This window comes from Schistocerca gregaria, chromosome 1, assembly GCF_023897955.1.
Source record: "Schistocerca gregaria isolate iqSchGreg1 chromosome 1, iqSchGreg1.2, whole genome shotgun sequence".
Classification (NCBI taxonomy): Eukaryota; Metazoa; Arthropoda; class Insecta; order Orthoptera; family Acrididae; genus Schistocerca; species Schistocerca gregaria.
The window spans coordinates 1,023,683,446-1,023,827,624 of NC_064920.1; the positions used below are offsets into that span (position 1 = coordinate 1,023,683,446).

A 144,179-nucleotide genomic window follows, 5' to 3' on the forward strand; every position below is an offset into this window, starting at 1 on the left:
ATCTCCGCCCCGTAGAGACTTTCACGGCCGAAAATATCATGAACATTATAATTATCCGGGCTGTTATGCCGTGGTCGGTTGATGAATTTTGTCTCAATTCCCAATGTTTAGTCTCCGACTGCGGGAGACATCTTCAAGGGGGTCCGTAGGTCGATGGAAGGTCCAACACACCCACTGGCTCGCTACTGACTGCCGCTAAATGCCGTGTCCGCGCGCTCCCGCACCGCGGTGTGACGTCAGTTCTGAAAATTGAAGATTTATACACTGACAAACTTCACACAGACCTTCCTTTCCTCTTACAGTTTAATTAGCAAAATGTCTATAATCAATAATCACGTATCTGATCACAACAAAGATCTGAATATTACTTACAATTTGTGCTCTTTGAAATCTGACAAAATCCCTCCAATGCGTAAGCAATCAACAACTAAGTGCATCAAAAACCGCAAATTAACAGAAATCCTCGATTAATATCAAAATCTCCTTTGGCGCTACTTGCACGGTCATGGCTCACAGTGACATCTTCTGATGGGGCTTCTCTCCATTCCACTCTGCGTCCGACTACTACCAACAACTGTTCGCTCGTAATAGATTTCAATAATAATATCTCAGACTCAGAATTTGCGTATGCACACAACATCAGAATCAGTAACCAACTTTCCAAATAAAGAATATAACGTCCAACTTTCAACATGCATGTTCACATGCTTGCATTCAACATTCTGGCGGTTAAGCCGGTTGTTAATGTACCGGCATTCCACATTTTCAGTGGCTTATCTCGCACTTACGTTGACAACTGATCTTGGAATGTTAGTCACTTAAATACACTACTGGTAATTAAAATTGCTACACCACGAAGATGACGTGCTACAGACGCGAAATTTAACCAACAGGAAGAAGATGCTGTGATATGCAAATGATTTTCTATTCAGAGCATTCACACAAGGTTGGCGCCGGTGGCGACACGTACAACGTGCTGACATGAGAAAAGTTTCCAACCGATTTCTCATACACAAACAGCAACTGACCAGCGTTGGCTGTTGAAACGTTGTTGTGATGCCTCGTGTAAGGAGGAGAAGTGCGTACTATCACGTTTCCGACTTTGATAAAGGTCGGATTGTAGCCTATGGCGATTGCGGTTAGCAGAATATGGATGGAATCGGAGGGTTCAGGAGGGTAATACGGAACGTCGTGCTGGATCCCAACGGCCTCGTTTCACTAGCAGTCGAGATGACAGGCATCTTATCCGCATGGCTGTAACGGATCGTGCAGCCACGTCTCGATCCTTGAGTCAATAGATGGGGACGTTTGCAAAACAACAACCATCTGCACGAACAGTTCGACGATTTTTGCAGCAGCATGGACTATCAGCTCGGAGACCATTGTTGCGGTTATCCTTGACGCTGCAACACAGACAGGAGCGCCTGCGATACTGTACTCAGTGACGAACCTGGGTGCACGAATGGCAAAACGTCATTTTTTCTGATAAATCCAGGTTGTGTTTACAGCATCATGATGGTCGCATCCGTGTTTAGCGACATCGCAGTGAACACACATTGGAAGCGTGCATTCGTCATCTCCATACTGGCGTATCACCTAGCGTGATGGTATGGGGTGCCATTGGTTGCACGTCTCGGTCACCTCGTGTTCGCATTGACGACACTTTGAACAGTGGACGTTACATTTCAGATGTGTTACGACCCGTGGCTCTACCCTTCATTCGATCCCTGCGAAACCCTACATTTCAGCAGAATAATGCACGACCGCACGTTGCAGGTCCTGTACGGGCCTTTCTGGATACAGAAAATGTTCGACTGTTCCCCTGTCCAGCAAGTTCTCCAGATCTCTCACCAACTGAAAACGTCTGGTCAATGGTGGTCGAGTAACTGGCTCGTCACAATACGCCAGTCACTACTCTTGATGAACTGTGATATCGTGTTGAAGCTGCATCGGCAGCTGTACCTGTACACGCCATCCAAGCTCTGTTTGACTCAATGCCCAGGCATATCTAGGTCGTTATTACGGCCAGAGGTGGTTGTTCTGGGTACTGATTTCTCAGGATCTATGCACCCGACTTGCGTGAAAATGTAATAACATGTCAGTTCTAGTATAATATATTTGTCCAATGAATACCCGTTTATCATCTGCATTTCTTCTTGGTGTAGCAATTTTAATGGCCACTAGTGTATGTAAGCTAGATGAATATACCCCCACAATTTCATTCTATTACTTTAATTATTTTTTGGTATTGCGATTTTTTCAGTCAGTGTACATTAATTAGTTCGAAATGTATGATCTGAGGTTCTCTCGGCAAACAGAAATCTTGAAAATTTCTCGGGTATTCCAGCAGGGTAGCGTCGTCCAAAAGGCACGATATTTCGGCAAGCCGACTTCTTGCCATCTTCAGGCGTTCTTGGAGTCTGACTGGTCTCTGACGCTGACGCTGACGCTGGAATGACGAGCCTGTCCTTGGTTCGAGGTGATGCAGTATAGACATACATATGTCGTTCCTGCAGTTCCTGTAGGGGAGAGAAATATTAATTAACAGTCTAGTCAAATGGTCCTGTCTGGTTTTACCTGAAAAAGAGAAAGACACACTCTGTTGAGGGATTAGTAAAAACTTAATCCCTCAGCAGGTCAGGCCAACGCGTGGTTGGCCTGTGATGTCGTTGTTGGCCCAGTCCACGGATGAGCCGGTTTCGGGAGTGTTCCGTCCTCTCGTAGAACTTCCTGGCGATGGCGCGGAACCTTTCTCGAAGAGGCAGGATTCCGGTGTCCTTGTGGAGTTGGCGCGTCGAAAAGCGCCTCGGAAGATGCATAGCAGTCTTCAGGGCGCGGTTCTGTATCCGTTGCAGAGTCACAATGTGAGCATCTGCGGCTTTCCCCCAGACCACGGCCGCATACTCTAACAGTGGGCGAACCAATGTTAGGTAAAGCGTGATGCCGTGTTGCGGTGGCAATGTCGACTGCGGGTTTAACAGTGGATACAGGGCGCGGAGGCGTCCAATTGCTCTCCCTTTCACATCACGGATGTGATGCTTCCAGGTGAACCTGCGGTCTAGGGTAACCCCTAGGTATTTCGCCGTCCCACTCCATGGGATGGGTTCTCCCAGGATTTCGAGCGGCGTAAGCCCTGGCGGCAGAAGTCTTCGAGTGAAGACGACTGCCTGGCTCTTTGTGCCGTTGAATTTCAACCGCCACTTTGTTGCCCATGAGCCCAAGGCGTCGCACCCGCGTTGGAGCCGGTTTCTCAGCACCTGGGCATTCATGCTGCGCGTGAACAGGGCTGTGTACATGGAGTACAGCGAGGGGCCGAGAACCGACCCCTGCGGCACCCCAGCACGTATCTGCCGGTCTGTGGACGTACCGTCGTCAGCCCTCACGTGGAAGCTTTTGACTGGTCTCTGATGGATGCCGACTTTATGTAATCTCAACGCCTCTCCTGCAGCCCCCGTCTGGGCGCTTCCATTATTGGGGGAAGGGCGGCGCTTGGTGGTGGGGGAAGCGCGGCGTCCCGTGACAGGTCATGGGCTGCAGTCCTTTTCGCGGCTACTGCCGCTTTGTGGTGGGGGAAGCGCTGCGTCCCGTGACAGGCCATGGGCTGCAATCCTTTTCGCGGCTACGGCCGCTTGCGGAACTCTGCCGTCGTGGTGACACTGCTTCTCCTTCTTCTTCAGGTGTCCTGACAGGAGCGGATTTCCGTGTAGACTGTCGTTGTGTTTTAATCACACTCAAAGCTGGATCCCAGGCTTTGCCTGACTGGAAACCGCTGTCTTTATTTATTAGTTCGTCATGCAGCCGGATCTCCACTACCTCTTTGGCGATACAATCCCAGAAGGCGTTCGATTGCTGTAACAGCTTTTTGCCATGGTAGTTCATGTCATGTCCGTGTCAGATGCAGTCCTCTGCCACGGCGGACTTGGTCGGCTATGTGTTGTCTGTGTGGGTCTATGTTCACTACATCTCTCCTGTACCGTCCGTATGGTCTGGCCTATATACATTTTCCCGCACTGGCAAGGGATGCTGTAAACTCCCGGTTTCTGGAGTCCTAAGTCGTCCTTGACTGGTCCTAATAATACTTTCGTTTCGGATGGAGGACGAAACACGCACTTGACATTATATTTTCTGAGTATTCTGCCGACCTTTGCCGATGTGTTCCCGACATATGTATGATAGCTGTCGCAACCGGTTTGTCTTCGTCCTCGAAAGGCCGCGGTCTTGGCTTCTTCGGTTTTAAGGCGCGTTTTATCTGCCTGTTGTTATAACCGTTCGTGCGGAACACGACCTGCAAGTGTTGCAATTAAGCTGATAGGCTGTCACAGTCCGAGATTTCGCGTGCCCTGTGCACCCGTGTGCTCAGAACACCCTCCCGCTGTGAAGCAGCATGACAGCTGGAGGCATGCAAGTACAGATCTGTATGAGTCGGCTTAACGGTAGACGCAGTGCCCTACTGTGCCATCTGGCCTTCGCTTGGCGAGCACATCCAGAATTGGAAGCTGGTTGTTTTCTTCTATGTCCACCGTGAACTTGGTATACAATCAATTTTCAAAATTAGTTCGAAAATTTACGAAACTAGCTAGCGTCTTAACAAAAGACTTCTTCTTATTATTACTATTCTTTTTCTTTCAAAATGCTAGGCCTTGTCTCCGCAGCCATAGCTTATCTCTTCAGCAGTCCTTTTCATCTCGATGTACGAAGAACATCCCATGTTGCCGGCCGGTGTGGACGAGCGGTTCTAGGTGCTTCAGTCTGGATCGCGTGACCGCAACGGTCGCAGGTTCGAATCCTGACTCGGGCATGGATGTGTGTGATGTCCTTAGGTTAGTTAGGTTTAAGTAGTTCTAAGTTCTAGGGGACTGATGACCGCAGATGTTAAGTCCCATAGTGTTCAGAGCCAACATCCCATCTTCCTGATCATATTTTGTTTTTTAAATAGGATGCTCTCGGTCGTCCCCTCGGTTTCTTCCCTATGATCTCACCTCCGAAAATGTTTTGTAGCCGAATATCATGTCTGATTAACTGTCCAAAAGGTTTTGCTTTGCATTTTGTTATAACTATAAATAGTTCCTCCTCCTCTCCTGTACCCTGTAGAAGAATCTGTTTCTAAAGGAATGACGACATGAGAAGCCTCGTCCATTCAATAGTCGGACCTTGGGCTCCAGAAATCCATAATCAGTGAGGGTACTGCCACGTTTTCTGCACATTAGATAGCCAAATGGGCTTTAATCTGTTAGTTCCCGTTGGTTTCCACTTCTCCATGCCGTTGAGCTTGGTGGCTCATCCGCCTTCAACAATAGTTTCCCATCCCAAGGGCAATGGGATGCCGTGCCTCTATCCGCTCATCCACACTCCAAGGATACCGTTGGCACTTGGTAGTGGTTGCCTCCTCATTCCAGGAGAGATTCGGTTAAAAAAATTGTTCAAATAGCTCTGAGCACTATGGGACTTAACTTCTGAGGTCATCAGTCCCCTAGAACTTAGAACTACTTAAACCTAAGTAACCTAAGGACATCACACACATCCATGCCCCAGGCAGGTTTCGAACCTGCGACCGTAGCGGTCACGCAGTTCCAGAATGTAGCGCCTAGAACCGCTCGGCCATCCGGGCCGGCCGAGATTCGCTCTCAGGCCCATTGGCCTCCTGAAGAGTTCCCACTCCCCACCACTTGGAGGTGTACGTTGGGTTTCTCCCCTCAACGAAAATGAGACCATACTTCTCTAGTGGTTTGGAGAGCAATGAAAAACAAACACAAAATAAAAAGACTGGAAACAGCACAGGATATTGGAAGGAAAACTATCGTGGCGTATGAAGTAATACAGGATGTCTTTTTCTTACAAAAGCACCTTTTTGATATGCACATCTTCTTATACAAATAGCAAACAAATCCTTCCCCTGACACCGAGCCTTCAGTCTTGGTAGCAGTTCTTAGAGATAAATGTCTCTCTCGCACTTCTTCTAGTAGAAAGAATTTTTGTTTGGACATGTCAAATTTGGACATCAAAAAGTACATTTGCTAGCTTACTTAACAAGCAGTTAAGTTGTTAATAGAAGCTGTAAGTGGGCTGCTTCTGTGTTGGCAACGCAGTGTAGCGCTTTGCATTGTATCTCTGACTGCGCTTCCTTTGTAAGAGTCTCTGTGGCTGGTCAGACGCGTTGTTGGAAGTTAATCGCCAGTAGTGTCGGGCAGTTGGAAGTTAGTCGCCAAAAGTGATGGAAGTACTGATGGGCACTTGGAGGTGAACAGCCTGCAGTGCTTGTTGTAGGGAGAGAATAGCCAGAGATGATGGAGGTTAGAGGTTTGAAGTATTAGCTCGAGCGGACGATCTAGACGTGTGTCCGTCATGAAAATTTATTTTGTCGATGTACGCTCAGTATGTTCAGTTTTACTCAGCTGTTTCAGAATTAAATAACGCAGAAACCATTCTTTCCCTGGAGGTTTAACAGCGATCGATGCAAAACATTAAAATTCAATATAACAGTCCCCATCGCAACCGATGACAGGCATCTTATATGCATGGCTGTAACGGATCGTGCAGCCACGTCTCGATCCCTGAGTCAACAGATGGGGACGTTTGCAAGACCACAACCATCTGCACGAACTTTTCGATGATGTTTGCAACAGCATGGACTATCAGCTCGGAGACCATGGCTACGGTTACCCTTGACGCTGCATCACAGACAGGAGTGCCTGCGATGGTGTACTCAACGACGAAACTGGGTGCACGAATGGCAAAACGTCATTTTTTCGGATGAATCCAGGTTCTGTTTGCAGCATCATGATGGTCGCACCCGTGTTAGGCGACATCGCGGTGAACGCACATTGGATGCGTGTATTCGTCATCGCCACACTGGCGTATCACCCAGCGTGATGGTATGGGGTGCCATTGGTTAAACGTTTCGGTCACCTCTTGTTCGCATTGACGGCACTTTGAACAGTGGACGTTACATTTCAGATTTGTTACGACCCGTGGCTCTACTCTTCATTCGATCCCTGCGAAACCCTATATTTCAGCAGGGTAATGCACGACCGCATGTTGCAGGTCCTGCACGGGCCTCTCTGGATACAGAAATGTGCGACTGCTGCCCTGGCCAACACATTCTCCAGATCTCTCACCAATTGAAAACGTCTGGTCAATGGTGGCCGAGCAACTGGCTCGTCACAGTACGACAGACACTACTCTTGATGAACTGTGGTATCGTGTTGAAACTTCATGGGCAGCTGTACGTGTACACGCCATCCAAGCTCTGTTTGACTCAATGCCCAGGCGTATCAAGGCCGTTATTACGGCCAGAGGTGGTTGTTCTGGGTAATTATTTCTCATAATCTATGCACCGAAATGGCGTGGGAATGTAATCACATGTCAGTTCTAGAATAATATATTTGTCCAATGAATACCCGTTATTATCTGCATTTCTTCTTGGTGTAGCAATTTTAAGGGCCAGTAGTGTACACGATGACATCGAATTTTAATCCTTTAACAAACTAAAACAACAACTAACGTCATGTCTCTTGGCACATAAATACATCGATTTTCCTGGAGGAAAACGTGACCTGCGCTGAGAATCATAGCTGCATTTACGTCCAGCTCGGAAAAATCCACAGTTTGCCGCTCCTTTGAGAAAGAAGCCAGTGTTCGAGGCGTGACTTCAAAGGCGCCAAAAACTGTTAGGCGGAAAGAGAAAGAAGACGAGCGTGGCTGTTTGCTTAAGGTAGCGATCGATGGTCTCAGTTTCGCGCTGCTACTGCTGTGGGTGGCTGGGGTTGTGGGGGGGGGGGGGTTAGGAAACTTTCCACAGCAGATTTCGCGCTCTGCGTCACGCGAGATAGCGCGATACGCGGGTTCATTGTACCCCCCTCACAAGGGCCTCCACCAGCCCGCTGGTGACCTTCAGCTGAAGCCAAAAGCGTTAGCAAGGGCATGAGAAGTACACTTCCTTCTAAAAGTAGTTTCTGCTACGCTGACAGAAATGGAAAGCGTTACACCATGAAGCATTGGCCAGATATTTATCAAACTTCATATGAATACTTATTACATTAAGGGTGTTAAATTACTAAAATTTTAGAAACCATTCTTTCCCTGGAGGTTTAACAGCGATCGATGTAAAACATTAAAATTCAATATAACAGCTCCATCGCAACCTATGTTTATTATCGATGACAGCCGGTTTCGGTCTATAATTCAGACCATCATCAGGCCGTAAGCACCGTGATGGAGGCCGCCGGTAATGGACGGAACAAGACCCATAAGGAGATGGACCTCAACTGCAGTTGAAGTTATCACTTCTGATGGTATTAATGAGCTTTTATAACAATTCCTCCTACATTAGTTGGTGCAAAAGAGACTATTGTGAATAAAGGAATGGTCTCAATAGTTTAGACTCTGTAAAATGGGAATTTTTGCTTTAATAAATATGGAAATAAAATTTTGGTAATAATAGACTAACCTTTGGAACAAGTACATGCTTCTTCAACAGGATTTTCACATTTTAAGAAATGTTTAATTAGTAGCATGTAGTCTAACACTTGGTTTTCAACACTAAATTATTATATTTCTTTTAACAGCAGTTTATTTGAATCGTTTTTCAGAATGTTTCTTGCCAGGATCAGTCTGTCAGTTTTTACTCTGGAGATTTTCAGAGTACGGTGAATAAACGTTCACCAGCAGTTGTCATCAACAAATTCTAATTCTAGGATGCTGCTTATACTTATTCATTCATCCACTATACTGGAGATCAGATTTGGTACAATGTACTTTTCAGATACAGTCATAACCATCAGCGTGCATAATACTCGTAATATACTGGAATAACGATTGAGGTCCATCAAAATGAAACGTGTAGCTCATTATGCCATCTTATAGAGGAATAGAAGTACTATAGTGTAACAAAGCTTGTTTTTTTGTGAAAACAATAAAGTGCTCGAAAATCTGTGCGAAAGTTTTGAGAAAAACGGTCAAGGTTCACTCGATGCTGAGGAAGAAGGGTCAAGATCCGTTTTCTACATACAACTTTTTCTTCTCCTTCTATGTTTAACAGACTTAAAGGAGAAATCGTATCTAAAGTGCATCATCATATACAGTCACTGAGAAGCCGCAAATCACATTGTAGCATTCATGATAGCAAACGGTTATATTTAATAGGAGCACTTATTATTCGAAACTTAATGTGTTATATATCAACTAATAATTGTGACTACCTACAACATAATCTGTGCGTACTGCAGAACCGACACGTGTTCAGTGTGTGACAAATTTAGAACCGACAGTTTTGATTTGCAGATAAACAATGAGAAGGGTGCAACTGAGATACAAACCATGAATAAGCAGAAACAAGATCTAAGGACTTACAATATATTATATGAAAGTAAAACAGACAAATTTTACGAGATTAAACATTACAAACAATTGAAGTCCAAAAATCTGTGATAAAGAAAGCAATATTTATGGAACAACAGAAGAATCACCCGCTTCCTAATATTTCAACAAAAGAAGAATATACTGCAGGCAGATATCATTTTATTCATTCAGTATTCATTAGGTTTCTTCTGCAAAATTCATATATCATAAATATGACGGAACACTTTTCAACAAAGAACCTGATGAAGTGAATCCTAGTACTGGGATTGTGATTTGAGGTATATGAGACGCAACAAGAGCAAATTGAAGCACAAATTAAACGCATGTTTGTTTAAGAAAATACTGAGTATTCGAGTCTATTTTAAAAGTATACTTAAATGAATGGAGTTTCCTAATTTCCGAAATACGCCTGTATAGAGACGCGAAATTTAAGAATGTAAGGCTCTTTCCTGACAAGGTGGAGCGAGTTTACATCGAGCTATTTGCATTAGATAATTGCATGAAACTTTTAAAGTATCAGACAGTACGATTATTACTTAATTCACATAATTTTGCTGTCAGGCCCTGTTTGCTTTTTGCCGGCTACTGTGTACATTTTGCACGGTTAGGCCTATTATTGTTTAGCACGATATTGTCTGCACTCGAATATTGGTATGATTAATTGTAATAACCCGTATCACTCTAAATACCATAAGAATTTCATTAGTACATTAGTTTTTAACACTAATAGCACCTCTGAAAGTGGTTGAGTTTGCAACATTTGATCAAATATTTGACCATTTACGAAGTATAATCACCACCTGACAACACATGTTAAGTATCTAAACGCAATTAATCGACCTACCTCTGATTCATACTTAATATATATTTGATTAAAAATCTAAATACCTATCGTGTGCCTAGTGCTTCATTCGATTGAACTTAGTACATTAACCCTGATAGTATTTTTGGTAATTTATATGCAAATACAATATAAGTACTTGACGTGCAGCAAAGTACCTTCGTCTGTAATCTAACACTGCAACTTTTTCCCTATGTAACTTGCAATTTTTATAGCACAAAGTTTATTAGATACAGTATAAGGTACAAATATAGACATCAGGTTAGGCTATAGAACAATCTGCTATCACCTACATTTAGCATTTGCATAAATTGGCTTTGCAAACGTTATACCTTTTTCAAATGAGTTGGAAATCCAAATTCTGTCGATATAGCATCGTCCTTCAGTTGACGTCTATTTACATGATTTTCCATGTAATAATTCTCTTCAAAATAAAGAGAGCACAGCAAATGTCGGTTGGCAGTTCTCTCTCTGAGTAGCAACAATCATTTGTAAGGGGAATTCTAAACAAAAACAAACGATCATGATGTATTATTTCTACATGAAAATACTATATACGGGTAATAGAAAGCAACAAACAACCAGAAATGACTGACCTGTGAAATGTAACATTGTTTCCGTCTTCGTCTTTGCTTCCATTCTAACTGTTACAATTAAAAGCAGCACACGAGCGAACCATGTTTAGGCACTGTTTCCCTGCAAATGGCCGCTACTGTCACGTTCAATGTGGGTACGCGACACTAGCGCCAATGCGTGGTCTAGTTTTTATTTAGTAAGTCTATGGTCATTACGCGCTGTGTGAAGTGGAGCTGACAGTTACCGTTTCTCTCATTTATAGCTGAAATCAAGCACTGATTTTGACAATTCAAAGAACTGTAGTATTACTCTCACACATGTTGCAGTGCAATTAACCTAGTTTCTCCGAAATTCCTGATAATAAAGTAATTGTTACCGTTTTTTATCTGGTCAAGTTGAAACGTATTGACAGTTCTGCTAACAAGCGACAGAATGACTGTTCTCTAGTGTATAATAATTTTTTTTTTCACTGTGAATTCTTGTAGTCACCGCTTCCACAGAAGTGGAAGACAAAATAACTGTTTCGAACGTAACATGAGTTTTCTAACGATTCCACAAGGATATGTGTGAAATCCTTTAGTAAGCTTTCGTAAGAAAGAAAATTCGTTTATGTGCACAATGTCAGATATTTAGACAAAATAAGCACTTATGTTTTCTGACCTTTGCTTAATCCAGTACATGTACCTCAACGATATCAAGATAGGAAGTGTAATATACGACGAAACATTGAATCTACATGGTGTAGTGAGCTAGATATCAACGATGTGTCGCCTTAGAATCGTAGTCATTCACCAAGTTTTACTTCCAAGGACCAACATCCATACTATCAACTTACGGAAATACCTCTGCAAGTATTTTAAAGTAATTCAAGTTACACAACTGCGATTTTCGTCACTTTTCCTAGTCTGTGAGATACAAAACAACTTTCTAATCTGAGCATATGTGAAAATTCTTACTACTGCATCTAGTAAAAAGCACCACATTTGATCTATAATAAAAGTGTCATAAACTGTCCACTGTAAATGCGTAATGACATGCTCGGATTCGTGCCCCAATTCCTTGACCAATTAACTTCCAATTTTTATTCAGTGTTCTAATAAGCATTTATGCTTTTTAAAAATAATCATGTACAGGCTTAGTGTTCAATCCGACTGCGAGAAAGAAAATGGTGTGTTACGCACTGCTGTGAAAACGTGTGGCTTCGTTTTCATTCTCAGTCAGTTTCAGTTAACGACAGTAAGGCGTTTAAGCCCTGAGACAAACCCGTTTACATACAAATACGAGCTATTTTGTAATTATGGCTTATCTGCTCATGATTGGAATACTACTACGGACTCTTAATCGACCGATACTTTGTAATTCTACCCATCTCAGATAAAAACAATGCGAGAGCGAAATATTGTCACTGAAGCTACAAGCTTCGCAGATCCAGCAGCAAGAGAGGTCTCCCGTACCCTGTATATTAATGATCCCAAACCATTTACACATTCATTTTAAGCTACTTCAGTTTCCGATCAAGGTTTCGTTAGCAGTAACAAGGCTCACTCAATATCAGTGAGAGCGGAAACAGAGGGGAGGGGGAAGGAGAATAATTAGACATACATATATAGCAACTGCGAAGCATGGTTCGCTAGTTAGCGATAAACTGTGTCATTACAACATAATAAGAATGTCTGCTGAGCAGAAAATAAAAGGACGAGAAAGGTATTTCAGATCAGTGCTGATATTGAAAAGTTGCTTATTTCGAAATCATGATTAGGTAACATGTTTGAATGAAGGTAGTCAGCTGGTAAGATGAATGCCAGGACGGTGAAAGTACAGTGAGTTTTTGGTCTGTTAGCGTAATTATCTACTGCAATAGAAACGACAGTTCGTTGTTGCTGGTACGTTCTCTGTTTTCAGCTTTACCGGCGCGGTCCAAATGGAAACAGTGGAAAATTATTTACGAACTGAATTCTCCATTCAAGAACGAACGATAACGGCTCCGCGCATGACAAAGTGGACCGATTTCCGACGGGGAACGGCCGCGTTACGTTGCAGGAGCGACTCAAATACTGCATTATGTGGAGAACTCGGGGACGAGATATCCATGCAGAAGAATGCCTAACATTCGCCTAGGGGGAAGAGAGAGAGAGAGAGCGTTTCACCGATATCTCCAGGGAGCGTCACCGGCCCTGGCGGGGAATCCCGCGTCTCGTTGTTTTCTGGGCACAAAGGAGACAGCGGGAAGAGCTTAAAGGATGGAGGGAGGGGAGGGGGTGGGGGCGGTGAGCGATCGAAGAACCCGGCCGAGTAGCGACAGCGCACCCCCCGGTCCCAGATGGGGGCGCCGCTGCTGGTCGCTATATATTGGATCGTCTGTGAGCGAGGCCTGAGGACAGGCCGGAAGTCCCTCGGGCAGCTAATAGAAGCCGGACCGGCTTCTCGGGCCGCTAAATTAGGACGGCTGGCCGTGCCGGTGATCTGGTCTTCCGACCGGCCGGGGCCTCGCGGATTCCTGCAGACGCCGGCGACGCGGTGGCGTTTCGGCCAGACAGAATTGCGACCTCCCTATAAAGCTCCGGCCGGCGATGGCCCACCACAGACAGGGCAGGCGAGTCTCGAGCACCGCGATGCGACGTTGTTCCTTTGGCGTCTGCTGCCTGCGCCACTCTACGGACAATTCGTGCCGCTTCTCTTTTGTCCTGCCCTTTCACTCGGAAAGACTGTTTTTCTTCTAAGCTTCGACTGGACGTGTACAACTGACGGTTGGACCGCAGATAAGCTCGGGCCACAGTTTTCGTACAGTACATATGATTTTTTACAACAATTTATTTTCTGAAAGAATAAACCGCGATTTGACTGTATATTCCTGTATTTATTCTCTGTACTGTCTATCTTTCGGTTTTTATGCCATTATTGAGTTAAATACTAAAAGTTCTTAACCATTAACACGTCAAAGCCGTTAAAGAACTCCAAACCAGGGCAGGCCGTGCTGGCCGAGCGGTTCTAGGTGCTATAGTTTGGAACCGCGCGACCGCTACAGTCGCAGGTTCGAATCCTGCCTCGGGCATGGATGTGTGTGATGTCCTTAGGTTAGTTAGGTTTAAGTAGTTCTAGGTTCTCGCGGACTAATGACCTCAGAAGTTAAGCCCCATAGTGCTCAGAGCCATTTGAACCATCCAAACCAGGTAAACAAGACTAACACATCACTTTAAGATGTAACTGTTAATGTGACGACACTGAATGTGGTGTCTAGAAGAGATAGTAAATGTCAGTTTATGTAATATATCAGTACATACACACACACACACACACACACACTCACACAGATATATATAACCCCCATCTTTTTTAGAGTCTACATTCTATGACATCAATTTAATATTTTAATCTTAAAATCATGCATTTCACTTGTTTATCTGGTTTGCACTGCCCTGTAAGGTGTCATGCAAATCCAACACCTTCCATGAAAACCCTGACATGATAAGCAAATCCAGTAGTATGTCACATAGCTCCGAATAAATCGTGACATTAAATTAACCAAAGTAATATGAATAACGAGGGAACAAACGGAAAACCATAGACTAACACAAGAATGCCTAAATGCATGTCATACCTTCCCACCGTGAGACAGACGCAGTTCCGAGGAGAGAAACGAGAACAGAAGCTGAGAGCAGAACCGTATTAAGCTAGAAGGCCCTACGATAAAGGACGGACACCCACGTCTCCAGCTAACCACCAGGACCACCCCCCAGCCCATGTTAAAAGTAGAGCCCTTCAGAAGAACAGTATAGATCTTACGATAACACTAAAAGGGCCACACCAGCCGCAAGTTTTAGCGTGAGACTTTTTCGCGTCTATGTTACGTTGTAAACGTTAACAACATTACCGCACCACGAGAAGTATAACGTTTCTCATTGGATAGACAGAATTTTTGTAGGCGGAACTTAAGGTTAACATTGAGACCCTGATTGGTCAGATCAAAACACAGCCACATAGGTTTTTTTTAAAACCAACTTGGGTAAATTGTAGTCAGGAGGAGTTAGAAAAGAGTTGCTTGCGAGACAGCGAGGTGAGTGGAGCTGTGCCGTCCGCCGCCCCCTGACGAACACCGACAAGGTAATGAAAGCACGAGATGCCACATTTTTGAGCACATAAGGCTTCACTCAGAACTGTAGAAGTCTCATCTTTTACATCCCCTTTTTACGTAGTACCAGTGTCGATTGTCAAATTGAAGCTCATGGTATTCACATTTGCTACGTAAGTTAAAATCTGAAACACAATGATTTTTTTGTTATATAATTATTGAGAAGCCACATCAGCCACTGTATTTCACGACAAGTTAGATAAGTAATTAAAGATAATTGAGGGTTACTGTAGACCATTCTGATAGTTTCCTCTTCTGTGAAACTTAATTTAAACCTAGATTATAGATGTGATATGGTATAGGCCACCCTTCAATCCATTGCAGAACTTGGAAACCCACTCAGGGAATATTCGTTCACATTTTTGTTGAACGCAGTTGGTTTTTGTCATCCTGAATTAAAATATTTCCTTTTATCAATAGTGCAATTTATAAACAATGTTTTGTGAGTAGAATAAAATTTCCAATGGTAAACTTAACTGCTTTTTCGGCGTTATTTTACCAGGTAACTAAAAATAGGAAAGCCTTGAACCCTTTCCACTAAATTTAATTAGTATTAAGATTCTTTTACAGGGAGTGCAGTGGAGCTGACGCTGAGATCATTAAGTATTTAGTTATATCATCGCTAGTCTCACTGAACTCTTCTGAATTCAACATGTGATGTGTGGTCTGTTGTCTCCTTACCAGCAACAGGTCCCAGTTCAAACTAGTCAATTACCTAAAAAACACGCTCAGAGCGTCGTTGCGCGAAAGTGGTAGGGAGACACGACTTAGAACAAATTGAAATCACGCAGAATGTTAGAGCCTTAACAGATAAGACGTGTTCATAGTCTAAGAATTTTTTTCATGTTGTTGTTGTTGCTGTGGTCTTCTGTCCAGAGACAGGTTTGATGCACCTCTCCATACTACTCTATCTTGTGCAAGCCTCTTCATCTCCAAGAAACTATGCAAGCTACATCCTTATAAATCTGCCTAGTGCATATATCTCTTGGCGTCGCTCTACGATATTTACCCGCCTCACTTCCCTGCAATACTAAATTGGTGATCCCTTGATGCCTCAGAACGTGACCCCTTCTTTTAGTCAAGTTGTGCCACAAATTCCTCTTCACCACAAATCTATTCAGTACCTCCTCATTGGTTACGTGATCTACTCATCTAATTTTCAGCATTCCTCTGTAGTACAACATTTCAAAAGCTCCTATTATCTTCTAGTCTACAGTGTTTATCATCCATGTTTCACTTCTGTACATGGCTACACTCCATACAAATACTTTCATAAAAGACTTCATGACAGTTAAATCTATACTCGATGCTTACAAATTTATCTTCTTCAGAAACGCTTTCCTTGCCATTGCCAATCTACATTTTATATCCTCTCTACTTCGACCATCATCAGTTATTTTACTCCCCAAATAGCAAACCTCCTTTACTACTTTAAGTGTCTCATTTCCTAATCTAATTCTGTCAGCGTCACCTGATTTAATTCGACTACATTCCATTAAACTCATTTTGCTTCTGTTGATGTTCATTTTATATCCTCCTTTCAAGACACTGTCCATTCTGTTCAGCTGTTCTACCAAGTTCTTTGCTGTCTCTGGCAGAAAGACAATGTCTTCGACGAACCTCGAAGTTTTGATTTCTTCTCCATGGATTTTAATACCTACTCCGAATTTTTCTTTTGTTTCCTTTACTGCTTGCTCAATATACAGACTGAATAGCATCGGGGAGAGGCTACAACACTGTCTCACTCCCTTCCAAACCACTGCGTCCCTTTCATGTCCCTCGACTCTTGTAACTGCCACCTGGTTTCAGTACAAATTGTAAATAGCCTTGCGCTCCCTGTATTTTACACCTGCCACCTTCAGAATTTGAAAGAGAGTATTCCAGTCAACATTGTCAAAAGCTTTCTCTAAGTCTACAAATGCTAGAAACGTAGGTTTGCCTTTTCTTAATCTTTCTTTTAAGATAAGTCGTAAGGTCAGTATCGCCTCACGTGTTCCAACATTTCTACGGAATCCAAACTCAACCTCCCCGAGGTCCGCATCTACCAGTTTTTCCATTCGTCTGTAAAGAATTCGCGTTAGTATTTTGCAGCTGTGACTTATTAAACTTATAGTTCGGTAATTTTCACATCTGTCAGCACCTGCTTTCTTTGGGATTGGAATTATTATATTCTTCTTGAAGTCTGAGGGTATTTCGCCTGTCTCATACATCTTGCTCACCATCTGGTAGAGTTTTGTCATGACTGGCTCTCCCAAAGCCGTCAGTAGTTCTAATGGAATGTTGCTACTCCGTGGGCCTTGTTTCGACTAAAGGTCTTTCAGTGCTCTGTCAAACTCTTCACGCAGTATCTTATCTCGCATTTCGTCTTCATCTACATCCTCTTCCATTTCCATAATATTGTCCACAAGTACATCGCCCTTGTATAAACCTTCTATATACTCTTTCCACCTTTCTGCCTTCCCTTCTTTGCTTAGAACTGGGTTGCTATCTGAGCTCTTGATATTCATACACGTGGTTCTCTTCTCTTCAAAGGTCTCTTCAAGTTTCCTGTAGGCAGTATCTATCTTACCGCTAGTGAGATAAGCTTCTACATCCTTCATTTGTCCTCTAGCCATCCCTTCTTAGCCTTTTTGCACTTCCTGTCGACCTCATTTTTGTGACGTTTGTATGCCTTTTTGCCTGCTTCATTTACTGCATTTTTATATTTTCTCCGTTCATCAATTAAATTCAATATTTCTTCTGTTACCCAAGGATTTCTAGCAGCCCTCATCTTTTTACCTACTTTATCCTCTGCTGCCTTCACGACTTCCTCCCTCAGAGCTACCCATTCTACTTCTACTGTGTTTCTGTCCCCCATTCCTGTCAATTGTTCCCTTATGCTCTCCTTGAAACTCTGTACAACCTCTGGTTCTTTCAGCTTATCCAGATCCCATTCCTTAAATTCCCACCTTTTTGCAATTTCTTCAGTTTTAACCTACAGGTCATAACCAATAGATTGTGGTCAGAGTCCTCATCTGCCCCTGGAAATGTCCTACAATTTAAAACCTGATTCCTAAAGCTCTGCCTTATCATTATATAATCTATTTGATACCTTTTAGTATCTCCAGGATTCTTCCATGTATACAACCTTCTTTTATGATTCTTGAACCAAGTGTTAGCTATGATTAAGTTATGCTTTGTGCAAAATTCTACCAGACGGCTACCTCTTTCATTTCTTAGCCCCAATCCATAATCACCTACTATGTTTCCTTCCTTCCCTTTTCGTACTGACGAATTCCAGCCACCCATGACTATTAAATTTTCGTCTCCCTTCACTACCTGAATAATTTCTTTTATCTCATCATACATTTCATCAATTTCTTCATCATCTGCAAAGCTAGTTGGCATATAAACTTGTACTACTGTAGTAGGCATGGGCTTTGTGTCTATCTTGGCCACAATAATGCGTTCACTGTGCTGTTTGTAGTAACTTACCGACATTGCAATTTTCCTATTCATTATTAAACCTACTCCTGCATTACCTCTATTTGATTTTGTATTTATAACCCTGTATTCACCTAACCAAAAGTCTTGTTCCTCCTGCCACCGAACTTCACTAATTCCCACTATATCTAACTTTAACCTATCCATTTCCCTTTTTAAATTTTCTAACCTACCTGCCCGAGTAAGGGATCTGACATTCCACGCTACGATCGGTAGAACGTCAGTTTTCTTTCTCCTGATGACGACGTCCTCCTGAGTAGTCCCCGCCCGGAAATCCGGATGGGGGACTATTTTACCTCCGGAATATTTTGCCCAAGAGGACGCCATCATCATTTAATCATACAGTAAAGCTGCATGTCCTCGGGAAAAATTACGGCTGTAGTTTCCCCTTGCTTTCAGCCGTTCGCAGTACCAGCACAGCAAGGCCGTTTTGGTTAATGTTGCAAGGCCAGATCAGTCAATCATCCAGACTGTTGCCCCTGCAACTACTGAAAAGGCTGTTGCCCCTCTTCAGGAACCACATGTTTGTCTGGCCTCTCAACAGATACCCCTCCGTTGAGGTTGCACCTACGGTACGGCCATCTGTATCGCTGAGGCACGCAAGCCTCCCCACCAGCGGCAAGGTCCATGGTTCATGGGGGGGGGATCTAGATAGTAGATCTAGATAGTGTTCCTATATTTATCTTTTTTAGATAGTAGAAAAGATAAATATAGGAACACAGTCAAATATCGATTTATTCTTTCAAAAAATCTAAAACAATTTATTTTGCTGTTGATAGCCTTCTCTCTCAAGATTCATTCAATGCAGTTTGCCACGCTACTCTGACCTGTTCAAGCTCCTCCATGTTTGTCAACTACTGATACTTAAATCAGTTTGAACTTTTTCTGTACTCGACTTTTGATTTCATACTTTTAGCCCCTCCACTCCTAGCACTCTTCGCCTACACCTACAACTTCATCTACATGTTCACTCTGCAACTCACAGTTAAGTGCTTGGTAGAGGTTTCATCGAACTACCTTCAAGATATTTCTCCATCGTTCCACTGTCGAATGGCGCTCGAGAAAACGAACACTTAAATCTTTCTCTGCGAGCTCTAATTTCTCTATTTTGTCACGATAATCATTTCTCCCTAAATAGGTTGGCGCTATCAGAATATTTTCGCAATCGGAGGAGAAAGTCAGTGATCTAAATTTCATGAGAAAATCCTGCCAAATGAAAAACCCGTATCATGTCCGTGTTACTCTCCCTCTATTCAGTGATAATAGAAAACGAACTTCTTTCAGCATTTTCAATGTTCTCCGTCAACCCCGTAATCCAGAAGAGAGCTGACAGTCGTGGTTAAGCAGTCTCATTAGCAAACCTGTTGCACTTTGTAAGTGTTCTGCCAATAAATCGTAGTCTTTGGTTTGCTTTACCCACATGTGATCGTTCCAGTTTCAGTTATTCGCAATGGTAATCCTTGGGTATTTAGTTGAATTTAAAGCCATTAGATTTTCGTGATGTACCTTGCAACCGAAATTTAGTGATTTATTTTATTACTTGTGTGGATGGCTTCACTCTTTCCATTATTTAGAGTCAACTGCCACTTTTCGTGTCTAAATCAGTTTTCAGTTAATTTTGATCATCTGATGACTTTACGAGACGATAAATGACTCCATTATCTGCAAAAAATCCAAAAGGGTTGCTCAAATTGTCTCCTATGTGATTTACGTAGATACGGAACAGCAGAGGCCCTATGGCACTTCCTTGAGGAACGTCAGGTTTCCTTACATAACTAAATAGATAATTCATTGATGATTCAGGATGTCATCTATCAACCATTCTCACCTTTTATTCACGTTGTCTCATGAATTTCTTTCTCCCCATAAGTCGGTGCAGTACCTCTCAGGAGTGATTGCAGAAACTACAAGAGAGTCACACTGATACCACATCAAGCCACATTGTGTGAAAAGATCCTGAAGAGCAAAATCCGAACATAGTTTAAGTCCAAATTGAGAGAGGAACAGCGTGGCTTTAACCTGGCAGGTCAACTGTTGACGTCAGATTTGCAGTAAGGCACTACGGCTATGAATTTTAGGGAGATCTTCTGATGGCCTTTCTCAATATAGAAACTCATTTGATAGCGTCTGTAGAAACAAAAAATTCTGAGAAGTGCTTGAAAAGAAGGGAGCGGAAAAAGAGACAACAAGCAGAGTGGAGCAGATGTATTGTGGAAGTCTGAGTCGTGTGAAAGTGGGATATGAAATGACGGATTGGTAAGCAAGTGATGTGAAACAGGGCGTGCATTGTCACCTTCCCTCTTCATTCGGGTCTTAGATGAAATAATGACAAAGATGTCAGAAAAAACTGGAAAAGACAAGATAAAAGCAGTTGTGTTCACGGACGGCTTGATAATCTGGGGAAAACAGGCACGAGGAGATTCAAGAACAGCAGTGTGCTGGAGGAGAAACTGAGAGACAGTATGGAATGAATTTTAATGCAAACAAATGTGAGATCCTTGTAACAACGAGAAAGAAAGATAGACCAACTTCCACAATAAGGATTGGAGGTGAACAATTGGAGAAGGTTGAGAGAATGTCCAGAACTTGGGAAGTGTGACAGAGGAAAAGGGAAGAAATGAGAAAGAGATCAGTGAACGTGACAGACAGACAGAAGCATTCCTGCGAAGTGTTAGGAGCCTGGTTTGGAGCAAAGACGTACCAAAAAAGCAGGGAACGAATATACAGACGCTACTACATCTGAATACTGACCTAAGCATCTGAAACATGGATTCTCAGGAAAAAAATGTAAGTAAATTACAGGCATGTGAAATGAAGTTCCTCAGAAATAGGGTAGCAGTAACAAGGAGCTATAGAATGACGATAAAAGGGTAAGAAAAATAATGAAAGAGGAATCTTTGTAGGGCAGGATACAAACATCAAGGATAAGTTGCTGTGGACACTTAAAAACAAAGCAAAGTAAGAGGATTTCCAAGAAGATACATGAAATGGAGATGTGAAGGAAACGTCCAAGAGGAAGACCAACAGGTAGATGGCTGAAAGGTATGAAGGAGTGTGCTGAAAAAGAGGTGATGACTGGACCAGAGTGAACACCTGAAGATGGTGGGAAAACAGAACTAGATTATGAAGCTTATGTTGGACACAGATCCAGGTAGGGGTCAAGATGATCTCCCCATTTGTTATTCGTTGTATCCATCTAATTTTCAACATTATTCTGTAAGATAATATTTCAGATGCTTCTATTTTCTTATTGTCTGAATTATGCCGCATGTTTCATTTCCGTACAAGGGCACACTCTATACTATTACCTTCATAAAAAAACTTCCTAACACATAAATTTATATTCGGCGTTAAAACATTATTTAACAACAATGCCTTTCTTGCTACAAACAGTGTGTATTTTATATCCTGTTTATTGCTGACATCGTAACTTATTTTGCTGCCCAAATAACAGAACTAAACTACTACTCTGGTATCTCATTTTCTAATCTACAAGGAACATTCAATAAGTAATGCAACACAGTTTTTCCCTCGGACAATTTCGATTGAGAAAAATGCGGAATTTGTTATGGATCATCGTGGAACATTCTCTCTTCAGTCCCTGTAGTTTCATGAAGTTCCGATAGGCGGTGACGCTATATGTAGTCTTCAAAATGGCGTCTGCAACAGAGGTTCGTTTCGAGCAGAGAGCTGTCATTGAATTTCTTTCGACGGAAAAGCAGAGCATCGCAGATATTCATAGCCGTTTGCAGAATGTGTAAGGACATCTGGCAGTGAACAAAAGCACACTGAGTCATTGGGCGAGTTGTCTCTCATCATTGCAATAAGGTCGCCCAAACCCGTCCCACCTCCCGCGTGCCGGCCGGCCGCACACAGTTATCTGTGACTCGTGCGGTGTTGGAAGTTGTGGAGACTCTCATTCGAGGTGGTCGATGGATCACAGTCAAACACCTCGGTGCTCAGCTGGGCGTCTCTCTTGGTAGGGTTGACACACTTGTGCACCGTTTAAGTTGCTCAAAGGTTCCTCATCACCCAACAGAAGACTAATTAAGAGCGATTGCTTACGCATTTCGAGACTGATCGTGTCAATTTTTTGCCGAACATCAACACAGGAGATGAAACATAGGTTCCTCTCTTCGAATTGGAAGCAATACGGCAACTCTCCTACGAAGAAAAACCTCAAAGCTGCACCCTCAGCCGGCACAATCATGGGGACGGTCTTCTTGGACACTGAAGATGTTATTCTGTTTGATGTCTTCCCTCTTGGTACAACGATCAAATCTGAAGAGTATTGTGCTTCTCTCAGGAAATTGGCAACGCAAGGTCTCACCCAAGTCTGCGCACCCGAGAGGAGCTCATAGAATTTCATTTGAATGTTCCTTCCATCTGAGCCCTACAGCCTGGATCTTGCACCTTTCATCTACCATCTGTTTGCCCCACTGACGGATGCACTCCACGGGAAGCAGTACGTGGACGATGCGTAGGTTATTGCTACAGCAAGAAGTTGTGTACCATATTGACCATAGAGTGGTAACACTTGGGCATACAGGCGCTCCCAGTGAAGTGGCGTAAGGTCACCGCATTGAAATTAGATTACGTTGAAAAACAGGGTTTCGTAGCCAAAAGAGTGAGGAATAATATGGTATTTTTGAATCCTAAATAAAACCAACCTGCTTTCAGAAAAAAGTGATGCATTACCTACTGGACGCCGCTCATATAAAGGGCAGTTAAATAAAAACGTAATAGATGTAAAATATGGATGTAAACTGTTTATTATTTCAAGACTAATCACCATAACTGTTAACACATTTATCCCACTGTGAAACGAGACGGTCAGTACCAGCTTGGAAAAATTTTTGTGGTAGCACACTATACCATGACTGTACACATGCGTGTACCTCCTCATTCGAGGCAAATCAACGGTCAGCAACATCTTTCCTGAGGGCTAAATAAAATCGCATGCGAAGATGGTCCAAATGTCTCTGAGCACTATGGGACTTAACATCTTAAGTCATCAGTCCCCTAGAACGTCGAACTACTTAAACTTAACTAACCTAAGGACATCACACACATCCATGCACGAGGCAGGATTCGAACCTGCGATTGTAGCAGTCTCGTGGTTCCGGACTGAGCGCCTAGAACCGCTAGACCACCGCGGCCGGCGCATGGGAAGAGTTTGGGGCTATATGGAGGATATGTCATGGCTTCCAAGCGGAAATTCTGCAGTATAGTCGAAACAGCCTTCACAACATATGGGTGTGCTTTAACCTGCGAGGGAATGCCATCGTCACCACATCTGGGGGCATGGACTTAATGGTGAGCTTACGTTGACACTTTATAGAGGTAAAATATTGTGGACGTAAAGTAAGTTCATATTGGGATTGCCGTGCGTGAACTATTCGCCATGGTGAATAGAGCTGGTGGAATTTGAGGAGATGTGTAAACTTTATCAGCTAGTACGCGATACAGGGGTACAGGGTAAATGAATACGAAAGTTGAGGCAGATTCCACAACCTTGGAGAATTCGGAGGGAGTCGAAAAACATGAGAAGAATAAGGTCTTTTTAAACTGTGTTCCCAGTTACTGACGTCAATTGGCTGTTGTACGCAAGTCATCTGCGTACGGGGTCATTCTGTGGTCAGAGGTGAGATTACCAAGAATATTGCATGAGTTTTGGAGGGATGAGACCATAAGGTTAGCCGTACTGAGACTGTCAGGGAGTGGCTGACCTTCGTGGCGAAATGGGAAGTGTAGAGCAGATCGTGGCCTCAGAATTGCTCGAGTGCTTTCCTGTATTTACTTGAGCTGATGGGTAGTGTTGTGTCAGGTTTAGTGTATGTCTGACTGCGGTCCCGTATTCAGTAAACTGTGTGTGTGTGTGTGTGTCTGTGTGTGTGTCTGTGTGTGTGTGTGTGTGTGTGTGTGTGTGTGTGTGTGTATGTGTGTGTCCAATTGCTCTTATGGCATGTTAATGTGGTACGGTCCTGGGTCTGGAGTAAAGAACCGTAGAGCAGTCGTTATTCTCTAAGGTTTTCGAGAGCTTATGGGGAGATACTGGAAAACATTTGTCGATGTGTGTTTGCGTAAAGACGACTTTGGGAATACGGTGAGGAGTTTGCAAGAGGCGCTGCTGTATCTGAGTATTTATGCCATTTTATTTTATCTGTATTTTGGATATGCTTTTAATGAATTACGCATAATGAACGAAGAACGTAACTTAGAAAAAAATAGATAAATATAGCTGCAAGATACTCCTACTGTAACTACTTCACGGAGCATACATGGAAGAATTCACTTCGTCATCGCATCTAGCAAATTATGGCATGCTTCAAACATAGTTGACATATGGTTAATTTCGTGTAAGTATTGGCACCCACACATACACTACACACACGCACACACACATATCGTTGTATTGAGGCGGTACGATTTTTATAAACATTTTGCTTCCATTTTGATCTGTCTTGGTATACTTCTTGTCTTGATATTGTCTCCCAGTTTTTGCCTCTAATCATCGGATCTTCTTTAATTTGATCCAGGCATGTTTTCCTTGGTCGTTCTATTGTTTTTTTCCGCTGCACATTTCTACCTAAGTATTGCTTTAGGATACAGTGTAAATTAAGAATGAGGTACTTGATATCGTCATCAACATCGTTTATAATAAAGGACCTTTTATATTGCCCTGTTTTACTTTATCGAAGCCGGCCGTTGTGGCCGTGCGGTTCTAGGCACTTCAGTCTGGAATCGCGAAACTGCTACAGTCGCAAAATCTGATCCTGGCTCGGGCATGGATGTGTGTGATGTTCTTAGGTTAGTTAGGTTCAATTAGTTCTAAGTTCTAGGCGACTGATGATCTCAGAAGTTAAGTCACATAGTGCTCAGAGCCATTTGAACCATTTTATCGAATACCTAGCTAGAACTTGTTTTTCGACCTAACAAGTTTCAATAGCTGGCTCAGACATCTGTAGTATTTATGAGTTACAGCACAGTATCGTATTTATGTTGTAAATATGCAGTTAAAGTCTTCAGTAGGAACAAAAACTTTCTTCATGGTAAATTATAAATAACTGACATTTTGTCTAGTTGCTTTAAGAGTATATTGCTATACTTAATAACCTGTGCTTATGATATAATGTCTTGATATGCGACCTGAGCTATATAGAAATAGTTCATAATAAGAAATAGTACGGCTAGACATCTAGGAGGCCATATGATTGAATTACGTATCAGTCGTCATGTACCTTTTGTCAGTGTTTAACGCCAGCTGGTTGTATCATGAACTTTAATTTCCGTTTGTCCTCAGAGAGTAAGATTTATCCACCAGTTAATGAAGAAAACTTTAGATATTTCGAAGGTGGTGCTTTAAAGAGGCGCGTAAACAGTTCCTTTTATGGTATTAAGAAAATTATTGGTTACTAAGGGTTACATTCGTTGAAACATGAAATATAAAATTGGATATTGTTATTGTTGCATTAGGATACGAAGTTTTCTTAAGACAGAATTATAATCAAAGGAGAAAGATATTTTCATCTTTAAGTGCTGGAGTACTTTCTTCGTCTTTTTAGGAGTTACGAGTACGCCGATTAATATCATCTCCAAGATGGAGGCAACAGAGATATTGCGAATAATCTGTTTCGTAGTAAATGCTCTTTGCAATTATGCCGTACATTAAACATCTTTGATTAGTCAGCAGTTTAGCAGAAAACTGAACAGCTGGTGCTAGTTATTTTGCGAAAGGATCTACAAAGCGATCAATACGTGAAGTTCGTGTAGAATTCATGTTGTTATGGGTTCCACTGAAGCAAATACTGAAACAAATTGCGAGTTTGTTAGTGAAAAACGTGAAAATGAGCCACTGCAGAATGAAACGGAAACAGTGACATCACGACAAGAACTGCATGAAAGTAAACTTACTGATGTTCAGCAGGCTGAAAATACAAATAAACAGAATGGGGAAGATTCTGAAAAACACGTGAAGCAGTCAGAAACAACGGCCGGTAGGAAAGACAGCATAGCTACGAATACGAATTCTGTAGCAAACGCAACGACGTTCGAACGTGCTTGGGAGTTCACAGGTTACCTGAATCGTGCTAATCCTTGTTCAGGTAAAGTTCTGTTCAGCATAATGAGCTATAATATTCTTTCGCAACGGACGCTTGAAAATAATCCAGAAGTGCTTCATAGCTTCAATCCTCAGTCGGTAATGTGGGAATTCAGAGGCCCTAAACTGGCAAAGGAAATTTACGACCTGAATGCAGACATTATGTGCTTTCAAGAAATGGAGATCGACAGTATGGACATGTTGAATTACATGAACGATCTTGGCTATCTCGGCATAATGAAACCAAGGACTCCGATGGATATGGACGGGCTGACCATCTATTACAGGCCGAAATTGTTTCGGTTAGTGGAGTACATCAGCGCTGACTATGTCGATCCACTGGTGGGGATTGTGAACTGCGGACTGATAGTGAAACTGGCTCTTGTAACATCTAGTGATGTAGAGCGATACCTCGTTGTCGCTAACGCCCATCTGCCACCCGGTAACGAGTCATCCAAGACAAAAATTTTACAGGTATGTTAAAAAACATTTTTTTATTATTATCTCAATGAATTATACATCTTTCTCTATTCTTCCTTTCATCATGAATTTTATCACCCTTTTCTGGTAAAACCAAACAACATCGATGCTGTCACTAAAATGTAGTTATTGTACTAACCGAATGTGTAGTTCACACAGAAGGAAGTGACGTCACGGTGTGGTTATATATTCCCCTATTCCCTGTTACATGTGGTCCACACGTGATGCTCACTTCATTATAATGTTTCTATGTTCATTCTGCTAAAGGCCAGATCACGTAAAGGTAAGAAATACTGTCATCAGTCTACTTATCTTGTAAATGTGACCCTGTAAATTTTTGTGACTGAACTATGTTCGAGCTATGTTTCTGAGATGGATCTCAGGAACAAATCCGACATTTTCTCAGACAAGCGGAAGGAATTTGTTGAAAAGCGCACCATAAGTAATCTCTGCCATGGTCTTTTCTCTAGAAATATATTCTTCTAGTAAATTATTATAACCTGTTTGGTAGTTCAAAGCCATTTATATTGTGCTATCTGTCATGTGTGAGATTTTTGAGAAAATACTCCGTGACCGGGAGAGGGAGAATTATTGAGTAATGTGACTCGTTACCTATAAATGTAGTCTATCGTTTAAATTTTTACTCTCTAAGTAGGTTTTATGTTATGCAGTATATTCTTTGAAACTTTGTTAGAGTCCCTGGAATAGTTTTCAGAACAAGTGTAACAAGCTCCTACAGGATAGCCATCCAAAAAATCCAGCTATCTCGTTGGTCATAAAATCATTGCTTTAATACTAGTTGGTAAGAAGATGAAAGAGGCTAAACTGAAGGAAATAGTTTCATGGGCAGAACTGCATTGTTATCAGTCAAATCCTCGAGCTAACATATTCACAAATCTTCAAAACTCCGAATCTGCATTGTATCGGATACATTGGAGGACGAAACACACTTGTGCGTACGTTTCTGGCAGAAATCAAAATTATCCCTTGTTCGTTGTAGTACCTGACATATGTTGTGCTAATAGTTCAGGCCCAGAATAAAAGCCTTGCTTACTGAAAGCACATCTTAGATTTAGAGACAACAAATAGAGGGTGTAACGTGATTCTTGACCTATATTCGAAGGTGGGTTCTCGGTATTTTATATGTCAGCCCTAAGACTGAAGAGTATTGCTGAAGAATATTTCGAACGGCGAAACCCCTTCGTTGATGAATTAAACTTTCTTAAGATTCAACAAATAAATGTCAGTCCGTTTCCTGCCGTCTCAACAACTAGATTGATGTGGTCGTTTCACTTTAAATTATTATTTATAGACACTCCTATATAGTAGGCATATTACGTTATATTTATTTATTTGGCTGGTGTGCTGCCACTTTTATTACCTGGGACTTATAAGCCTCAGCCATTCCTGCATATTGTAACATCTTTTAACACTCTGACCACCCTGTCTAAGCCTAGGTCCTGTATAGACAGCCTGTCAGTCACAAACGTTTCGAGACTGGATTTGCAAATCAAGAGAGAAAAGGTGACCTACACAGCCCCCCTCCCCTTCCCAATCTGAGTACAACGCCCAGAACGCTCGTGTAACCATTGTTCGCCCAATGCTTGAATACTGCTCAGCAGTGTGGGATCCGCACCAGGTAGGGTTGATAGAAGAGATAGAGAAGATCCAACGGAGAGCAGCGCGCTTCGTTACAGGATCATTTAGTAATTGCGAAAGCGTTACGGAGATGATAGATAAACTCCAGTGGAAGACTCTGCAGGAGAGACGCTCAGTAGCTCGGTACGGGCTTTTGTTGAAGTTTCGAGAACATACCTTCACCGAAGAGTCAAGCAGTATATTGCTCCCTCCTACGTATATCTCGCGAAGAGACCATGAGGATAAAATCAGAGAGATTAGAGCCCACACAGAAGCATACCGACAATCCTTCTTTCCACGTACAATACGAGACTGGAATAGAAGGGAGAACCGATAGAGGTACTCAGGGTACCCTCCGCCACACACCGTCAGGTGGCTTGCGGAGTACGGATGTAGATGTAGATGTAGATGAAACTTTCAAAAATGCTCTTCTTTGGAATGTTGTTCAACTCATGCATCACACTAGCTTGAATGTCAGTTACTCTGTCAAAGCGCTGACTCTTCATGTGAATTTCTGCACCGTCTCGTTCTGTGGCAGGTTCGTATTGATAACACGAAGTCTCGTCACCCGTGTTGATTTCTTTTTAGAAAAGAACGGCCAGCGTTTTGCAATTCAGTCAAGTCGCTGCTGGAGTCGACGGGTCCTTGTTTTTCTTTGGGAGTCCAGTTGTTCGGGACAAATTTTGAACCACTTTTCTTTCCTTCTAATCGTTCTGGATGTGTCTTCAACACATGGTATAGGGATGTTGCTCCATTGCGAGTTGTGACACAACAACTTCGAGAAACTACGGCCGTACGTCCACTACTTAACACTTTCTGCTCTCATCTGATTCGTGGAATGCACGTCTAATGTTTACAGTTGTTAATTCAAGTTGCCACCGTAGTCTCTCTTGTACCGCAGGCATAAAATCAATCTCGGAACCGTTTGGACGGAAGGTGTACGTTGGACGTATCACATAAAACTTTTGGTGGCGGATGCCTCATACCCAACAAGAGAAAAGTTCACATGAACATTTAGTTTTGAAGTATTAATAGAATAACGTTTTACACAGTATCAGGCCAGATTCTTGTTTCTGCTCACTCATATACTCGTTAGTACATCGACTGTCGAGTAGGGGAGAGTGTTGTACCTAAGGGACAGAGTACTTAGGAACACGTGTTGTTTTTTGGTCGGTGTTTCAGCGACTGATTTTAGAATCACGTGAACGAATGCTCATTAGGGCCACCATAATCAATTTTCTAAATTTGTTGTTATTACACACGAGGTTGCATTTTGAGCAGCATTTGAAAATATTTCGGGTTCTACACATTTAGATACTGTAAAATATGTTAACGCTATTTAAGGGATGTTGTTAATTCATCAGTTAGAGAATTTTATGGTGCGTAAAATGCTATATGTTTTTAGAACTATTTATATAACACGTGGACAGGTAAACCATACTTCGTTTGTCGTCCAACTTCTTGTACCTTGGAACAGGAGAAAGTCTTCTATTGTAGAACATGTTACATTTGCAAACGAACTGAATTTCTTTAATGTCCTTACGATTTTATATGTCTTAAAAATGGAAATTTGTGGTATTTTCCAATAGCTACCATTTCAAAATGTATTTTTATAATAGTTCTGTTTAATTTGATTTCACTTACTGATTATTGGCGCTTAGTAGAGTAATAATGTAACAGGTAGACTATTAAACACATTATTGACAAGATTTACTCGTCTGTAACTCTTTTAAATTTCAGTCTGATATTTGTTGCTAGATACATGACCATTGTGTACCTTGGACCATGTTTTCGCATTTGTATAAACCTTCGTTTTCCAGATTAATTTTTGTAATTTCAGGAAAAAACCGTGAAACATGAATAGTGAATGCCTTCGTTTCAAAATGGAATAAGAAAATATATTAAACATCTATTACAGCGGTGGCCACAGTCGGGAGTCTGTAAAGTGTGCCAAAGTACAACACTATCCCCTACTTTCAAACACATCTAGGTGGTGATAACTTTTTTCGAAGGTTTCCATAATAAGATGATGAACCTTTGTATTAGGTGTGTCTTTTTCATAATTTCCTTTCTTCGGCAATTCTGCGGAGAACCTCCTCATTCCTTATCTTCTCAGTCCACCTAATTTTCAACTTTCTTCTACAACACCATATCTCAAACACTTGGTTAATCCTTCCGTTTTCTATTTTGCATGATTCATTGACGTACAGTTCTGAGCTACAAACGTACGCTCTAAGAAATTTTTTCTTCAATTTAAGACCTTTGCTTGATATTAGTGGGCTTCTCCTGGCCAGAAATGGCCTTTTTATTAGTGCTAATCTGATTTTACGTCTTCCATTCTTTGTCTGTCATGGGTTATTTTGCTTCCAAGGTGGCAGAATTCCTTACTTTTGTCTACTTCGTGATCACTAATTTTGTTGTTAAGTATCCCGCTACCCTCATTTCTGCTACTTCTCATTACTGTCGTCTTTTTTATGTTTACTCTCAATCCATTTGCTGTTCTCATTGGACTGTTCGTTCCATTCAACACACCCTGTAATTCTTCCTCACTTTCATTGAGGTTAGCAATGTTGACAGCGAATCTAACCATTCATATCTTATGGTCCAGAACATTGATCCCACTCTTCAATTTCTCTTTTATATCCGTCATTGCTTCTTCGATGTACAGATTGAAAAGCTGGTGTGAAAGACTACATCCCTGTCTTACACCCTTTTTAACCCGTGTACTTCGTTCTTGGGCTTCCACTATATTTGTTCCCTCTTAGGTTTTGTGTATATTGTATGTTACCTATCTTTTCCTATAGCTTACCCTTATTTGTCTCAGAATTTCTACCATCTTGCACCATATGACATTATCGAACCCTTTTTCCAGGTCGACAATGAACGTGTCTCAATTTTTCTTCAGTCTTGCTTCCATTATCAGCCGCAACGTCAGAACTGCACCTCTGCTTCCTTTTCCTGTACTAAAGCCAAACTAATCGTCAGCTAACAGATCCTCAATTTTCTTTTTTTGTATTCTCCTGTGAATTGTTAGCAGCTTTGATGCGTGAAATGTTAAGCTGATTGTGCAACAGTTCTAGCACTTATCAGCTCTTGCTGTTTTCGGACTTGTGTGGATGATTGTTTTCCGAAAATATGATGATACGTCACCAGTCTCATAGACTCTACCACCAATCTGAATAGTCATTCTGTTGCCAATTCTCCCAATGATTGAATGTTGTTATTCCTTCTGCCTAATTTTATCTCCCAAAGGTCTTTTAAATTCGGGCTCCAATAATGAACCCTGTCTCCTCCGTATCGACTCCCTATTTGTTCTTCTGTTGTGCCATTAAACAATTCCTCCTTTAGTCTAATATTGCCGCTTATAAGTTCTTTCCTCTGCGTTTAACAGTAGCAATGCCAATGCGCTTTTAATGTTACCAGGCTTGCTTTTAATTTCACAGAAAGATTTTTTGACTTTGCTGCATGCTGATTCAGTCGTTCTGAATTTTTTTTTTTTCGATTTCGTCTCATTTTCCCTGCAGTCATTTCGTGTTGCCTTCCCTGCGCTTTAATTGCTAAGTGATTAATATTGGTATATTCCTGCCTTTACTTGAACATTTTTGTACTTTCTTCTACCTTCGATCACCTGAAGTATTTCTTCTCTCACCGAAGGTTTCTCCGAACTTACCTTCCCAATACCAATATTTGTTTTTCCAACATCAGTGACTGGGCCTTTTACACGAGCTATAATACAAGTTTTTTTTATATTCAGTAAACATTCGGATACGATTTGTGAATGAGAAATCAACATAGAGTGCTTAATTCGTACTTTCATTGCTATAGAAGGATGTAGTATCCTTCTTGCCAATTCCACGTTTGTTTCATGCTGCATTAATAGTTTTGGGATTTTAAGGGCCAGCTTTGTCCTTGGCGGTGAATTGCTTTGGATATGTGTACCCTCCAATCACGATGGAGAACCTGCAGTCTGAGCTATTTTCCGTCACAGAATACGACTGAGACAGGAAGAGCGGTTTCCTTGTTTGCAGGATGAGCTTGTACTAAGAGAAGTCAATCAAATAACGCATGCGTGTATACATACGTATCATATATGTAATATGGGTTATGTCCGACGGAAGAGATGCCACTCGTGATGGCACGGCTGGTCTATACATTGTATATGCTTTAGAGGAATGACAAGGAAAGGGAGAGGATGGATAGGGAAATTAATGACTTCCATGTGCACAGTGCGTTGGGAAATAGTGTGGCAAAAGTTGAGAATTTGCGCCTAAGCAGGATCGAACGCGGATTTACTGCTTCCCACGAACTGTTACCTCTCTCTCTTTCTTTTTAACTTTCGAGGCATTCGAATCCCTTATTTCTGTAACATTAACAGCACCGAGAATAGCAGGAAACCGGCGTCACGAAGAGGAGGGCGCAGGAAGACGTTAGAACATTCTGATGACCAGAGAATATATCGATTCTAAGTGTGGAAGAGGCGGGGATCAACTCTTCATGACAGGAACACCCCGGGCCTGGGATGGATTAAGGAAGACAGCAAACGAAATTGGAGAAAAACTGTCTGTGTTCTGGTTTGCGAACTGCACAACGGTGCTCATTAAGGAACTGCCAAATATCAGGGATACTTTTTTCACCAACAGCAAACAAGTACTGAGCTGCGGTCTACAAATGTACTTTACAGAGTGGAGTTCGTCTTCGCTTGCGGGAAGTATCCCGTGTCCGGAAAGAGGAGCGTTTGAGTAGGTATCTGATGAGAAGTCGTACAGGTAACTAGAGACAACATCTGTCACATCACGAACCAGACACCTATTGACGATCTGCACACTAGGCGATGCTCTTCTGAGCCCAAAACATCACAGGCGACACACAACGGGGTGTCTGCGACGTGAATCCTGTGAAGGTGTGATCGACATACTTGCTCCCCATTGGCAAGGTACCGTGCAGACTGGACGTTAGTGTCAAGATAAGGAGCGCCCACCGATAGCCAAATGGCACGGCAGTCGACGTTTGGATGCTTCCCCTCAACCACATTCGGTGACCGGTGCTGCTGAAGGAAGCCATAGATCGCTGCGCTGTCACTATCACAGTACGGACATACACTCCTGGAAATGGAAAAAAAGAACACATTGACACCGGTGTGTCAGATCCACCATACTTGCTCCGGACACTGCGAGAGGGCTGTACAAGCAATGATCACACGCACGGCACAGCGGACACACCAGGAACCGCGGTGTTGGCCGTCGAATGGCGCTAGCTGCGCAGCATTTGTGCACCGCCGCCGTCAGTGTCAGCCAGTTTGCCGTGGTATACGGAGCTCCATCGCAGTCTTTAACACTGGTAGCTTGCCGCGACAGCGTGGACGTGAACCGTATGTACAGTTGGCGGACTTTGAGCGAGGGCGTATAGTGGGCATGCGGGAGGCCGGGTGGACGTACCGCCGAATTGCTCAACACGTGGGGCGTGAGGTCTCCACAGTACATCGATGTTGTCGCCAGTGGTCGGCGGAAGGTGCACGTGCCCGTCGACCTGGCACCGGACCGCAGCGATGCACGGATGCACGCCAAGACCGTAGGATCCTACGCAGTACCGTAGGGGACCGCTTCGCCACTTCCCAGCAAATTAGGGACACTGTTGCTCCTGGGGTATCGGCGAGGACCATTCGCAACCTTCTCCATGAAGATGGGCTACGGTCCCGCACACCGTTAGGCCGTCTTCCGCTCACGCCCCAACATCGTACAGCCCGCCTCCAGTGGTGTTGCGACAAGCGTGAATGGAGGGACGAATGGAGACGTGTCGTCTTCAGCGATGAGAGTCGCTTCTGCCTTGGTGCCAATGATGGTCGTATGCGTGTTTGGTGCCGTGCAGGTGAGCGCCACAATCAGGACTGCATACGACCGAGGCACACAGGGCCAACACCCGGCATCATGGTGTGGGGAGCGATCTCCTACACTGGCCGTACACCTCTGGTGATCGTCGAGGGGACACTGAATAGTGCACGGTACATCCAAACCGTCATCGAACCCATCGTTCTACCATTCCTAGACCGGCAAGGGAACTTGCTGTTCCAACAGGACACTGCACGTCCGCATGTATCCCGTGCCACCCAACGTGCTCTAGAAGGTGTAAGTCAACTACCCTGGCCAGCAAGATCTCCGGATCTGTCTACCATTGAGCATGTTTGGGACTGGATGAAGCGTCGTCTCACGCGGTCTGCTCGTCCAGCACGAACACTGGTCCAACTGAGGCGCCAGGTGGAAATGGCATGGCAAGCCGTTCCACAGGACTACATCCAGCATCTCTACGATCGTCTCCATGGGAGAATAGCAGCCTGCATTGGTGCGAAAGGTGGATATACACTGTACTAGTGCCGACATTGTGCATGCTCTGTTGGCTGTGTCTATGTGCCTGTGGTTCTGTCAGTGTGATCATGTGATGTATCTGACCCCAGGAATGTGTCAATAAAGTTTCCCCTTCCTGGGACAATGAATTCACGGTGTTCTTATTTCAATTTCCAGGAGTGTACTTCTGTTCGGGGAAAAAGTGGCGGAAGTAGAAGAAGGGCGGCGGGGCTTGCGAAACTAGATAGGCGCTGAGTGAGAGTGTGCTGCAAGGGTCTCCAGCAATACGATGGTAAAGCACATAGGACAACTGTACCACGATGCCGTGTGAGAACTAATGAAAAGGGCTACCACTCTGTCAAGCACATGATACAGACCTAAACCTATCCTGCACCGAGGGACGGAGAGGGTTTCATATCTTAATTTGAACAGCAAACCGTGCCAAACAAATGAACCTAATGCCGGTAGCATGCTACGAGCAATTGATGGCAAAATAGGGAGTGGCTATGCCTAATGGGAAAGCAGCTACCAGAAGCTTCGCGTAGATGGTAACCCATGCCAGTAACTCCCTGACCTCAGCACCGCTTCGAAGAACGATGACGAGGTCGTCTGCACAAGCGGTGCAGCTGAATACACGGTCACCGAGAGATATCCCAGAGAGGCGTTGTTGGAGGCCGCATAGTGATTGTTTCATGGCACACGACAGCGCAGAGAGCGGGCAGCCTTGACGCGCTGATCGACAGATCGTGAAGGGAGGAGTGAGATGGCCATTGTAAAGTTCACAAACGTAGCTCCACGAAGGAGACGTACTACGACGTCGACGGTAGTATCAGGGTAGCCCATATTGCGGAGCACTGTTTCCAGGTAGTCATGATCAACTTGATCTAACGCCTGGCTGATGCCAAGGCCCACGACGTGCGTGAGCAAGAGCTATTATGTCCCCAGAGGGCAGTGCGGATGTTATTGGCACCTTCCAAAGAATTTTGATCGGGGGGAAACCATGTACCGAGCTGTCCATTTAAGCCTCGCAGCCAACAGATCCATGTGCCGCTGTTGAGTAACGTCAAAGAGCGGTAAACACATATCCGTGAGGTACCCTGAGGCTCGTGAATGGGAATGAGGAAAGCATCGAGGAAGCCATTTGGAATCGGCACGAAAGGTGACACAAGGTCGTGGCGAATTTCCGTCAGCACTGGCGCCAGAAGAGGACGAAATGTCCAATAAAACTCCAGTCGGCGGCCTGTTTACAGAATCCGCCTGGATGGCATCATGGACTTCGTTCTCTGTGACGTTAGCAAGCAGATCCATCGTCACATCCACTGGAACCGAGCCAAGGGGAAGGTTGGAGACCGCCGTAATATTGGCAGGGTGGTGGCGTTGTTGGGAGTACAGCATAACATAACGTGCCTGGATGGCAGGCCAGATATCCCGCTGGGTATCAAACCGCTGCCCATCATCGGTCGTAAGAACCTTAACCAAAGTCCTCCGGCGGTAACGTCGTTCCGCTATGACATGACACATAGATGGACTCTCTTGCATTAACCCATCATATGTGCACAACCTGACCACAGCTCTTTCAAGGTGGCGGCGAGAGAGGGGTGTGAGCTGTCCTTGGCACAATACACCATCGCCAGGCGCTCTGGCGCATACAGCGTCATAGTACATTTCCAGAGAATGGTGAAACAGAATTCCTGAGTCGGCCGCAGCCACGCTGCGGCTTACCTTCCGTAACCTATCAAGGCCTTGTAGAGGGCTGGCTTTGCACAGAGCACCCACCAAGACAGGGCAGACTGATAGGCATCACAGAGTCGACGGAAAGCTGTCCACGTGGTCTCTATGAACTGCCAGAAGCCGGGTGAAGAATCCACTAGGTTGAGGTACTGGAGAATGGTCGCTAGCGTCGCGCATCGAGAGTGACGTGGTAGTTGGTCTTTGAGTGCCTCAGTGCGGTTGATCAGTTCATCCTGCTGACCCCGGAAGAGAGTCATGACTGTGTCTGAGGGGAAGGTGGAAAGTTCATAACGACGACTCGAACCAGATGGCGCCTAGGCACTGGAGATTCTGACACCACTAAACATGAGAACAGTACCTCTGACATCAAGGAGATAGGTATCTGCATCAGCGAGGATACCGTCATGTAAGAGGATCGCCACACCACTACCAGTAGGGGAGGCGTGAAGGACTTGTGCTGTACAGTAAAACCATAGGGAGCACAGAAAGTTGCAACGTGCACCTCCAGAAGGAGAGCCACGGCAACGTCATCAGCATACAGCATGTCATGGAATAAAGCCAGTTTGTGGCATAAGTGAGTGGTGTTGACACTGACCGTGGCTGTGGGGTAAGTCTGGATTGCTGCCGTCGTCAGGAGGACAGGCGATTCAAACACGGTGGAAACACAGGGAACTCCCTGTTAGTCCCCCACGGAAAGGTACGTCACTGTGATTGAGAGGGAGCCAACCCCACCAAGGGGCGTCCACCACTCTGTACACTTCCAGAACATCCATCCTCATCATCGAAGTCGTCCCTCCAGGAGATAGACTTCTCACTGGGCCAGTTCAGTGGAACACTATCAGAGGTGAGACCACAGGTAGCGCCAGACATAGAAAGGGAGGCAGTCGCATCAGACACAGAAGGGGAAATGGTTCAAATGGCTCTGAGCACTATGGGACTTAACATCAAAGGTCATCAGTCCCCTAGAACGTAGAACTACTGAAACCTAACTAATCTAAGGACATCACACACATCCATGCCCGAGGCAGAATTAGAACCTGCGACCGAAGCGATCGCGCGGTTCCAGACTGAAGCGCCTAGAACTGCTCGGCCACACTGGCCGGCGCAGGCGGGGAAAGGTCGGTGTCCGGAGACTGGAGATGGAGGCGCGGAAGGACATCTCTTTGTCAGGTGTCAGGGCGTAAGAGGACAGCGTTTCATCAGTAGCATGGTCGTCATACTGTGCAGACATCCGATGGATTAAGTCATCAGAAGGGGTACGGCGTTGCCTATTCCGTTTCCACGGCGACCGTTACTCCCTAACATGCCGTTCCATGTCGGACGGAGGGCTGCTATCGTCAGACATGTGGCCAGATGGCAGAAAAGCGGAGGTAAGTGCAGCTCCGTAATTAACAACCATGGGGTCGGGACAGAAAGGTTGTGCCTGCTGTCTGTCATCGTTCATTTGTATTGCCTCTGGCAGGAGTGTAGGAGAGACAGGCGAAAGTCAATTGGGTCGTCGAGAGGAGTCGACGCTGGCACCGAGTGATTCAGAAGGCGCAGCAGGCAGCCCCGCCGCGAATGCTTAACGTAGAGGTGGGCGCTAGAGGAAGAGTGCCGCCTCCGATCGGCCTCTGAACCAGTCTACGTCGGAGACGTTAAGAACGGACATGGCCTTCTCAGCCGAAACCTGAACAGGTGCGCGGTTAGCCATCGTACGTGACGACAGCCCTGCAGCCAGCACTAACTAAGGCACGTGTTTCCGTAGCTCAGTTTTTGACAAACGGACACCACTGAGGACACGGAATGTTTCACACGTCTTCCACGCCTCAGCCACTTGCCTGACGACGTTACCATAGGAATTTAAAGGCGGCCACCACTCTGCCTGACGGCACTTCCAATGGGAGTTCGAAAACTCACAACGTTCGGAGGCCAAAACTAGTGTGATCAGCCAAGACAGTCCCTATACAGGGTGCTCTATTGATCATGACTGGGGCAAGTATCTCACGAAATAAGCGTGAAACGGAAAAACAACAAAGAACGAAACTTGTCTAGCTTGAAGGGGGAAACCAGATGGCGCTATGGTTGGACCGCTAGATGGTGCTGCCATGGGTCAAACGGATATTAAATGCGTTTTTTAAAAATAGGAACCCCCATTTTTTATTACGTATTCATGTAGTACGTAAAGAAATATGAATGTTTTAGTTGGACCACTTTTTTCGCTTTGTGATAGATGGAACTGTAGTAGTCACAAACATATGGCTCAAAATTTTAGACGAACAGTTGGTAACAGGTAGGTTTTCTTAAATTAAAATCCATACCGTAGGTACTTTTGAACATTTTATTTCGGTTGTTCCAATGTGATACATGTACCTTTGCGCACTTATCATTTCTGAGAACGCATGGTGCTACAGCATGATTACCTGTAAATGCCACATTAATGCAATAAATGCTCAAAATGATGTCCGCCAGCCTCAATGCATTTGGCAATACTTGTAACGACATTCCTCTCTGCAGCCAGTAGTTCGCCTTCCGTAATGTTCGCACATGCATTGACAAAGCGCTGACGCATGTTGTCAGGCGTTGTCGGTGGATCACGATAGCAAATATCCTTCAACTTTCCCCACAGAAAGAAATCCGAGGACTTCAGATCCGGTGTACGTGCGGGCCATGGTATGGTGCTTCGACGACCAATCCACCTGTCATGAAATATGCTATTCAATACCGCTTCAACCACACGCGAGCTATGTGCCTGACATCCATCATATTGGAAGTACATCGTCATTCTGTCATGCAGTGAAACATCTTGTACTAACATCGGTAGAATATTACGTAGGAAATCAGCATACATTGCACCATTTAGTTTGCCATTGATAAAATGGGGGCCTATTATCCTTCCTCCCCTTTACGTTATTGCTGATGGTGAATGACGCTTCGTCGCAAAATAGAACGCGTGCTAAGGGTCTGTCATCGTCCCGTAATTTCTCTTGTGCCCAGTGGCAGAACTGTACACGACGTTCAAAGTCGTCGCCATGCGATTTCTGGTGCACCGAAATATGGTACGGGTGCAATCGATGTTGATGTAGCATTCCCAACACCGACGTTTTTGAGATTCCCGATTCTCGCGCAGTTTGTCTGATTAGCCGCGACAGTAGCTAAAACAACTACTTGGGCATCATCATTTGTTGCAGATCGTGGTTGACGTTTCACATGTGTCTGAACACTTCCTGTTTCCTTAAATAACGTAACTATCCGACGCATGGTTCGGATACTTGGATGATGTCGTCCAAGATACCGAGCAGCTTACATAGCACACGCCCGTTGGGCATTTTGATCACAATAGCCATACATGAACACGATATCGACCTTTTCCGCAGTTGGTAAACGTCCATTTTAAGACGGGTAATGTATCACGTAGCAAATAACGTTCACACTGGCTAAATGTTACGTGATACCACGTACTTATACGTTTGTGACTATTACAGCGCCATCTATCACAAAGTGAAAAAAGTGGTCCAACTAAAACATTCATATCTCTTTACGTACTACACGAATATGTAACAAAAAATGGGAGTTCCTATTTTTAAAAAAACGCAGTTGATATCCATTTGACTTATGGCTGCGCCATCTAGCGGGCCAACCATAGCGCCATCTGGTTTCCCCCTTCAAGCTAGACGAGCTCCGTTCTTTGTAGTTTTTTCGTTTGATGCTTATTTCGTGAGATATTTGACCCGGTCACGATCAATGGACCACCCTGTATATCGGTCAGAGTATCATAACTTGACAGGTCATCAGTCTCCTAGAACTTAGAACCACTTAAACCTAACTAACCTAAGGACATCACACACATCCATGCCCGAGGCAGTATTCGAACCTGCGACCGTAGCGGTCTCGCGGTTCCAGACTGTAGCGGCTAGAACCGCTCGGCCACCTCGGCCGACTTATGCACATAGTAGTACTGAGGATCGAAAAACGAATTCCGAGAACATCTTGTGGCGGGAGACGCACTTCATCCCGTATAAAACGCCTTCGGTCGCTCGTGATACATAGGAAAAGTTAATTTAATTGCAGCTTGGCGGTAAGAAAACGCCTTGATGTTCCATGGGTCGGATTCTGAGACAAGTCGCTAGGCAGAAGTAAACAAATGCGTTCGCTCGCAAGCAGCACAACAGGCGAGAGGCAAACAAGGTGTGTGCGCCTCACCACAGAAGAAGGCCAGTTGTGTTGTTGAGTTATCCACTGCACCGACCGGAAACATTGTGTCTCTTTGTGCCATCCGGTCACGGCTCGTGACTAATGTAAATTTCTTACTTACCCCACGCTGTAGTGCAGCGTCCTTCGTCCATTAACCCCCTACTCGCAAATTATTGATTGCCATAGGAATTCGGACGATATTAGTGCACCATACTGAAACAAACTCGGCACAATGTTCAACATTCGCCACAGCATTACCACAGTGCCCTTGTAATTTCTCCTTTGAATGTAAAGAATGACAGTGCTGAAAAAAGTCTTACGTTATAAGATTTTCAAACAGCTGAGAAAAACTGAAGGTACTCAAACAGTTTTGACCATCACTAAACTGACACACTATATATTTAGCGCAAAGCAATCTGACTTTCAATAATCCCCGCAAAAGAATGGCCCTGACTAACAATAACCTGAACAATTCATGAATCACTTATCTCACAAAAATCTTCTTTACTCGAACTACTGCAATACAGCGAGCGCCAATACTGCCAGCTAAATAAAATATTATAACTACTGAAGGCACTAACTACTGATAGGTATAGTTATCAAATGAAAGATTTTGATAGAGAACAAACAATGTGTAACTCTTCAGGCTTTGCCGGTGAGATCTTCACATGTGGAATAATCGGGTCTACTGCCGGATGTTTGTGTCGCTCTGGCACAATATTTCGGCCACGTAACTCGTTGCCTTCTTCAGGTGCTACCTGAGACAGTATTTGCCTTAATAGTGTTCAAAAGCTATAAACTATATATCAGTTCATGACATCCAGTCTTACAAATTTCCTTTCTCTGGCGGACACACATCCAGATCGTCCGCTTATAGTAACCTTTCGGCCGGCCGGAGTGGCCGTGCGGTTCTAGGCGCCACAGTCTGGAACCGAGAGACAGCTACGGTAGCATGTTCGAATCCTGCCTCGGGCAAGGATGCGTGTGATGTCCTCAGATTAGTTAGGTTTAATTAGTTCTAAGTTCTAGGTGACTAATGACCTCAGAAGTTAAGTCGCATAGTGCTCAGAGCCATTTGAACCATAGTAGCCTCTCAAAACTCTGGTATCTCTCTCCCCACATCCACCATTGCTCGTGGCTCACCTCCAACTGTCCATCGCTAAGCGCTGTTAACATCCACCTTCCCAGCACTACACAAGCGAATATTCCAACAATGAGTCCAACTACTCACAGACTGCAGACAGAGCACTTTTCATACACAGCACTAAATGGCGCCGAGCGGGGTGGCCGAGCGGTTCTAGGCACTACAGTGTGGAACCGCGCGACCGCTACGGTCGCAGGTTCGAATCCTGCCACGGGCATCGATGTGTGTGATGTTCTTAGGTTAGTTAGGTTTAAGTAGTTCTAAGTTCTAGGGGACTGATGACCTCAGAAGTTAAGTCCCATAGTGCACAGAACCATTTGAACCACTACATGGCATTACTAACATAAAAAACTAAACAGCCTACTTACAAATTATACCTTTTGAGACAGGTTCAAGACGTTGCTATATCATCAGCAGCGGTTTTGCAGAGGTGTTCTAATCTTGTTTACATATTTCAGATTCAACTGCAAATTCGTATCTTCATGTCCGAAATGAGAAATGAATTTTGAATATTGTGTAATCGTCAAACAGTCCAGAGAAGTTTTAAAAATGTACCTCCATGTAAGCTGTTGAAAAACACGCCGTAGCAGAAAACAGACTCCCTCTCCACGTTGATGAGTTACGACCACGGAAACCTTTTCGGTTACGTGAATCATGAATGGACTCCGTCGGACGGGTATTCACCAAGAAAATGTTCACTGTATTGTGTGGGAAAGATGGACTAACATGCTCCTAAGCCTATCTTCACATCCGCAAACAATACTGTGTTACTAGAACTGTAGTCTATTATGACTGTTGACAAATTTCTACATCTACATCTACGTGATTACTCTGCTGTTCACGATGAAGTGCCTGGCGGCTCACCTCCAACAGCCGAACGCTACGGGCTGATCACATCGAACTGCCCGAAGCTACACTAGCGAATATTGCAAAAGTGAGTCCAACCAGCCACAGACTGCACACAGCGCAGTCAGAGATTTTCATACAGAGCACCACGTGGCGTTACGAACATACAAACCCAAACAGACTGCTTTGCGGCTGGAAGCCACTAGTATCCTACGCAGTCTTTCCCTTTCTTTCCCGTTCCTATATTTCAGATACAATCACATAACGGACGCTTGCCATCAAGTAGTATTCGAGGACGTGCGCCGGCCGGGGTGGCCGAGCGGTCTAGGCGCTACAGTATGGAACCGCGCGACCACTACGGCCGCAGGTTAGAATCCTGCCGCGGGCATGGGTGTGTGTGATGTCTTTAGGTTAAATAAGTTTAAGTAGTGCTAAGTTCTAGGGGACTGATGACCACAGCAGTAATGTCCCATAGTGCTCAGAGCCATTTGAACCATTTAAGGACGTGCAGGTTGATGTATTTTTCTTCACAGTTCACAGTGTAGGAAGTTCCATGCGGCTTTTCGCGGATGATGCTGTAGTACACAGAGAAGTTGCAGCATTAGAAAATTGCAGCGAAATGCAGGAAGATCTGCAGCGGATAGGCACATGGTGCACGGAGTGGCAACTGACCCTTAACATAGACAAATGTAATGTATTGCGAATACATAGAAAGAAGGTTCTTTTATTGTATGATTAAATGATAACGGAACAAACACTGGTAGCAGTTACTTCTGTAAAATATCTGGGAGTATGCGTGCAGAACGATTTGAAGTGGAATGACCATATAAAATTAATTTTTGGTAAGGCGGGTACCAGGTTGAGGTTCATAGGGAGAGTCCTTAGAAAATGTGGTCCATCAACAAAGGAGATGGCTTACAAAACACTCGTTCGACCTATACTTGAGTATTGCTCATCAGTGTGGGATCCGTACCAGATCGGGTTGACAGAGGAGATAGAGAAGGTGCAAAGAAGAGCGTCGCGTTTATTCATATTGTTATTTGGTCAGCATGATAGCATGACGGAGATGTTTAGCAAACTCAAGTGGCAGAATCTGCAAGAGAGGCGCTCTGCATAGCGGTGAAGCTTGCTGTCCAGGTTTCGAGAGGGTGCGTTCTGGACGAGGTATCGAATATATTGCTTCCCCCTACTTATACCTCCCGAGGAGATCACGCATGTAAAATTAGAGAGATTCGAGCGTGCACAGAAGCTTTCCGGCAGTCGTTCTTCCCGCGTACCATACGCGAGGTAATGACAGTGGCACGTAAAGTGCCCTCCGCCACACACCGTTGGGTGGCTTGCGGAGTATAAATGTAGATGTAGTTGTAGATGTAGTCCCACTATTCACAGGTGGGGTTTTGCTATCGGGAACGGACATAGTGAGTGCTGTCTGTGAAACGATGGGGGATGAGCGGCAGGTTTGAGCGTTGTGCTCCACAGTACGCAGTGCCGCGTGGCCTGTCCTCTCCTCTTGCAGGTGGAGCTGCTGCTGTCGGAGGTGGAGCGCTTCGCGGGCGCGTGCCCCGTGCTGGTGGCCGGCGACCTGCAGGTGGAGCCGTTCTCTCCGCTGTACCGCCTGCTCACCATGGGCCTGCACCCCCGCGACCAGTCGCCCCGCCAGCAGCGCCGCACCGCCCCCCGCTGCTCAACGCTCCCCGGGCCCGTCGCCGCCGTGCGGGAGCCCGCGCTGCTAGCGCCTCAGCCGCCTCCAGCCCGCTCGTGGGAGGTGAGTCCGGGCTGCCCCTAAACAGCCAATAGCACTCTGCCCTGTTTTGTACACTGTTTTTTTTAATGGTTCTGAGCACTATGGGACTCAACTGCTGTGGTCATTAGTCCCCTAGAACTTAGAACGACTTAAACCTAACTAACTTAAGAGCATCAGACACATCCATGCCCGAGGCAGCACTCGAACCTGCGACCGTAGCGGTCGCGCAGTTCCGGACTGAGCGCCTAGAACCGCTAGACCACCGCGGCCGGCTTGTACACTACTGGCCATTAAAATTGCTACACTAAGAAGAACCGCAGATTATAAACGGGTATTCATTGGAAAAATATATTATACTAGAACTGACATGTGATTACATTTTCACGCAGTTTGGGTGCATAGATCCTGAGAAATCAGTACCCAGAACAACCACCTCTGGCCATAATAGCCGCATTGATACGCCCGGGAATTGAGTCAAAGAGAGCTACGATGGCGTGTACAGGTACAGCTGCCCATGCAGCTTCAACACGATACCACAGTTCATCAACAGTAGTGACTGGCGTATTGTGACGAGCCAGTTTGCTCGGCCACAATTGACCAGATGTTTTCAATTTGTGAGAGATATGAAGAATGTGATGTCCAGGGCAGCAGTCGAACATTTTCTGTATCCAGAAAGGCCCGTGCAGGACCTGCAACGTGCGATTGTGCGTTATCCTGCTGCAGTGTAAGGTTTCGCAGGGATCGAATCAAGCGCAGAACCACGGGTCGTAACGCATCTGAAATGTAACGTCCACTGTCCAAATCGCCGTCAATGCTAACAAGAGGTGACCGAGACGTGTAACCAATGGAACCCTATACCATCACGCCGGGTGATACGCCAGTATGTCGATGACGAAAACACGCTTCCAATGTGCGTTCACCTCGATGTCGCCAAACACGCTTGCGACGACCTTGATGCTGTAAACATAACTTGGATTCATCCTTAAAAATGACGTTTTGCCATTAGTGCACCCAGGTTCGTCGTTGAGTACACCATCGCAGGCGCTCCTGTCTGTGCAACGTCAAGGGTAACCGCAGCCGTGGTCTCCGAGCTGATAGTCCATGCCGCTAAAAACCTCGTCAAACTGTTCGTGCAGATGGTTGTTGTTTTGCAAACGTCCCCATCTGCTAACTCAGGCATCGAGACGTGGCTGCACGATGAGATTCCTGTCATCTCGACTGCTAGTGACACGAGGCCGTTGGGATACAGCACGGCATTACCCTCCTGAACCCACCGATTCCATATTCTGCTAAGTCATTGGCAGCAATGTCGAGATACGATAAACCGCAATCGCGATAGGCTACAATCCGACCTTTATAAAGTCGGAAACGTGATGGTACGCATTTCTCCTCCATACACGCGGCATCGCAAAAACGTTTCACCAGGTAACGCCGGTCAACTGCTGTTTGTGTATGAGAAGTCGGTTGGAAACTTTCCTCATGTACGAGCCACCACCGGCACCAACCTTGTGAGAATGCTCTGAAAAGCTAATCATTTGCATATCACAGCATATTCTTCCTGTAGCTTAAATTTCTAGTCTGTAGCACGTCAACATCGTGGTGCAGCAATTTTAATGGCCGTTAGTGTACGTTCCTCACAGGGAACTTCACAGCAAAAATAAACATAACCAAAGCCTTGCAGACAAACAAAAATTACGCGAAGCGAAATGTAGTGTGAGGAGGGCTATGCGAGAGGCGTTCAATGAATTCGAAAGTAAAGTTCTATGTACTGACTAGGCAGAAAATTGCAAGAAATTTTGCTCTGATGTCAAAGCTGTAGGTGGATCAAAACAAAATGTCCACGCACTCTGTGACCATAATGGTACTGAAACAGAGGATGACAAAGTAAAGGCCGAAATACTAAATGTCTTTATCCAAAGCCGTTTCACAAAGGAAACTGCACGGTAGTTCCTTCCCTATATTGACGCACAGATGACAAAATGGTAGATATTGAAATAGATGACAGAGTGATAGAAAAACAATTAAAATCGCTCAAAAGTGGAAAGGCCGCTGCACCTGATGGGATACCAGTTCGATTTTACACAGAGTACGTGAAGGAACTTGCCCCTCTTCTTGCAGGGGTGTACCGTAGGTCACTATAATAGCGTAGCGTTCCAAAAGATTGGAAAAGGGCACAGGTCATCCGCGTTTTCAAGAATGGACGTCTAACAGATGTGCAGAACTATAGACCAATATCTCTAACGTCGATCAGCTGTAGAATTTTGGAACACCTATTATGTTCGAGTATAATGACTTTTCTGGAGACTAGAAATCTACTCTGTAGGAATCAGCGTGGGTTACGAAAAGACGATCGTGTGAAACCCAGTTCGCGCTATTCGTCCACGAGACTAAGAAGGCCATAGACACGGGTTCCCAGGAAGATGCCGTGTTTCTTGACTCCCGCAAGGCTTTTGATACACTTCTGCACAGTCGTTTAATGAACAAAGTAAGACCATATGGATTATCAGACCAATTGTGTGATTGGATTGAGGAGTTCCTAGCTAACAGAACGCAGCATGTCATTCTCAATGGAGAAAAGTCTTCCGATGTAAGTCTAATTTCAGGTGTGCCGCAGGGGAGTTTCAAAGGACCGTTTCTATTCACAATATATATAAAAAACCTTGTGGATAATGTCGGAAGTTCACTGAGGCTTTTAGCGGATGATGCTGCAGCATATCGCTAGGTTGTAACAATGGAAAATTGTACTGAATTGCGGGATGCTCTGCACCGAATTGACGCATGCTGCAGGGAACGGCAATTAAATCTCAGTGTTGACAAGTGTAATGTGCTGCGAATAAACAGAACGAAAGATCCTTTATCATTTAGTTACAATATATCAGGTCAGCAACTGGAAGCAGTTAAGTCCATAAATTATCTGGGAGTAGGCATTAGGAGTGATTTAAAATGGAATGACCATATACAATTATTCGTCGGTAAAGCAACAAAGAAAGTAGGTTACAGTACACTTGTTCGCCCACTGCTTGGATACTGCTCACCGGTGTGGGATCCGTACCAGATAGGGTTGATGGAAGAGATAGAGAAGATCCAACGGAGAGCAGAGCGCTTCGTTACAAGATCATTTAGTAATCGCGAAAGCGTTACGGAGATGATAGATAAACTCCAGTGGAAGACTCTGCAAGAGACGCTCAGTAGTCCGGTACGGGCTTTTGTTGAAGTTTCGAGAACATAAATTCACCAAGGAGTCAAGCAGTATATTGCTCCCTCCTACGTATATCTCGCGAGGAGACGATGAGGATAAAATCAGAGAGATTAGAGCCCACACAGAGGCATACCGACAATCTTTCTTTCCACGAACAATACGAGACTGGAATAGAAGGGAGAACCGACAGAGGTACTCAATGTACCCTCCACCACACACTGTCAGGTGGCTTGCGGAGTATGGATGTAGATGTAGATTAAAATTGTACTCTGGACCGGGACTCCAACCCGAACCTTTTCGGGAAATACACTTATTGGCTACGCTACCCAGGCACCACTCAAGACCTGCTCTCGCAACTTCAATTCTGCCAGTTTATCTCTCCTTCTTTCCAAATTTCGCAAGGAGCTCTTCTGCGTACCTTACAGGATTACCAGTCTGGAAGGACGGATATTCAGGAGAAAATGGGTTGTTCCAGTAGTAAGTCTTTCATGACAACGCTATCGTATAAAACATTCTCAGACCTCTTGCCGCCTCCGAACTGATGCGGCACGATGTCCGAGTACGTTTTATACAACAGAATATGGATTAGTCACAACTTAGGAATTGTTGTCAGAATCAACCTTTCGCTGTGCAACGGAGTGTGCGCTGAAACTTCTTGATACATTTAACCTTGCATGCTGCTACAGTACTCCAACTCGGAACCTTTCCTTTCGTGGGCAACGTACTTATCAACTCTTCTCTTCAGGAATCATACGCTACTTGCTGTCACAGTTTCACAACCGCCAGCACGTCTCTTCCGCTTACCATATTCCACAACAGGCCATACACGCACTATTGGACTAGTGCTTCTTGAAGAAAACATGCTCAAGGAAACAGGTTACCCACATCGTAGTGGTTAGTCCCTGTACTAAACTTTCATTTCTCAGCGAAGACTGCTCTGTTTCAAAACTTCCTGAGATATTATCACTTTGATTCTGACAGACTGTCGAGCCCAGAGTCTCGTCTTTCTTGAACAATACCAACTCCGGCTCAGTTATGGAGGCACGACTCACGACCCATTCCAACAGTTCTAGTTTTGTCACTCCTTCCCCAAAACTGTCCTTCATATTTTGCCAATCTAGCACTTACGGATAAAAAAATTAAGATTCTGGACAAATGGCTTAGCCATAGCATAGGGACTGTTCCCAGAATCAATTTTTCACTCTGCAGTTAAATGTGAGCTGTTTTGAAATTTCCAAAAATAACTGTGGTTTCTTCGCTATATTCTGTCTGAACGCGGAGGCTATATATCTCTTACTCTCTACAAGTGACTGTAACTGCTTTAGAAAAAGCACCTGGCCACTTCGTGCCGGAAAACCTCACGTTGCTCCTTTCAACAATGTAGTGTAACGGACGGTCTCATTAGAAGGCCATTGCTGTCATAGCATATTTCATATTCTATTCCTTCACGGATGGGTAATCAAAACATAAATTTCCATAAAAAGCTATCGAATCTTTTGAGGATCTGATATTAAATAACTGTTCCTCGTTTGCAGAGCTATTTATTCATCATCTTTTAGCATCTAGTGTCGAGACGACGGTCGAATCAAACTGTGAAATAATAATAGTTCAATAGCCGAGTATCTGAGGAAGATTTATGTCGCATCATCTACAAACAATGTTGTAAATAGAATAGATGAAGACGGACCGTAAAGGATTCAGAAAGTATGAACTTTCTAGAAAAAGAAACAGCTACTGACATCCAAAAATATAAACCCTGCGCCTAGAAAAAATTCACGAAACATTATATGTGGAATATACCTCTGTCTGCTCACGGAATGTGGACAATGGAAAAGACAGTAAAGGAACGACAAGAAACCTTTCAAGCACTGTGTGAAGTAGACTGATGAAGGCCAGATAGCCTTAGAGAGTAAAGGAATGTAACCACCTACAGATAGTCAATGAGAAAAAAGTCCTAATAAAGAACTTACTGAATCAAAGATACACACTGAAGTGACAAAAGTCATGGAATAGAGATATGCACGTATACAGATGGCGATAGTATCGCGTATACAAGCTAGAAATGGGCAATGCGTTGGTGGAGTTGCTATTTGTACTCAAGTGATTCACGTCAAAAGAATTCCGACCCAAGTTGTCAACAAGGCACTGTGAAAGCTGGTGGTGACTCCATAACATTGTAGGCCGTGTTTACATGGAGCTGAATGGGCTCTCTGTTCCAGCTGAACCAATCATTGACTGGAAATGGTTATGTTCGGCTACTTGCAGAGCATTTGTAGCCGTTAATGGGCTTCATGTTCCCAAACAACAACAGCAGTTGAATGAATGACAGTGTACTAAGTCACTCGGCTTCAGATGTTTGCGAGTGCTTTCAGGAACATTCCGGACAATTCGACATGAATCCCATCGAACATTTATGGGACATAATCGAGAGGTCAAGCCGTACACAAAATCCTGCATCGACAACACTTTCGCCATTATGGACGGCATATAAAGGCAGCATGTCTAGGGGCAGACAGAGCGATAGCTTAGCGTGTTTGGTCAGAGGGTTAGCTACCCTCTGTAATAAAAGAACTTGGTAACCAGACCAAGAAGAAACTAAACAGGGGCCATGGAAAGTCCGCAACAACGAACAAAATAAGATACAAAAAAAGGAGAAAAAGTTGTAACGTCTTTGATTAGTGCTCCAAAACATCCTCGGTACCGGGTTCGAAACCCGCAACCGTTCATGTTTTGATTAACAGTCAGCATTGGCGGCCGAAGACTTCCGGCATAAGAAGTCACGCTCATTCTGTCAACGGCCTAATCAAAGAGGGCGGACGAGCGGACAGAAGTTCAGGACGATCTCTTGTTCTTGGGGTTGGAAACTGACTCTAAGGCCGAAAGAATCAGGGATGATCAATGGCATGAGCATACAAATGGCAATGGAAATCACTGCATAAAGATCATAACGTGTATCCACAGGACATGTGGCTTGTTATTGAAGAAGTGATCCCGTGCAGTGGCCATGCGGTTCTAGGCGCTACAGTCTGGAACCGCGCGACCGCATCGGTCGCAGGTTCGAATCCTGCCTCGGGCATGAATATGTGTGATGTCCTTAGGTTAGTTAGGTTTAAGCAGTTCTGAGTTCTAGGGGACTGATGACCAAAGAAGTTAAGTCCCATAGTGCTCAGAGCCATTTGAACCATTTTTTTTGAAGAAGTGATGATCTCTCCACTGACACAAGATTCCGGATTAGTTCCCCATTCTGATATTCGGGATGGGACTGGCAAGAGGGAGGTGACCGTGAGAAAAAGATAGAGTACCCAACGAAAGGATAACTTTCTGCTAGTAGGAGCGTGAAATGTAAGAAATTTGAACGTGGTAGGGTAGCTATAAAACCTGAAAAGGGATATGCAAAGGCTCAATCTAAATACAGGAGGGGTCAGTGAACAGAAATAGAAAGACGACAAAGATTTCTGGGCCGATGAGTATAGGGTAAAATCAACAGCAGCAGAAAATGGTATAACAGGAGTAGGATTCGTTATGAATAGGAAGGTAGCGCACAGAGTGTGTTACTGTGAAGCTAACTCAGGTATAGATGCTGACGTCGCGAACTCAAGATGGAGAGATACAGTAAGTATGTGAGGAGTTGAAATGGTAATACAGTACTTAAAGGGAGATGAAAATGTAACAATCTTGAAGGACTGGAATGCAGTTAAAGCGGAAGGAGCAGAAGAAAATGTTAAAGAAGAGTATGGACTTGGGACAAGGAATGAGAGAGGATAAATACTAACTGAGTTCTGTAATAAATTTCAGCTAGCAACAGCTAATACTCTGCTCAAGAATCACAAGAGGAGCAGGTACACTTGGAAAAGGCCGGGTGATATAGGAATATTTCTGTTAGATTACATCATGATCAGGCTGAGATTCCGAAATCAGTCACTGGATTTTAATGCGCACCCAGGAGCAGATATGCAACAAGTCCACTAAAGAGACAGCTTACACTACACTCGTTCGTCCTCTGTTAGAATATTGCTGCGCGGTGTGGGATCCTTACCAGGTGGGATTGACGGAGGACATCGAAAGGGTGCAAAAAAGGGCAGCTCGTTTTGTATTATCACGTTATAGGGGAGAGAGTGTGGCAGATATGATACACAAGTTGGGATGGAAGTCATTACAGCATAGACGTTTTTCGTCGCGGCGAGACCTTTTTACGAAATTTCAGTCACCAACTTTCTCTTCCGAATGCGAAAATATTTTGTTGAGCCCAACCTACATAGGTAGGAATGATCATCAAAATAAAATAAGAGAAATCAGAGCTCGAACAGAAAGGTTTAGGTGTTCGTTTTTCCCGCTCGCTGTTCGGGAGTGGAATAGTAGAGAGATAGTATGATTGTTGTTCGATGAACCCTCTGCCAAGCACATAAATGTGAATTGCAGAGTAGTCATGTAGATGTAGATGTAGATGTAGATATAGACTCAGATTACGATGTAATAGTGATGAATACTATGGGAAGCTTAAGAGATTAGTCAGAAAGAATCAATACGTAAAGAAGTGGGATGCGGAACTACTGACGAATGACGAGATACACTTGAAGTTCTCTAAGGCTATAAATACCACAATAAGGAATAGCTCACTAGGCAGTACAGTTGGAAAGGAACTGACATCTCTAAAAAGATCGATCGCAGAAGTTGAAAAGAAAAACATAGGTACAAAGAAGGTAACTCCCAAGAAACCATGGGTTTGTACTTCAGTTAATCGATAAAAGAATAAAGTACAAAAATGTTCAGGGAAATTCAGGAATACAGAAATACAGATCACAGAGGAATTAAATAAATAGGAAGTGCAGGGAATCTACGATGAAATGGCTACATGAAAAATAAATGACTGTCGGAAGGACTGACTAAGCGTACAGGAAAGTCAAAACAACCTCTAATGAAATTAAAAGCAAGGTTGGTAACATTAAGAGTGCAACGTCAATTCCACTGTTACATGCAGAGGAGAGAGCGAATAGGTGGAGAAAGTACATCGAAGGACTCTGTGAGGGGGAAAATTTCTCTTATTTAATGGAAGAAAAAACAGGAGTCGACATAATAGAGATAGGGCATCCAGCATTAGCATCAAGATTTAAGAGAGCTTTGGAGGACTTAATATCAAATAAGGCAGAAGGGATCGATACATTCCATCAGAATTTTTAAAAGCATTGGTGGAGGTGGCAACAAAAGACTATTCAAATTGGTGTGTAGAATGTATGGGACTGGCGACAAACCATCTGACTTTCGGAAAGATAACATCCACACAGTTCTGAAACTGCAAGAGCCGACAAATGAGAGAATTATCGCACAACCAGCTTAATAGCTCATTCATCCAAGTTGCTTATAAGAATAATATACAGAAGAATGCGAAAGAATATTGAGTATGTGCTAGATGACGATCAGCATGGCTTTAGGAAAGGTAAAGGCACCAGAGAGGCAATTCTGACTTCGTGATTGATGAAGGAAGCAAGACGAAAGAAAAGTCAAGACACGATCATAGGATTTGTTGACCAGGAAAAAACATTCGACAGTGTAAAATAGGGCAAGATGTTCGAAATTCTGACAAAAAACCGGAGTAAGCTATAGAGACAGACGGATAATATAAAATATGTACAAGAGCCAAGAGGGAATAATAAGAGTGGACGACCAAGAACGAAGCGCTCGGATTTAAAGGGTGTAGGACAGGGATACAGCCCCCCCCCCCCCCCCCCCCCTACTGTTCAATCTGTACATCGAAGACGCAGTAATGGAAATAAAAGAAAAGTTCAGGAGTGGAATTGAAATTGAAGGTGAAAGGATATCAATGATACGATTCGCTGATGCCATTGGCATTCTGAGTGAAAGCGAAACAGAATTACATGACCTGCTGAATAAAATGAATAGTCTAATGAGTACAAAATTTGGATTGAGGTTAAATCAAAGAAAGACGAAAATAATGAGAAGTAGCAGAAATAAGAACAGCGAGAAACTTAAGATCAGGCCTGATGGTCACGAAGTAGATAAAGTTAAGGACTTCTACTACCTAGACAGCAAAATAACCTGTGTCGGAAGGAGTAAGAAGGGCATCAAAAGCAGTCTAGAACGCACAAATGCCATTCCTGGCCAAGAGAAGTCTACTAGTATCAAACATACGCCTTAATCTGAGGAATAAATTTCTCATAATGTACGTTTGGAGCACAGCATTGTATGGTAGTGAAACATGGACTCTGGGAAAATCGGAAGAGTAGAGTATCGAAGTATTTCAGATGTGGTGCTACAGACGAATGTTGGAAATTAGTTGGAGTGATAAGGTAAGGAATGAGGAGGTTCTGTGCAGAATCGGATAGGAAAGGGACATAGGGGAAACACTGACAGGGAGAAAGGACAGGACGATAGGATATGTGTTAAGACATCAGGGAATGACTTCCATGGTGCTACAGGGAGCTGTAGAAGGCAAAAATTGTGGAGGCAGACAGAGATTGGAATACCACCCAGCAAACAATTGAGGACGTATGTTTCAAGTGCAAGTGCTATCCTGAGATGAAGAGGTTGGCACAGGAGAGGCTCTCTCGGCGGGCCGCGTCAAACCAGTCAGACGACTGATGACCCAAAGAAAGAATAGAGGCAGCATGGCTGAATATTACTGCAGGGGACTTCCAACGATCTGTTGAGTCCTATAGCAAGTCAAGTTGTTGCACTACACACCGTGTTCAGGCCACGAGTGGCCTACCGGTACCATTCGACCGCCGTGTCATCCTCAGTGAAGGATGCCGATAGGAGCGGCGTGGGCACAACACACTGCTCTCCCAGTCGTTATGATGGTCGGGGAGCTAATCAATTGGCATCGCGAGGCTGAGTGCACCTCGAAAAGAGGCAACAGCGCATGGCGGCCTGAATGGTCACCCATCCAAGTGCCGACCACGACCAACAGCGCTTAACTTCAGTAATCTCGCTGGAACCGGTGTATCCACTGCGGCAAGCCTGTTGGCACTCGAGTTGCTGCACTACGTTGGGCAAAATGAGGTCCGGCACGATATCAGAATATATTCCATGATTTTTATCACCTCAGTGTAAAGTGCTTCGACTTTTATTACGAAGTTAAACCTCCTAGGGGTTTTACCAGCGAAGATCGCCAAAACAGCGGTATGTTTTAAGTACTTATTCTATTTATACAACCAGTTTCGGCGTCTCAATAATGCATATTAAAGATGAGTATGTATATATGTGGCGCATATGAAGGTATACCACAGCCGACTTTACGCAATATAAGGCGTAATAATAAAAGTCTTTAAAACCTACAAATTGCAGTTTGCAGCGTAAAGACAAGTACCTGCGCCTGTGCACATACAGCACAACAAAGCAGAATATGTACACATATTGTTAGCACTGAAACATTTTGACATCACAGAGCTGTATCAGAACAAGCGAAACATTACAAAAACAAAAAATTGATAAAAGCTTATTTAGATTTTGTTCTTTATTTTCCTCTCCTATTTTAGTTGTTTATATTTATTATTATTTTATTTTCACACTTACAAAATTCTTATAGATGAGAAATACCATAGTTCTTAGGAAAACTTATCCTCATTAAAAGTGAAATGTCGTGATAAAACATATGAAGTGCACAATAGTATGTATATCTATCGCCTAAGTATTATCAGTACTAGTGATATATCAGAGTTAGTTGTTACAACATCAAGAAAGCAACTAGATGCAAAACCCAACGACCCACAAAATAACAATCAAATAATGCTATGCACAGACTGTGCGAGGAATATTCATAAAATACCTATGGGACTCATGTTATGTACCAAATCAACAATAAAAATAGATGACTTGGTGCCCTATACATCAATTAATAGGCGGGAGAATATTAGAGCGGAACAAACAAGGACCTCAAATCCAAGTTAACTAAGGGGAGTCCTCCAAAATATCAACTGACAAGGTAATTGCTATTTCCCTGAGAATATAAGGTATCGTACTATTGATCTATTTAGAAAATGACGAATGCAACCAAAGAGGAACTGATACACAGCAAGCTGTATGACAATAGGTAGAAGTAAGGCAAAGCTGTGTAACCAACAAGACACCCAAGTATAAGCCCACTAATTAAGAAACGAAGTATAAGCTCACTAATTAAGAAACACATAGGCGCAAAAGAAGCAACAATTGTGAACGACAAAAGAGTTATTTGGCTATGTACTATAATCAATCATGAGATGGAACAACATTAAATCAAAACCTTGCAAATTATGAGGAAAACCAAGGCGATAAAACAAGCAGTGTGATAGCACAATCCCACATATGCCAGGAGTCTCGAGGCACACAGTAAAACTGTGACCCACAACAGTAGCATGTAACATACCCAAAGCTCACAGCTATCATCAGGTCGACGTCAGTCCAAAATCCTTACAAATCGTAAGATACGCGTATATCGTAAGAACATCATAAAATTCTCTCTAAGGTGTATGGTGAAGTAATGATCACAAAGCTGGAACTGTACTAAACCAACGAAACACAATTGAAAAGATGCAGTCAAGAAACACCGAATACCCAACATGCGACCGGATAAATACGTCAGTTGGGGTCTATAAATGCAACCAGCTAAAAATCATTTGGAAACAAGTTGATTACACCAAATTAAACCATAAGGAAACAACAACAACCTAACCGTCCTTAATATCAAGAAGGCAACACTCTGATAAGGAAATCCCATCATACATGCTTATAAGCTTACAAAAGATCAGAATGTGGTCAGTGGTGGAAACGTGCGATATACCAATTGTATAGAGTTTTATAAAGCGGGATTCAGAAACTTGCAGAAACAGAAAAGATCTATGAGATATACCAATTCTCATAATAAGGACATCTACCCCCCCCCTCCCCCCTCCCAATGAACCATGGACCTTGCCGTTGGTGGGGAGGCTTGGGTGCCTCAGCGATACAGATGGCCGTACCGTAGCTGCAACCACAACGGAGGGGTATCTGTTGAGACGCCAGACAAACATGTGGTTCCTGAAGAGGGGCAGCAGCCTTTTCAGTAGTTTCACGGCAACAGTCTGGATGATTGACTGATCTGGCCTTGTAACACTAACCAAAACGACCGTGCTGTGCTGGCACTGCGAACTGTTGAAAGCAAGGGGAAACTACAGCCGTAATTTTTCCCGAGGGCATGCAGCTTTACTGTATGCTTAATGATGATGGCGTCCTCTTGGGTAAAATATTCCGGAGGTAAAATAGTCCCCCATTCGGATATCCGGGCGGGGACTACTCAAGAGGACGTCGTTATCAGGAGAAGGAAAACTGGCATTCTACGGATCGGAGCGTGAAATGTCAGATCCCTTAATCGGACAGGTGGGTTAGAAAATTTAAAAAGGGAAATGGATACGTTAAAATTTAGATATAGTGGGAATTAGTGAACTTCGGTGGCAGGAGGAACAAGACTTTTGGACAGGCGAATACAGGGTTATAAATACAAAGTCAAATAAGGGTAATGCAGGAGTAGGTTTAATAATAAATAAAAAAAGTAGGAGTACGGGTAAGCTACTACAAATAACATAGCGAACGCATTATTGGGGCCAAGATAGACACGAAGCCCACGCTTACTACAGTAGTACAAGTTTATATGACAACTAGCTCTGCAGATGATGAAGAAATTGAAGAAATGTATGATCAAATAAAAGAAATTATTAAGATAGTGAAGGAAGACGAAAATTTAATAGTCATGGGTGACTGGAATTCGGTAGTAGGAAAAGGGAGAGAAGGAAACTTACTAGGTGATATGGATATTGGGGGTAAGAAATGAAAGAGGAAGCCGCCTGGTGGAATTTTGCACAGAGCATAACTTAATCATAGCTAACACTTGGTTCAAGAATCATAAAAGAAGGTTGTATACATGGAAGAAGCCTGGAGATACTGACAGGTTTCAGATACATTATATAATGGTAAGACAGGGATTTAGGAACCAGGTTTTAAATTGTAAGATATTTCCAGGGGCAGATGTGGGCTCTGACCACAATCTATTGGTTATGAACTGTAGATTAAAACTGAAGAAATTGCAAAAAGGTGGGAATTTAAGGAGATGGGACCTGGATAAACTGACTAAACCAGAGGTTGTACAGAGTTTTAGGTAGAGCAAAAGGGAACAATTAACAGGAATGCGGGAAAGAAATACAGTAGAAGAAGAATGGATAGCTTTGAGAGATGAAGTAGTGAAGGCAGCAGAGGATCAAGTAGGTAAAAAGACGAGGGCTAGTAGAAACCCTTGGGTAACAGAAGAAATATTGAATTTGATTGATGAAAGGAGAAAGTATAAAAATGCAGTAATTGAAGCAGGCAAAAAGGAATACAAACGTTTCAAAAATGATATCGACAGGAAGTGCCGAATGGCAAAGCATGAATGGCTAGAGGACAAATAAAAGGATGTAGAGGCTTATCTCACTAGCGGTAAGATAGATACTGCCTACAGGAAAATTAAAGAGACCTTTGAAGAGAAGAGAACCACGTGTATGAATATCCAGAGCTCAGATGGAAACCCAGTTCTAAGCAAAGAAGGGAAAGCAGAAAGGTTGAAGGAATATACACTCCTGGAAATGGAAAAAAGAACACATTGACACCGGTGTGTCAGACCGACCATACTTGCTCCGGACACTGCGAGAGGGCTCTACAAGCAATGATCACACGCAGGGCACAGCGGACACACCAGGAACCGCGGTGTTGGCCGTCGAATGGCGCTAGCTGCGCAGCATTTGTGCACCGCCGCCGTCAGTGTCAGCCAATTTGCCGTGGCATACGGAGCTCCATCGCAGTCTTTCACACTGGTAGCATGCCGCGACAGCGTGGACGTGAACCGTATGTGCAGTTGACGGACTTTGAGCGAGGGCGTATAGTGGGCATGCGGGAGGCCGGGTGGACGTACCGACGAATTGTTCAACACGTGGGGCGTGAGGTCTCCACAGTACATCGATGTTGTCGCCAGTGGTCGGCGGAAGGTGCACGTGCCCGTCGACCTGGGACCGGACCGCAGCGACGCACGGATGCACGCCAAGACCGTAGGATCCTACGCAGTGCCGTAGGGGACCGCACCGCCACTTCCCAGCAAATTAGGGACACTGTTGCTCCTGGGGTATCGGCGAGGACCATTCGCAATCGTCTCCATGAATCTGGGCTACGGTCCCGCACACCGTTAGGCCGTCTTCCGCTCACGCCCCAACATCGTGCAGCCCGCCTCCAGTGGTGTCGCGACAGGCGTGAATGGAGGGACGAATGGAGACGTGTCGTCTTCAGCGATGAGATTCGCTTCTGCCTTGGTGCCAATGATGGTCGTATGCGTATTTGGCGCCGTGCAGGTGAGCGCCACAATCAGGACTGCATACGACCAAGGCACACAGGGCCAACACCCGCCATCATTGTGTGGGGAGCGATCTCCTACACGGGCCGTACACCTCTGGTGATCGTCGAGGGGACACTGAATAGTGCACGGTACATCCAAACCGTCATCGAACCCATCGTTCTACCATTCCTAGACCGGCAAGGGAACTTGCTGTTCCAACAGGACAATGCACGTCCGCATGTATCCCGTGCCACGCAACGTGCTCTAGAAGGTGTAAGTCAACTACCCTGGCCAGCAAGATCTCCGGATCTGTCCCCCATTGAGCATGTTTGGGACTGGATGAAGCGTCGTCTCACGCGGTCTGCACGTCCAGCACGAACGCTGGTCCAACTGAGGCGCCAGGTGGAAATGGCATGGCAAGCCGTTCCACAGGACTACATCCAGCATCTCTACGATCGTCTCCATGGGAGAATAGCAGCCTGCATTGCTGCGAAAGGTGGATATACACTGTACTAGTGCCGACATTTGCATGCTCTGTTGCCTGTGTCTATGTGCCTGTGGTTCTGTCAGTGTGATCATGTGATGTATCTGACCCCAGCAATGTGTCAATAAAGTTTCCCCTTCCTGGGACAATGAATTCACGGTGTTCTTATTTCAATTTCCAGGAGTGTATAAAGCGTCTATACAAGGGCGATGTACTTGAGGACAATGTTATGGAAATGGAAGAGGATGTAGATAAAGATGAAATGGGAGATATGATACTGCTGAAGAGTTTGACAGAGCACTGAAAGACCTGAGTCGAAACAAGGCCCCGGGAATAGATAACATTCCATTAGAACTACTGACAGCACTGGGAGAGCCAGTCCTGACAAAACTCTAGCATCTGGTGAGCAAGATGTATGAGACAGGCAAAATACCCTCAGACTTCAAGAAGAGTATAAGAATTCCAATCCCAAAGAAAGTAGGTGTTGACAGATGTGAAAATTACCGAAGTATCAGTTTAATAAGTCACGGCTGCAAAACACTAACGCGAATTCTTTTACAGACGAATGAAAATACTAGTAGAAGCCGACCTCGGGGAAGATCAGTTTGGATTCCGTAGAAATATTGGAACATGTGAGGCAATACTGACCCTACGACTTATCTTGGAAGCTAGATGAAGTAAAGGCGAACCTACGTTTCTAGCATTTGCAGACTTAGAGAAAGCTTTTGACAATGTTGACTGGAATACTCTCTTTCAAATTCTGAAGGTGGCAGGGGTAAAATACAGAGAGCGAAAGGCTATTTACAATTTGTACAGAAACCAAATGGCAGTTATAAGAGTTGAGGGACATGAAAGGGAGGCGGTAGTTGGGAAGGGAGTGAGACAGTGTTGTAGCCTCTCCCCAATGTTATTCTATCTGTATATTGAGCAAGCAGTATAGGAAACAAAAGAAAAATTTGGACTAGGTATTAAAAACCATGGAAAAGAAATGAAAACTTTGAGGTTCGCCGATGACGTTGTAATTCTGTCAGAGACAGCAAAGGACTTGCAAGAGCAGTTGAATGGAGGATGTAAGATGAACATCGACAACAGCAAAACGAGGATAATGGAATGTAGTCGTACTAAGTCGGGAGATGCTGAGGAAATGAGACACTTAAAGTAGTAAAGGAGTTTTGCTATTTGGGGAACAAAATAACTGATAATTTGTTTATATATTTATTTCACCTGGTAAGATTAGGGCCATCAGGCCCTCTCTTACATCTAACCAGGCATTCTACGTATTTTACATTCGTATGTTTTAGTAGACATGTTAAACTAAATCTAGTACAAAAAGTGAAATAAACAATTAGAAAGGTACACCTGGAAAAATACATACATATAGAGTTTATATTCGTAGATAATAAGTACTGTTATAATTAGACATTATTGAAGAGACAGGTTTTAGATAGGAGTGCAGGCAGCAGGGTGTATGAGGGGGACTCATGGTGAAGGAAGGAGAAGAATAGAGAGACATGATGAAACATAATTAAGGAAATATAAAGGAAAGGAAGATTGCATGGCTAATAGAGATATATGAAGAGGAAGGCATCTCAGGAGCAAGATAGGAGACGCTAGCTTTGCTATTTGACAGATGAGAGGATTGGCCTTCTACATTAATTTTGTGGAGAACTTTATGAGGATGATAGTAGGAAATGCTTCATCTTTTTCTTAAAAGCAGCAGGACATCGAATTTTGCGCAAGGTAAGGGGCAGTTTGTTCCAGAGGCGGACAGCGGCAACTGAGAAGGAGTTTGCAAAAGTTTTTGTTCTGTGAGTGGGAACAGTTAGGATACCAAATAAGAGTGACCTCGTGTTTCGATTATGATGGCGTGACAGGTTTTTAATCTCTGAAGCAAGGTACTGGGGTGCTTGCGCAACGAGGAGTCGGTGAAGTAGACATAGAGTGTAATAGTCACGCAATTTGTCCGGCCGCAGTCACCCTAGCTCGGAGTATGAAGCACTAACATGATCATATCGGCGAATGTTGCAGGTGTAACGCACACAGGAATTCATGGTTAGCTCTAGCCGTCTTTTGTTTTCACTACTCATGCCTTGTTGAATCACATCACAATAGTGGAGGTTCGGTAGAACGAATGCTTGCACGAGCTGGCGTTTCAAGTCCTGTGGAAATATGTTCCGAAACTTTTTGAGAGCATAGAGACAAGCAGACGTCTTTTTTTGCACACTGCGACTGTATTCTCCGCACAGTTGAGATGCTTATCCAAAGTTACACCCAAGTTCTTCACTGTTTTCTGATATGGTATTGGAGTACCGTCGAGCAGAATAGGAGGTAGCCGTTCGCGGAAATCTGAACTTATTAATTTTTGATGGGCTATTAAGATTACTTGCGTCTTTTTTGCATTTAGTTTAAGCCCCAGATTTTCGCCCATGTCACTACTGAAGACAGGTCATCATTCATCTGAGCGATTGCAGTGTTTACATCTTCAGGTCTGACGTTTAGGTAGAGCTGGAGGTCGTCGGCATAGAAATGATATTTACAGGAGGACAGAACCGACGAAATATAAAGAAAACAAAAGTGGTCCTAAGACTGATCCTTGTGGCACTCCTGAGGAAACATGTTTCCAGGAAGATTTTTCATTTACGCAGACAACACATTGCTGTCTGTCTTTTAAGTAGCTTTCAAACCATCTCATTGCACTATCAGAGAAATTAAGCTGTTACATTTTTCTGAGCAATATGTCAAAGTTAACAGTGTCAAAAGCTTTGCTGAAGTCCAGTAGCGTCAATATCGTTGCCTTTCGATTGTCGATGGCATATTTCAGGTCATCAGTTACTTTAATTAGAGCAGTGTTTGTGCTGTGATGTTTACGGAAACCGGATTGAAATTTGTCATATAGGCTGAATTCATGCAAGTGTTCAGTGATTTGGTCATGAACAGTATATTCAAGTGCTTTGGAAACAGCAGGCAGTATGCTAATTGGTCGGTAATCACTAGGCAGTTGCGGGTTTTCGATATTAGAGATGGGTCGAATTATGCTTCTTTTCCATGCAGTGGGGTATATTCCGTTCACGAGGGAAAAATTAAATATGTCAGTTAAGACAGGTACTAAGATATCGGCAACATTCTTAATCATGGTTATACCGATACTGTCTTTGCCTATTGCATCAGAAGAGATTATCATTATTGCTTTTCTTACTGTATTTGTTGTTACATGTTTTAGATGGAAGGTATCGTTGTTAGTTATCCTGTTTGGGGATTCTTGTGGACGGTAATTATCAGCCGTGCGGGTATTCAGAGGTGCAGAGAAGAATTCATTTAATTCGTTAGCTGACACATGAAAAGTAGTTTCCGATTTTGCCTTTCCGATCCCCAAGCTACGGAGATTCTTCCATGGAGTCATGGGCGTCAGATCGCGGCATACAAGGGAGCGAGCGTGCCTGATTTAAGTATTGCGAATGCATTGTTTCACTCTGTTCCGTAGCTTTCTGTATTCTTCGAAACGCTCGGGTTTCGGATCTGCCTTGAAACGCCTGTGGGAAGCATCCCTATTACTCATCATTTGACGTAATTCAGCTGTCAGCCATGAGCAGGAGATTTTCTTACACAGACTGTGCGCACAGATGCATGTTTGTCATAGAGGGCAGGGAATTTATCACTAAGTTCATTAATTTTGCCGTCGATTGTAGTTTCTCTGATTGTTTGATGCCATGAGATTTCTGAGCAGTCGGCTGTTAGAGCGTCAAGGTCAATACGTTTCATGTTCCTACAAGTTATGTAACGCGATTTGATCCTTGGGGGCTGCACAGAGTAGCCCAGGAATATTACATCATGTGCTGAGAGGCCAGGGGAAGAAGTTTGACCAACATCTCTTACTTTGTCAGTCTGTTTCGTTGCGATTACGTCCACAAGAGGATGACTGTGCGCCCTATGGTGTGTAGGTTGTAATGGAAGAATGTTCATGCTATTGCAACTAAACAGTCTTCTTAGGTTTATTGCAGAGGGAGTGTCTCTTAGCAGGTCTATGTTCAAGTCACCCATTACGATGACATTTTCGTATTGACACTGAAGTGAATGTAATTCCGTCTGGAAGGAACTCATTGAGCTTATTTTTGGCGGCTTGTACACGACGCCAGTCAAGAATTTCCGACTTTGTATATTTATTTCAATGAACATGAATTCAGCCTCTTTTTCTTCAACAGGATTTGACGTAGATAAGAATTTCGTTTTTAGGTCTGTTCGTATATACGCGCCGACCCCGCCACCTCGCTTTTTTGAACTGTCTGCCCTAATAAATGTGTACCTTGGGAGATGAATAGATGCAGAGGATATGTGTGGTTTCAACCACTTTTCGGATAAGAGGATTACGTGGTAATTTAGTTGGTTGAAGAGGAGGCGAAGTTCTTCGTAATGTGCAGGTGAAGACTGGATGTTGCAGTGAGCTGCTAAAAGCTCTGACGCGTTCCGCTGAGCAGCCTGGAGTAGGGTGGCAGACTGGTTTGTCCCCTTGTTAAGCACTACCTGCCGCGAGAGGCACTGGCCGCTGCTTCCGCCAAGAGACATAACACAGGGGTGTCCGAGATTTTGCGCGTCCTGTTTGTGACTCCGCGAGTGCCGAAAGAAAGGCGACTGCAAGTGATTTCCTAAGGTTGCGGGAGTATAGAAAATGGATTAGTGGTATTCGGTGTAAGGAGAATATGACCAAAATAGTGACGGCTGTGTGTCACTGTGTATCCTATGTCGTAAGAGGAGAAATGTAATTAGCGTATTTGAAACAGCTTAGGGTAGAAATAAGGGAAAGGGGAGTGATTAAGAGGCCGATGCTGCCAGCAGAGAGAAGTAAGCTTAATAATTAATAGATTATCGTAGGAAGCTAGAATTAAATTGAAATTTACTAAAGTGATACTGGTAGTGATTATCGTAGGAAGCTACAATTAGATTGAAATTCGCTAAAGTGGTACTGATAGTGATTTTTGTTATGAACAATTTAAACCGAAGAGATTGGTGATTAATTAACTAAAGGAGAGACTAATAATGGTCGAAGTAGAGAGGATATAAAATGTAGCCTGGCAATAGCAAGGAAAGCGTTTCTGAAGAAGAGAAATTTGTTAACATCGAGTATAGATTAGAGCGTCAAGAAGCTGTGTTTGAAAGTGAAACATTGACGATGAATAGTTTGCACAAGAAGAGAATAGAAGCTTTCGAAATGTGGTGCTACAGAAGAATTCTGAATATTTGATGGGTAGATCACATAACTAATGGGATGTAGCCGGCCGCGGTGGTCTAGCAGTTCTAGGCGCTCAGTCCGGAACCGAGCGACTGCTAAGGTCGCAGGTTCGAATCCTGCCTAGGGCATGGATGTGTGTGATGTCTGTAGGTTAGTTAGGTTTAAGTAGTTCTAAGTTCTAGGGGACTGATGACCATAGATGTTAACTCCCATAGTGCTCAGAGCCATAATGGCAGGTATTGAAAAGAATTGGGGAGATGAGGAGCTTGTGGCACAACTTGACCAGAAGAAGGGATAGATTGGTAGGGCATGTTCTGAGGCATCAAGGGATCAATAATTTAGCATTGGAGGGCAGCGTGGGGGGTAAAACTCGTAGAGGGTGACCAAGAGATGAATACACCAAGCAGATTCAGAAGGATGTAGGTTACAGAAGGTACTGGAAGATGAAGAAGCTTGCACAGGATAGAGCAGCATGGAGAGCTGCATTAAACCAGTCTCAGGACTGAAGACCACAACAACAACAACCTTATGACAGGCAAACCAATGTATTACTGCAACAATGACATAGCATATGCGTACTAGGAATCGAAGACAAAAAACTACGCTTATAGAAAAGTTTAGAATATCGGAAACATAATGATCAAAGATCTAAGGACGTGATTTAATAAGAAAGTACGTAAACATAAGTGAACCAAGGTATCACCTATGAGTCATTTTGTTATTTCGTTGTGATTTCTTTGGCTCATAGCTGTTACCTTGGTTTACCTATTTTTTTATATCTACTTATTAACTCAAATTCTTAGGTCTTTTCTCAACCATCCAGCAATAGAAAAAATGGTAACTAACGAGTCTGGAGGGATTACTGTCTGATTTTCTTCAAAGGGTCTTGTTCTTAATTTTAAGAAGAAACGTGTTTAATTCTTCACATAAAAGAGTACAGCACCAGCTATCCTTGTGAGACACGAGTAACAGTTAGTAAACAAAGCAAAAACTTCCAACACTTTAGGGTTTGCATATTGACAAGAGTTAAAATTAGAAACAGTACACGTTTTCAGACTCACTTTGAACACTTTTGCACTTCTTTTTAATAGCAAACTTTGGAGAGAGACAAATCGGTAAGTGAATATAAGTGTTTCTTCATTCAGTAACGTCATATGGGACAGTGTAGGAAAGAAAATCTTCATTGCAAAAATGCGTGCCATGAGAATAATATGTGGTGCCCGTCGTCAATCATCTTGTAGATAATTCTTCAAGCACTCAGATGTTTTAAGTACAGTATCACAGTAAATATTCTCTCACATGAAATTTGTTGTAAATAATCAGTGGAGTTCAGTACGAAAAAGACGTCCATAAATACAATACTACAAGAAACAATGAATTTCATTATGTTTCATTAAAACTGATTGTAGTTCATAACGATGAGCCAGTGTAGCTACCAAGGTCATTGACCACTTTCCAGTGATATAAAATTCTTGAAAGAAAGCAAAGATAATTTTAGAAGTAACTAAAGAAGTTCCTCATGGATAACCCCTTTTATTCCACAAGAGAACTTTTATCTGGAAACTAGCAGATTATCCAGGGCAACATTTGTACATTCTCACTTATATTATTACAAACAATACTTTTTCTGTTATGTGAACTCACCTGTAAACAGTCATTATGTAGAGATATTTACGTTTCAATTAAGCCAATATTCAGTAAACTGCCGCGATCCACGTCATTATGATACACAGGGTGAATCATCTAAAACCAGCACAGCAAATATTGAGAAATGGAAAGTACTCGTACTATTGATGTGCGGTTCTCATGGAATGGGTTGGTAGTCGGGGGCTCGTATTGTCAGTCAATAGAAATATTGTAATAATACCTAGAAACTGTATTTCCTTTTGCAAACAAACACTTTTTAAATGTAACAATGCCTATTTACATTTATAAACTAAAAGCAGGGTAAATTAGAATGTGAGTGGTGTTTGTTGCAGGATTCTATTGCGACTCGTTTATGAGGTATCGGAATTTTAAAAATTACCACAACGACACTTGTACAATTCCTATGGTAGCACACAGTAAAGGACAACACAAATGCACACATTAGTTATGTGGATTCTGAGCAGTAAGGACAAAATTGACCATCACAAGTTGTGTTGGAAATGACCACCGACAGCGGCAATACATATTATTTCAGTGGAGATGTCCGAGCAGGTTGCGGTAATACATCGTTGCATACATTGGGCGTCATTGGTATTCCTTGTAGACAGCGTCTTTCAGCTTTCCCCACAGAAAAGAGTCTACAGACGTCGAATTTCGTAAAGGGTCTGCCAAGGTACAGATCCTCTACGTCCAATCCAATGATTGGGAAACAATTCGTGAAGACATGCTGCGGTACTTCGTGCGCTGTGGACTGGACAGCCATCATTGTGGTGCCACAGTTTCCTTATAGTCTGCAGAGGAATGTCTCCTAACATCCGAGGAAGATGGTCTGTTAGGAGGCGGTGGTACTTGTGCGCCTTCATTGTTCCGTCTATGAAAAACGGGCCTATGAGCTAATAGTTCATTATCCCACACCACAAGTTTGACTCCATGAAAGCTGACGTTCCACCGGACGAAGCCAGCGGGAATCGTTAACAGACCAATCGTGCATGTTTCGGCGGTTTACCTGGCCATGGTTCGTAAATGTGGCTTCGTCACAAAGCAAGATACATGCTACATTTGGAGTATCCTGCCTTAATGCCTATGTACAGTAGTTAACACGATACTCATAATCGTTTCCACATAGCTCTTGGTGGAAAGAGATGTGACAGGGATGGAACCTATGTCGATGCACAATGCATGGGACACTTGCCTGGCTCATGCCACTATCCTTGAGCGATTGCGCGGGAGCTAACGTGCGGATCACCTGCAACAGCAACAAGAACATTGATTTCTTCCTCTTCTGTCGTCACTTGTTTCCTTCTGTTACGTTGTCTTGTGTTGCAGTACCACTGTCACGTAACTGGTTGAAGAGGTTGATATATTATAGCCAAGATGGTTGACATTTAATGGGATTTCTTGCTGCATACAGCGTACAAGGACGAACTGAATTTTTCCTGTACTCTCCATACACCAAAATCACGTCGGCTTTTTCTGCACTGGTAAATCCCATTATCCACTTACGTCCTACTGCTAGCACTCCCACACACTAACTGAATACCAAGTCGAAATCGAATCAAGGAACACACAAGCAATTGTAAGCAAACATAACAACATTCTGCCTAGTAACTACCTAGGTCGAATGGCACAAACATGTGTCAAAGTGGACACATTGCACAATACGATATCTTGTAAACGTTTCGCTCTAGACTTCTACACAAACACCACTGATATTCTAAATTGCCCTACTTTTAGTTTGTTAGTGTCAATAGGCATTGTTCCATTTAAAAAGTGTATGTTTGCACAAAAAGTGCACTTTCTAAGTATTATTACAATCTGTTCACTGGCTAACAGTATGAGCCCCTGCCTACAAACCCATTCTGTGAAAGCCACACGGCAACAAAACTTTCCACTTCCGGAATATTTTCGGTGCAAGTTTTAGGTGATTCACCATGAATAGTGTCAGAGCGAGACATGGAATATGTTGCAACAAACCGATGGAATATTCTTTTTTTATGTAAAATCAGGCAGCGGTATCGTTAGTTACGAAAAGTTTGGCAGTTTTCTTGATTTTTATGAAAAATAATGTGTAATGTCTAACCACATCATTTTAATGCTTCTGTCACGTTGCTGTCAACTTTGTCTCCAAACCAGAAGCAGATCTTTGTTTCCCTCTTCCCGTATATTCCATACACCTCCATCATGTGTCTCGTTTTGCCTCAAAACGTTTGGGTTCGCATGCCCGCTTACAGGCGGTATCAGAAGTACTTTTACAAAGTATGATGGTGGTGGTGGTGGGGGGGGGGGGGGGGGCGAGAGATTCCTTAAAAAACAAAATAAAAATCTGTATAAGAAAAACTCCTAAATTCCTGTATATTTGAGTTTTTACACTCACAGCTGCAATCGGCGCTGACTTCGGTCGCGCAGCTTGAGGCTGTTGCCAATGGGCACCACTGTGGGGAGCCGGACTCGGATATCACGGGGATGTCAACCTCGTCCCGTCTGTCCCCAGATCGGTCTGCCGCTGTGGTTGCCCCGGTTGCTGCCCGCAGTGGGGCTGAGCCCTCGCCTGTGGGTGATTGGGAGGTCGTTCCAAGGCGTGGCAGGCAGCGAAAGGCGTCCCCGGAGGCTGATCAGAAAGCCTCCCCGGTGCGTCTGACAAACCGGTTTCAGGCACTGTCTCTGGCTGAGCCAGATGCAGCTGCCTGCCCTGTTTCAGAGGATCATTCTCAGCCTTCAAGGTCCGGGCAATCGCAGAGGGTGGGCTTACTGGTAGTTGGGAGCTCCAATGTTAGGCGTGTAATGGGGCCCCTTAGGGATACGGCGGCTAAGGAGGGGAAGAAATCCAGTGTGCACTCCGTGTGCATTCTGGGAGGAGTCATTCCTGATGTGGAAAGGGTCCTTCCGGATGCCATGAAGAGCACAGGGTGCAGCCAGCTGCAGGTGGTGGCACATGTCGGCACTAATGACGTGTGTCGCTTTGGATCTGAGGAAATTCTCTCTGGATTCCAGCGGCTATCTGATTTGGTGAAGGCTGCCGGTCTTGCTTACGAGATGAAGGCAGAGCTCACCATCTGCAGCATCGTTGACAGAACCGACTGCGGACCTTTGGTGCAGAGCCGGGTGGAGGGTCTGAATCAGAGGCTCAGACGTTTTTGCGACCGTATTGGCTGCAGATTCCTTGACTTGCGCCATAGGGTGGTGGGGTTTCGGGTTCCGCTGAATAGGTCAGGAGTTCACTACACTCAGCTGGAGGCTACACGGGTAGCGGAGGCTGTGTGGCGTGGACTGGGTGGTTTTTTAGGTTAGAAGGCCTCGGGAAAGTGCGGGATGGGCTGCAATGTCAAAGGGTGCTTGGCAATTACAGGACGTGCTTGGATCAAGGACCAGTCGGAATTATAGTTGTAAATTGTTGTAGTTGCGCTGGAAAAGTCCCTGAGCTTCAAGCGCTAATAGAAAGCACAGAAGCTGATATCGTTATAGGTACAGAAAGCTGGCTAAAGCCTGAAATAAGTTCTGCAGAAATTTCTACGAAGTCTCAGACGGTGTTCAGGAAAGATAGATTAGGCAGAATTGGTGGTGGAGTGTTTGTGTCTGTCAGTAGTGGTTTATCTTGTAGTGAAGCCGAAGTAGATACTCCGTGCGAATTGGTGTGGGTGGAGGTTATACTTAACAGCCGAATTAAGTTAATACTTGGCTCCTTCTACCGACCCCCAGACTCCGATGATACAGTTGCGGAACAGTTCAGAGAAAGTTTGAGTCTCGTAACAAATAAATACCCCACTCATACGGTTATAGTTGGTGGGGACTTCAACCTACCCTCGGTATGTTGGCAAAAATACTTGTTCAAAACCGGTGGTAGGCAGAAAACGTCTTCCGAGATTGTCCTAAATGCATTCTCCGAAAATTATTTCGAGCAGTTAGTCCACGAACCCACGCGAATTGTAAATGGTTGCGAAAACACACTTGACCTCTTAGCCACAAACAATCCAGAGCTGATAGAGAGCATCATGACTGATACAGGGATTAGTGATCACAAGGTCATTGTAGCTAGGCTCAATACCATTTCTTCCAAATCCATCAGAAACAAACGCAAAATAATTTTATTTAAAAAAGCGGATAAAGTGCCACTAGAAGCCTTCCTAAAAGACAATTTCCATTCCTTCCGAACTGACTATGCGAATGTAGACGAGATGTGGCTCAAATTCAAAGATATAGTAGCAACAGCAATTGAGATATTCATACCTCATAAATTGGTAAGAGATGGAACGGATCCCCCGTGGTACACAAGAAAGGTCCGAACGCTGTTGCAGAGGCAACGGAAAAAGCATGCGAAGTTCAGAAGAACGCGAAATCCCGCAGATGGGCTAAAATTTACAGACGCGCGAAATTTGGCACGTACTTCGATGCGAGATGCCTTTAATAGGTTCCACAACGAAACATTGTCTCGAAATTTGGTAGAAAATCCGAAGAAATTCTGGTCGTATGTAAAGTACACAAGCGGCAAGACGCAGTCAATACCTTCGCTGCGCAGTGACGATGGTACTGTTATCGACGACTGTGCCGCTAAAGCGGAGTTATTGAACGCAGTTTTCCGAAATTCCTTCACCAGGGAAGACGAATTGAATATTCCAGAATTTGAAACATGAACATCTGCTAGCATGAGTTTCTTAGAAGTAGATACCTTAGGGGTTGCGAAGCAACTCAAATCGCTTGATACGGGCAAGTCTTCAGGTCCAGATTGTATACCGATTAGGTTCCTTTCAGATTACGCTGATACTATAGCTCCCTACTTAGCACTCATATACAACCGCTCGCTCACCGATAGATCTGTACCTACAGATTGGAAAATTGCGCAGGTCGCACCAGTGTTCAAGAAGGGTAGTAGGAGTAATCCATTTAACTACAGACCTATATCATTGACGTCGGTTTGCAGTAGGGTTTTGGAGCATATACTGTATTCAAACATTATGAATCACCTCGAAGGGAACGATCTATTGACACGTAATCAGCATGGCTTCAGAAAACATCGTTCTTGTGCAACGCAGCTAGCTCTTTATTCGCACGAAGTAATGGCCGCTATCGACAGGGGATCTCAAGTTGATTCCGTATTTCTAGATTTCCGGAAAGCTTTTGACACCGTTCCTCACAAGCGACTTCTAATCAAGCTGCGGAGGTATGGGGTATCGTCTCAGTTGTGCGACTGGATTCGTGATTTCCTGTCAGGAAGGTCGCAGTTCGTAGTAATAGACGGCAAATCATCGAGTAAAACTGAAGTGATATCAGGTGTTCCCCAGAGAAGCGTCCTGGGACCTCTACTGTTCCTGATCTATATAAATGACCTGGGTGACAATCTGAGCAGTTCTCTTAGACTGTTCGCAGATGATGCTGTAATTTACCGTCTAGTAAGGTCATCCGAAGACCAGTATCAGCTGCAAAGCCATTTAGAAAAGATTGCTGTATGGTGTGTCAGGTGGGAGTTGACGCTAAATAACGAAAAGTGTGAGATGATCCACATGAGTTCCAAAAGAAATCCGTTGGAATTCGATTACTCGATAAATAGTACAATTCTCAAGGCTGTCAATTCAACTAAGTACCTGGGTGTTAAAATTACGAACAACTTCAGTTGGAAGGACCACATAGATAATATCGTCGGGAAGGCGAGCCAAAGGTTGCGTTTCATTGGCAGGACACTTAGAATATGCAACAAGTCCACTAAAGAGACAGCTTACACTACACTCGTTCGTCCTCTGTTAGAATATTGCTGCGCGGTGTGGGATCCTTACCAGGTGGGATTGACGGAGGACATCGAAAGGGTGCAAAAAAGGGCAGCTCGTTTTGTATTATCGCGTTATAGGGGAGAGAGTGTGGCAGATATGATACACGAGTTGGGATGGAAGTCATTACAGCATAGACGTTTCTCGTCGCGGCAAGACCTTTTTACGAAATTTCAGTCACCAACTTTCTCTTCCGAATGCGAAAATATTTTGTTGAGCCCAACCTACATAGGTAGGAATGATCATCAAAATAAAATAAGAGAAATCAGAGCTCGAACAGAAAGGTTTAGGTGTTCGTTTTTCCCGCTCGCCGTTCGGGAGTGGAATAGTAGAGAGATAGTATGATTGTGGTTCGATGAACCCTCTGCCAAGCACTTAAATGTGAATTGTAGAGTAGTTATGTAGATGTAGATGTAGGTAAAGAACATTTTACAGAGATCTCAAATCAGAAATTTATATTAAATGTTTTAAACATTTTTTATCTTCAAGAAACTTGATACAAACGTATTTCACTGTGTCAGCAGCTGCATGAAAGACGATGCTGCTCTGTAAATAACATTAAAATTTTAGTCCTATGCCAGCGGTGCGACACAGACAAGCATTCTCCGTTGAAGAGACGGCTGTCATCCGAGTGCACTGGAAACCCAGCGTGGTACAAACGCAGCTCGTTTTCGCCCTTCTTTTCGCATCGTATTAGGTTATATTGTTGGAACATAAAATGACATCATCGTATGCCACCTCTATGTAGAGCCGCAATTGGCTGCTACGTAGATGCGGCAAAGTAATTTCAGACCATGTACGAGGCCGATATCGATCGTGTGCGTACTGTATTTGCTCGCCGAATTACTCTCAGTGCTGTGTGCAGGAACCGTTTGTAGCTGTTTATCAACGAGGCAGCAATAGCTTTCACACTACGCGATTCGTAGTGGCGTTAAACACACAGCTACTGTTGACAATTGCGGTCTGCTGGTTCATGGAGATGATGTACAGGGATAACAATAGCTACAATTACAGTGTCAGCTTGGCGTTCCCAATTCGATTGCACTACGATCATTAAACTGCACGGTGTATTTTAAGGAGGGTATCTGCAAATTATTTACTTGAAAACTAACTTTAAAATCTGGACAATTGTTAATATTAGAAAATTGCCCATCTCTGCCGCGTAATAATAATGTACTAAGTCCCTTCACCCGTGAAGAGAGGAAACGACAAATAAGCAAGGAGATTTTAGTAAAAAGAAAAAAAAATATTGCTCCTTACGTCATTTCAGAAATGTTTTTTCAGTAGTAAAAATCAGGATATGATAAACAATAAAATGTAATGAATGGCCTTTGCAAGACTCGCCTTATCCTTTACTGACTTACTATAAGACGTGTGTTTACTACCTATTTCGATGTAATACAGCCCTGAGTTATGTAACAAGTATCAGCAACTCTTTCTTCGTTTTCTACTTAACTATCTCTTCCATTTACCGTTCAGTATTCTACTTCCTTTCCACCGTACTAATTGCTAATAAATAGGCTGACTTCCATATTAACGGGGATGCCGATAACTGTCTCCAGAAGACATCACAGGATATCACATGCATGGAGGACGTACGCACTGAATGCCACAGATCTCGTCAGAGAGAGTATCGAACCTGTTATCGTGCAGTTACTATCAACTATTATAAACGAACAATGGTCGTATGGCAAGTCGAAGTAGAATTACTGAGTAGCCGGACTTTGTGGCCGAGCGGTTCTAGGCTCTTCCGTCTGGGACCGCGCGACCGCTACGGTCGGAGGTTCGAATCCTGCCTCGGGCATGGATGTGTGTGATGTCCTTAGGTTAGTTTAAGTAGTTCTAAGTTCTAGGGGACTGATGACCTCAGCAGTTAAGTCCCATAGTGCTCAGAGCCATTTGAACCAATTACTGAGTAAATAAATGAAAACACCGTTGTGAAAATTATAGTGTCACTGTCGACTGGAGTTTCGTATACAAACTTTTTTTTTAATCCGTAGTAAAAGATAAAGGTAAAATATCCTTACGGTTCGTCACTTCACAACACTTTCATGTATTGGTTATATACTACTGAAACTATTTGGGATACGTATAATTACAGTTCAAGCTTCTTGAAAGACAGAATTGACTCACAAAGCAAGAGGGCAGACATTTGAACCTCTGGACAAAAGACAATTGTCACTATTTTTGCGAATCTATGATTTCTGTCAACCTGTTTGTAATTTTGAAGAAATCATATGAGCTGATACAAAAAGAGTTTCACACTCCTTCCACAAACAAAATGCCTTCCTCTCGCCTTACTAATGTGGAAATCCATATGATCGTTCCATTTCACAGGTCTGCACCATTTGTTATTTGCAGCCCGTTGACTAAAATTACATCTTTTATGATTCCTTATACTTGTAGTTAAAGGTTTCTGCATTATATTTCATGAGGAACACAAGTTAAAATTTCTCCGCATTTGAAGTAAAGGATGAACGTTAGGGATAAAGTTACGTGACAACGAGCTCGTTAGATACAGAGCACCATACTCAAAGGAATCAAAGTTGACTTAAATTGATTCTCGGGACGGAGATTTCAACACCGATCAGTAGTAATGCGAGACCTTGACTGCAGCACCTTTATCTGTCATCACATTTAGCTCTTGCTCTACACATCCTAACCGTAAAATTTTCCACTCCCACTGAAAATTTGGAATGCTTCTAAAACAGGACGATTATTTATATAAAAGGGGTCTGAGATCGGAGTTCGTTTCATCAAAGTCTTTAGCATGTTCTTCTTGATGGAGCTACCACCTATATTTCATGAATGTTTCAAGACATGGAAGCGGTAAATGATAGTATGAATCGTTTCTGCAGTTTCGGTTTGCTTTTAATATACGTAAATGTTTCAGTTCCATAGATATGGAGAAATTACGACCGTTTAAAGGGAAAAATGTGGGTTTTCAACAGCTGCTGATAACTAGAGTACTCTGTCTACGACTAGTGTGTCTCAAGGTTTGAAGTGAAGCTTTTCGTAAAAAAAGACGAATATATTAAATACGAAGACCATGTCTGCCACCACAGCAAACTCTGGGTCCCGTAAGGAACCGAGAGTTTATGTGATAAATTGGCAAAAAATTGTAGTTTGGTGGCAGACTTCATCTCGATGTTTAGCGCAGTTGTCTTTGCTGTTAACTTCGCTCCCAAATTCAAAAACGTAAAAACGTAAGTGCTGTACGGCCTCATGGGGTTAGAGGTCGATCACAGATTCAACCAACTAAACTGGAAAGGTTTTCTCTATTCGCCCCAGTCGGTGCGCCTCGGCGCCTCTGCTTTGTAACGGATGGATGTTCTTTTTCGCGCCCGTCGTATTTACGTTGTTTTTGATGGCAGGAGAGAATGAAGAAAGTGAAACACTGTGGCACAAATAGAGTTGCGGAACCTGACGCACACCAATGTACCCCTCACACTGACAGGTGGTCCCTCTGCGTGTCCATATGCCATCGCTGCCTGAGACAATGCGATGAGCACTCATGTTTAACCCACAATTTTCGGTCATATTATGTTGTTCAGAAATTCGACTCTTACACTTCTTCTCTCTTGAAGGAATACCGATATTCGCAGCAAAGACCCAGAGCTCACGCATCTCGTATATAGCACTCACCGATTCACCATGCCAAGGAATGAGAACTGATCGATAAATGAAGTGGAGGACACGCAAATTTTCGGCAACACGGGGAACGTACATCGGAAAGATAGATTAGACTGTCCAGGAAGAGGAGGGAGTATAGTGACAATCAGAAGTATTAGGTTAAGGGAGGTCCAAAATGAACCAGATTGCGAACTACACTGAAGAGCCAAACAAACTGGCACATCTGCCTATTACTGTGTGGGGCCCCCGCAAGCACGCAGAAGTGCCGCAACACGACGTGGCATGGACTCGATTAATGTCTGAAGTAGTGCTGGAGGGAAGTGACACTTTGAATCGCTCAGGGCCGTCCATAAATCCGTAATAGTACGTCAGCCCAGACATGCTCAATAATATTCATGTCTGGGGAGCCGGCGAACAGCGGAACACTTTAAACTCAGAATAGTATTCCTGGAGCCACTCTATAGCAATTCTAGACGCGTGGGGTGTCATATTATCCTGCTGGAATTGTCCAAGTCTCTGGGAACGCACAACTCACGTGAATGGATGCCGGTGAACAGACAGCATGCTTACGTATGTGTCACCTGTCAGAGTCGTATCTAGACGTATCAGGAATCCCACATCACTCCTACTGCACACGCCCCACTCCATTACAGAGCCTCCACCAGCTTGAACATTCCCCTGCTTACATGCACGGTCCACGTATTCATGAGGTTGTCTCCACACACCTACGAGTCCATTCGCTGGATAAAATTTGAAACGAGACTCTAACGACGAGGCAACATGTTTCCAGTCATCAACAGTCCAATGTCGGTGTTGACGGGCCCAGGCGAGCTGTTGAATAGTTCGCTCACTGACACTTTTTGATGGCTCAGCATTGATATCTGCAGCAATCAGCGGGAAGTTTGCACTTCTGTTGAACGATTCTATTCAGTCGTTGTTGCTCTCGATCTTGCAAGATCTTTTTTCGGCCGTAGCGATGTCGGAGATTTGATGTTTTACCGGATTCATGATATTCACGATACACTCGTGAAATGGTCGTACCGGAAAATCCCCACTTCACCGCTACCTCGGAAATGCTGTGTCCCATCGCTCGTGCGCCGACTATAAGACCGCGTTCAAACTCACTTATCTTAATAATTTGCCGTTTTAACAGCAAAACCGATCTAACAACTGTCATCGTCCATCTTTTCCGCTTCAAATGAGGTTACTGGCTTTTCAGTGACACATATCGTTCAATATATATTAACTCTGGGCTAAGCTTTAATTTTGCACTGGACGCGAGAAGCAGACGTGAGAAACGAGCAGCCTGTGTGCTGCAAAACAGACTGGTTTTCCCGATCACTCGGTCATCCTAGCTGCCGGCGGGAGTCCAGAGAGAGCCCGATCTGTGAAGCATAGTGTGGACCGGCTCTCCAAGTGCTCCTGTCAAGCCGATCGTAGCATAACACAGTGCATACACTTTTTCATCCTTGGATTCAACATTCTGGAGGTTACATCGGTTACTAATACACAAGCATTTCAGTTGTAGTGGCGTATTTCGCGCCTACATTAACCAGTATCTTGTAACGTTACCTAGACAAATGTATCCCCGAAATTTTCTTACTCCTCATTAATTACTGTTTGGTGTTGGGAATTTTTTCCATCGGTGCATTTAGTATTAGATTACGGGAACTTTTGGGTAGCACTTCGTATCTATAGCGCATATGTACTTTTTTATTCTGACTAGGGTTTCAAACCGTCCGTTAGAATTCAGCATTAAATTGCTACAGTGACAAACTGCAGGATAGCATGTTTCCGGTGGAATTCGGGCACCTCCTGGCCTGCTGCTTTGACAGATGTGACGCTCGGAAAATCATTCTAGACAGACGAGACCGTGAAGGTGACTGTCGTCTGCTTCTCAAGCAAAGATCCATCTTTTCGCTTCTGTGGTCTGGGCAGTATCAAATGTGTGCAGATTGGCCACGATCCCCTACTATGACTAACAGGTGCTCTCGTAAACACGACTTCGTTGCGAGGGCTGTACTGTCAGAAGCTTCACTGTTTTGATCAACGTCTTCATATTTTTTAGGGTTACGTATACCTCAGCCGGAAAAAAGGAAACGCTTATGGTATCACTTTGTTGTCTGTCCGTCTACCTGCCTGTCTATTTGACTGTTGAAAACCCTTTTCCTCAGGAGCGGGTAGACATACCAAGTTGAAATGTATATCACATACTGAGGTCTGTATTCCCTTGGAGGCGTAAAAATGTTAAGCTCCTAATTCAATGCCATCAAAAGGTATAGCCATATGTGTCATATATTTTCATAGCCACAAACTTACTCGTTAAAACCGACAAGGTACTTCCCCTTAAGTAGAATAATTAAATTTGGCAATAAGGAAGCTTTCACAGTACAAGTAAAAGAAAAATATCGAAAAACTGTTAATTCGAGGCTATATTGCAAGAAAAAAATTTTCTTTTGTAGTTTGACTTCCATCTTGAAATTAAAATACTGTCGAAAGTCTTGGAATGCCTGTGATGGATATTTTGCAAGCATCAGTGTCGATACAAGGCAAAAATCATCGAGGTTCTCGACTCTTGGGATGGGTGAACTATATATATAGGGTAAGCCCGGGAGAGTTGGACTACTTTTTTTCTTCAGCATAAAATTTGTGTGTTTGCCAGCTTTTTTTTATGACTGCTGGCAGAATGTCCGTATAGAGTGTCATGTAAGCGTAAGCACAAAAATACAAGACATATGAGAAACTGAAAATACAGATTAGTAGTCCATCTCACCCGCCAGTGTATGGGTTAGGTGAACCAAGGTGCTGGGAGAGATGAACCATATAAAACTGCTTGTATATAAAGAAAAGAATCAGTTAAATTTTCATATTTTTATTTGGAATACAGAATTATACTATTAAATATTTTAGTCCAAATCAATTTTAACAGTTTATTATAAATCTTGACTGAACATTGGCTATTCTAATGAGCACTCGGTTTTGTTCAAGAATTAGCCTGTCTTTCTCTCACCGCAGCAAGCACTTACTGACAAACGTTGAACTGCATTCAAGGGACCCTCGAGAACACGTAACATTTTTATTAGTTTCACAATAGATTTCACTACACCGAACACATTTATTCTCCTCCCATTCATCAAAGTTATTTTCGTAACATTCTGCAATGTCGGTATCTGACGAACACGGTGAGCTATTTGAAGTATTTTTTTCTTTTTTAGTTTCTCTGTCTTTTTCTCTCTTTACTGGTATATCCCATTGGTGACCGTTTTGTGCTTTTTTTCTATTTCCTATCTTTTCTTATCGCTCTGCAGCTTCAATGTTTTCAGCGGAGTGTAGCCCTTTAATTAGAATTGTTGCCTTCCTCTTAAAATTCATGGTTTTAGCAGTAGAAGAAACAAGTGATATTTATTCTAATAATTTTGTCCTGTTGGCATAGGAGTAGTCACTTTTGAGGCGGTAATCTTGAAAGTTTTAGGTTTAGTAGGAGCTGAGTCCAGTGTTGCGTCAGTGAAGGAATTGACTTGTGGAGATAACTCCGTTCTTCGATTTGTTGACATAGACATATCTTCCGAGAAACAGGTATAGTCTGCGACTGCTCCCATCTACAAAAAATGGTTCAAATGGCTCTGAGCACTATGGAACTTAACTGCTGAGGTCATCAGTCCCTAGAATTTAGAACAACTTAAACCTAACTAACTAGAGGACGTCACACACATCCATGTACGAGGCAGGATAAGAACCTGCGACCGTAGCGGTCGCGCGGTTCGAGACTGTAGCGCCTAGAACAGATCGGCCACCCCGGCCGGCCTCCCGTCTACAGTGGGATTACGTACGTACGTTGAGGCTAAATTTGTGTCCAGCAGTATCACATTAAAACAAGTGCTTCATGTCTCCCGATTGTCAGGGACAGATGGTTCAACGTGACTTCGGTCGGCAGGTAGAGAGGTCAGTAGTCGTTGTAGGTTAGTTTCATACCTACACACTTGTTAAGCTAGCAGTACAAAAAAAAAACTAAAAAAATACTCATCAATATCTAAACATTCATGGTGGTGTCTGTTTGTTCAATATAGTGTCTCCCTACTACTTTCGCGCAACGACGCTCTGAGCGTGTTTTTTAGGGAATTAACTAGTTTGAACCTGGGACCTGTTGCTGGTAAGGAGATGCCAGACCACACATGACATGTAGAATTCAGATGAGTTCAGTGAGACTAGCGATGATATAACCAAATACTAAATGATCTCAGCGTCAGCTCCATGCACTCCCTGTAAAAGAATCTTAATACTAACTAAATTTAGTGGAAGGGGTTCAAGGCTTTCCTATTTTTAGTTAGCGGGTAAAATAACGTCAAGTTTACCATTGAAAATTTTATTCTACTCACAAAACATCGTTTATAAATTGCACTATTGATAAAAGGAAATGTTTTAATACAGGATGGTAAAAACCAACTGCGTTCAACAAAAATGTGAACGAATATTCCCTGAACGGGTTTCCAAGTTCTACAAACGATCGAAGGATGATCTACGCCATATCACATCTATAATCTCGGTTTAATATAAGTTTCACAAAAGAGAAAACTATCAAAATGGTCTACAATTATCAAAATGGCCTACAGTAACCCTCAATTACACTCCTGGAAATGGAAAAAAGAACACATTGATACCGGTGTGTCAGACCAACCATACTTGCTCCGGACACTGCGAGAGGGCTGTACAAGCAATGATCACACGCACGGCACAGCGGACACACCAGGAACCGCGGTGTTGGCCGTCGAATGGCGCTAGCTGCACAGCATTTGTGCACCGCCGCCGTCAGTGTCAGCCAGTTTGCCGTGGCATACGGAGCTCCATCGCAGTCTTAGCATGCCGCGACAGCGTGGACGTGAACCGTATGTGCAGTTGACGGACTTTGAGCGAGGGCGTACAGTGGGCATGCGGGAGGCCGGGTGGACGTACCGCCGAATTGCTCAACACGTGGGGCGTGAGGTCTCCACAGTACATCGATGTTGTCGCCAGTGGTCGGCGGAAGTTGCACGTGCTCGTCGACCTGGGACCGGACCGCAGCGACGCACGGATCCTACGCAGTGCCGTAGGGGACCGCACCGCCACTTCCCAGCAAATTAGGGACACTGTTGCTCCTGGGGTATCGCCGAGGACCATTCGCAACCGTCTCCATGAAGCTGGGCTACGGTCCCGCACACCGTTAGGCCGTCTTCCGCTCACGCCCCAACATCGTGCAGCCCGCCTCCAGTGGTGTCGCGACAGGCGTGAATGGAGGGACGAATGGAGACGTGTCGTCTTCAGCGATGAGAGTCGCTTCTGCCTTGGTGCCAATGATGGTCGTATGCGTGTTTGGCGCCGTGCAGGTGAGCGCCACAATCAGGACTGCAAACGACCGAGGCACACAGGGCCAACACCCGGCATCATGGTGTGGGGAGCGATCTCCTACACTGGCCGTACACCTCTGGTGATCGTCGAGCGGACACTGAATAGTGCATGGTACATCCAAACCGTTATCGAACCCATCGTTCTACCATTCCTAGATCGGCAAGGGAACTTGCTGTTCCAACATGACAATACACGTCCGCATGTATTCCGTGCCACCCAACGTGCTCTAGAAGGTGTAAGTCAACTACCCTAGCCAGCAAGATCTCCGGATCTGTCCCCCATTGAGCATGTTTGGGACTGGATGAAGCGTCGTCTCACGCGGTGTGCACGTCCAGAACGAACGCTGGTCCAACTGAGGCGCCAGGTGGAAATGGCATGGCAAACCGTTCCACAGGACTACATCCAGCATCTCTACAATCGTCTCCAGGGGAGAATAGCAGCCTGCATTGCTGCGAAAGGTGGATATACACTGTACTAGTGCCGACATTGTGCATGCTCTGTTGCCTGTGTATATGTGCCTGTGGTTCTGTCAGTGTGATCATGTGATGTATCTGACCCCAGGAATGTGTCAATAAAGTTTCCCCTTCCTGGGACAATGAATTCACGGTGTTCTTATTTCATTTTCCAGGAGTGTATCTTTAATTACTTATTTAACTTGTCGTAAATTACAGTGGCTGATGTGGCTTCTCAATAACTATATAAAAGGAAAATCATCGCGTTTCAGATTTGTTCTTCAAGTGGCAAATGTGAACACCATGAGTTGTAATTAACGATCGACCCTAGTATTACGCAAAACGGGGGTGTAACAGATGAGACTTCTGCAGTTCTGAGTGAAGCCTTATGCGCTCAGAAATGCGACATCGCGTGCGTTCATTACCTTGTCGGTGTTTAAGCAGCGTCAGGGCGGCAGCGGCCGGCGCACCAGCCATCCAGATCGCCGTCTCGGAACCAACTCTGTCATAACTTCTCCTTACTACAATTTACCGAAGTTGGTTTAAAAAAACTATCTGGCTGTGTTTTCATGTGACCAATCAGGGTCTCAATGTTAACCTTAAGCTCCGCCTACAAAGATCCTGTCTATACAATGAGAAACGTTATACTTTTCGTGGTGGGGCAATGTTTTAAAAGTCTGCAACGTAGTAGAGACGCTAAAAAGTCTCACGCTAAAACCTGCAGCTGGTGTGGTCCTTTTAGCGTTATCGTAAGATCTATACTGTTCTTCTGGAGGGCTCTATCTTTTAACATGGGCTGGGGGGTGGTCCTTAACGTACCTGAGACGCGAAAAAGACTCACGCTATAACTTGCAGGTGGTAGTGGCCCTTTTTGTGTTATCGTAAGATCTATACTGTTTTCTGGAGGACTCTAGCTTTTAACGTGGGCTGGGGGGTGGTCCTTGACGTAACAGGGACGCGAAAAAGTCTCACGCTAAAACGTGCGGGTGGTAGTCTTAGAGGTAGGCTAGCAACGTGGGTGTCCACTCCGTCCCTTATCGTAGGGCCTTCTAGCTTAACACGGTTCTGCTCTCGGCTTCTGTTCTCATTTCTCCTCTCAGAACTGCGTCGGTCTCACGGTGGAAAGGTACGATATGCATTTAGGCATTCTTGTGTTAGTCTGTGGTATTCCATTTGCTCACTCGTTACTCGTATTACTTTGGTTAATTTAATGTCACGATTTATTCGGAGCTATGTGACATACTACTGGATTTGCTTATCATGTCAGGGTTTTCATGGACGGTGTTCGATTTGTCTGACACCTTACATATCATCACCCTTCGAACTTAATTTTTGCACTGAATTTAGGCAATGTTTGAATCATTGTCTAAGTCAGTCAAAAATTTTCTAATTTTTTTCAATTTTGTTGCGTACTGTTCAGCCATGTTATTCTGTTCTATGCTAGTTTGTATTACTAATTTATATTTTTATATTCTTCAACATTATAATTAAAAATGACAACAGAAGAATATTTTTATGGTATTATTAATTTTAAATTATTTTCATTCTTTATTTAAGTTCAAATGGCTCTGAGCACTATGGGACTCAACTGCTGTGGTCATTAGTCCCCTAGAACTTAGAACTACTTAAACCTAACTAACCTAAGAACATATCCATGCCCGAGGCAGGATTCGAACCTGCGACCGTAGCAGTCGCACGGTTCCGGACTGCGCGCCTAGAACCGCGAGACCACCGCGGCCGGCTTTATTTAAGTGTGAAGTTTGTTTTTTAAGAAGTTTGTTATCGAAAGTGAGGAGTTTTCACATCGTTTTTCTTAGAAATATTGTTTTTATAAATATAGTAATTAAGTAAAATCTATTCCTAACACATTTTCTAAATATCATGTGCAAGTGAAATGTTTTTGTTTCAAGACACTCATTTCAACATTGTTACACTAACAAATAAGTATTATTTCAAAGAATTACTTTGACAAAGAAATATAGATGCACAAATATTCAAATATTATCCTAACAAATGGTACAAATGTTAAAAAAAATTGCTTTGACTAAGAAATATACATACACACGTATTGAGGTATTATCCTAATAAATGGTACAAATGTTAAAGAAAGGGAAAACATCCAACAAGATAATTTTTTATTCTTTGTTTTTATAAGGAGAAACTAAGTAAAATATAGTTATTCTTTCATTTTTATGAGGAGAAAATAAGTGGCACATTGTTTCTTTATATACTGTCCATTTCAGAACTAATGACTTGTTTTTATCGACAGTCTATTTTTTACTTAAGTCCATAGTCAAGGACTGTTATTTTTTTTAGTTTATTAGCTGTCTGGTGTGCTTAACTTATTTAGTTTTTCACACGTTTCCTTTGCACAATTCCTACATCACATAATTTGATTGCACACGTTCACGCAATCCTATGAATGTTCAAGTATGAGGTTGGCGAATGTTTTTGCACGAAGGTGATGGACTTGAGCGAGATGGATGTGGGCAAGCAATTGATGTACAGCTTCGTTCGTCGTTCCTGGTTGGCTTTGCAAGTGTGTGTTGCTGTTGTGGCGGTCCCATAATGGAATGGAGCTGTGAGTGCAGAATCTCGTGGTTTACTGGCTTTGTATGGTGAAAGTCATCGTTATGTGTCGCTGAATGCGGTCGTTTTTCGTTGTAATACTTCGCAGACGACTAGTTTACAATAGGATACGGACTGTGGAAGGTATGTCGTCTATTCTTCACCCATCTTCTTTCTTGGTCTCAATCTTGCGAATCTTCAACTTCTGTTCTTCCTGCTTTTTCTCTGCTTCTTACTTGCTTCTTGGTTCTTCTCTGTGCAGGATATGGAAATATTTATTGATAACTAGTCGCTTTGAAGTTCTCTTCCTAGTAACAGTTTGATAAGTTGTTTGGGCGTGTCATTTTTACTTTGTGGAAGTTTTCTTCAGTTTCGTGCATCAGCGTGCTGTTTAATAGCAGTAGTGTGACTTTTACACATATTTTTTTGCCAGTGGTGGCTTGCCCAAGCGGTCTTCTCGTCCGGCCGTATTTTGCTCGCTCCGCTGAGTGGGGGGCGCCCTGGGGTTTACGAGCAGCGAAAGTGGGGTGTCTTCTTGTCTGTCCATACTGGCATTCAGCGTTCCCTCACATCTCTGCAGGGGTCTGTCAGTGTGCGGCTCGGTGTTCCATCCCAGCAGGGTTCCTCCTAGCGGGCAAATTTATTACCCACTTTCTATACAAGGGCCTTCTGTTGGTTTCGCTGTCCTTTCCCTTCTCTCGACGCTCCTGCTATGTAGGAATCGTGTGTTGCTAATTACGTCCTTTTCTTTCTTGATACAGCTCGCGTTGCAACTTGTGGGGCATTGCATCTCTTCCTTGCTGGAGTTTTTACAATGGTTCTTACAAAAAGTTTGACTTATAATCATCTAACATATATCTAGTACCTACTTGTTTTACGCCTTCTTAAAAAGCTTTCCAAATTTCGGCACCCTTTCCATGTTACAATTCTAAGATATTTGCAGTCTTAACGTCTACTCAAGAATCCTCAAATTCGTTTTTTATTTTTGTGTAGTGTCGTGGTGTATAGCATTTTAGTATTTCATGCTGTTAGACTATCTACACTATATCCCTTCACCTTAATCTATGGTACTGTTGGTGTTATTATTGAAACTACTTTCTTTTTCGCACCTTCCTCTCTCTTCATTCTTCTTTCCCCTGACGATCTTATCTGCAACATACTCTTGCAATATTGTGCTGATTATTTACCAGTAACAAAATTAATCTTCAAACTTATACTGAAAGTGTTTAATACTGCCAGTCTTAGGTAAAAATACCTCTGCTTTATCTTATAAAATACCCTCTAATTCTCTTTTACTGTGTTCCAAAATACCTTGAACTTCTTGCAATTTTTCGTCGATTTCTTTATGGACTTCTAACATGAGTTGAGGCGATTCCTTCTTTTGTGCATACCATTCTAATTCTTCATCCTCTTCATCTCGCGTCATTCTTAATTGTTTGTTTACAACTGGTATTTCTTCTAATTTTAGCTTTTGCTCAAAGAGAAGTGTGACATTCCCAAATTTTACGCTACCTTTCCCCATATCTATTATCGCTAGTCTCTCATTTAAAAATCTGCACCTATAATCAAATCTACAGTTAGTTTAGGTATAATCACGAAGTTGGCTTCGATCTTTTGACCTTGGTACGAAAGAGTTAACCTTATTTGTCTCGTAACTTCCACAGCATTGTTTCTAATAGGACCTCTTACTTTAATCTTACGTGTTTTCAGAACTGGCAATTCCTCATTGGCATTAGACTGCATGAATAAATTTTCTGAGATCGCAGTCAGTTCACTTCCGCTATCAATTACAATATTGACTGGGATATGCTTTACCATTGCCTTCACAATTGGTTGAATTTGAAAGGGTTGGTTCTATTCTTCTTCTTCTTGCATCAACGAATCCTCCACTGAATCATACATGAGTCTTTTTAGGAATTTCCCTTGTGAATTCGAACTTTCTGTAGGATAAGCTTCGACTGCTACTTCTCTCTTTTTTATTTCCTCTTCTCTATTTCTTCCTTCATTTACGCTTTCTTCTACATCCTCTACTTTTTCCTCATCCTCGTCTATCTTCTCCTTCTTCGTCGCTACTTCCACATAATCGCATCTAAATGCACTAATTATCGCTTCATAACTTCCTTCATTATATACGTTGGGTTGTGTACCCACTTGTAACTTATTTTCAACTTTTGTTGACTTTGCATTATCCTCATTGAATTCGCTTTCCCTGGTTTCCATCTCAAATAGCTCTGCAATACTCATTACTTCATCCTTTCCTCCTACATTCATTGTGCATGCCTCTGGTAATTCATCTTCCTCGTCAGTATTCTCCCAATTAATTTCGTCCCAACACGATATTCTTATTTTCTTGTCTTCATTTTCATCTGGTCCCTGCGGATTTGTTTATTCCTTCTTCTCTTCTCGTTATAAGATTTTTACTTCTCTGTTAAGGTGCTGCAATTGTCCTGGGTCGGTGCGTCATTCTCTTTGGCATGGGCGCTTAGCTGTCAAATCGAACGTTTATCGGGGTTTGGTGGTACTACCTCCACCTCTCCTATCTGTATTCGCTTTTCTTGTTCAGCTTGTTGATAGTGGTTTCTTTGTTGATAATTTGTCGGTCTATTGGTTCTCCAGTACCCGTTGCGGTTGTCGTTATTCCCTCTGTAATATTTGTTGCCGTTCCTGGGTGAATTATAGTTATTGCAATATTCTCTTCTAAATCCATAACCGCTTCTTTGTTGAAATCTATTGTCGTTTCTTGGTGCGAAGTTATGACGTGGTTCGTAATTATTGTTTCTTCGTACTGTGTCTTGCGGGTTCCACTGCTTTTTGCTTTCGTTTTCACGTGCGCTTCGTCTTTTTCTTGCGTCATCTTCCGAAAATATGAACTCTAGTTCCCTTAGAATACCTTTAAATGCTTCGACGTCATTGCCTCCGCGACCTACTAATGATTGCTGGTATTTCAATGGTAGCTTCATCGCGCATAATTTAATCAACTCTCCGTCACTGTATGGTACATCTAAGTATTGATTTTTGTTTGCCATTACTTCGAAAAATTTCACGGGACTCTTCTCTCCTGAATTTTCAAAATATGGGTTCTGTAATAATTCGAACTTCACTCTGTTCTGTGCTTCGCTTGACCGATATCGTGAGAGAAACTTCTCTTTGAAATCTTCGTACGATCGGCATGTCGCTGCAACATTCTGCATGGTTTCTGCGACTGTTCCTGACATGTGTGCACATATAAAGTCTAATCTGTGTGCTAGCGTCCAGTGTCCTGGTAATTCTACCCGGAATTGATCAATAAAAGTTCGTGGATGTAATGAGTTTCCTTCTCGCAAGTGTTGAAATTTTCTGACTGTGAGGAAATGATCGTTGTCGTACTTCGTCATAGTTCCATATGAAATTCGCGATTCTTCGCCACTTTTGTTTCTGATCATTTCTCTCGTCGTTCTTTCCTGTTGTGGTAGATCCATTGGATATTGTCCACTGTAACTTTCGCGTACCCGCGGTGCATGCTGTCTGATTTCACGTATGTTACTTTCCGCCTGTGATTGGAATCGCAAATGCGTAATATCTTCGTTAATTTCTTGTTTCTCCGGTGCTGTTAAAGATACGGACGTGGTTGAAGACTCTGTGCTTGTTCGATCCTGTTCACTACGCTCTCCAATGGTTTGCAACAACTCTGTTCGCAATTTCTGAAATTGTCGCTTCGTTTGCGTTTCTATTTTGACTATGCGGTTATCATATCTTTTCAGCGCTGCTTTTGTGATACGTTTGTGTAACACACTGTTTTCAAGAATTTCACGCGCTGTACCTGCTGCTTGTCTAGTAATTACGTTTGTCTGTTTCTTTAGTTTCTTGACTTTGCCTGGGTGTTGTTACGTAATGATTTGATCTCGTCCTGAATGTCATTAAGCAATGTTTGTACGTCCACTTGTACCTTGTCAATGTCTGTTCTCAATTGATTGTGACCTGTTATTAAGTTTCCTATCACTTCTCGAGATTCTTTTGCCTCGTCTTCAATATGACTTAGGTGTAACTGAATTTTTTTGTTTTGTTCTTTAATCGCACGCATTTGTCTCGTGGTTTCTGCATTCTGAATTTGAATTTGGTTCGCTATGTCTCTACTTTGCCTTGTCATGGTTTCGAATCTTCCCTGAATGGGTTTCCAAGTTCTACAATCGATCGAAGGATGACCTACGCCATATCACATCTATAATCTCTGTTTAATTTAAGTTTCACAAAAGAGAAAACTATCAAAATGGTCTACAACTATCAAAATGGTCTACAGTGACCCTCAGTTATCTTTAATTACTTATTTAACTTGTCGTAAATTACAGTGGCTGATGTGGCTTCTCAATAACTATATAAAAGAAAAATCATCGCGTTTCAGATTTGTTCTTCAAGTGGCAAATGTGAACACCATGAGTTGTAATTAACGATCGACACTAGTATTACGCAAAACGGGGGTGTAACAGATGAGACTTCTGCAGTTCTGAGTGAAGCCTTATGCGCTCAGAAATGCGACATCGCGTGCGTTCATTACCTTGTCGGTGTTTAAGCAGCGTCAGGGCGGCAGCGTCCGGCGCACCAGCCATCCAGATCGCCGTCTCGGAACCAACTCTGTCATAACTTCTCCTTACTACAATTTACCGAAGTTGGTTTAAAAAAACTATCTGGCTGTGTTTTCATCTGACCAATCAGGGTCACAATGTTAACCTTAAGCTCCGCCTACAAAGATCCTGTCTATACAATGAGAAACGTTATACACTCCTGGAAATGGAAAAAAGAACACATTGACACCGGTGTGTCAGACTCACCATACTTGCTCCGGACACTGCGAGAAGGCTGTACAAGCAATGATCACACGCACGGCACAGCGGACACACCAGGAACCGCGGTGTTGGCCGTCGAATGGCGCTAGCTGCGCAGCATTTGTGCAGCGCCGCCGTCAGTGTCAGCCACTTTGCCGTGGCATACGGAGCTCCATCGCAGTCTTTAACACTGGTAGCATGCCGCGACAGCGTGGACGTGAACCGTATGTGCAGTTGACGGACTTTGAGCGAGGGCGTATAGTGGGCATGTGGGAGGCCGGGTGGACGTACCGCCGAATTGCTCAACACGTGGGGCGTGAGGTCTCCACAGTACATCGATGTTGTCGCCAGTGGTCGGCGGAAGGTGCACGTGCCCGTCGACCTGGGACCGGACCGCAGCGACGCACGAATGCACGCCAAGACCGTAGGATCCTACGCAGTGCCGTAGGGGACCGCACCGCCACTTCCCAGCAAATTAGGGACACTGTTGCTCCTGGGGTATCGGCGAGGTCCATTCGCAACCGTCTCCATGAAGCTGGGCTACGGTTCCGCACACCGTTAGGCCGTCTTCCGCTCACGCCCCAACATCGTGCAGCCCGCCTCCAGTGGTGTCGCGACAGACGTGAATGGAGGGACGAATGGAGACGTGTCGTCTTCAGCGATGAGAGTCGCTTCTGCCTTGGTGCCAATGATGGTCGTATGCGTGTTTGGCGCCGTGCAGGTGAGCGCCACAATCAGGACTGCATACGACCGAGGCACACAGGGCCAACACCGGCATCATGGTGTGGGGAGCGATCTCCTACACTAGCCGTACACCTCTGGTGATCGTCGAGGGGACACTGAATAGTGCACGGTACATCCAAACCGTTATCGAACCCATCGTTCTACCATTCCTAGACCAGCAACAGGACAATGCACGTCCGCATGTATCCCGTGCCACCCAATGTGCTCTAGAAGGTGTAAGTCAACTACCCTGGCCAACAAGATCTCCGAATCTGTCCCCCATTGAGCATGTTTGGGACTGGATGAATCGTCGTCTTACGCCGTCTGCGCGTCCAGCACTAACGCTGGTCCAACTGAGGCGCCAGGTGGAAATGGCATGACAAGCCGCTCCACAGGACTACATCCAGCATCTCTACGATCGTCTCCATGGGAGAATAGTAGCCTGCATTGCTGCGAAAGGTGGATATACACTGTACTAGTGCCGACATTGTGCATGCTGTGTTGCCTGTGTCTATGTGCCTGTGGTTCTGTCAGTGTGATCATGTGATGTATCTGACCCCAGGAATGTGTCAATAAAGTTTCCCCTTCCTGGGACAATGAATTCACGGTGTTCTTATTTCAATTTCCAGGAGTGTACTTTTCGTGGTGGGGCAATGTTTTAAAAGTCTGCAATGTAGCAGAGACGCTAAAAAGTCTCACGCTAAAACCTGCAGCTGGTGTGGTCCTTTTAGCATTATTGTAAGATTTATACTGTTCTTCTGGAGGGCTCTATCTTTTAACATGGGCTGGGGGGTGGTCCTTGACGTACCTGAGACGCGAAAAATTCTCACGCTAAAACTTGGAGGTGGTAGTGGCCCTTTTTGTGCTATCGTAAGATCTATACTGTTTTTCTGGAGGGCTCTAGCTTTTAACATGGGCTGGGGGGTGGTCCTTGACGTAACAAGGACGCGAAAAAGTCTCACGCTAAAATGTGCGGGTGGTAGTCTTAGAGGTAGGCTAGCAACGTGGGTGTCCACTCCGTCCCTTATCGTAGGGCCTTCTAGCTTAACACGGTTCTGCTCTCGGCTTCTGTTATCGTTTCTCCCCTCGGAACTGCGTCGCTCTCATGGACACCCACATCACCAGCTAACCACTAGGACAACCCCAGCTGCAAGTTCTAGCGTGCAACTTTTTCGCGTCTGTGTTACATCCGGACCACCCCCCAGGCCATGTTAAAAGCTAGAGCCCTCCAGAAGAACACTATAGATCTTACGATAACACAAAAAGGGGCACTCCAGTCGCAAGTTTTAGCGTGAGACTTTTTCGCGTCTTTGTTACATTAAGATCGCCCCCTAGCCCATGTTAAAAGATAGAGCCCTCCAAAAGAACAGTATAGATCTTACGATAACGTTAAAAGGACCACACCAGCTGCAAGTTTTAGCGTGAGAGTTTTTCGCGTCTCTGTTACGTTGCAAACTTTAAAAACATTGCCTGACCACGAAAAGTATAACGTTTCTCATTGGATGGACAGAATTTTTTAGGCAGAGATTAAGGTTAACATTGAGACCCTGATTGGTCAAATGAAAACACAGTCAGATAATTTTTTAAACCAACTTCGGTAAATTGTAGCAAGGAGAAGTTAGGAGAGAGTTGCTTGCGAGACGGCGAGGTGAGGGGAGCTGTGCTGCCCGCCGCCCCCTGACGAACACCAACAAGCTAATGAACGCACGCGATGCCGCATAACAGCGCATAAAGCTTCACTCAGAACTGCAGACGTCTCATCTGTTACACCCCCTTTTTGCGTAATACTAGTGTCGATTGTCAATTAAAGCTCATGGTGTTCACATTTGCCACTTGAAGTAAAAATCTGAAACGTGATGATTTTTCTGTTATATAGTTATTGATAAGCCACATCAGCCACTGTAATTTTCAAGTTAGATAAGTAATTAAAGATAATTGAGGGTCACTGTAGACAATTTTGATAGTTTTTCTCTTTTGTGAAACTTAATTTAAACCTAGATTATAGATGTGATATGGCATAGGTCATCCTTCGATCCATTGTAGAACTTGGAAACCCATTCAGGGAATATTCGTTCACGTTTTTGTTGAACACAGTTGGTTTTTACCATCCTGTATTAAAACATTTCCTTTTTTATCAATAGTGCAATTTATAAACGATGTTTTGTGAGTAGAATTACATTTCCAATGGTAAACGTAACTGCTTTTTCGACGTTATTTTACCAGCTAACTAAAAATAGGAAAGCCGTGAACCCCTTCCACGAAATGTAGTTAGTATTAAGATTCTTTTACAGGGAGTTTCAATGGAGCTGACGCTGAAATCATTAACTATTTGGTTATGTCATCGCAAGTCTCACTGAACTCTTCTGAATTCTACATGTCATGTGTGGTCTGGCGTCTCCTTACCAGCAACAGGTCCCACGTTCAAACTAGTCAATTCCCTAGAAAACACGCTCAGAGCGTCGTTGCGCGAAAGTGGCGGGGAGACACGATACAGAACAAACAGACACCCCGCAGAATGTTTAGAAGGTCAGTGCGCGAGTCCTACTCGAACTTGCCAGTTGTTTACGAGTTAGTTTCGGACTGCAGCAGTGTGTTTGCTTGTGTGCAGGTGACTCGGCTGGTACGGCCGGTGCGCGAGCAGCGGCACGAGCTGCTGCTGCGGTCGGCGTACCGACACGGCCGGCCGGGCAGCGACGGCGCCGAGGTGTCGCACCTGCCAGCGGCCGGCCGCGCCTGCTGCCCCGACTTCATCCTGTACAGCGCCGCCGCTGGCGCGGGCAGCCTGGAGCTGGTGGCGCGCTACAGCCTGCCCACGCGCCGGCACGCCGCGCTCCTGGCGCCGCTGCCCAGCCACAGGCACCCCTCCGACCACCTGCCGCTCGTCGCCAACTTCGCCGTCGAGCTGTGATGCTCCATCCTACTGTTCTCCCTCCACAGAGTGTCACACGGGAGCTCTGCCTCTAGCCGCGGGTACTCTCGTGCAGCAACCGACAGTTTTATATCTAGCGATGATTCGACGCCAGTTCTGCTAAGTTTAATCATTCGTGTAAATTAATTCTCCGTTTACCCATCACTTCTTTACTTTCTCACCTGTGGCAGTTTTACCAAATGTGATACACTTGAATACCCCATATGTTATCTACAGATTCAATACCTGGAATAAACGTCCACAGTTTTTAAGATGCGCCAATTGAGATAAGATTGTCTAGCTTCCGACAGCAGTCACCACCATCCAACCAAGCAGACGCCGACTAGTATTTTTACTGCATTAAGAAGCTAGTTTTATTCTGGCTCCGAAAGCCAAGAATGAATTAACTACAGTACTGGCTGGAGTGTGTTTTATGGCTTATAGCCATGCAATTGTCGTTTAACCCTCTTGCTGCACTACGGCTTTATTTTGCTGTAATCTGACTGTGCATTGCTCTAATCTGATTGCTTATTGTTAATAACAGGTTCTACAACATGCCAAGACTTTTTTGTTATAAATACAGTCATTTACCACAAAATTACTCTTGGTCAGCTATGACCTTTTTCAGACCTGAGTGAATACAGTGCGTCACATAATTCGTGTCATGGCGTATATAGATGATAGAGACACATTAATCAGCCATGCAAACTTCTTCAAAAGTCTAAAAAATGTTCTGAGGGCCATGGATACTATTAGACTACATTATGAAGCTTGTACGGCTGAGTAATGTGTCTGTGCCATCTACAAACACAATGACAAAAATTATGTAACGTACTGGATTCATTCAGATCTGAAGATGGTCATAGTTGACCGGCCAAGGATACCATCAGATTTCATTGTGAAGCTTGTACGGCTGATTAACGCGTCTGTACGATCTATAAACACAATGACAAAATTTATGTAACGTACTGGATTCATTCAGATCTGAAGATGGTCATAGTTAACCGAAGTTAAGTAGAATTAACAAAATTATTGTGATCCATCACTTGGTTTATAACAAAAGGATTATATCTTGGTTCCTGTGATACATTATTGTGAATATGTCGTTACTCCTCGACATACAATGTCTGTTCTTCAGTACTGAATCTTATTGTCTTCATGTATAAAGTGTGTCTTGATACGTCCTCTATGCTAGAAGCGAGGGTTTTCGGAGCATGACAATAATGTTCTCAGCTTTGCCCGTCTCAGACAATCGAATGTTGGTTGAGTGCTTCGCTCCTGTCATGATAGCGTCACTGTAATTTTTTGTCAGGATATTTATCCGAAGATGGACACGTTAAATAAGGAGCCTACAATTCCATTCGTTTTTAAATTATGAATCGTTATCAGCCACTTTATTGTACAAAACTAGAAGTGATTGCTACATCTTTGTGAATCACATTACACACTTCGGCGATCACTGAAACCAACGCACTGCTTTGCCTTTAATTCAGTCGTAATTCTCGCGCGTTTCTTGTGCCCTGATTTCACATTCCTTAAATTCAGTCATTCCTGCATCATCCTCTTTTCAGTCGCTGCTCCCGACTGACTGTATCTGCCTTGCCTTTCCTCCAGACTGCGACGTTTGGGACTGCCACTAGCATCCAATTTACCACATGGTCTCCAACTGCGTGTTACCCTCTGATCACGTGAACACTGCAAGAAGGTTCACAATAGCAACATGTGTTTCTCTTGTGGTAGTACGACGAGCTCATTACTTTTCTGAGCAATTAACGTTTATCATGCTACTTTTACATACAAGGAATTAAATATAGAGGATCTAAGTCCTGGACTCAATTCATGTATATTAACTTACACATTCAAAGCACATCAGATATTAATTTGCTTATTGAAAATTAATCATTAATGTGTTAACGAGAACGTGAGATTGCATCTGACGTGTCTCAGGAGACGGTCATCTTACAGTCTTCCTTAGCAGTTAAAAACTTTTGACTGCCGGAACAAGGAAGGTGTCTGCTTACATAAGCGAGACAACAACGCCCAAAACGTTCCAGACCCGTGCCGAATTAACTCTTGCCCTAGATGGCGTGTTAAGCAGAGAGCCACAGTTGCGATGACGTCAGCAACTGCCAGGTGCCGACACCACATTTGGTGCCTGCGCTCCCGCCGAGCTTTACCAGTTAAGCATTTTCCTCTCTTTTCGTTCTCTATCGAAAGGTCGCCCCATGCCCTACTAATGATTTACCTCTGTTCTTCTTGGAAGTTATTTCACAGTAATCGAACCTCAGCTGCTTCATTTATAACAGAATCACAATATGCGTAAGATAAGATCTCGCTCACTCAAACGCCATTCTGTGGCCATTCTCTAGGCAATGTCCTGCACTGGTAAACTCTTCTGTACGGGTCGTTTGAAGAGCGCAAATACTGTCCCTTTTGCAGGGAATACCGTATACATACAGCAGTCTACTACCAACGTCCTCTTTAAAGAGGTGTAACATCCGTGGAACTCCGCAGTGGACCAGAACACCAGTTTCAACCTATACCTCTGGAGAACGCCTCCTAAGATGCTAGCCGACGTGGCTGTCGAACGCTCTAGCATCTTATCTCAATTGACGCGGTTTGCAAATCAACAACATTTCATCCAGCCAAGCTGCTGCGGAAGACACAAAAAATGCCATATTTCCTTACACATACAGCAGGGAGAACGTTACACTTGCAAGCACAAAGATGGTGACGCTAATACATGTAATAAGAAGGATATGTTTGTTTAACGGTGAAGAGGATTTTAGAAAAGCTCGCAGTACGAAGCGTGTATTTATTTTTAAATGACTTTGTGCTATTCAGATCGTGTGACTAAAGAAAAGAACAATGTACGATCAAGTAATATTATCTGTACTGATTTATCTGTTCGATTTGTTGTTATGTCTATGAATGAAAGAAGCTAACGTAGACCATGAGATATTAATAAAGTGATTTAAATAGGCAAAAAAGGAGGAAACTGATACTAATATCTTCAAATAGTACACCTAATGGACAGAAGTCATGCGGAAGGCAGCGGAAGTGATGTTTGTCGCTGGATGCTGAAGACCATATAGTGCAGCTGTTTCGGTACTGTCCGTGCAGAAAGAAGATGGTGACGCCCCAAATTCAAACTGGTGGCGGTCTGGATCACATCATAACGTCGATCGGACCAAACGATTGTGTGGAGGCGAGGTGAAATCTGCTCTTCAAACGCTTCTGGTAGTCTTCTGCAGCGGTCTAAAGGTTTGGAAATATTGTCTCTGCGATATATACATCCAATCTAGAAACATGATTCGCTACATGCTGCCATGACCACTACATATGTGTGTATAACACCACTCAGATGTCACGTCTACACACTCACCATTCGCTGCATGTAAACGCAACATTAAGGTGTCACATATGGCACATCTGCATATGTGACAAGCCTTTCCGTGACTTTCGGTCACTCACACACTTCACCTCTTATCCCTTCTCTTTTGCTGTACTGGGTGTCAGGATATAAGTGCAGATATTGTGATTCCTTAATACCTCAGTATGTTCCCACTCCACTGTGTTAGATGTTTTTTCTCTGAATTTGAACAGTCTTTAAACAAACACATCACACAATTTACTATCTGATGTTTTCTGTGTGGTTATAATCATACCACTAAGTGCACTACACCTGTCTATATAGAATAACAGCTTTGTGTCAAAGCGTCCACCCTTAACATCTGACCTGCTGCCCAGGGGAAGATAAGCGTTAATTGATTAGTTGTGCCATGTGCAACTGGTGGTACTGATCAACCTAAAAACATACTATTCTTCAATTAAAACTTTAAAACTTATTTATGGAGACTTTTGAACAACGGGCGTTGCAGACTGCCAGTAAGAGACCAGCCAGATGGTATCGCTATGTCGATGATACGTTCGTAGTATGGAGACACGGAGCATAGGAGTTGGATGCCTTCCTGACACATTTAAACAGCATTAATCCGAAAATCCAATTCCCTATGGAGACGGAAAGGAATGGGAAATTGAACTTCCTGGATGTGTCTGTGATTAAACGACGGGACGTAACGTTGGGCCATAAGGTGCATAGAAAGCCCACACATACTGATCGTTATCTACACAAAGAATCAAACCACCACCCTAGACAAAAAAAGAGGTGTAATGAAAACTTTGGTAGACAGGGCGTACAAACTTTGTGAACCTGTTTATTTAAAAGATGAGATTGAACATCTACGGTCAACTTTCGTAAAGAATGGCTATTCTAACAAGGATATAGATCGAGCATTTCGCTCTAGGCAGAGAATAAGGAGTAACGACGAACAACAGTCGTCCAAGGGCAAAGTTTTTCTTCCGTTCATTAGTAAGGTCACAGACCGCATTGGGAAAGTTTTAGGCAAGTATGGGGTGGAAACTATTTTCAGACCCACTAGGAAAATAAAATAATTTTTAAGGTCGGCAAAAGATGCACGACACCCTTTGGCTACACCGGGGCTATATAAAATTCCTTGTAGTTGTGGACAGGTTTACATCGGTACCACAAAGAGAAGTGTGAACACCCGTCTTGTTGAACATAAGAGGAATTGCCACCTGGTTCACACGGATGAATCGGCCGTAGCGGAGCATGTTTACCAGGAAGGTGATCATGAAATATAATTTAACGAGACGAGCGGCATATCAAACACCTCGCATTTTATGCACGCTTGTATAGAGAGACTATCGAGATTGATAAACATCGTAATAATTTCAAAAGGAAAGACGAAGGTGTTAAACTGGATAAAATTTGGATGTTAGCGTTGCACCGCAAGAGTGACGATCGATTACTTTCAATCGAGAATGTTGGCGTTACCAGAGACAATCTCATAGCCGACTCCACGTGATCGACAGTGGCGCCCTCTGTACTGCCTATATAATCAGCGCTTCCTCGAGTTCTCTTCGCAGTTCGCCGCTGTACCTCCGAGGATGTCTCCCGCAGTCGGAGACCACACGTCAGGGGAGAGTTTTATACTTCGACCACGGCCTATCAGCCCGGAAGTTTTAAGTGAAGACAATACCGGCCGTGAAAGCTTACATTGTATGAACGTACTATTACTAGCAGCTAAAACTAATAGTCTGCAGATGAAGTAAATATTGATGTAACGTTAATCAGCTCACTGTCCTCAGTATAAAACTATATGTACTTATACCGCCAACAACCTGTATGTACAAATTGAATTATCCTGCTCACTTCTGTCTGTAAGTTCGGGCTAATCTCAGGAACAAATGCAGGGACTTTTATTCGCTTTTGACTAGCAGACAGACTGATTCAGGAGGAAATCGTGTATATAATTTTTATAAATATTTCGTGGAAATTAGCTGAACTGTGATGAATTATACCCTTCCGTTGTCACAAAGACGATGGTATTGCCGGCAGCGTGGCTGAAAAGCGAAAGGAATAACCTACTGAAGCATTCACCTCTCAATGATAAGGACTTTTGTCAGAAGCGGAATGTGTTTCGGACTCCACGTTAAACAATAGATGTTATTTTCATGAGCATAGAGGAGTCGTGTTGGTAGTCTAGTGATGAAGCCGCTGCTTGGTAGAAAAAATGTCGTGGGATTGACTCCTGACTCGAAGACGAATTTTTTATCTTTCTTTTTCAACGAAGCACTCAGTTCTCAATGATATGGAAATTCGTCAAAAACGGAAAGCGTTTGGAATCTACTTTAAACTGTAGGTCGCCATTTCCTGGTTGGATACCTGGCTCTGGAAACGCTGTTATCCAAAGTGACATCCAATTGAAACACTTACACCAGAACATTGAGCAATACGAAAGAATATATATATGCATTCCCCTTCTATACATAATGTAAATTAAAGTCTCCCACCGCTTTCTTCTGCCTTTATACGAAGGTTGATCCCAGAAACCAGTGTAGGGATATCGATCTGTTCCCTAATACATACGCTGATTCACGAGGAAGGTTCGTATACATAATTTATAAATTCTTGGTGCAAGTTGTTGAACTATGATGAATTCAATCTCCTTGCACAGTTTTTCTGTCTGCACGAGAAGGCTGCTCTCAGGAACTACTGCAGCGATTTTGAAACTCGCTTCACGCTGGCGAGTCCGCACTGTCGACATTTAATCAGCAGCCGCAGAGCCTTGGATGCAAGGTTCGCCAGCAAGTAGCGTGTGCTGCTTAAACCGTTTAATTTTTATGAAAGTGGCCATATTCAGTTACCTAACGCTGTTCTCTGATTTGTAATCACAGCTCTAGTCAGTGCCCCTTAAACAAAATTGTTGTCACGCCAGACAAAAAGAGATCATTCGGCCATAGATACTCACAAGGGAAACTCCCCATCGGACCCCCCTCTGATTTAGTATACAGTTTATATCAGTGTATTCTAGTTCGAATATTTATCATGCGCAGTAACTTCTCGGTAAACAGGGCTTCTAATAAAAGGTATCTGCAAATACATCAACTTCAGTAGAGAAATTTATTTCTGTTTAATAGCTTGCGGTCGCAGAGTACAGTGAGAAATGTGCACAGCAATTTTTAGAGTTATTTTATTCTCCTATGGTATACTTTGTATACATTTCAAACTCGGTAGCGCCATTTGAGACCTTATATCCATCTTATACACAGTACGATATGGCTAGGGAATGTGCTTGTCGTCAGCCGACACAAGGAGAGTTGGTTACTGTCCGTAAACAACTGGAAGCTGCGTTGGCTACAGTCTACGAGCTTATACCTAACGCTCAACGTTGCGATGACGCCGGGGCGCCGGTGACGAGACCTGCGACACCTTCGGTGCCACCCGAATCCCTTGGTGACCAGAACGTCCCTGCGGCTTCTGCTATGCAACATCTAACCGGTCCGTCCTCACTCCATTGTGGGAAGCAGACAGAGGTTGGTTCGCGTATCACTGGGTGGAAGGCGAAAGAGGGACAATGCCGTGCGGGTGGCTCCCTACGTCTGAGCAACAGGTACAAGGTGCTTCCCTTGATGATAACTCTGAGACAGGAGGGGATGCCTCTCCTGCTGGGCCACCGGTCGATTTTCCTGTCCAGTCTGGACAAGTACAGAGGGTGGGTATACCTGTCATTGAGAACTCCAATGTTAGGCGGGTGATGGAGCCCCTCACGGAGATAGCAGGCAAGGCGGGAAAGCATTCTACTGTGCATTTGTTATGTTTGCTGGGAGGTCTCATCTGTCATGTGGAGGAGGCCCTGCCGGCGGCTATCAAGAGCACTGGGTGCAACCGGCTGCATGTAGTGGCACATGTCGGCGGGAATGACGCCTGCCGCTTGGGTTCTGAGACCATCCTCGGCTCCTTTCACCGGCTGGCTGATTTGGTGAAGGCAACTGCCAAAGCACGTGGGCGCAGGCTAAGTTGCCTATTTGTAGCATCGAACCCAGGGTTGATCGCGGTCCTCTGGTTTGGAGCAAAGTGGAAGGTCTAAACCAGAGGCTCAGACGACTCTCCGATGGTTGTTGTTGTTGTTGTCTTCAGTCCTGAGACTGGTTTGATGCAGCTCTCCATGCTACTCTATCCTGTGCAAGCTGCTTCATCTCCCAGTACCTACTGCAACCTACATCCTTCTGAATCTGTTTAGTGTACTCATCTCTCGGTCTCCCTCTACGATTTTTACCCTCCACGCTGCCCTCCAATGCTAAATTTGTGATCCCTTGATGCCTCAAAACATGTCCTACCAACCGATCCCTTCTTCTAGTCAAGTTGTGCCACAAACGTCTCTTCTCCCCAATCCTATTCAATACCTCCTCATTAGTTACGTGATCTATCCACCTTATCTTCAGTATTCTTCTGTAGCACCACATTTCGAAAGCTTCTATTCTCTTCTTGTCCAAACTAGTTATCGTCCATGTTTCACTTCCATACATGGCTACACTCCAAACAAGTCTACAAATGCTAGAAACGTAGGTTATCGGATGCGAATTTCTCGACCTCCGCTGCCGGGTGCAGAATTGTAGGGGTCTCCGTAGTAGGTCAGGCGTGCACTGCACGCAGGAAGTGGCTACTAGGATAGCGGAGTACGTGTGGCCTGGACATGGGGCTTTTTAAGGTTAGACAACCCCTCCCTGGGGATCAAAGACGATTTGCCTGTTGCATCAGCCACAGTGACCTCAGAGGATCTTGGTCCTTGCAGATCAGAGAAAGAAAAGATTTATACGATTTTAGTAAACTGCAGGAGAATCCAAGGAAAGGTCCCAGAATTAGGATGGCTTACTGAAGTCTATAATGCACAGATCGTATTGGGAACAGAAATCTGTTGAAATCAGACGTCAGTGATAAAGCAAGAAAATCCACATATATTTAGGTAATATCCGGAGTACCTCAGGAAGTGTGATAGAACCTTTGCTGTTTACAATATTGAAACGTAACCTTCCTGCTAGCTGTGGTATAGTTAATGTTAAAACTCGACATGGTAGGAAGATTACCGTAAGTTGTCATGTCCTGAAGCTCATGCAAACTACCCTCTGTACTAATGCTTTAACAAATTCGTGTGGTCCACGAAATTACAGCCCCTGCGAGTTATTGCCGGGTATTAATAATTTCTGGGGGGAAGGTTTAAGCAACCGGTAAAAATTTGAAAGCAATGGATAACGTAATTTTTTTTCCTTTTTTGAACCACTACAGAAGACACCTGTGCAGGGCTTAAGAGGGAGCATAGGGCCATTATTAGCCGGCTGCAGTGGCCGAGCGGTTCTAGGCGCTACAGTCTGGAGCCTAGCGACCGCTACGGTCGCAGGTTCGAATCCTGCCTCGGGCATGGATGTGTGTGATGTCCTTAGGTTAGTTAGGTTTAAGTTGTTCTAAGTTCTATTGGACTGATGACCACAGATGTTAAGTCCCATAGTGCTCAGAGCCATTTGAATCATTTTTTTAGAGCCATTATTCACTTTTATGACCCAGCATTCAACTGTGGTACTGACTTTTCCCTATTCTTTATGATGAAGGGGTGGAAATAATCAGTCAAGGGTATAAGTTATTTTTCAATACCGATGGCATTTCAATAACTATCCTTGTGTCTGTTGGAAAATACATCATCACAAGTGGTCTCTCTAGTTAACATGATTCTCTTTCGCCACGTAATTATCGAAAGGGAGAGGGGAGCGCAGAACTGGCTTTAATTGAATTTTATGGAGGCACACAATTATACCCAAACCCATGCTTATCACAATCAGTTGCTACAGGTCACGTAGAACAAGTTCAGCAAAGACACAACAAAAATAGCTCTGAGCACTATGGGACTTAACATCTGAGGTCATCAGGCCCCGAGAACGCAGAACTACTTAAACCTAACTAACCTTCACGATTCGAACCTGCGACCGTAGCGATCGCGCAGTTCCAGACTGAAGCGTTGAATTTTCGTTAAAACGTACGCTGAATAAGGGGACGTTACAACCACTTCCGTTTCAATACATATAATTGCTCTAGTAGAAAGCGTCGGATGCTCTTTAAGGCTATTCGCAGATGATGCAATTGTCTATACCAAAGTAGCAACGCCAGAATACAGTAAGAATTTGCAGAACGACCTGCAAAGAACTGATGATTGGTGCAGGCTCTGGCAGTTAACTCTGAACGTAAACATATTGCGCAAACATAGGAAAAGAAATGCACTACTGCACAGTTACACTACTGATGACAAACAGCTGGAGACAGCGTCTGCCGTAAAATATCTAGTCGTAACTATCCCTTATAGTTGGTGATGACTCGAATCTACACTCGATACGTTGGTAAAAATACACGTTTATAGTCAGTGGTAGGCAGAAAACGTCGTCCGAAATCCTACTGAATTTCTTCCCAGAAAATTATTTCGAACAACTAGTTCAGGAGCCCACTAGTCGTGTAAATGGTTGCGAAAACCTACTTGACGACTTACCAACAAATAATACTGTTCAGATAAGGGCATCATGACAGATACAGGGATTAGTGAGCACAAGTTTCTTGTCAATAGTCTGAATACCACAACATCCAAACCCACAGAAAATAAACGCAAAATACATATATTTAAAAAAACAGACATACATTCGCTTGCCGCATTCCTAGGAAAGAGACTACTGTGTTTCCAGTTACACTATGTAAGCTTATGTCAGATATGATTTAAATTTAAAGACTTAGTAGCGACGACAGTTGGGAGATTTATACCAAATAAAGTAACAAGAAATTGTACTGATCGGCCATGGAGCACAAAACAGGTCTGAACACTGTTGTAGAAGCAACGAAAGAAACTATCCCAAATTTAAAAGAACTCAAAACCCTCAAGATTGGTGAAGTTTTACAGTAGCTCGAAATTTAGCGCGGACATCAGTGCGACCTGCCTTTAATGGTTTTCACTGCGAAACTCTGTCTCGAAATATGACAGAAAACCCAAAATATATTCTGGTCTATGTAAGATACACCCGTGGCAACACACAACAAATATCTTCACTGCGCGATAGCAAAGGTGATGTTATTGATGTCAGCGCCGCTTAAGCAGACTTACTAAACACGGTTCTCTGAAATTCCTACACAAAATAAGACGATGTAAATATTCTAGAATTCGAGTCAGGCACAACTGCCAACATGACTAACTTAGAAGTAAATATCCTTGGTGTAGAGAAGTACCTTCAAATACTTAAGAAAGCCAAGGCTTCCACTCCATATTTTATACCAGTCAGGTCCGTTGCAGAATATCCTGATACTATAGCTCCATACTTAGCACTCATATATAACCGCTCGATCGTAGAAAGATCCGTTCTCAGAGACTGGAAAGCTGCGTAAGTCATACCAATAACCAAGATAGAAAATAGGAGTAATCTACTGAATTGCAGATGCTGATCACTAACGTCGATTTGCAGTAGAAGTTTGGATCACGCACGGTGCTCGAACATCGTGAATTACCTGGAAGAAAACGATTTAGTGACGCATAGTCAGCACGGATTCAGAAAATATCGTTCTTGTGAAACACAACTAGCTCTTTATACCCACGAAGTAATGGGTGCTGCTGACAGGGGGCGTCAAACTGATTCCATATTTTTAAATTTCCGGAAGGCTTTTGACACTGATCTTCACAAGCGAATTATAATGAAATTGTTTGCCTATGGAGCGTCGTCTCAGTTGTGTGACTGGATTCGTGATTTCCTGTCAGAATGGTCACAGCTCGTAAAAACTGAAGGAAATTCATGGAGTAAAATAGAACTAATATCTGGCGTTCCCCAAGGAAGTATTATATAGGCCCTCTGCAGCTCCTCATAGTAAACGATTTAAGAGACAATCAGAGTAGCCCTCTTGGATTGTTCGCAAATGATTCTGTCATTTACAATCATGAAGAGTCATCAGATGATCAAAACGAAATGCAAAATGATTTAGACATCTTCCTGACGGAAAAAGTGGCAATTGAATCTGAATAATGAAAAGTGTGAAATCATCCCCACGGGCGCTAAATACACTCCTGGAAATGGAAAAAAGAACACATTGACATCGGTGTGTCAGACCCACCATACTTGCTCCGGACACTGCGAGACGGCTGTACAAGCACAGATCACACGCACGGCACAGCGGACACATCAGGAACTGCGGTGTTGGCCGTCGAATGGCGCTAGCTGCGCAGCATTTGTGCACCGCCGCCGTCAGTGTCAGCTAGTTTGCCGGGGCATACGGAGCTCCATCGCAGTCTTTAACACTGGTAGCATGCCGCGACAGCGTGGACGTGAACCGTATGTGCAGTTGACGGACTTTGAGCGAGGGCGTATAGTGGGCATGCGGGAGGCCGGGTGGACGTACCGCCGAATTGCTCAACACGTGGGGCGTGAGGTCTCCACAGTACATCGATGTTGTCGCCAGTGGTCGGCGGAAGGCGTACGTGCCCGTCGACCTGGGACCGGACCGCAGCGACGCACGGATGCACGCCAAGACCGTAGGATCCTACGCAGTGCCGTAGGGGACCGCACCGCCACTTCCCAGCAAATTAGGGACACTGTTGCTCCTGGGGCATCGGCGAGGACCATTCGCAACCGTCTCCATGAAGCTGGGCTACGGTCCCGCACACCGTTAGGCCGTCTTCCGCTCACGCCCCAACATCGTGCAGCCCGCCTCCAGTGGTGTCGCGACAGGCGTGAATGGAGGGACGAATGGAGACGTGTCGTCTTCAGCGATGAGAGTCGCTTCTGCCTTGGTGCCAATGATGGTCGTATGCGTGTTTGGCGCCGTGCAGGTGAGCGCCACAATAAGGACTGCATACGACCGAGGCACACAGGGCCAACACCCGGCATCATGGTGTGGGGAGCGATCTCCTACACTGGCCGTACATCTCTGGTGATCGTCGAGGGGACACTGAATAGTGCACGGTACATCCAAACCGTCATCGAACCCATCGTTCTACCATTCCTAGACCGGCAAGGAAACTTGCTGTTCCAACAGGACAATGCACGTCCGCATGTATCCCGTGCCACCCAACGTGCTCTAGAAGCTGTAAGTCAACTACCCTGGCCAGCAAGATCTCCGGATCTGTCCCCCATTGAGCATGGTTGGGACTGGATGAAGCGTCGTCTCACGCGGTCTGCACGTCCAGCACGAACGCTGGTCCAACTCAGGCGCCAGGTGGAAATGGCATGGCAAGCCGTTCCACAGGACTACATCCAGCATCTCTACGATCGTCTCTATGGGAGAATAGCAGCCTGCATTGCTGTGAAAGGTGGATATACACTGTACTAGTGCCGACATCGTGCATGCTCTGTTGCCTGTGTCTATGTGCCTGTGGTTCTGTCAGTGTGATCATGTGATGTATCTGACCCCAGGAATGTGTCAATAAAGTTTCCCCTTCCTGGGACAATGAATTCACGGTGTTCTTATTTCAATTTCCAGGAGTGTAGAGTCCGCTAATTTCTATTACAAGATAAATCACACGAATCTAAAGGTTGCAAAATCGACCACATACTTAGGGATTACAATTAGGAACAACTTAAATTGGAAAGAACACGTAGGTAATGTTATGGATAAAGCAAGCCAAAGACGACGATTTATTGGCAGAACAGTTAGAAAACGTAACGGACTAGAGAGACTGCTTACATTACAATTTTCCGCCCTCTGCCTGAGTATTATTATGCAGTGAGGGATTCGCATCAGGTAGGATTTACGGAGGACATCGAAAAAGTTCAGAGATGGGCTGCTCGTTTGTATTATCGCGAACTAGGGGAAAGAATGCTAAGAATATGATACACGAATTGTTGTGGCAGCCACTAAAACATATGTGTTTTTCACTGCGGTAAGACCTTATTATGAAATTCAAAAACCAGCTTTTTCCTCAGAGCGGTTTTCCTCTATCTATAAAGGGAGAAATTACCGTTGTAATAAAGTAAGAGAATTAAGAGCTCAAATGGAAAGATTTAAGTATTTGTTTTTCCCATACGCAGTTCGAAGAGAAACGCTAGAGAAGTAGTTTAAAGGTGATTCGATGAATCCTCTCCCAGGTATTTAATTGTAAATTCCAGAGCAGATGTATAATACGAGGTGTTGTCATGACTTCACAGACTTCCGACATCCGGCATGTTGTTGTTGTGGTCTTCAGTCCTGAGACTGGTTTGATGCAGCTCTCCACGCTACTCTATCCTGTGCAAGCTGATTCATCTCGCAGTACTTACTGCAACCTACATCCTTCTAAACCTGCTTAGTGTATTCATCTCTTGGTCTCCGTCTACGATTTTTACCCTCCACGCTGCCCTCCAAGTGCTAAATTTGTGATCCCCTGATGCCTCAGAATATGTCCTACCAACCGGTCCGTTCTTCTTGTCAAGTTGTGCCACAAACTCCTCTTCTCCCCAATTCTGTTCAACACCTCCTCATTAGTTATGTGATCTACCCATCTAATCTTCAGGACTATTCTGTAGCACCAGATTTCGAAAGCTTTTATTCTCTTCTTGTCCAAACTATTTATCGTCCATGTTTCACTTCCATACATGGCTACACTCCAATCAAATACTTTCAGAAACGACTTCCTGGCCCTTAAATTTATACTCGATGTTAACAAATTTTTCTTCCTCAGAAACGCTTTCCTTGCCATTGCCAGTCTACATTTTATATCCTCTCTACTTCGATCATCATCAGTTATTTTGCTCCCCAAAGAGCGAAATTCCTTTACTACTTTAAGTTTCTCATTTCCTAACCTAATTCCATCAGCATCATCCGACTTAATTCGACTACATTCCATCGTGTTAGCAGCTCCGAAAATTAGCTTCTGGTGTAAGTGTTTCGCTTAGAAATGCCAGCTTGCGCCACTTACAAGTGTACTAGTCATTATCGTAATAGTTTAAAGCAGGCATGGGCAACCATTGGTGACTCGCTGGCCTGATTCATATAGTTGGTTAAATTCGCGGACCGCATTGTCATGACGCGACAGCAACACTCTCAGCGCATAATGCCAAAACTGTAGTGTCCGTGACTTTAATGTTAATAAAGCATCGATACGAGTGGCGCCCTTGTCCCAATGTGCCAACAAATTAGCCCTCAAAAGTTTCATTGAAGTTCATCCGGAATTGCTTCCGCAGGCAGGATTGGAACCAATAGCGAGCTGGATGAGTCACAACGGGTCGCCGATTGTCCACCAGGGGTCTAAAGTATAAAGGAATCACGTTCATAAGTGGACACGTTCAAACAGTATTTTCTTTTGTACACATGTATTTTATTTGCTCTGGTTATGTTTTCTGTAGTGGTTTTATTTCTGTAATTTGACTTCAGATTTCCTATCAGTACAACTCGAAGAGCGCTCTGGTTGAATGCTATAAGAAAGACATAGCAAAATATGTCCTCCTCATTTTCGGGAAGAGGACATAGACTGAACTTCAGTTCTGTCATTCTGTATTAAGGAAAATGCTGGATTACGATATAAGACTCTTCACATCGCATACTTTTCTTCTTTGTTATTCGAAAAGCGCAACGGAACGAAAGCTACGTTATTCTGAAAGTAAGGAACGCTCTGTCTCGAAATGGAATATGCAGTGAAAATCTGATGAAGCTTTGCACAGATGCGTTGGGCACTGTGTCTAGTACGCCCATCGATCGCATCGTGTCGCTCTTTTAAATTCTGAGCTCGAAGTGAGAACGTAAAGTTGGCTAGACATTAGCCTCTCCCGCCATGTATGAGGGCCTGGCGAAAGATTTCGCATGAAGCTACGCAATCCACATAACATAACTGTCATGCAGGTCGTTGTACACGACCCGCACTCTGCAGGGGCAATGAAGATGCCCCTGCAGCGTTTTCGATGGGACGTTTTCGATCACCCACAATACAGTCCGTAATTGGCTAACCCTGATGTTCATCTCTGTTCAAATGAACCGCTGGCTACGAAGACAATATTTTGACTCAGATAACGAGCTGCAGTCAAGAGTAGAAAATTGTCGAAAAGCGCTGGCGGGATTGAAAAGCTGGTACAACGCTACGACAGATGTCTTAGTCCGAGCGGCGACTGTGTAGAGAAGCAGCTGGAAGGTGTAGCTAACCGTTGCCAATAAAACAGTTTTGATTTTCACAGTGGTTCCCAGTTCACGACCTATCGTTCCTTACTTTCCGAATAGCCCTCGTATTACTGGATCAAATATGCCTTTAAGACCACGAAGAAAACTTTTATCTTAGTTGAAGGGAGTTAAATACATCGGTGCCAGTTTCCATAGGAACCCGTCGAGCCGGCCGATGTGGTCGAGCGGTTCTAGGCGCTTCAGTCTGGAGCCACGCGACCGCTACGGACGCAGGTTTCGAATCCTGCCTCGGGCATGGATGTGTGTGACGTCGTTAGATTTGTTGGGTTTAAGTAGTTCTAAGTTCTAGGGGACTGATGACCACAGACGTTAAGTCTTATAGTGCGCAGAGCCATTTGAATCATTTAGAACATCAGTTGCTAAATTGGTGATCCCTTGATGCCTCAAAACATGTCCTACCAACCGATCCCTTCTTCTAGTCAAGTTGTGCCACAAACTTCTCTTCTCCCCAATCCTATTCAATGCCTCCTCATTAGTTACGTGATCTATCCACCTTATCTTCAGTATTCTTCTGTAGCACCACATTTCGAAAGCTTCTATTCTCTTCTTGTCCAAACTAGTTATCGTCCATGTTTCACTTCCATACATGGCTACACTCCAAACAAATACTTTCAGAAACGACTTCCTGATACATAAATCTATATTCGATGTTAACAAATTTCTCTTCTTCAGAAACGCTTTCCTTGCCATTGCCAGTCTACATTTTATATCCTCTCTACTTCGACCATCATCAGTTATTTTACTTCCTAAATAGCAAAACTCCTTTACTACTTTAAGTGTCTCATTTCCTAATCTAATTCCCTCAGCATCACCCGATTTCATTTGACTACACTCCATTATCCTCGTTTTGCTTTTGTTAATGTTCATCTTATATCCTCCTTTCAAGACACTGTCCATTCCGTTCAACTGCTCTTCCAAGTCCTTTGCCGTCTCTGACAGAATTACAATGTCATCGGCGAACCTCAAAGTTTTTACTTCGTCTCCATGAATTTTAATACCTACTCCAAATTTTTCTTTTGTTTCCTTTACTGCTTGCTCAATATACAGATTGAATAACATCGGGGAGAGGCTACAACCCTGTCTCACTCCTTTCCCAACCGCTGCTTCCCTTTCATGCCCCTCGACTCTTATGACTGCCATCTGGTTTCTGTACAAATTATAAATAGCCTTTCGCTCCCTGTATTTTACCCCTGCCACCTTTAGAATTTGAAAAAGAGTATTCCAGTCAACATTGTCAAAAGCTTTCTCTAAGTCTACAAATGCTAGAAACGTAGGTTTGCCTTTTCTTAATCTTTCTTCTAAGATAAGTCGTAAGGTCAGTATTGCCTCACGTGTTCCAACATTTCGACGGAATCCAAACTGATCCTCCCCGAGGTCTGCATCTACCAGTTTTTCCATTCGTCTGTAAAGAATTCGCGTTAGTATTTTGCAGCCGTGGCTTATTAAACTGATAGTTCGGTAATTTTCACATCTGTCAGCACCTGCTTTCTTTGGGATTGGAATGATTATATTCTTCTTGAAGTCTGAGGGTATTTCGCCTGTCTCATACATCTTGCTTACCATCTGGTAGAGTTTTCTCAGGACTGGTTGTCCCAAGGCCGTCAGTAGTTCTAATGGAATGTTGTCTACTCCGGGGGCCTTGTTTCGACTTAGGTCTTTCAGTGCTCTGTCAAACTCTTCACGCAGTATCGTATCTCCCATTTCGTCTTCATCTACATCCTCTTCCATTTCCATAATATTGTCCTCAAGTACATCGCCCTTGTATAAACCTTCTATATACTCCTTCCACCTTTCTGCCTTCCCTTCTTTGCTTAGAACTGGGCTGCCATCTGAGCTCTTGATATTCATACACTTGGTTCTCTTCTCTCCAAAGGTCTCTTTAATTTTCCTGTAGGCAGTATCTATCTTACCCCTAGTGAGATAAGCTTCTACATCCTTACATTTGTCCTCTAGCCATCCCTGTTTAGCCATTTTGCACTTCCTGTCGATCTCATTTTTGAGACGTTTGTGTTCCTTTTTGCCTGCTTCATTTACTGCATTTTTATATTTTCTCCTTTCATCAATTAAATTCAATATTTCTTCTGTTACCCAAGGATTTCTAGCAGCCCTCGTCTTTGTACCTACTGTATCCTCTGCTGCCTTCACTACTACATCCCTCAGAGCTACCCATTCTTCTTCTACTGTATTTCTTTCCCGCATTCCTGTCAATTGTTCCCTTTTGCTCTACCTGAAACTCTGTACAACCTCTGGTTTAGTCAGTTTATCCAGGTCCCATCTCCTTAATTTCCCACATTTTTGCAGTTTCTTCAGTTTTAATCTACAGGTCATAACCAATAGATTGTGGTCAGAGTCCACATCTGCCCCTGGAAATGTCTTACAACTTAAAACCTGGTTCCTAAATCTCTGTCTTACCATTATATAATCTATCTGATACCTTTTAGTATCTCCAGGGTTCTTCCACGTATACAACCTTTTTTCATGATTCTTAAACCAAGTGTTAGCTATGATTAAGTTGTGCTCTGTGCAAAATTCTACTGGGCGGCTTCCTCTTTCATTTCTTAGCCCCAATCCATATTCACCTACTATGTTTCCTTCTCTCCCTTTTCCTACACTCGAATTCCAGTCACCCATTACTATTAAATTTTCGTCTCCCTTCACTATCTGAATAATTTCTTTTATTTCATCGTACATTTCTTCAATTTCTTCATCATCTGCAGAGCTAGTTGGCATATAAACTTGTACTACTGTAGTAGGTGTGGGCTTCGTATCTATCTTGGCCACAATAATGCGTTCACTATGCTGTTTGTAGTAGCTTACCCGCATTCCTATTTTCCTATTCATTATTAAACTTACTCCTGCATTACCCCTATTTGATTTTGTGTTTATAACCCTGTAGTCACCTGACCAGAAGTCTTGTTCCTCCTGCCACCGAACTTCACTAATTCCCACTATATCTAACTTTAACCTATCCATTTCCCTTTTTAAATTTTCTAACCTACCTGCCCGATTAAGGGATCTGACATTCCACGCTCCGATCTGTAGAACGCCAGTTTTCTTTCTCCTGATAACGACATCCTCCTGAGTAGTCCCCGCCCGGAGATCCGAATGGGGGACTATTTTACCTCCGGAATATTTTACCCAAGAGGATGCCATCATCATTTAATCATACAGTAAAGCTGCATGTCCTCGGGAAAAATTACGGCTGTAGTTTCCCCTTGCTTTCAGCCGTTCGCAGTACCAGCACAGCAAGGCCGTTTTGGTTAATGTTGCAAGGCCAGATCAGTCAATCATCCAGACTGTTGCCCCTGCAACTACTGAAAAGGCTGCTGTCCCTCTTCAGGAACCACACGTTTGTCTGGCCTCTCAACAGATACCCCTCCGTTGTGGTTGCACCTACGGTACGGCCATCTGTATCGCTGAGGCACGCAAGCCTCCCCACCACCGGCAAGGTCCATGGTTCATGGGGGGGGGGGGGGGGAGGGGGGGGGGCTATAAACGTACGAGACTTGTTTCCTGCAGTGTGACGTTGTTACAGTGAGGTTATTGTTAAGTTACTGATGAAAATTTTGACAGTTCTCAAGAAAGCTTAGCTCCGTCTCTAGGAAATTCCAGTGATCTAGCACCCTTACATTAAATTACACAACAATTACTTACATAGATGTGACATGGAAGCATCACTCCTCTATCTGATAAAGGAGCCATTAGTCGCTAGTCTGTAATTAAACCATTCTCTGAGATACCATTTCTCTCAGTAATGGTCCAGAAGAGTAGGCAAGAGAAGCTGTTGTTGAGGTAAGTATCGCCAAATGTTTCCGAGTCTGAAGTCCTATAAGACACGCAGATTTAATTCGTTTGATTCTTAAACTGGTGGAATGCGGCTCCATTACAAAAAGAACCAAGTAATTTTTCTGTGGATATCCCAGCTCTCTTATTCAACAAGCGCGATACTCCTTTTGTAAATCACGCCCAATTATTCGCCACGTCCTCGTGTGGTGTTAACTGTCTTCGGCCATAGGTTAAATCATAAATGGAAAAGCAGCAGTATCTTTTACAACATTTCTGCAAAATGAAGTGGAGAAAGGAGGCGCTGCTTACTGCGACCGATTGATGAACAAGATTCCATTTTTTTCCTCCTATCTATGCAGTTGTCAATTCGTTCGAGCAATCAATCATTCATGATAGGAAACACAGTCATAGCTCAGTCACTCAAAATGATTCAGAAATTTTACTTGTTAGAATGAAATCAGGCGTTGATTGTTTTTCTCTGCAGGCTCGTGCTTTGCGGCAGTCTGCTAATCTGTACACATAAAATGCCTCGTAATTTTGGGAGCGTTGTATAATCAGTCGGGAAACCTCAGATCAAGCGGATATTTGGCTTTGATGAAGTTTTAACATTCCGAAGAAGTAATGGAGCTTTTGGATTATTAAATGCAGGTTCGTATCCAGTCTTTCGGAATTTCCCTTCTGATTAACAACTACGCAATATATCGATCAATATCATTAATTCTCAATTGTCAAATACACACCTTTCGTATGAAGGAGCAATATATATATATTTCCCTTTCAATCGTACAGTTCGTATCAGTTATCTTCTGTCATGAATCTCAATAATCAGATTACAGTTCTTCAAAACAAAGCTCAAGCTAATCGGAACCAAGATAATCTCATAAGCTTTTTTCTTCTAACAACCACCAGAGAGAGTACTACAAAGAATAATTATGCGCTCATGGCATAGCTATTGTATGAAACAATTTTGCGCATGGATTCTGCGAGAATGAAGATAGAAAATTTGTAAACGTCATTCAAGGGTAGAATTGTATCAGAATAATTCATCGAATATAAAGAGATATTATATATATATATATATATATATATATATATGTGTGTGTGTGTGTGTGTGTGTGTGTGTGTGTGTGTGTGTGTGTGTGTTTGTATTTATTATTAATTTGTGTGGGCATAGTGTTGGCATAGTGTTTGTAATCAGTTCACAATTATTAAAGGTATTTAAATCCGTCCTTGCCACTAGCAAAAAATAAAACCGTAATCTACATCTACATTTATACTCCGCAAGCCAACCAACGGTGTGTGGCGGAGGGCACTTTTCGTGCCACTCTCATTACCTCCCTTCCCTGTTCCAGTCGTGTATGGTTCGCGGGAAGAACGACTGTCTGAAAGCCTCCGTGCGCGCTCTAATCTCTCTAATTTTACATTCGTGATCTCCTCCGGAGGTATAAGTAGGGGGAAGCAATATACCTGTATTCGATACCTCATCCAGAAACGCACCCTCTCGAAACCTGGCGAGCAAGCTACACCGCGATACGGAGCGCCTTTCTTGCAGAGTCTGCCAGTTGAGTTTGGTAAACATCTCCGTAACGCTATCACGGTTACCAAATAACCCTGTGACGAAACGCGCCGCTCTTCTTTGGAACTTCTCTATCTCCTCTGTCAACCCGACCTGGTACGGATCCCAAACTGATGAGCAATACTCAAGTACAGGTCGAACGAGTGTTTTGTAAGCCACCTCCTTTGTTGATGGACTACTTTTTCTAAGCACTCTCCCAATGAATCTCAACCTGGCTCCCGCCTTACCAACAATTAATTTTGTATGATCATTCCACTTCAAATCGTTCCGCCCGTACAATCCCTGATATTTTGCAGATGTAACTGTTACCAGTGTTTGTTCCGCTATCATATAATCATACAATAAAGGATCCTTCTTTCTTTGTATTCGCAATACATTACATTTGTCTATGTTAAGGGTCAGTTGCCACTCCCTGCACCAATGGCCTATCCGCTGCAGATCTTCCTGCATTTCGCTACAATTTTCTAATGCTGCAACTTCTCTGTATACTACAGCATCATCCGCGAAATGCCGCATGGAACTTCCGACACTATCTACTAGGTCATTTATATATATTGTGAAAAGAAATGGTCCCATAACACTCCCCTGTGGTACGCCAGAGCTTACTTGAACGTCTGTAGACGTCTCTCCATTGAGAACAACATGCTGTGTTCGGTTTGCTAAAAACTCTTCAATCCAGCCACACAGCTGCTCTGATATTCTGTAGGCTCTTAGTTTGTTTATCAGGCGACGGTGTATCGAACTCCTTCTGAAAGTCAAGAAAAATGGCATCTACCTGGGAGCCTGTATGTAATATTTTATGGGTCTCATGACAAAATTAAGCGTGTTGGGTCTCACACGATCGCTGTTTCCGGAATCCATGTTGATTCCTACAGAGTAGATTCTGCGTTTCCAGAAATGACATACGCGAGCGAAAATCATGTTCTAAAATTCACTAAGCATCTTGTCATTGGTCTGCAATTAAACATATTTACAGTGTTGATCTGCTCCCTTGAGGCATAAACAGTTCGTTGCAAAAGATATTGAAGTGTGATCTTCTCTTACGCCATTGTTCTGAGATGTAAGCAAAAATTAGAAAAAAATAGTTACCATCTTTTGCAATAAATTGTTTGTAGAAGTAGAACAAGGAAATCAAAATTGTTAAATTGTTCATTCCAGTGTACTGATAATGTTTCAAATAAATAAAACAAAACTCGTTTGGTGCAATTATTAATCAGTGTTTTAGTAGTGAATTCTGAATATACCTTCCAACTTCGCCATTTTTACAAGCTAGTCAACAGAAAAGGTCACACGACGATAGATCATACAAGCAATGAAGCTGGAGTATTAATTCGTGCAGTTTTACCGCCCGCTAAAGGTGATGTAGGAGAAGACATTACGTCTTGTCTTAATTACCGTGGCTTCTGCTTCTTGTTAATAAGAAAAATGGTCCAACAAAATTGCGATTAAGAACTAGTGACTGATTTAACGTTCTTCATTTAGTTTACCCCAGGAAAATTTTGCCATTAATTTTGTCCACTGGCACAAAATGGTTTGCGTTTGATTCGGTGTATTTTAACCGTCACCATCCCACAATTTTGACTACTGCTGTGTGGGTCCGTTGATGGAGACGCCTACTTAACGAATCTTAGTACGAGTCGACCAGCTTTCAATGCCTAGGCTAAGCTCACTATTACGAATCTCAACGATGCAGTCTCATTCCCTGATACCGTATATAGAGACCATTCATTGAAAATAATCCTGACTCCGACCTCAGCAACGAACTAAATATAGAGTGCGCATTTAAATTTATCTTCCAGTAATATAACATACTCTTGCGTGTTAGTACTTACATTAACAAACGTGATCAGTTTATGTAGTTTGCAACAAAGAAGGTGCTTTAGTATGCGAAACAGTGTCGATGTCTTTCAGTATATTTTTCAAACTTCACCCTTACTCAAAACTTGACACTAAAGAGAACTGAGAACGCTGAAGAGTGATTTATAGTTTGTTGTATATAATTATGACAGTATTTATATCCAAATTAGATTCATTTTTTCCTTTAATGAATTGGAAACACAGTGAATACGCTATGAAACATAACCGCTTCTCTGTATGTTGACAGAAGCCGCATTTCAGTTCCATTGTCACATTTTTTTAAGAGGTCGTGACTGGCAATAAATTCACATCGTATTTAAATTTACTCTGGCGTACACTGTTTGACACGCATTATTTAATTTGAAAAGCATTGGCTTTGTATTCAGCCAAAATTGGCTCGCCATTTTTAAATCCATCAAACCAACAAAAATCCATTGAAAATGAAAAAGGCAGAATCAAGCAACTGTAATAAACATAGAGCCATGCTTTTAGCAGAGGGCTGCTGATACAGCCACGATCGTTGCATAAAAAATAATAATTCAGCAGAGTAAATACCCGATAACATACAAAACACTACGTCACATCTCCAACAGATATCTGTAATACGTAGTCGGTAAACAAACTCAGCATAATTTTACTTTATTGACGCAGTCTCATTACTTACATATTTCAGTATATTTTCACAGAATGCTTGTTTGAGATGAGAGCTTAATAAAAACTGCGGAAACATAATTTCCCTTATGTCTAAGAAAAACTAGTGAAGTGTTTTTCTTTTTGTGAAGTTGCCAGCAACCCATCAAAAGCTGTCATCATCCTCAGAAAAATAAAACTTTCTTGAGATAAAATTTCTTCTGATTATCGAAAAAACTACGTTTCCTCCCCGTTTCGAATATGATATGAAGAACTTTCTACTTATTGTGGTAAAAGAGAGACAAGTTGCATGAACCACAACTGCTAACTGTATTCGAGGGGTGATCAAAAAGTAATGGGAATATTTGTTTTTCTTAAGGAATTTTTATTTTTTAATCAATATCAACTTTGTGCCTTTAATGCAATCCCCCTTACACATAATACGAATTTGCCAACGCTTTTTCCAATCTTGCAAGCACTTCTGAAACTCGCTTTTCGTTATTGTGTTCAGCTCGTTCAGCGATTCTGTTTTTATCTACATCTACATCTACATGGATACTCTGAAAATCACATTTAAGTGCCCGGCAGAGGATTCATCGGACCGCATTCACAATTCTCCATTATTCCAATCTCGTACAGCGCGCGGAAAGAACGAACACCTATATCTCTCTGTACGAGCTCTGATTTCCCTTATTTTATCGTGGTGATCGTTTCTCTCTATATAGGTCGGTGTCAAACAATTTTCGCACTCGGAGAAGAAAGTCGATGATTGGAATTTCGTGAGAAGATTCCGTCGTAACGAAAAGCGCCTTTCTTTTAATGACGTCCAGCACAATTTCTGTATCATTTCAGTGACACTCTCTCCCATATTTCGCGATAATACAAAACGTGGTGCCCTTCTTTGAACTTATTCGATGTACTCCTTCAATCCTATCTGGTAAGGATCCACACCGCACAGCAATATTCTAAAAGAGGACGGACAAGCGTAATGTAGGCAGTCTCCTTAGATGAACGGTAATTCCTAAGTACTTAGTTGAGTTTATAGCCTTTAGATTTGACTAATCTATCGTGTAACCGAAGTTTCACGAATTCCTTTTAGCACTCATATGGATGACCTCACACCTTTCGTTATTTGGGGTCAACTGCCAATTTTCGCACCATTAAGATATGTTTTCTAAATCGTTTTCCAATTTCTTTTGATCTTGTGATGACTTTATTAGTGGACAAACGACAGCGTTGTCTACAACCAACTTACGACGGCTGCTAAGATTGTCTCCCAAATCGTTTATATAGATAAGGAATAGCAAAGGGCCTATAACACTACCTTGGGGAACGCCAGAAACCACTTCTATTTTAATCGATGACTTTCCGTCAATTGCTTTGAACTGTGACATCTCTGACAGGAAATCATCACTGGTGGCAAAACGACGTCCTTCCACGGTTCTCTTCAGCCTCTAGAATAGGAAAAAGTCCTAAGGTACCGTGTCCGGTGAACACGGTGGCTGGTGTAACGCAACGGTTTTGTTTTTTGTCAAAAAAAACTACACAACAATCACTGTGGGATGAGAGGGAACATTATCGTGATGGGTATTTCCACGAATGGCTTCGCTACAATTCTTGTAGTTTTCTTCGATTCTCCTCACGCAAAGTGCGCATAATTTATAGGCAATATTCCGTATTGATCGTACGACTACAAGGCAGGAACTTATGATGCACTGTTCAATTGTAATCGAAGAAAACAGAGAGTAGAACCTTCGCTTGTGGGAGAACTTGAATTTTTTTCGGTCTTGGTTCCTTAATCCCACGTTTCATCACCTGTTGTAACCTTCTTTAGAAGACCTGGGTTGATGTCGATTTCATTTAGCAATTCGTGAGCAATATCTCGTCGTTTGTGGCCAAGAGTCATGAATTTCGGAACGAACGCCCCTGCTACGTGCTTCATGCCCAAAATATTCGAAAAATTGCGTGGAATGATCCAGAGGGTGTAGTGACATCATCAGCAAGATTTTCGATGGTGTTTCGGCGATTTTTACAGACAGTTTTCTTTACTTTTTATTGTCATCAGTAAGTGATGTGTCCGTTTCAACGTTTGCACCACTCGTAACCTCTTGGCATACCGACAGTATAATCGCCGAAGGCCACAGTCAACATTTCGAATGCGTTGCCGCACTTTATTCCAATTTTCAAGCACAATTTAATTCAAAATCTCAGATCCATCTTTTTCGAAAGTGGAAATGCGACGATCACGTATAGCCTTTTCGTCTGTCAGCAATAAACTAAATGTTCAAATAGCTGAAAACACAGACATAAAGTAACGTGTGTACCAACGAGGCAAAATATTGAAAACCGCATGTATGAAGCCCGCGAAATTAAAAAATTCTCGTAACTTTTTGATAACACGTCTTGTATTATGAGTTTTGAATTTTCCAACTGCAGTTCCCACAGTTGAATAAACTGCACCATATTTTACGAATTGCAATGGTAAATGAAAATATTAAAATTGTTAACATACACCATTTTCCTTTCTTTCCACGTGAAATTCAGAGCGATCCTACATAATCAGAGGGACGGTTGGGGAACATTTTGGCAGACAAACGACTTCTCATTTGACGTCCAACTTTCCGCCCCTCCCCCCTTTTCCAACGTACACTTTCACCAATGCCAGTTTTCGCCACAAACTGTGATACTCACTGCTTACAAATGTTGCACTTACGCGATCCCCTCAGCTTGATGCCCCAAGCGGCCGCTACTAATTGTTAAACGTCCTGTTTAGAAATCTTACAATTGTGGTGCCTTTGGCAGTTTGTCTCAGTTTCACGCCCGAAGTCGCGGCTTTTGTCGCTTGGGCCCAGGTAACCTGTTGTCCTACAAGGAAAATGTTTTACATGTTTCAAACTCTGCCTTCAATAGATGACAATGTACTTCCTTTACTAAGAAATCTACGCCGACAGAAAATGACACAAAGATCTTGAAATATGTCTGGAAAACAGACAAAAAGATTGTTTACCAAACGCACAGTACAAAAAAAAATTTAACTCGCGAACAGAAAAAGAGTAAAATGAAATTTCCAACCCCACCAAGACGATTAACTCTGTCTAAAGTTTATCGGAATATTGGGTTATTGGATGCAAATTCCTGTTAAAACTTACGTTCGTACTAAACACATTTTCCAGTGTTCAAGTGTATAGACGGCCGATATTGTGTTGCGAAAATACTAAAGTTTTGCAAGTACGTGGTATGAAGTAGACGATAAGTATTGAGTAGTGAGAAGTGTCGGGGGAAGAGCAGTAGCTTTCTCCAAAGTAGCTTCTCGTCTTTCTAAACACTTGAAGTAGTCAAGAAATACTTCTCATAATTGTAAGCGTAAGAAGTTGAGCAGTAGTGTAATATGTTGAATAATTTATGGAAGTCTTCTTCTTGGTGGGATTTACGAAAAACAATGAGCGATTGAATAAAATATTACAAGGAAAAACGACGAGGTCTTACAATCTAGAATATATTACTTTAATTTCAAGAACACAGTGTCATTTGCCAACAGTGATGCATTAAAAACTGATACCGAATTTATTATCGAAATTTGGGTAGCTATAGAGATTTTTCAGGGGGTAACATTATTTTCTCAAGACCTTTCAAACGTTATTTTGACGCCACATGCTGTATTGAAAACGGAGAGAGCTGTCTATCGACTTTCGTGATCATACTGTTCACAATACGTGGGCGAATATGATGTTCGAAACAGTAACATGCCTCAATTAGAGAGAGTTGAAAGTTACGCTGTTTCTTTACTGCATGCTACGTTAATCTCGAAATTACATTGTTTATTAATGTATATAGGTCTGTATTCATTTGGACTGGACTGTAAGTAATGGAGAAATTATAGTGTTTGCAGGAATTAACACCGAAACTTTCTGAGAAAAGTATACTGACTATTTTTCCTAATCCGTCTTCATCAACCGAGAATACGAGACGACTTCAGGATATACAGGTGAAAAACAAGTTAAAACCACCCAGCACTGAATCCACGTAATGCATTAGGGTATCTCAACAACACAAGTTTATCATTACAAATTCTGGAAATTATTTCCAGGCGTTGGTCTGTAATTAAAAAGCAGCGACAGCCATGGCGGATTAACCCGGCAGCTCATTTAACGCAGGTTTTATGAATAAATGCTGTTTCAAAATACTAGCATAAGGAGGATCGCACACAAATTTTTTAGCATTCGTACAATTTGTTGTAATAAAATCACGAAAAACGTCGTACCGGTTGTTTTAAAAATGTACTTTAATTCAAGACATCCTTGTTAGGGTACGAAGTGTCAGGAAAGAACTAAATCGTAAGTTCTCTTTTACGCTTTACAGGTGGCTCAGATTAAGTTACTTTTTAATTATTTTTGAAAATCGTCGGTCTTTTCTGTGCCTTTTAATGTACTGGTAGTTTGTTTCACCAGCTGATAAACGCGTATTCAATATTTACTCGCATTTGCGAATTTCATGCTTCATTTGTAAATTATTGACAGTGACAACTTACTCCTGGAGAGCACTCTTATATTTATATAACACCAAATATTACAAAACAATACTTCTTATAAGGAATTTCCAGAATCTTTCAGAAGTGCGCAGGAGATAAAAATTTTGAAACGGCCGGAAGCGAACCCAGCCCGCTTCATTTCATTACTGCACATTCATAACCTCTACACCACGATGAACTGACGGAGTTTCACCCTTTATGATGTAAGTTAGGATCTCACGAAAGCGTTAACTGCTGATACGTCATTATGTGACTTTAATTATACGAAACGTACCAATAGTTGTTTTTATATAACTTTTATGTGCCGTTGCCTTGAAAGGACATACTTCTATAACACGCAAGTTACTATACAGAAATTTTCAACTACGAAATTCAATATGGAGACTCCCAATCACCCCTCAAAGAACGCGAATGAAAGTCGATAGCTGTTCCTGCTGTCTTCAGTACCGCGTGTGACGTCCGAATGATATCACGCATGCATGAAATCTTATGAAATGAGTGTTACCATTTCTCAAAACATTCATTCTTGTTGGACATTAGATAAGTTTCACAGAGGCAGTTACTACTCTAGAAATTACAAGCCATCATTGGAATAAAAAGGACGTTCCAGAGTATTTATAAGACAAATTTTGAGGTATTAAGAGTATAATGACTCTGAATTCCTTGAAGTACCGATCAACACTGCAAATCATGTTTTCGACGAAAAATACGATGTTCCATTGTCAAACGCGGCTGATTAATCTATTGCAAAAATTTCGGTTATACAGACGAGGATTATTCCCTTTTTTCAAATCACATTTCTCCAGAGAAACTTTCGAGTTAGTCAAATATTCATCGAGCTAGTGACGTATGTGTGAAGACATTCCGTATGATGGTATCTTGATTAGCAGTTGACATGTCGAACGATTTTCAAAAATCTCTGAAGACGGAATGCACCTACTCATCTCCACTACTGATTACGGATGTGGTTTACGAACTACGCAAATTGGGTTTCACAAGAGTTTTAATGATTAAATCCGGACAAATTTTTTGAGACAAATTTGTTTCCTCCAAAACTGTAAATATTCATGGAGAGCTGTCAACAGATTACCGGTTATCTAGTTGGTGTGTTTGTGTGTGTGTATGTGTGTGTGTGTGTGTGTGTGTGTGTGTGTGTGTGTGTGTGTGGCGCACTCGCGTGCTGTTACTACAGGTATTTTTCTCGTAATCTCACTCATTAGTGTTTGCAGAGGAACTGACATTCAAGATATTTTTGTAAATGAGGAACATTTTTCCACAATTTTCTGCCATAGAGCCCGAAAATATGAGGCCTTTTTTTTCTTTTTAAAACGAAAGTGAATGTCCGATAAAGTTTTGAACAGATATGTGGCACAATGTTCTTCAGTGTGCCTGTCGATCGTATCACTTTGCAGTTCTGAGCGCACAGTGAACACTTAAACGTGCCTATAACAATAGTCTCACACCGAGTGTGTACTGTGTGCTATTGTTCGAGTTCTTCATGCTGACTGCTTCTGCCTTATTTCATACGGCCCACAGAAGGTAACTGTTATGCTTGACAGGAAAGTGCGGCAGTGATACATGAACATTGAAGCAGAAAAGCAGAATGCACTGACGTTCGTGACGCAGGCGGTCGGAGAAGGTAGCGAGCGTAAACTGATGATCTTGTTCAACGAGTGTATCAGGCGATCCGGGAACCTGGTCTACGAAGGGCAGTTGAGAACAAACAAAGTTTTCATCAGGCATTGTCCTCCTTCCGGAAAATGCTCGGCCACACACTGCAGCTGCGACAAAGACGCTCCCCGAGCGTTCATGATGAAAAGTGTGTGAGCATCCACCGGCAGCTCGAATCTGGTTTCCTCAGATGTTCATCGCTTTGCTCACTTGAACCCGCTGGCTATGCGGACAGCACTTTTGCACACACAGGAAGTTGGAGATCGGCGTAGGGAATTGGCGGAAAGCTCAGGCTGCTGCCTTCTATGAACAGGGTGTTGGGAAGTTGGTACAAAGCTACGACAAATGCCTAACTTGGAGCGGCGAATATATAGAGAAGGTAGATGGAAGGTGCAGCTAAATGGTGTAAATACACCACCGAAAAAAAAAATAGTACACCTTTTCAGAGTTTTTCAATTCACTCAAGATTTATAGCTGCGAAAGTGAATATCGAGTTTACGTTTACCAATCAGCAACACAAGTTATTCTGAGGTACCAGGTATTGACCCATGCTGATACACCCATATTAGTAGGAGGTGTAGCCGCCACGAGCTCAATGCAGCCGTTGACTCTGGCATCAAGTCGATCATAGAGATGGTGAATACTGTCCAGGGATACGTGATTCCACCCATCTTCGGCTTGTTCATGTAGTTCTGTAAGATATCTTGGTTGATGAGTCACACGTGTCATTTCTCCTCCGATCATAACTCACACGGGCTCAATTGGAGACAGTGTTGGCTACGGAAGTTGCTGCAGGTCTTACAGAGCACGTCGAGTTTCACGGGCATTGTGAGGGCGAGCGTTATCCTGCTGGAACAACACTTCACCTTCCTGTTGCTTGAACGACAAAAGAACAGGTGTGACAATGTTCTGCGCGTACCAAGCGCATGTCAGCGTCCCCTCCAGAAATACCAAAGGTGAACGTGAGTTGTGGGTTATCACACACCAGACCATAAGGCCTGGGATGGAGCCAGTGCGTCTTGGAGGAATGCACTCTGCGAGACGGCCCTCACAGGGTCTACATCGTACGCGCAAACGACCGTCACTATAGATCAATTCTTTTATCTTGGCGGTTCGCGCACGGGAGATTGCTGCGTTGCCAGTTGTACGCGCCAAGAGAAGCAGCGCCATAGTATAGTTCGCAAAATTACGTTTAGAGGGGAGCACGCAGTTTATGAAGTAAAGTCTCATTAACCCTTTCCCTGCTACAGAGACGTGCTCCCCGCATTCCGCGATGTGCGCAATTTTGTTATCATTGCACTGCTCGCCTGTGCAGACTCATGATGTTTCCACTGCTTGGACTCAATTTGTCATTCGATTTCACAAAAACTATTTGGCCTAAAGATTTGATTTTTACACATCTTCTTGACTGATACCTTCCCCCCATAAGTGACTTAATTTTGTTTCGATGTTCAAAGCAGTTATTGTGTAATGTGTCAGACATATCCAACACCTTCCATGAAAACCCTGACATGATAAGCAAATCCAGCAGTATGTTACAAAGCTCCGAATAAATCGTGACATTAAATTAACCAAAGTAATACGAGTAACAAGTGAGCAAATGGAATACCACAGACTACCACAAGAATGCCTAAATGCATGTCGTACCTTCCCACCGTGAGACCGACGCAGTTCCGTGGGGAGAAACGAGAACAGAAGCCGAGAGCAGAACCGTGTCAAGGTAGAAGGCCCTACGATAATGGACGGACTGGACACCCATCACCAGTAGGGCCACACAACCCGCATGTTTTAGCGTGAGACTGTTTCGCGCCTCTTTTACGTCAAGGACCACCCCCCAGCCCATGTTAAAAGCTAGAGCCCTCCAGAAAAACAGTATAGATCTTACGATAACACAAAAAGGGCCACTACCATCCGCAAGTTTGAGCGTGAGACTTTTTCGCGTCTCTGTTACGTTGCAAGTTTTAAAAACATTTCCCCACCACGAAAAGTATAACGTTTCTCATTGGATAGACAGAATTTTTGTAGGCGGAGCTTAAGGTTAACATTGAGACCCTGATTGGTCAGACGAAAACACAGACAGATAGTTTTTTTTAAACCAACTTCGGTAAATTGTAGTAAGGAGAAGTTAGGAGGAGAGGTGAGCGGAGTTGTGCTGCCCGCCGCTGCCCCCTGACGGTGCCTCACCGATAAGGTAATGAACGCACACGATGCCGCATTTTTGAGCACATAAGGCTTCACTCAGAACTGCAGAAGTCTCATCTGTTACACCCCCTTTTTGCGTAATACTAGTGTCGATCGTTAATTAAAACTCATGGTGTTCACATTTGCCACTTGAAGTAAAAATCTAAAACGCGATGATTTTTCTTTTATATAGTTATTGAGAAGCCACATCAGCCACTGTAGTTTACGACAAGTTAGATAGGTAATTAAAGATAACTGAGGGTCACTATAGACCATTTTGATAGTTTTTCTCTTTTGTGAAACTTAATTTAAACCTAGATTATAGATGTGATATGGCATTGGTCATCCTTCGATCCATTGCAGAACTTGGAAAACCATTCAGGGAATATTCGTTTGCATTTTTGTTGAACGCAGTTGGTTTTTACCATCCTTTTATCAATAGTGCAATTTATAAACGTTGTTTTGTGAGTAGAATAAATTTTCCAATGGTAAACTTAGCTGCTTTTTCGACGTTATTTTACCAGCTAACTAAAAATAGGAAAGCCTAGAACCCCTTCCACTAAATTTAGTTAGTATTAAGATTCTCTTACAGGGAGTGCAGTGGAGCTGACGATGCAATCATTAAGTATTTGGTTATATCATCGCTAGTCTCACTGAACTCTTCTGAATTCTACATGTCATGTGTGGTCTGGCGTTTCCTTACCAGCAACAGGTCCCAGGTTCAAACTAGTCAATTCCCTAGAAAACACGCTCAGAGCGTCGTTGAGCGAAAGTGGTAGCGAGACACGATATAGAACAAACAGACACCACCATGAATGTTTAGAATTGTGGAGCATTAGATGTAGTAAACCACTGCACGAAATTTTGAAGAGTTTGCAGAGGTAAATGTCCATAGCGTATACTTTCCGTATGGTCGATTTTAGTTGCCACAAGTAATTTCAAAAAATTAGATTCAAAAGAATAAAATTCATGAAGTAAGACACTTCGATATTGTTTTTGAAGAAAGAAAATGTTAAGCACGGATCAAGGTTTGAACCTTTTGCTTAGCAGCCATACACTTTAACCATTACGCTAACGCAGCTCATGGTTGAATGTAAATCCCGAAGGACTTTAAAAGTTAACGCAAAATACCGACAAACACTGTTGGTATGATTATCAATTACTCACGTTTCGTCGAAGTACAATAGGAAATAAACAATTACCGCTGTTCTTTATTGCGAAAAAGCAGTTAGTGAGAATGATACAAACACCTTTCCTTTCTATCACCTGAATTAGGAGGCTTATTGCTTGTTTGTTTTAATTAACTAATAGAATATGAAGCAAATTGGTATAAAGAATGGTTTTTTTAAAACCTTCCTATAAAAGAAAGTCTGTTATCAAGTCATTGCTTTTGTTCAATTACTTTATTTATGACTGAACGTTTCAAAAACTGAAGACACGCGTCCATGCTCTGCACTGCAGTCGAGATCTGGCAACGTCGTTCTCTGTTCATTGGCTGACTGTGTTTTGTGACGTCAGATGCGCAGAACGAATTCAACAATTCGACTACATTGTCGGACGTCTGTGCTGCGCGGACAGCCAGAACCTCACCTACAGGTGTGAGAACGTTCACGTGACCACTGATACCAACAACTTTCCACAATTGACGCGGCAAGTCCAATTGTGTGCTAATTCCACGAAAGGACCATCCTGCCAATCGGAAGACCACAATTTGACTTCTTGCAGACTCCCTCAGTTGGCTGTAAGAAGCATGAGTGCTTCTCCCTGGTACGGTTGCCTGCTGGTTTCACACGTTTGCACCACACTGAGTCTTCTGCCTGTGAGCGTTCCCTACTACAGGGTAGACACAGATGGCACTCTGGTAACTATGTTACTACGCTATCTGTTGGCGAAGAACGTTGAAACTACTACAGGTGGGTCTCCGCCCCGATAGCTGAATGATCAGCGTGAGGGACTGCCCTCCTAAGGGGCCCGCATTCAAAAATGGTTCAAATGGCTCTGAACGCTATGGGACTTAACATCTATGGTCATCAGTCCCCTAGAACTTAGAACTACTTAAACCTAACTAACCTAAGGACAGCACACAACACCCAGTCATCACGAGGCAGAGAAAATCCCTGACCCGCCGGGAATCGAGCCCGGGAACCGGCCCGCGTTCGATTACCGGCTGGGTCGGGGATTTTCTCCACTCAGGGACTGGGTGTTGTATTGTCTTCATTATAATTTCATCCCCATCCGGCGCGCAGGTGGCTCAATGTGGCATAGAATGTAATAAGACCTGCACCAAGGCGGCCAAACCTAACCCGTAAGGACCTCCTGGCCAATATACATATACATATACATATATACTCCGCTAGCCACCAAGCGGTGTGTGGTGGAAGGCAGAATTCGCGCCAAGGTCATATCCCCCCCCCCCCCCCCCGGCCTCTGTTTCACTCACGGATCGCACGAGGGAAAAACGACTGTCTGAACGCCTCAGTACGAGCTCTAATTTCCCTTATCTTTGAATGGTGATCATTGCGCGACATGAAAGTTGGTGGTAATAATATATGCAGCCCCTTCTGTTTAGCGCGTAGTCTATTTGGAAGTGTGTCCCACTTCAAACTTTCTACGAGATATGTAACGCTCTCGCGATGGCTAAATGTATCAGTCACGAATCTTGCTGCTCTTCTTTGGACCTTCTCAAACTCTTGTATCAGATCCAACTGGTAAGGGTCCCACACAGACGAAAAATACTCTAACACTGGACGAACTAACGTATTGTAAGCTATTTCCTTTGTTGAAGGACTGCATCGCTTCAGGACTATACCAATAAACCGCAATCTAGAGTTCGCCTTATCCGTTACTTGTGTAATCTGATCATTCCATTTGAGATCATTTCGAATAGTCACACACAGATACTTGACTGATGTTGCCGCTTCCAAAGCCTGGTCATTTATTTTGTATTCGTGCATTAATTGGTATTTTCGCCTTCTTATACGCAGTAAGTTACACTTACCAATATTGAAAAATAAGTGACGGTCATTACACCACGCATTTATTTTCTGCAAATCCTCATCGATATGTTCACAACTTTCGTGTGACACTACTTTCCTGTAGATTACAGAATCATCGGCAGACAGTCTTAGGCCTCTATCAATACCATCAACCAGATCGTTTATGTAAACAGTAAAAAGCAGAGAACCTCTTACGCTGCCCTGGAGCCAAACGCTCATTTCCATTTACTACAGGTGGCATATTCCATCATCAGATCATACTCGACTTCGTCTTTTCTGGCAATGTAAAACATTTCGCGACCGATTGTACGCATCAAAAGATGTAGTCCGCGTAGTACGTGTACACACAGTAATTTGTTAAACTACAGCTGAGGACGTGATAAGTCGGAGTAGGAATACAATTATAAGCACCGAGTGATGTGGCTCAGTGGTTAGCACACTGGACTCGTATTCGGAAGGATGACGGTTCTAACCCATGTCCTGCCTCCTGATAGACGTCTTCCGTGATTTCCCTAAGTCACTTCAGGTAAATGGCAAGATCGCCTTTCATCCCTGCCCTTTCGTAATCTAATGGGACCGATGACCTCGCTGTTTGGTCCTACCACAGAATCAACCAACCAACCAGTTATAAGAATCACCACACTGCATGTTTTCTAGTGAGATCATCTGATAATGATAACCTGAAGGTCCGAATAATTTTCCGTAACATTACACTAAGACCAGTGATTATTCAAGGGCTTATCAGCGCAGCCAGTAATGTCGAAGAAGATTGGAATAGCGACCGCAAATTAGCAGCCGACAGAGCGTATTACGAACTGACACGTGGGCGTAATTTCCGTGACACGTTCCATCGCCCGATTCCGCGGCCCCAGCACCGCTAAGACGTCGTGTGGGAGAGAGCGCAGCAGACGCCGCAGTGCCGCAGCAGCTCGCAGGGCCATTATTGTGATTAGCAGAGCGGGGCTTAGTCGCCCGGAGGGGCGGTAACTTGTACAAACTGCTCTAATCCCAGCCCACATTAAAGCGCAGTATTAGCTCCGGACCAGGACGCGCGCGATCAGCACACCATGTGCCTCGCGTATTCGGCTCCACTGCACTTTACACCAGCCAGATCTTCACACTCTCCTCGGAAACGCCTCTTACTACAGCGGCAGACGAGGGGTCTTAACTGGCTGATGGTGATAGCGCCGTTCAGTTAATGTGAAGGCTCTGGAACGGAGTTTACGTTCATCTCCAACGAAAAGCGACGCTGTATCCAATAAGTTTTTGTACGACGATGAGCATGTTGTCAAAATTTGTAGCTCTCTGCCCCTTCATTAAAAATAGTGCTAGGAATCAGAAGCTGAATATTACTGACAGGGGACATCTTTGACCTCGAACGCTCAGAACCTCAGGAAACCATGCATATGACAATACTCCATTACTCCATCGTAAGATGGCGAAGAAATTGATGAAATGTGTGTTGAGATAAAAGAAATTTTTCAGGTAGTAAAGGGAGACGAAAATTTAATAGTCACGGGTGACTGGAATTCGTGAGTAGGAAAGGGGAGAGAAGGAAACATAGTAGGTGAATATGGATTGCGGCTAACAAACGAAAGAGGAAGCCACCTGGTAGAACTTTGCACGGAGCACAACGTAATCATAGCTAACACTTGGTTTAAGAATCAGAAAGAAGGTTGTGTACATGGAAGAACCCTGGACATACTTAAAGGTATGAGACAGATGATATAATGGTAAGACAGAGATTTAGGAATCAGGTTTTAAATTGCAAGACATTTCCAGGGGCAGATGTGGACTCTGACCACAATCTATCGGTTATGAACTGAAGAATATTATAACTGAAGAAACTGCAAAAGGGTGGGAATCTAAGGAGATGGGACCTGGATAAACTGAAAGAACCAGAGGTTGTACAGAGTTTCAGGGAGAGCATAAGGGAACAATTGACAGGAATGGGGGAAATAAATACAGTAGAAGAAGAATGGGTAGCTTCCAGGGGTGAAATAGTGAAGGAAGCAGAGGATCGAATGGGTAAAAAGACGAGGGCTAGTAGAAACCCTTGGGTAACAAAAGAATTATTGAATTTAATTGATGAAAGGAGAAAATATAAAAATGCAGTAAGTGAAGCAGGCAAAAAGGAATACAAACGTCTCAAAAATGATATCGATAAGAAGTGCAAAATGGCTAAGCAGGGATGGCTAGAGGACAAATGTAAGGATGTAGAGGCTTATCTCACTAGGGGTAAGATAAATACTGCCTACAGGAAAATTAGAGAGACCTTGGAGAAAGGAGAACCACTTGCATGAATATCAACAGCTTTGATGGAAATCCAGTTCTAAGCAAAGAAGGGAAAGCAGAAAGGTGGAAGGAGTATATACAGGGTCTATACAAGGGCGATGTACTGGAGGACAATATTATGGTAATGGAAGAGAATCTAGATGAAGATGAAATGGGAGATAAGATACTGCGTGATGAGTTTGACAGAGCACTGAAAGATCTAAGTCGAAACAAGGCCCTGGGAGTAGACAACATTCCATTAGAACTACTGACGGCCTTGGGAGAGCCAGTCCTGACAAAACTCTACCATCTGGTGAGCAAGGTGTATGAGACAGGCGACCTCAGACTTCATGAAGAATATAATAATTCCAATTCCAAAGAAATCAGGTGTTGACAGATGTGAAAATTACCGAACTATCAGTTTAATAAGCCACAGCTGCAAAATACTAACGCGAATTCTTTACAGACGAATGGAAAAACTGATAGAAGCCGACGTCGGGGAAGATCAGTTTGGATTCCGTAGAAATGTTGGAACACGTGAGGCAATACTGACCCTACAACTTATCTTAGAAGAAAGATTAAGGAAAGGCAAACCTACGTTTCTAGCGTTTGTAGACTTAGAGAAAGCTTTTGACGATGTTGATTGGAATACTCTCTTTCAAATTCTGAAGGTGGCAGGGGTGAAATACAGGGAGCGAGAGGCTATTCTCAATTTGTACAGAAACCAGATGGCAGTTATAAGAGTCGAGGGACATGAAACGGAAGCATTGGTTGGGAAGAGAGTGAGATAGGGTTGTAGCCTCTCCCCGATGTAATTCAGTCTGTATATAGAGCAAGCAATAAAAGAAACAGAAGACAAGTTCGGAGTAGTTATTAAAATCCATGGAGAAGAAAGAAAAACTTTGAGGTTCGCCGATGGCATTGTAATTCTGTCAGAGACAGCAAAGGACTTGGAAGAGCAGTTGAACGGAATGGACAGTGTCTTGAAAGAAGGGTATAAGATGAACATCAACAAAAGCAAAACGAGGATAATGGAATGTAGTCGAATTAAGTCGGGTGATGCTGAGGGAATTAGATTAGGAAATGAGACACTTAAAGTAGTAAAGGAGTTTTGCTATTAGGTGGGCAAAATAACTGATGATGGTCGATGTAGATAGGACATAAAATGTAGACTGGCAATGGCAAGGAAAGGGTTTCTGAAGAAGAAATATTTGTTAACATCGAGTATAGATTTAAAGGTCAGGAAGTCTTTTCTGAAAGTATTTGTATGGAGTGTAGCCATGTATGGAAGTGAAACGTGGGCGATAAATAGTTTAGACAAGAAGAGAATAGAAGCTTTCGAAATGTGGTGCTACAGAAGAATGCTGAAGATTAGATGGGTAGATAACATAACTAATGAGGAGGTATTGTATATAATTGGGGAGAAGAGGAGCTTGTGGCACAACTTGACTAGAAGAAGGGATCGGTTGGTAGGACATGTTTTCTGAGACATCGAGGGATCACCAATTTAGTATTGGAGGACAGCGTGGAGGGTAAAAATCGAGAGACCAAGAGATGAATACACTAAGATTCAGAAGGATGTAGGATGCAGTGGGTACTGGGAGATGAAGAAGCTTGCACAGAATAGAGTAGCATCGAGAGCTGCATCCAACCAGTCTCGGGACTGAGGACCACAACAACAACAACAACAACATCGTAAAAGCAACAGTGGTTTTGTTATTTCCATGTAAAACTTTGCGATCTACCACTAGTGACATTATAATAAAGAGAAACAAAGTAACGAGATACAATTAGCATAGGAGAGAAATTATACGTAATTCACTGAGTCAGTGTATCGTTACTTTTTCAATCAACAGTCCCAGAAACCTTTTTCTTAAAGTATGTATTACAGCGAAAAACACACATATCCCACACACCTGATAATTCTTTTACATGGTGAACATTAATAAAGCCGACAAACTGCAGGAACGGATTCAGGATTGGAAATGGAGGAAAAAGGTCTCTCGATTTTTACCCTCCACGCTGTCCTCCAATACTAAATTGGTGATCCCTCGATGTCTCAGAAAACATGTCCTACCAACCGATCCCTTCTTCTAGTCAAGTTGTGCCACAAGCTCCTCTTCTCCCCAATTATATACAATACCTCCTCATTAGTGTCCGGAAATGCATCGCTGCCACGGTAGATGGCGGTGACGAATGAGAGTTCCTCTGGCCACGAGCCGTGTGTTCCTTGTGTGTTGCGCGAACAAGTGGAGATGGTGTTTGTGTACTGCCAGGCAGATGCAAACGGTCGAAGGGCAGCACGGCTATACCAAACCAGTGCCCTCACAGTCACCGACACCATCATACTTTAAGCCCTCCTTGGACGGTTGTATGATCATGGCTCCTTTCAGACAAACGTGCAGTGAGGCGGCAGATTGTGAGAACACCAGATTTTGAACAACAGATTCTACAGGATATTGAGACGAACCATAACACAAGCTCCGCGCAAGTCTCCCACCAACATGGTGTAAGCCAAAGTACTTTTATGTGTATCCTGCATGACAGTTATGTGTGAGCGTCTGCGTTGCGCCCCATTGAAACCCCTTTGAACATCTGTTGTGACCTGGATGCGATGCAGCTCTGTACTGTGTTGGGGGAACGCTTCTTGTCATTGCACGCACACCGTCCATTTCCGGACGCATGTTCATGCGACTTTTTTCCTACATCTCCAATTAGGAATCTGTCCATTCAGGTTGTTGGCTTCATTAATGATCACTCCGTGTTATTCCTCATAGTTCAGATGCGGATTCCAACGAACTGATTAAAAAAATGGAATGGGTAATGTGCACACCTCACTAAAGCCACGTTGTCTCATACAAAACCACTTTCGCAACCTAGCAGTTCAGTATTAAAAGCTACACTAATTAAATTTTCAAATGATGTTATGGGTAGGTAAATGTCATACCTGCCTTTCACCAAGCACGCAGCAACATAGGCATATACTTTGATGTAGAAAATTGTTTGTAAATCACAGCCGGCCAGAGTGGCCGAGCGGTTCTAGGCGCTAGAGTCTGGAGCCGAGCGACCGCCAAGGTCGCAGGTTCGACTCCTGCCTCGGGCATGGATGTGTGTGATGTCCTTAGGATAGTTTGGTTTAAGTAGTTTTAAGTTCTCGGGGACTGATGACCTCAGAAGTTAAGTCCCGTAGTGCTCAGAGCCATTTGAACTATTTTCTAAATCACAGAATAAAGTTTGATGACGAAATAACAATCTTGTATCTTCACTTGAAGTTTGGCACATTGTAGTTTAAAAAAATTAGCAATCCTTCCGATATAGAGCTTATATTGCCGAAAGAAGTAAACATCAATAGGTTGTCAATACTTTATTCTTTTCGGTTGCAATATCTTCAGCATAATATCTTTGTTTGGCTCAAATGGTTCAAATGGCTCTGAGCACTATGAGACTTAACATCTCTGGTCATCAGTCCTCTGGAACTTAGAACTACTTAAACCGAACTAACCTAAGGACGTCACTCACATCCATGCCCGAGGCAGGATTCGAAACTGCGCCCGGAGCGGTCACGCGGTTCCAGACTGAAGCGCCTAGACCGCACGGCCACACCGGCCGGCCTATCTTTGTTTGGAAAGCTTGCATCTAGAAGGGTACGATCCTCATGAGCTGACCAGGAATGACACAGCAATAGGCTCTTTTCTCTTGTTACGTGTACGCCAAGGACTGAAATTAGAAAACGTTTCATGTGATCTTTAGTCAATTTTCCACTTTTACTTGCCTCCAGATGACTGTTTTTTGAGCAGTCGGTTTCGGGTTTCTTTCAAATATTTGAACCGAAAGTGCGTTGTGCCTCTTGAAGATAGATGAACAAATCTGTTTACTAGTCTGCCTGTCATTGATAAAGTCACGGCAGTTGTATAGCTGTGAGTAGATATACGTACAAACTTCAACACCCTAGTAGTTTTCCCTCCTCTGTGAGACAGTGTAGATGATGAACGCATTTCATTCTGGAACTGACTCTGAACATTGTTCCAAACATTTTCTTTCTGCACACCCTGCTCTCTCACAAACGCATTAGTAGTAGGACAAAGCCAGTTCTGGCATAATTTTGATGTATAATTTATATCATATTATTTATGCAAAATAATTAATTGATCAATTACTTACCCTTACTTCCTGATGATGCCATGGGCGTTCCTCAGCTGCCATGTGTCCCTCTGCCACCACCACTCCCCTCTCAATCACTGGAAACAGCAGGAAACTGAAATTGTGGTAGGAATATTAATAAATGTCTGGAAATTGAAATTTATTGACAGGAATACGAACCTCTGGGTGTTTACCTTGAGGTTTGGAGAGCAACTGGCCTACTTCACAACACCATCATTAGAGATCACTGTTGGTCCTCTCCCACTTCCCTCTCCCCTCCCCTCGTCCTCACCTCCTCCTCCCCTCCCTCCCATGAGGTAATCTTAGGTGGCAGTCTAGAAAAAGGGTGGGAACCAATAGGAATGCTGAATGTGATCACATAATAGGCTTCTGCCACTAGGACTGCAGTGTCTCCTGACATCATCAGAGAAGATATAATGTGGACCCAGCAGCTCCACAGTCTCAGTCTCATTCAGTCAGCCAACAGCAGAAGAAGAACCATGAAAGCAACAGTAGTTGAGATCCAGCACAGCCCTACAGAGCAGGAAGACGTGGAAAAGTAAGTATTGCATATTACATCTCTGTCTCCAGTTAGCATCATTATTGGTTGTTTGTTACATGTCTTGTGCTGTGTGTGACCCTTCCAACATGTCGATCTCTGTGACATATGAGCCCACAGCAACCTCAGTGCCATCTTGATGAGACCTGCACTGATCTCTGGACCCGCAGCAGTTGCAACCACTGGTATGGTCAAACCTGTAGCGACTAGTGTGATCCTTTAGTGCATATTTCCCACATGCGGAACAGGAAAAGGAGCTGTTATCGTCCGTCCCACTCATCGATATGGGTGATAAGTATTACCCTGTGTTAGTGCAGGGACATAGTGCAGATGCTGTGGATAAAAAGGTGACAGATACAGCCCACTTGCTGGAGCAGGACAAGAAACTGTTATTGCTTCTCCCATTCATTGAATCGTGTGATGAGGACACCCTGTTGTTCCTAATCCCTCGAGTGGTGCTGGTGGTCCTAAAAAGCAAGATAGAGCACAGTACTGATCACCAACAAATGACCCATCTCACCAGAACATCCCTGTGGTAATGCAGCGACAGAGTACAGATGCTGTGCATAAGAAGGTACCAAGTTTGCCCACACTTTTCAGTTCTACATAAAATTTATCTCCATGTGGAACAAAATGTGTATATGTGGGTATGACTGTTGCTTGCATGTGATGATAGAAATTGAAATTTAATTTGAAAATGCATAGAAAGGCGATAAAGTGCCTACTTATGAATTGGACTGGCATAAAATATGTCATGCAGAGTGCTACATTAATTAGCAGACGACCACAGAGTACTATCCAACTAGTACCACACTGGAAATTTACCATACTGGTGTGGAACTATCTATTACGACAGTGCATGATGACTGTGCACTATGCGTGAAATTGGGTGACAAGTGTGTTTATTTACTCCATGCAACAGTCATGAACTTACATGATGTGACTGCTGCACTATGGCTAGCACTGGGGAGACTGAGCTGGAGGTTGCCAAGCATAGAATCGGCATGAAATGATGTTGTAAGCTTTGTACGTTTGCGTAGTATACCTGATGATGATTTTGAACCGTACCTTGGTTTCTGCATCGATATAGAGCCAAAAGAGAAACAGGTTATATGTATGTGTAAAAAATCAGTTTAAAGTGCCCATTGGTTTGAAGGAGATATGCGTGGATTTGATTGCATATCAAAAAACTTTATTTGGGAAATATTGTACAGGTGCAAAGAATATACAGAAGAAGTCTGATTATTTTTGTGAAATACGGCATCCAATGTACGATATTTACATTAAGAATGTGTATATATAATCTCAAATTGTGTTTGTGTTTTATTTCATACCACTCTCATTATAGTCCAAGTGTTACACTTGTTAATATCATTATTTTCAATGCTTCACCTATAATCATACACCTCACCAGTCACTGTCAACTGAACCATGCAGTTACGTTCAATGGGTATATATAATGAATCACCACAGGAAATGGTATAGGTGTGGTGTCACCGCCAGACACCACACTTGCTAGGTGGTAGCCTTTAAATCGGCCGCGGTCCGGTAGTATACATTAGACCCGCGTGTCGCCACTAACAGTGGTTGCAGACCGAGCGCCGCCACACGACAGGTCTAGAGAGACTTCCTAGCACTCGCCCCAGTTGTACAGCCAACTTTCCTAGCGATTGTTCGCTGACTTCTACGCTCTCATTTGCCGAGACAATAGTTAGCATAGCCTTCAGCTACGTTATTTGCTACGTCCTAGCAAGGCGCCAGTATCCGTAATACTGATATTGTGAATCATGTACCATAAAGAGCGACGTTCTCCATTAATGGATTAAAGTTAAGTATTCCACCAGCTACGTCCGTTTTTCTCAATTCTAATTCCCTTGTCATGTTCCAGACCTCACGCCAGCCTGCGGTAGGTAAAACGCGTGAATTTCGGCCTCCTTTAGGTACGGGTTGGCTCTCCTGCCAACCACAACAGTAGGCGTATTCAAATATAGAGGTATGTAAACAGACAGAAAATGACACTAAGGTTGACAACGCCTATATAAGACAACAAGTGCCTGGGGCGTTGTTAAATTGGTTATTGCTGCTACAATGGCAAGTTAGCAGGATTTAAGTGAGTCTGAACGTGCTCTTATACTCGGTACACAAGCGATGGGACCCAACTTCTCAGGTAGCGATGTAGTGGGGATTTTCGTGTACGACCATTTCACGAGTGTATCTTGAATATTAGGAATCGGTTAAAACAACAAGGCTCCGACATTGCTGCGACCAGAAAAATATCTTGCAAGAATGGGACCAACGTCGACTGAAGAGAACCGTTCAGTGTGACAGAAGTGCAACCCTTCCGCAAATTTGCTGAAGATTTCAATGCTGGGCTATCAACATGTGTCAGCGTGTAAACCATTCAACGAAACATCATCGATGTGGGCTTTCAGAGCCAAGGCCCACTCGTGTAGCCAACTGTCGCGGCAATTTTTCCACTTCACAAGACATTAAACTAGAGATGATTAACTGGTAAGAGAGGCATGAGGATTTTAAGTGTGACCCTCTGAACAACATTTGTGCTGATACCACTGATTTTTATTATTTCGTTTGGCATCAAGGATACATTACTTGAATTGAACAGCAATGATGTTACTGGTAACACTATATGCATATACTACAAATAAAATATATTACATTCATTTATGGTAATAAAAATCTTAGATTAGATCGATAAATCAATAATATTCATATGGATAAAAAAGCGAGGATAAGTTACATTAAAAGAGAAAAAGTTGTTTTTATAAACAGTAATATTGACAAACAGAGTTTCAAGTTGTAATAAAAACTATAGGTTAATATCTAAAGTATCCAGCCAGGAGATTGCTTCCTCAGAGACCTCATGTATGCTGGTCAGAGTTCCAGCATATTTCCGTAGGGGACACTCAGTGACTATGTGGTCTATTGTTTGTCGTTGGTGTCCGCAGTCACACTTGGCGCTTTCAGCGATTCCCCACTCATGCTTCAAGTCCTGGCATCTTCCGTGCTTGGTGCGTATGCGATTTAGGGTGGTCCACGACCTCCTAGGTAAGTGGAATCCAGGAGGGACTCGTGTAGGATCAGCAATGAGACCTGCAGAATCGGGATTGGCTGCGAACCATTCTTCCCGCCATGCTGTTTCTGGTTGGAATCCTTCAGAAGTAAGCCTTTTTCCAAGTCTCCAAGAAGGTTTCCTGGACTTAAGACGTTGCCTTTGAGTGGAATCACAGTCCTGGTGTAGCGGTAACTCGGGATTCTTGGAGCATTTCTCCCATTCCCCTTTCAACGCTGCTTGACGTCGTAACTTTTGCGGTGCAATATTAGACAGAACAGATAGCCATTCAGTGGGTGTGGATTTTATTGTCCCGGATACGCTTCTCATGACTATATTCAGCTGCGTGTCTACCATGGCTGTGTGAGCGCTGTTCAGCCCTACTGGGCTGCAATATTCCCCGACAGAGTATACAAGTGAGAGAGCAGTTGTTTTGAGTACTGATGCCTTAGCTCCCCAGCTTGTTCCGGAGAGTTTGTGTAATGTATTGTTTCTGGTTCTCATTTTTAAAGCTGTTTCAGTTAGGTGTTTTCTATATGTTAGCGAACGATCCAAGGTCACGCCAAGATATTTTGGGAATGGGTTATATAACAGCAACTGATTTCTTAAGGGAAATTTGCGGTTTATAGCGAGCATGCCTATTAATCAGATGGAAGATGGAGGATTCAGTTTAATTTCTGTTTACTTTCAGTCGCCATCGATTAAAAAATTAATCTAGAATTCGCAGATCCTCAGTGAGAGTCATTTCTGAAGTTGTAAAATCGTTAGCCTGCATCACCAAGGCTATGTCATCAGCATAGATAAATGTTCTTGCTTTCGTTTCTGGCAAGTCAGCGACATATAAATTGAAAAGTAGGGGGGCCAATACTGATCCTTGTGGTAGTCCGTCATTTAAATTGTATCCCTTGCTTACTTGACCTTTTAGGTGAACTTGAAATTTTCTGTCGGACAGCATGTTATTGAGTAGTTGCGCAATTCTTTTACATGGAATTATTCTTAAGAATTTAAGAAGCACGCCTTTCCGCCACACTGTATCATATGCTGATGTTAGGTCAATAAACACGGCCATTGTTTTCTTCAGGTCTTCGAAGCCCTTCTCTGTGTATGTTGCCAACGCTAGCACTTGATCGCTACAACTGTGGTCTCGTCTGAAGCCAGCCTGTTCTACAGGAATGTGTTTCAGGATAGTTGGTGCAATTCTATTATGGAGTACTCTCTCCAGCTGTTTATAGCAGACACTTAAAAGTGCAATGTGTCTATAGTCTTCAGGATTGTTACCAGGTTTTAGGATGGCAATTATTTTAGTTTTCTTAAAAAGATTTGGCAGTCTTCCTGTTGCGAGAATTTCATTAAACAGTGCAGTTAGCCACTGCACTGCACCTTGGCCAGCATGTTTAAGGAACTCCGGGTATATACCATCACAACCAGCCGCTTTACCAGATTTCAGAGTATCTAGGGCTGAAACACCTTCGGCTGAAGAGATTATCTGTGCAAATTCGGAAGGCTGTGCTTGAGACATTTTAGACTTTAGCTCATGTTTTATTTCTTTGGCTTTCTGTTTGTTGTTGTTGCTTGGTGTTCTTGTTATATTAACAATCCTGGCAGCTATTTTGTTAGGATTTATTTTGTCTGATAAGATATCAACTTTTGTGGCACTGCCAAGCTTTCGTAATAAATTCCAAAGGCGTTCGATACAGTTCCTACTGTCGCCTGATAAACAAAGTAAGAGCCTACGGAATATCAGACCAGCTGTGTGGTTGGATTAATGAGTTGTTAGCAAACAGAACACAGCATGTTGTTCTCAATGGAGAGACGTCTACAGACGTTAAGGTAACATCTGGCGTGCCACAGGGGAGTATTATGGAACCATTGCTTTTCACAATATATATAAATGACCTAGTAGATAGTGTCGGAAGTTCCATGCGGCTTTCCGCGGATGATGCTGTAGTATACAGAGAAGTTGCAGCATTAGAAAATTGTAGCGAAATACAGGAAGATCTGCAGCGGATAGGCACTTGTTACAGGGAGTGGCAACTGACCCTTAACATAGACAAATGTAATGTATTGCGAATACATAGAAAGAAGGGTCCTTTATTGTATGATTATATGATAGCGAAACAAACACTGGTAACAGCTACTTCTGCAAAATATCTGGGAGTGTACGGGCGGAACGATTTGAAGTGGAATGATCATACAAAATTAATTGTTGGTAAGCCGGGAGCCAGGTTGAGATTCATTGGGAGAGTGCTTAGAAAATGTAGTCCATCAACAAAGGAGGTGGCTTACAAAACACTCGTTCGACCTATACTTGAGTATTGCTCATCAGTGTGGGATCCGTACCAGATCGGGTTGACAGAGGAGATAGAGAAGATCCAAAGAAGAGCGACGCGTTTCGTCCCAGGGTTATTTGGTAACCGTGATAGCGTTACGGAGATGTTTAGCAAACTCAAGTGGCGGACTCTGCAAGAGAGGTGCTCTGCATCGTGGTGTAGCTTGCTCCGCTGGTTTCGAGACGGTGCGTTTCTGGACGAAGTATCGAATATATTGCTTCCCCTACTTGTACCTCCCGAGGAGATTACGACTGTAAAATTAGAGAGATTCCAGCGCGTACGGAGGCTTTCAGACAGTCGTTCTTCCCGTGAACGATATGCGACTGGAACAGAAAAGGGACGTAATGACAGTGGCACGTAAAGTGCCCTCCGCCACACACCGTTGCGTGGCTTGCGGAGTATAAATGTAGATGTAGATGCAGATGTAGATTGTCTGAGAGGTTTTGGCTGCGTTTAAATTTGCAGTGATGCTCTCTTTGCTTTCGCAGTAGTTTCCTAACTTTGTTGTTGAACCACAGTGTGTTTTTCCCGTCCCTGACAGTTTTACTCGGCCGCACATGTCTAAAACGCATTTTACGATTGGCTTGGACTTCTTCCATAAACACTCAACATTGCCAGTGTCGGAACAGAAATTTTCGTTTTGATCTGTTAGGTAGTCTGAAATCTGCCTTCTATTACTCTTGCTAAACAGATAAACCTTCCTCACTTTTTTTATATTCCTATTTACTTCCATATTCAGGGATGCTGCAACGGCCTTTTGATCACTGACTCCCTGTTCTGCGCTTACAGAGTCAAAAAGTTCGGGTCTGTTTGTTATCAGTAGGTCCAAGATGTTACCTCTACGAGTGGTTCTCTGTTTAACCGCTCGAGGTAATTTTCGGATAGTGCACTCAATATAATGTCACTCGATGTTCTGTCCCTACCATCCGTCCTAAACATCTGAGTGTCCCAGTCTATATCTGGTAAATTGAAATCTCCACCTAAGATTATAACATGCTGAGGAAATTTATGTGAAATGAATTCCAGATTTTCTCTCAGTTGTTCTGCCATTAATGCTGCCGAGTCGGGAGGTCGGTAAAAGGAGCCAATTATTAACCTAGCTCGGTTGTTGAGTATAACCTCCACCCCTAATAATTCACAGGAACTATCCACTTCTACTTCACTGCAGGATAAACTACTACTAACAGCGGCAAACACGCCACCACCGGTTGCATGCAATCTGTCCTTTCTAAACACCGTTTGGGCTTTTGTAAAAATTTCGGCAGAATTTGTCTCTGGCTTCAGCCAGCTTTCCGTATCTATAACGATTTCAGCTTCGGTGTTATATCAGTGTTTGAAGTTCCAGTGCTTTATCAACGCAGCCTCGACAGCTCACAATTACAATACCGAATGCTGCTTGATCCCTGCAAGTCCTGACTTTGCCCCGCACTCTGTGAGGCTGTTTCCCTTTCTGTACTTGCCCGAGGCCATCTCACCTAAAAAAAACGCCCAGTCCACGCCACACAACCCCTGCTAGCAGTATAGCCGCCTGCTGACTGTAGTGAACTCCTGACCTATCCAGCGGAACCCGAAACCCCACCATCCTATGGCGCGTCTCAGCCTCTGATTCAGACCCTCCACTCGGCTCTGTATCAAAGATCTGCTGTCAGTCCTATCGACGATGCTGCAGATGGTGAGCTGTGCTTTCATCCCACTAGCGAGACTGGCAGTGTTCACCAAATCAGATAGCCGCCGGAAGCCAGAGAAGATTTCCTCCGATCCATAGCGACACACATCATTGGTGCCGACAAGAGCCACCACATGCAGATGGGTGCACTCTGTACCCTTCATGGCATCCGAAGGACCCTTTCCACATCTGGAATGACTCCCCCCAGTATGCACACAGAGTGCACATTGGTTTTCTTCCCCTCCCTTCCAGCCATATCCCTAAGGGGCCCCATTACGCGCCTGACGTTGGAGCTCCCGACAACCAGTAAGCCCACCCTCTGCGACCGCCCCGCCCAGATCTTGCAGACTGAGGGGCAACCTCTGGAACAGGACAAGCAGCCATGTCCGGCCGAAGATCAGTATCAACCGCAGACAGAGCCTGAAACCACTTTGTCAGACAAACTGGAGAGTCATTCCGTTCATCCCTCCAGAATGTCTTTCGCCCCCTGCCACACCTCGAGAAGACCTCCCACTCCACCACGTGTGATGTGTTAGCCTCAATGTGGGCAGTATCTCGGGCAGCCACAGCCGTAGTCTGATCGGGGGGTGCATGAGATGAGCTGGCCGTCCCCGACAAACCCCCATCCGGACCCCCACAGTGATGCCCATTGGCTACAACCTCAAGCTGTGTGACCGAAGCCAACACTGCCTGAAGCTGGGAGCTAAGGGATGCCAACTCAGCCCGCATCCGAACACAGCAGTCGCAGTCCCTATCCATGCTAAATACTGTCGTGCAAAGAACGTCTTAACTAATCTACAGAGAGCACAAACAATTCGACACAAAATTTAAATAGTTATTAAAATACAAAACTGACTAGTAAATGCAGTAATGCTGCTACTTGTGCACTGCTGACACACTGCTCGGTGGCAGAAGGCTAACTGTACTGTCAGTAACCTACAAGACATCGGGTCAATACAACCAAAACAGTAAGCAAAAGTGGCAAAATACAGGACAGTTCACCCAAGAGAGAGACAATTACAGATCGTTGAAGTATGTTATTCCAAGCCAAACGATAACCAGAGCAACAAGTGAGGTAAATAGTGACTTGTAACTCCGGCACCTGGCGAAAGCAGTTATTCGAAAAATCTGTCCGCCGCCATATTAATAAACTTCTTGGACTTTGAGAACATAGGGACATGCTATTAGAAGAAAAAGAAACACAGACTAAACCAACTGCTCACCTTGTTATTACAATCAAAATTACCAATCACAACGTTAGCTCTGTTTGTCATGCTGGTAGCGCGGTATCTGTTATCAGCGACGCTGCATACAAGTTCACTAAAAATACTTTCTGCCCACACTACCGCTGAGATAGACTAATATTCTAGGTGAATCTCAGGAAAGTCTGACGATGTTAAAAACGAGACACTCATTGAGTTTAGTCGAGAAGGTCACTGTTCTTCCACCAGCTTTTTAATTGTGCCACTTCTTAATACACAAGTGATCCTTGGCGTTAATTTCCTTAATCAGTACAACGCTACTATGAATTTCAAAAAAATCCTGAGATTAATCTTCAGTCTCAGGAGAACAAGTTAAAGTTTGAGGATTGGGTCAAGACGAGGAATTTAATCGACTTTGATTTTGTATGACGACACTTCCAGAAATTTTAACGATGCAAACACTTACCCTGATGATTCCTCTACCATGTCTCACATCTCCAGACCCGGATAAGTTAGGAGCAATCAAAAAAATCCCTCCTGCTACAAAATGTAAGAAATTTTCTAGGAGTAGTAAATTTCTACCGCCATTCTTTAAAATTACAATCACTGACGACAACCACTCCTTGTATCCCCACCAGTAAAAATACACCCTGGGTTTGGTCCGAACAAGCGCGATTGTAATCTCAACATTTAAAGGAAGCGCATCTCTCTGCACCCATATTAGCACACACCGACCTAACCAAAGACTTTCGCCTGTCGACAGACTCATCTAAAATTGCTCTCAGCGCTCATATCTTCCAGAATGTTGAAGAAAATGGTACAGTAGCGCAGAAAAGTATTGCTTTTGCAAGAAGGGTCCTCAGCAAAGCTGAACAAAATTATCCTAACTAGAGGCTCTCGCAGTTGTATGGGCAGTCAGCAAATTCCGCTTTTACCTTCTTGGCAAACATAGAAAGGTTTTTACAGGTCATGAAGCATTACAATTTGTAATCAATTCTCAACTGAACCATGAGCGTTTGCGCCGTTGGGCGTTGACGCTTCAGGAGTACAACTTCGGCATTACTTACATTCCAGGAAAGGAAAATATTATTGCTAACGCACTTTCTCGACCATCTGTTGGACATCAAAAAAAATATTGAGAACACTTTAGAAATTAACTTCAGTAACTTACGTTACAAAAAGGTAGTGTCTGAAAGCTTCATCAAAGTTTAATTGCAGCATTGAGCACAGGAAGAAATGAAAGACTGTTTTTCGCGTGACATCATCGAAAAATGCCACAATAAGTACAATGTAACAATTTTTCATTACTATTAAGTGAAATATGGCATTTTCTTTTAACATAGCCCCGTTAATGGTACAAATTGGGTGGTCTGTATCCCTGAGGAGTTTATCAACAAGTTGATCTGGTACACCCACCTCAGCCACGCTCGTTTTGGACCACGAAAATGCTTTAACAAATTAAAGATGTCGTGCTATTTCAACAGTATCGAGAAGCGAATACGCAA

General features: G+C 43.4%; 1 protein-coding gene across 1 annotated transcript; it reads left to right on the forward strand.

Annotated features, from left to right (window-relative positions):
* The first annotated feature begins 26,172 nt into the window (after positions 1 to 26,172).
* Positions 26,173 to 92,682, forward strand: LOC126285057 (protein angel homolog 2-like). Its single transcript, XM_049984402.1, has 3 exons — positions 26,173 to 26,961; positions 44,354 to 44,602; positions 92,383 to 92,682. The coding sequence occupies exons 1-3, from the start codon at positions 26,173 to 26,175 to the stop codon at positions 92,680 to 92,682; spliced, it is 1,338 nt and encodes a 445-aa protein (XP_049840359.1).
* Positions 92,683 to 144,179: the final 51,497 nt, after the last annotated feature.

Coding starts and splice junctions, on each gene's coding strand:
- LOC126285057 (XM_049984402.1), top strand. CDS start 26,173: ATGGGTTCCACTGAAGCAAATACTGAAACAAATTGCGAGTTTGTTAGT. Junction 26,962..44,353: donor CCAAGACAAAAATTTTACAG/GTATGTTAAAAA, acceptor CTCCTCTTGCAG/GTGGAGCTGCTGCTGTCGGA. Junction 44,603..92,382: donor CTCCAGCCCGCTCGTGGGAG/GTGAGTCCGGGC, acceptor GCTTGTGTGCAG/GTGACTCGGCTGGTACGGCC.